Here is a 119,876-nt window from a genome sequence, read left to right as displayed (position 1 = left end):
ATTTCTCAGTCAATATAACACGCACTGGGGAATTTATTTCGCCGTGGACTACATTAACCATGTGCACCATCAGTGGTGAAGTTTATGATTCAGAGATTGATTCCACAAGGCTCTCAACATGGCGACAGCTGAGCCTGCAGCCAGCAGCGAACAGTGCTCAACGGCACAAACAGCGCAAACAACGTCAACAGCGACGACAGAGCCAGTAGTGTTTACCTGAAGGTGAACTGGAGGCTGGGCGATATGCTTCCTCGTCGACATGGTCGGCGTTATCGGCTGTAGTCGCTGTTTGAGCTCCATGCAGAGTGTTGATTCGTCGGTGAGGCACACACACATGCTCCGACATGCCACGCTGCTGGGCCGGCTACTAGCACGAAGCACAGAGAAGCTTGGTTTACAACATACACAGACTGACTGCTCAGGTAGACATTACTCCACTACATCTTTACACAGACTATGGCTGTTTCCTGCTATATTAATGCTCTGAATATCAAATTTAGCACCTTTAACAAAAACAACATTGAGTCAAACATCTGTAGTTTCAAAAATAAAGATATTCACCATAAAAATAGGTTGTGTGAGCTTTGTGATTTGGGACATCTAGAAATGTCTTCTAAGCGTCAATATATCATGAAAAAAATAAATATAGATATATTTTACTAAAAGCCCAAAAATGTTTTAATGGCGTCACAAGAAAATGTACGCACTGCATTGACGAGCTGCTTTATATATATTTTCGGTAGCTGCAGGCTGAACATATTTGTATGGGTGACACAATGACAAAACCTTCATCGTCATCATCATCAGTCATCTGAGCTGACTATAATGCTGTCTACATTAAGTTTATGCTCCCCCGGCAGTGCAGTCTGTGTGTAGTTTGTTTTATGTAAGCAATCGTTTATGTGGACATTTAGGTTTTTACTGCTTTTTAAACTCAAAGTTTGCTGATACTGCAGTAAACTGTAATGTGGCTTCGAATATATATATTCAAGATGTCTCTGTTTTTTATTTTGATTGACTAGTTTGGCTTCATTGTAACAGAACAGCAAAACTAAATCAAAACATTAGAAAACCACAACAAAAATCAAGTATATAGTGTTTTTTGTCATATTTAATGCAACCCAGGCAGCTTTTACCTTCATATTACCTAAATATTGTCCCGTCTACACTGATACCATCAGGAGTAATTTAATTCTTGCACAGGGGCACAAGGAGCTGGGGATCGAACCACCTACCCAGAGATTGAAAGCCTCTTTTAAACGATTAAATTACTCTTAAAGCTTTTCTTTCACTTAGTCTCTCTTTATTGGATTGTATATATGATGTATGAAGTGGGCCTGGACTCATGGGGGAGAATAAAAGTGTAACCTCTTTATGCCGGCTGCCGGATAAAAGCAGATTGTCTCTGCACTGCAACCGCGCTTTACACAGGAAAACATCTAAAGCAGATGTAAACCGTGTGTACCAATTTGTTATTTCACTGCTGCAGCAATGCTGATTTACATCACAAAATCCCCAAGTCCATCAAGGGCCCCTCAGGCCCAGACGAGAGAATTTCAACTTGTGCAGCAGCGTTTCCTGCACACAACGCGGCCGACCAACCAACCAAAAGTCGGCGAGCGTCTGGGTTTTGGATAACGACCCCCGCGGCTTCCAACGCAAGGTCTCTGAAGACATGATCCAGGTGACAACACCAGCAAGTGTGACAGGTTTTTGCGAGTGCATGTGTCTGAGGGTTTACCATCGGTAGTGCAGCTTGATTCTAATTGGCTGGTTTCCCCCTCCCCGATGTGCTCCGACTTCTATTAATAGAACAGCAGCTCGGGTGGAACCTGATGCCTCTCTTTTCTCCCTCAGACCCCCTCATCCTCTTTGTCGCTCGTTTACACCCTACAATTTTTCTCCTGCGTTCAACGGAGGAGAGCAAATGATCCTCCACCTCTCTGACCTCCTCCTCCTCCTCCTCCTCCTCCATCCTCCTCCTCCTCCTCCTCCTCCCACCCGTTGGTGTCTCCCTTCTGGAGGCTACTCTTTCAGCCTGCGTCCTTGTTTAATAGTCCGATCCCTCTGTCATTAATTAAACATGATCATGGGCCCATGTGTCTCTCACTGCGCTCCGCTGTGCATCCCTCTCCTCCTATGTTCCCTCTCTTCCATATCAGGATTTCATTTCTCAACTAAAAAGGGGTCTCTCATCTCTCCTTCCTCCTCCCTTTTACCTGTCCTCATTCTGTTTCCTTCTCTCCCTCCTCTGTGCCCCCCCCCCCCACCCCTCAGGTGGTCTCTTTTAACAGCAGTGAATAATTCATCAGGCTGATATCCGGCCCAGGAGACAGAAGCCAATGGATAGATGGACAGATAGAGATGAATAAATAAAGAGGGGAAAAAATGATATATCGGGCATCGTTTTGTCTGAGGATGTTAGTGTTTTGCACGTAAAACCGCCTGTATGTGTGTGTGTGTGTGTGTGTGTGTGTGTGTGTGTGTGTGTGTGTGTGTGTGTGTGTGTGTGTGTGTGTGTGTGTGTGTGTGTGTGTGTGTGTGTGTGTGTGTGTGCGTGCGTGGCTGCGTATCTCTGTGTGGAATTCCGGCGGGTCTTCCGGAGAGAAGCTCTTCCACGATGCAGAAAATCGGAGCCAATGATGGTGATAGATGGAGAGAAAGGGAACCTTGCAGCAGGAGCAGTGCCAAGGCGACTGGGGGCCTCGCCAAAGACAGCAGGGAGGAGGAACGAACGGGGAAGAAGGGGGGGAAGATTAGGGAGGGAGAAATAAACGTAGAGAAGCACAAAGGGATGGAAGGAAAACAAGCTGTAGTCTCAGGGAGAGCATACAGTCTGCCAGTGCAAAGTCAATCCAACAATATGCTCACTTGTGTCAGAAAGCAGACAAACCTGTTATGTAACGTGTCTGGGACGATAACATCACACTGCATCATTAGACGTAGACGTGTTTACTGGTGTGCAAAAGGCTGCAACGAGTCCTTAAATGTACTTTAATACTCTGCTGCAATTTGAGGCCAATTTGGTTGTTGTTGGATTTTAAGGTAACATGAAAATTAGGGGTTGGTATATTTCTAATACTTTCCTGAGAGGTTTCCTTGAAAGAGCAATGTGATTTGGTGATAATTATATGGAAATGAACAGAGTTCAATTAGTGCACTTAGCAGCTAATCTAGAGAGTATTTTAGTCGGTGCAAAGCAAAGTTTCACTTCCAATAAAGTTTCACTGCAAGGCGTACATACAATTCAGTATATATGAAAAATAAAGTACCCGAATGAAAAATAATGATAATTTTTACTTGGATTTAAATGGAAGTTTTTTTTCAAAGTAAATTCCTCTATAAATCATTACCTAAACAAATAAAAAATGTATAAAAACTAAATAGTATCCGGGAAACTTTCTATCACCAAAACCAAGATATTAAAAGTAATACTTCAATTAAGGTGTTAGTTTGATGAACAAGTTAAAATGTTAAACATGTTAAAAGGATGACTAGAAGACATGATGAGGTGGGAATATATAATCAATATTTAAATTTTAACTATGAATCAAATGACTAGATGAGAGGTTTGTAGCGTTGAACGCTCAAAAGCACAAAGAATTCCTTCAGCCCGTTGTTTTGGCTTTATGGTCGAAAAACCTTCCTATTTTTGTTTAATCTCATCGCTCTCATCAACGTTGTTTCTAGACAACAACAGGCAGCTATTTAAAAAAAACAACAACTGTATTCTCCAGTTTTTGCACCAAACAGCAGACAGACAAAGTTATTAATAAGCTGGTGAACATAGCGGAGCATTTGGTAGCTAAAGAGAAATATGCTGGAGACCAAAGATGGAGCAAAAAGGAGAGTAACTATTGGACTCACATCAATCAGGTAGAGAGAGAAGAGACTCTAAACGTCTGTTTGCAGCCTCGACTCTTGATAGTCAATATTTTCTTTAAGGTTCTTCTTTAAGGTTTAAGGTACAGTGGCATTACACTTACGTCCTTTGAGAATTCGCTCCGTCTCCCATTCACATCAACTGGAGTCCGAACTAAAGACCAGATCAAGCATGCATTTCCTGTTTCTGTGTGTCGGAGGTGTCTGCAGGTCGCGCGCTCAGCATTTTTTCCACTTTGACCTGTGAATAGAAACTGCAAAATCAATATTCGAAGTGTGCATCATAATCTGTTCTTGCACAATATAACCAAACACAACTATACAAAGTAAACCAGACTACAACCTTCTGCATTGCTATTATTAAAGCAACATCAACATCTTTTTTTCAGGGCTGAGTGAGGTGTGAATTGATGCAGCAGTTCAAGCTCAAGCCTTACAGTGCGACCTTAATGCAAAAAAGAAAACCTTGTTACGGCGTTTATGTAAGTGCTGTAATTATATGAGCGTTGCCTTGTTCTGGTTATAATGGACTAATGATTGTTGTTGGAGAGGAAATGAACAGGTGCAGCAGGTTCACACCTGTTCTCTCTCAGGGCTGTTCAGGAAGTCACACACTGAAGAAGAAGAAGAAGAAGAAGAAGAAGAAGAAGAAGAAGAAGAAGAAGAAGAAGAAGAAGAAGAAGAAGAAGAAGTCAATGGAGCAGTCTGAGGAGAGCTGCAAAAAACATTGTGAACTTCACAGTTTATTGACATATGAGATTGGATTTTTTACCCCCTTTGGTGCACGAATTATTAATGTGTCTGTGTTTTGATAAATCTTGGGGGGAAATGTAAAAATGTCATCATTCTCGTCTGCTAAATGACTGTAATGTAATGTAATGTAATGTAATTAAAATGTGGAGGATGTGTTATGTCTGACCAGAACTTGAGGCTGTCGGACACAACATCGTTACGGTCACCATGGCAACAGAACGGCCATTCGTGATGTTTTCCACAATTAGAGCCGCACATAGCCGAGCTGCTTTATTATCCTGCGACGCTTTGTATCGATCCAGCGATTTCATCTCATCATCAGTGAGAGACTGTCTGTTACACCTGCCGCTTCCTTCTCTGTGTCTATACGTCTTTTGTGTATCTGCAATATGTGCTGTGTGTATCTGGGACCTAGTATGCTAGTATATGATAGAGTGTGTGTGTGTGTGTGTGTGTGTGTGTGTGTGAGTGTGTTGCTGGTTTCAAACAACAGTATCGACTAATCTCTGGGGACGTTACCCTCCGTTTTCAGCATATAATAGCCACTTAGACAATAACGAGCATTTTAACCTTTGCATCCGTGCTTGAACTAAAAATCAAAACGACGTTCTCCTTTGAACTCTGATCCTCTATATCTCCACTTGGATCTACAAGACTCAATTAAAAAACATCATTACACAGAGAGAACGTGTACAGTAATTAACAGTGATCATTTGGATTGTGACTTCAAAGAGAGCTCCAGGCAAAGACTCAAAAGCCATCTTTTCATGCAACGTGTGTGTCGGCGAACTAAATCCACTGAAAGGTTATTGATGCTTTTCTGAGGTGAGTGGTTCTGACATTTGCCGTGCGAAACACAGCTGCTACTTTTCAGTGTTTTTGATTAAGACAGTTCTGCCCGGGGTGTCTGCCTGGCACTCAGCCTACTCACAGTTATTCTCTATTTGAGCTCTTGGGACGAGCAACGCAGCAACTGAACACACGGTGTTCGGTACATTCTATGACGCTATCTAACATGTTTATATCATCATCTAATTTGGGCATTGTTTTCAACCTGGTAGTCGAATGTTAATGTCTGATAGATAATGGGTTCATGTTGGAAATACTTACAAAGACTGGTGTGCTTTTGTGTTTTAAAACAACCCAACAGAATGACCACCTAGTCTGAACAATTGACACGATTTTGTTCATACCTATTTATTCCAGTGTCCCAAAAATAGTGCTGAATTATTATTGTCAAAAATGCGCGTGAAACAGCTTTTCGATAAAGAGCTTATTTGTTTATCGTCTCATCATCTCCCTCTACAGTCACATCTTTTTCTACTTGTTTAATAATGTGCTCTGGTGTGTTTCCCTTCATATCTGTCGTCGTTTGTGCCAGAAAAATAGGTGCCAATAAGCACGAATAGAACTTTTTTCTCGTAGCCAGGTAGGACGGTTGCACGAGGACAAGCTTGAGTGCTAGTTTAATTTCGTGCAAGACGCCTTTTCAGCCATCCATTTTCTTTTGTTTTTCTTTTCGGTGCAAAACATCCATCCATCCACCTCCATATTATTCTGGAGGTGGAATCCAGTCTCTGAAATCAGTCCCTGAAATCACCACTCTGCAACGCCAAGAGTGTGGTCCTGCATCTTGATTGAACCCTCTGGTGCATTCTAACGATTAAAGTGTTATACAAGTTAAACATGTCGTTAGGTCTGTGGCCTACCATCATTTTTAAATCTGTTAACATTTCAAAATGTGTCTGAACCAGGCACAAGAGAACTCTTCTCCTCAGGTTTGGGGCGTTTTTAAAGGGTTACTAAAGTTGCCTCGTAGGTGGCACTGCCTTAAAGTCAGGTAACCAAAGTCTTCACAGACAACATAAAAGACTTTAACATCACTGACTGCAGCCTTGATGCTCATGATCAACTGTGTCTCTTTTTAAAGTGAATCTCCCTGCCCCGAGGTGGACAGCGTGGGAGAGTTATGTGCCCTCTGTCGGCGTTTTCCTTGACCTTTGTTTTTTGTTTTTTTCTCTCCTCTAAAACATCTTTCTCTCACCACTCAATACCTTGACAGTCAAAGGAGAACACCCGAGCTTATTGAGGACAGATGGCAGAGTGGAGAGAGAGAAGAGAGAGATCATCTACCCCGCGGCAAAAAGCTCTTTATCATGTTTTATTTACTCTACTCTGTATTTGGGGTTGGAGGTATTCCTGTTGTGGTAGGACCTCTGCATTTTACTTCCTTGTTTTGAGGTGTGATTCCTTGAATCTGTAAGCTATTCTTGTTTATGTAGCAATAACCTTTGTCACTTACTGGTGGGGTCTTACATTTTATGGTCTATCTTTGAGCCATTGTTGAAAGGTCGTAAAATAAAATCAAACCTGTTTTCTGTCAGGACAAATTAAATATTAAAAACAAGGTAAGAACCTCACCTCTCTGCTCCGAAACAGAGAAGACAGTCTAGACAAAGTTTGACAGAAATGTTTATTGAATGAACAACCATGCTGACTGAAAACGTCCACGATTCACATCACAAACCCAGAATACCTCCGTCAGGTCCTTCGTCGGAACTCGAGGTTTGAAGCGACTTAAAATTCAGGCCACGAGCTGCATTTTTATTTTTTATTTTTGGGATGATACGACCTCAACTTCCAAAATCACTTCTGGAGACACAAGTAGAATGAAACGCAACAGAATATGGATGAGCGCGAACTGTCTGAAATTCTTTCCATCAGCGTTTCCGTAGCAGAAGCAGTTCAATTTTTCCTCTTCGCTCTGATGAAAACTCTCGACTGTGGCCTTTAGGCTGGTGTTCCACAACTGTGTTTTGTGTTTAGTTATTAGCTCAGTGAGCTGTGGCAGTCTTCAGGTCATTCAAATTCAAACACAGACAGCAATCATTTCCCCGTTGACATGAATGGCCATTGTGTGTGTGTGTGTGTGTGTGTGTGTGTGTGTGTGTGTGTGTGTGTGTGTGTGTGTGTGTGTGTGTGTGTGTGTGTGTGTGTGTGTGTGTCTGTGTCTGTGTGTGTCTGTGCATTTGTGCGTAAGTTGCAGTATCCTGGAATGACCCATTGCCTCCCTCTCTTTTTATTTTTATTTTTAAACATTTGTTTTGTGTCGATCTATCCGTCACTCCTGATGACGTGAAACAGTGTGACGTTGTAGAGCACCTGGTGTCCGTTGTTCCAGGTGTACAGCGCTCGCTCTCTGGGGTTGTAGTCCATCATGCTGATGTGGGAGTACTGGTTGTGGAAGGGGATGTCGGTGTACTCGTACGTGGAGGAGTTGGTGTGGTAGGCGAAGTGTACTTTGGCGCCGGCCAGGTGGGAGTTGGTGACATAGAGGGTGCCGCAGATCATGAAGGCCTCCCCTGCGCTGCGCTTGGGAAACCCCGTGTCCCAGCTCCGGAGGACTTCCAGCGAGCGAGAGTCCAGACGACTCACCTGTAAAAACAGAGAGCGATTGCTGGTCAAAGAGATCGCAAGATCATGAAACAGTTCACATAGTTTTAAAAAATGAGGTGAGCTGCTTTTGTGTAAGACAACAATGTTCGAATCTCCTGTTTTTATAATCCCACGTTTGTTGAATTGAATGAAAAATGTACAATCTTTTTTAAACATCAACAAGGCCAATAAATCTGCCCATATTAGCTCACTGTAGAAATATCTGTATCAGCACATATGCAAGTTGGTAAGAAACAAGCAATTGCAGTGCAGAAATGTCAAATATATGTTTATTATCATTTACATTTATGTTATCAGTCTTGCAAAGCTTGAGAGACCTGCTGTGCTTAGTTGCTATGCCATAAAAGGGTTTCCATCCACCTGTTTTTCTGCACATTTTGAATTAGCTAATAAAAAAAAATCCTGAGTGGAAAAAATGTGAACAAATGCAACGGCCTTATGAATAAATCATTATGTACATGTAAGTTAAATGTCTACTGATTCTTTGTGTTTTCTTTTTAATCACTGTACAGTGGGAGAGTTGAACTTTAAGCAGAAGTTACTTACACACAGAACCAGTCGTATTTTCATGACTTTTGGGGACATAACATTGACTTAGATTAATTTCCTGTAGACTTACCCTAACCATAACCGCCACCATCTTAATCATAACCCTTACCATAACTGTAAATCAAATGTAAAAACCTAAAACGTAATGCTTTATTGTGTTTTTTCCCCATTTTGTCCCCAAAAGGAATGCAGGTCCCCACAATGTGACTGTGTAATCAAACTTATGTCCCCACAAGGTGGGTAAAACACAAACACACACACCCTCCCCTTCTTGTCCCCTAGGTATAAGCACAGGCTTTTAAAAAGAAAAGAGAAAATTAGGCGTATAAAATCATGTTATGTAAAACTACAATACTACAATGTTCATTATGATAGATTACATTATTCAATGTAGCAATTTGCCTCAGCTGTTTTAATGGCTTTTTAAAAACCGTGGGAGTTTATGACTTCTGTTAGATAAAGCAAAGCTGCTGACAGCAGTAACTCCAGACTGAAACAAACACTTCAGTGGGTTTGGATTAATTTAATCAGTTAACACTAAATGTCCCTTTTTTTCAAATAGAGTGAACATATTATCTCCATGTTCTTTTGCTTTTTATTTTGTTCAGTTATCACAAGAGACACGCAGCCTGTACCATGATGTTTCCAGCGTTGGGGATGGAGGTGTAGACGGCCCAGAGTCCCATCTCATCAGCCATGAGGTCGATGTCGGAGGATCCTCCCCAGCTGTAGGGGAAGGTGTTGTTGTATCCGGCTCCACTCAGGCTCCGCTGCAGCAACACGCTGCGGGAGCGGAAATGGTACTGAACCTGGAAAGACAAGACAAAGGGACTCTCACTCTGGTCATCTGATTACCAAACTGTTACTTCTCTTGTGGTTCCACTCCAGCCAGTCTCCTACCAGGATGTTGCTCTGGTGTTTGTTGTAGTAGAGAGACCCGTTGTAGACCACGTGGCCGGTTCCCGCCCAGGGATGGGGCAACAGATGCTGCACAAAGTTCTGCCCCTTTGTGAAATCCCCCATGGTTCTGTACTCCAGCACACGCCTGCCTTTATAGTAGCCGTCCATCGACCACACCTGATGGAGGAGGAAGGAGACGGTTAATTCTTTATCTAGTCTCTGTATGCAGGAGGCTAAATTAATACCCACCAAGCATTTAATTATTTTAAATTTACAAAGACACATAATGGTCACCATGCTCCCCAGCAACCTGATTAGATAACGACATGGTGTTTGGCTTTTGGCTGGTACTTTAACTGCATATCTTAAGCCAATGAAATCAGTGACAGCAAACCATTAAACTGACCGAACAGCGGTTGTCTAATCATAGCTTAGTAACCGTGACAAGGCGCAGCTGGTCTGTCTGGCTTTTGATTTCTCCACATGCTAAAAAGGTATGAGTGATATTTAATGAGTTTAGAGGGTTGTGCCTTTTAAAAAGTTTTTTAGAAACCAAAAATACAGGAAGAAGAGTCTAATCATTTGCATATCCGGAAGTAACCTAACCTGCAGTACTACTTTTAAGACCAATGGAGCTCTGCATTAACTACATGTCTATGGTCCTGGTTGCTGCTCAATCTGAGATTTTCAGATTAATATTAGCGTCTCTGTCTTGCTCTTTATTGCATTTTGGGAAATCCAGCAACCCCAGCCAAACCTGTTACACAAGATAGTGTTATTTTTATCAAACACATTGGTCATCCTCTCGTCAAAGTGAAAATATGGACATCGAAGCATAACTATGTGTTGCTCATGCAAGTAGGTTATGTTTTACTATAATGAGCATCCAAACAGAGTTTGTGTTTATTTTATTTCTGCATGAATCATCAACTGCCGAAGACGCCAAGTTTTTATTGGGCCATGCAGCTTAAGCCCGGTCTTTCAGCATGAGGTCATGTGTGTAGCCATCAAGTCCATATTTTTCTTAAACGAGACAGTTTTCAACCCACACAGAGTTAACAATTATTAATTAAGAATCTCTAGCAATACAGCTAATAAAACCTGCTAGATGGTTCTCTACTTCATCGTCCATAACCATCAGAGATCCCTGGAGGAACAAACAGACAGAGAACGAGAGAGGACCAAGAGGGGAAGAAACGAGATGGGAGGAAAATTGCGCATCGCCAGCATGGAGGATTAATTATCCAAAGAGGGACGAGAGGTGAAATAGATGAAAGAAAAGAGCAGAGAGTGCTGGCAGGAGAGAGCATTGTTGTTGAAAAAGATGCTTGTTATTCCCTCTGCAAACAGAGAAAAGTAGAGGGGAGAAAAGATGGACCGGATGAAAAGGATCCTTTCTGTCGGGGGTCAAAGAAAAGAAAATCTCTCCCGCAGTGGCTTTTTGCAGTTAATTTTGTAGTTGTAATATTTAAAATTCCCATTGAATTAGGGTTCGCTCAGACAAAGGGAACTGATTGCAGTGAGTCTGAGGGGCCTTCAATAACAGTGTTTAAATGAGACTTGGCTTGAGGTTTGCAATGACAATGAATCAGACCGATTGCTCTACCTCTCTCTTTCCACCACCACCAACACTCTCTCCTCTAAATACTTCTCGTTCCAACCAATTGTTTCCCTGCTTCACCAGCTAATCTGATGAAGCTTTCTCAGTTTTAATTCCCTTTAAAACTGTGTTTCAAAGGATCTGGAGTCCCTTTCTATCCTGGCAGCTGTAATCGTCTCCCATTTGAATGCACCATTTGCTCTAAATAAAGAAGCCCCAGACGCTGATTATACAACGAACGGCGCATGCTAAAAAGTGAGCAGGGAGTTTTTTGTTTTTTTTGCTGTTTCTTGAAATTAACACCTTAGTTTTTTTTTTACAGATTGTTGCCACGTTTTCTTTTTGCTCCTTCGCAATTGGACTACTCCCATACTTGCCTAGAGGATATTTTCAGATTTCGTCTGTCCTAATACAATACTTGCATGCCGTGAGGCGATCCTTTCGTAGTGAAACTACATATGAAAAGTTAAAGAACAAAATCCACATCTCTGGTTTTGTGCTCATATTTAGTGTTAAATTCAGCTCGTCGGAAAAACCAAGTTGGTATCATCACCTGTGCCATGTTTTTTACTTCATCAGGTCACTTTGACACCTGTAGTTCAGTTCAGTTGGTCCAGAACAAAGAAAAGCATTACACTACGTGCCTTTGAGTTTAGTTTGCGTTATAAATATATAGCGTTTTTTACTTTTTTACAATGTCTCTTGTTTGCACTATACTCTATGCTGATGTAATCCTGTAAATTTCCCCGCTGCGGGACTAATAAAGGATTATTTTAGCTTATTTTATCTTATCTTATATATAAATTGCTTATACTAAGCATAGCATTTGGGTTTAACCGTAGTTCGGCTTTTGAAATCCTGTTAAAATTGTGTATCTACTACAGCAAAAAAATTGCACTTCGTTGGCTAATCATATGCAAATGTACAATCCTGATTGGTAATTTAGTGACGAGGAAATCGTGCTTCCATGTAGGTCACAGAGACAAAGTGTGTCAAGCAAACTGAATGGAAATGAAAAAACATACATGTTAAACTAAAAATGATAAGAAGAAGAATTTATAATTCTTATATGTGGCATTGTGATGCTTGGTTTGTTTCATTCAGAATGACAAAGCCTCATCACAACTTCAGCTGAACTTTTGTAAACTGCAGATGTTGTCCCATATTTCTTACAGGGGTGTTACACTATGAAGGGATCACTATTTACAGTTAGTATGGAGAAGAAGAAGGATTACAGCAAACAAAAAAAAACTGTCTTTAATATTTACAGCAACAACACGTCTTTCCCTCTCTTCCTCTCTGTTTTTTATCTTTGTCGTCACCTTCCATGCTTCTTTCACATCCTGCCTCTCTGTCTGTCCCGACTGTTGCTCTTTTGATCAACCTTCTCCCGCTTCTCCCCTTTCTCTCTTTGTTTCTTCCTCTTTCTGTCCACCCACTCTTTCATTTTCCTGTCTTCCATTCCAGCTTCACACCTCCTCAACCAACAGGCCCCATTCTCTCTCTCTCTCTCTCTCTCTCTCTCTCCTCCCTCTCCCTCTCACACTTCCAGCAGAGACATCTTGACTGATCAGGGGATATCCACACCTCAGCAGCTGTTCTCACAGACAGCGACAGGTGTGTGCATGCGTGTGTGTGTGTGTGTGAGTGTAAGTGTGTGAAGTACAATGTGTGCACAAAGTCACACACTGATGAGCTAATGAAGAATTCATAAATGCCAAACTGGGACCCTGTGCAGACACTGTAGTCATGGATACCAAAGGATGTTTGAGAATGACTTGCAGTGTGTTTTTGTTTGTATGTGTAACTAGTTCAACTGATAAAATACAGGTTGTCCAGCTTGAAAATTCACTGAGAGTTTATATTTTTTGATTTTTTTTACTGTAAAATAAGATAAAATGACCTATCAAATAATTGTTTTCCTCACTTTGTAGCTTAATGTCACCAGCTTACATTTAAAATGACTTGTGGTCGTTGGGGTGTCGCTCATAGTTTGAACACAGAATTATAATCACGACATTTCTAAAATATCAAAGGCTGCCTAAGTCACCTGCGCCCACAGCAAACATATGTGCTTGTTTTCCTTTAGAGAGAAAAATTGCTGTTAATGCAATATCTTCGTATTGTATGTACAACTTTGTTAAAGAATGAACAGAGCGCCATCTTCGAAATCGCTTTACATAAACGGTTTCAAATATGCAGGTTTGAAAACATAAAAAAAAAAAATCTCTGTAATTGTTTATGGAGGAAGGAAATGCGATCAATAAATAAGTTAGGCCTTAAGGAAACACACTTTGCTATTTGGTAGGAAACACTAAAAGTAAACAAAATAAGTTTGTTTATGAGAAATCTCCACAGGGTTCCTTCAAGATTGAAGTAAATCATGATAAAAATGATTTCAGCAGATTACAGCTTTTTAGTTTCCCTCTCTTGCTTATAACACAAATACAGAAATACAATTTACTGGATGTGTCTAGTATACGGCATTAACACACGGAGACAGAAAAAGCCTCCTATTCTTTGGACAAATATATAAACAGACACTGGGATCAGGAAAGAGCCGCGACCCATATCTGTGACAGTCACACTGGTTACTGGGAAACAGAGGGTAGTAACTGGAACACCTCTGCTGCCGTGTACAGCTCCTTCCCATCACCAGGGAGAAGCTCTAATAGGGAACAGGCAAGGGTCACCATGGCGATATAAATCACACCTGGCAACTGGGAGACAGTCGCCTTGACAACTGGCTTAATATGCACCCGAATGTGTGTGTGTGTGTGTGTGTGTGTGTGTGTGTGTGTGTGTGTGTGTGTGTGTGTGTGTGTGTGTGTGTGTGTGTGTGTGTGTGTGTGAAATGGGTGAAGCTCGTAGCGAGTGGAAGACAAAGTGCAAACAGGAGTCGTGTTGGAAAGGAGACAGAAAGGCAAAAAAAATGCATTAAGAAAAAAATAGAGCTTAACTACCTTAAGAACACATTTACAACACCTGCAACACACACACACACACACACACACACACACACACACACACACACACACACACACACACACACACACACACACACTGCACACTTACCCTGCTGTCAGAGCTGGGAATCATTGCGTCGGTCATCCAGGAGCCAAAGCGGGACCCCGAGGCTCTCACGGTGATTGGCATACTTACTGCAGTCAGGCGACCACAACCTGAAAACAAAGGATGGACGTAACACGTTAAACCTGGAACGAATGTTAGAAAAAGAGTGAGTTTTATATTTGCAGGAACAAAATAGTGAAGATAATGGAAGTGAAGTAACAATGTGTGCTCATGTTTTGCGGATTGGAGTGAGTGATGTTGACTTGTCAAGGTAACCTGGCCAGCTTGTTTATCATCTCCTTTTCAATTTAACAAAACTCACTGAAGTCTAGTAAAATAGGTTTGTGCTAAAAAGGATGTACTGTTAAAGAAATGCGTTTCCGTACCAGAAAATATATCCTTCCTTGTAAATGTCCATAGAATTCATAACGCAATTTTTCTGTTAACTAACTCTGGTGATATCAACAGGGATATTTGATCAGTTACAAAAAAGCCCCTCCAAAGCCACATGCACCTTTATTCACAGGCCAACTACAACTCGTTAGAATAAACTCTTCTTCATGTGTATAATCTAATTGGAATGCAGCGTGAGTAAAACTTTTTCTGTGTATTATTCAGCGTATTATTGTCCGTACCAAGTTTGTTCATGCAGCTGTGCAGCCTCGTCTCCAGCAGTAAAACCCTCTGCTGGAGCTCCTCGTAGTCGTACGCTCCGATCTCCTCCTGGATGGCCGTCAGCATGATGGACAGGTTGAGCAGCTCCAGTCGCAGGGTGGCCAGGGCCTGCAGGTCCAGTCTGTACTGCTCCACCACCGACAGGAGGGGTCGTAGCTGAGACATCTGGCCCTTTAACTCCTGCAGGGCGCATTAAAGACATGAAGGGGGGAAGTATAAGAAGATGGATTTGTCCGCACTGATATATATAACTCTCTCTCTCTCTCGGAGTAAAGCCACTGCGCCTTCACAGCCGGCTGAGGTAGTTTATGTGTCTGGTCAGGACGCCCTCCGAGTGTGACTTCCTCCCTGTGGATGAAGAGAGCAGTGAAAAGACTCAAGGTGCTTTCCATTCAGCTAATTGGGCTTCCTGTCCTCTCCTCCTCCATCCTGCACCACAGGATTTTTTTCTATGTTATTTCTACCAGAAAGCATCAACCTTTCATTGTGTCTTGTGCAAACGATAGTTCAGCCGACAGGACACAGTAAGAGGAAGACGACCTTTTTTAGACTCTACTCTGAAATCAATGTCACTGCATGGTTTTAAATAGTGTAGATGAGACAAACTACTTGTGCAAACAGGAATAAAAGCACCAGCTACTGCTCTGTTATTCATTATTCATAATGTAAAAAAAAAAAAATGGATTAGTAAAATCTGAATGATGAATGAACCATAAAAGTCTGTCTTGCAACTTTAGCTCATTTTGTTCTCTTCGTCTTTTAATATTTTTCTTGTTCAAAGTGCAGGTTGGCTCATTCAGGAGAAATATACAGACACACTGTCACAGTTATTATTGTCCTATAATATCAGCCTGAGCCTAGAAAGTATAAGAGTGACTGTATCTTTAGTTTTTCACAGACAGATTATAGAACTAATCTAAAAAGTAACTAAAAGATACAATCTATTTGTGCTTGTTTTTTTTGTATTGCTGATAATCCATCAAACACTGAAAATGCAACTGATCTTTAATCAGTACTGGAGCAGCAGTCGTCAGGTGCTTTTTTCTCAACACAGTTGAGATGCTGACCGTCGTGAATAATTGCTGTCTCCATCCTCACACCTCTCTCCCTCTCTCCTAAACCCCGTTGGGAGGAACTCTGGCGCGAGGAAGTGAGGGAAGTGGAGGAGCCAAGTTAGAGAAATGGAAAGCGCCCTCAGGAAACACTGGAGGGACGACGTATCCCATCTGGCCCCCGAACGCCTCGCAGGAGGTTGGAGATGTGGATGAAGGAAAAGTACGCCTGTGTGCTGGCACTGCGACCCAGATAAGCAGCAGCAAGTGGAAAGACGAGTAATTCTGTTGCATCTTTTAGGCCTCCAATCAACCGCTAAAGACAGCTTTTCTATCACGGTAAATTGATATTTTTTTAAACATTGTCTGGCTGAATTTGAGCCAGTGTGGATGGAGAGAACTGTTTCTGCGATCATCTTGAAGAAAGATTCATATTTAGTGTTTACATTATATGCCCGACAGATGTCTCATAAATGACACATAAAGGATTTTAAAATACTCCTTTTATTCCTCTTTTAGTCTCGACACTTTGATGTCTTTTCACCCTCGAAAAAACAGCTTGCCGTGTGTGAAGAGAGGAGTTGGATTTGATATGGAGAAAAAAAAGGATTAAAAGAAGTGTTAAAAGACGAAGAAAAAACCTTATCATCTCGTAAGAACATCTCACACCCGCGCACACGAACACAACAACACATCCAGGAAACAGACTTGGCAGTCAGTCAAACACTTGACACATGAGTCGTTGCTATCTTCAAATCAGGACCGTAATACTTTTTTTCTGACGCTTTTTTGTCACCATTTTCTACAGGTAGTAAAATAATAGTGTGAAAATCCTGTGAATACTTGGTTTGACCTTACATTTGGCCACTTCATCCTGCCTGATTGGTACTGGCATCATTATTTGCATATAATTGTAAGTTCATTAATATGCATTAAAATCAATCTCTGCAAAATGCTGGAAATGTCACGGCCTGTTAAATAGTAAACACTTCACCTCGTTAATCCCTCCCCTGCCATGTGTCCCCCTCCTTCATATTAATCTCCCTCTAATCTCTCCCCTCCGGTTTCACTCTTTTATCTCCCCCTCTCTCTCTGCCTAACCTTTACCTCCCCTCTTACTCCCCTTTGCTCAGTCCTCTCATCCCTCCTCTCCCACAGGGGAAAATGATAATAAGCAATAAGCCATCTCTTTCTCTCTATTTCCTCCCCTTTTCTCCTCCACGTCTCTGAAGCCCTCCATCCATGAGCCCATCTTAATCTCTCTGTTTGACCTCCTCTTCTCCATCCCCCCTGTTACCCCCCCAGGGATAAAACACTGTTTAGTTATTGATAAAGTTACTGTAGCTGCACATTGCATAAATATTCACCAGTTCTGCCTCTCAGTGCAAAGGCAAAAGCTTATGACTGTGAAAACCCCCAAGCAGCAACAAGCGTGCGTGCAAACACACACACACACACACACACACACACACACACACACACACACACACACACACACACACACACACACACACACACACACACACACACACACACACACACACACACAGGCTAACTGCATACAAACTTAAAAACAGACCCCTGAGCCCCGTGGTGTTGTTAAGAAGATGCTCGGCAAAAGATGAAAGGCAGAATGGGTTTATGGGGAGGCAGAAATGCTGTGTATTTGGGAAATAAAGGGTTGTGCATGTGTACGTGTGTGTGTGTGTGTGTGTGTGTGTTTGTTTGTGGACCCCTTATGGAGCCTTTGTCTGGGTCATATGGCATCTCATGACTTTAAATATTTGATATATTATTCTATAATGTTAAGGGCCTGGTTTAGTTTAAAAAATGCCAAACTAGCACCGATACCAGAACCCTTAAAGTGATACCATTAGCGAAAGAGTACTTCATTTTATAACCTTCATGTGAATGGAAGCAAATACCACCTATACCTCATTTAATAATGTCAGAGGCCACAGACATGTATTATAATAGCCATAGTTTTGAACATTTTGATGCTTGCTCAACATCCCAACACCACAGACTGTATGGGTTGTAGCAGCTGCGATATTTGTCCAATCACACGTCGCATTAAATGGAAGAACGCTTGCAGTGATTGGTAGGGATTTTCAAAATCTTGGAACAAAAAGGATCGAAAGGCAGGGATTGTTTAGGTGTAGATGTTTCATAACTTAAGTTATTTCAGTCGATACCCAGCCCTGATAATGTTGGATTTGTGAACTTCTAATTCAATTTTTAAATGAATCAGTATTTTGTTGGCTGTTAACGGTAATGTGTTTTTAAAGAAACAGTTCGAATCAACATCCAATAAAACGGCAAATGTTTTTTTTACACTTCAGCATTTGTATATATTAAACAAACAGGTTATTAGTGAGTTATTTGTGAAGTGTATTAGGCAGTTGTTTCCCCCTGTTTCCAGTCTTTATGCTAAAATATTTTACTGGCTTCTGGTTGTAGCTTCATGTTTACTATACAGATATGAGAATCAAACCAATCAAATTTCCCAAAATGTTTAACTATTCCTTTAACACTGTGTTAATGGCTTTTTTTATTTTTGACGCCACTGGAGTTTAGACAATAGTATCAGCATTAATACTTACTTACTTACTGAACAAGTTGAAAAACATCTCATCTGACAGTTCAATCACTTTGAAGTTTATGCAAGGTGAACGGGTTATGAGTCAATTAAAGTGCAGAAGTGAATATCTTTGCCTCCTTCCTCACTTAAGGGAGTATTTGGGTCTGACCGCATCGTTAAGCTCATTGTGTGATGTCTGGCCAAAAATATATTAGAGACCCAGTAAGCCCTGAATTGGTGATTTGCACATCAAAAGACATCCAGACTTCTAATTTAAATTCGTTCTAAATATATTTGAAAATGACTATACTTAAATGTGAAGCATATCCAAACTACAGGCTGAAGTATAGTCATTGAAATGCCGTCAAAACAGCTATTACATGTGACCTCGAGATCCCCCCAAAACTTTAACTTTTCACCCAAATTCATCCCACTTATCACGTTCAAGTCCAACAAGACATAAATCTCCAAATCAATGCTTACTGGTGAAGTTATAAGTGTAAACAGTTTACAGGGTTTTACTACCTCTCAGTTCAGTGTCATTAGGATTCCTCAGCTGCCACAAGCAGACATTGAACCAGCAATGTCACAGCTGATTTAACTGTTTGGATCACATTGGCTCCTCATTCCTGAGATCCACACTCTCTAGAGCTCTTCAGATAATCTTCCACTTGCATGCTGTTTTTTTTTTTTTTGTAGTTGGCAGAGACGCCTGCCAGTGGTATTATGGCAGGAAACACACACTGATGAGATTAATACTCCAAATTTAAGAGGTACAACACATTTAGATTCCCCCTCAATAAAAGGCAAGTTATTCAGCCTTCTTATCTTCTCTCCTGCTAATTTAAAACACTGACACCAAACTGAAAAAAAGAAATATGTATGCTTGACATGAACTCCCCTCTGCTTTGGTGTGTGTAAACATTATGTAAATAGCATCATTAATATTAAAATGTGAGATTAATTCCAGACAGATTCTTTTTTTATTTTTTTAAATGTTTTTGGACAGCTTGAAGTCTTAATGTGTGCAGTGATGCTGCAGTTTTGCTGGCACCTTCTGTTCAAAGCCATGTGACACTTTTACACAGCGGACATGAAGCCAGTGAATCGACAGCTTCAAGACAGATTCTGTCCCCTTCATGAAGGATGCTCGCTTGTCTGAGTGCGGGCAGGAAACTTCAGCTTGGCATGCGTGAAATCAATGTTTTCACACCAAAGGTTATGTGTTCCCTTCAGCGGCTGTCTTACACTTTGTGCGTCTTGTTGTCTGACTGTCTGACTGTGTGTGTGTGTGTGTGTGTGTGTGCGTGTGTGTGTTTACCTGCAGGCCCTTAGCTGTCAGAGTGCGGGGGTTGGCGACGTAAGTGTGTAAACGTCCGTCCACTCCTCTCAGCAGGGGCTCAGAGTCTCGGACGTACTGCAGGTCTCTGGACGTCCGCAGGTCCACCACCTCCATGGACTGGCTCACGTTCTGAACCTGACACACACACACACAGACACACACACACACACACACACACACACAGACGGTTGATATGATGAGGGATTATTGTGAGTATCCTGCATCCCCAGAAATGCTTATGATTGGTTACGGCTGTTGTTTGATTACTGCCACCTGTTATTGTTTCCAAACACCTGTTGTGGTTCAATATGGCTGTGTGTTGATTTGATGGAATACTTAAAGGGTAGGTCCACTCAAACTTGCAAAAAGAAGACGTATGGTATCTCACACGCAGATAGTTTTATCTGCCCTATTGCAATAGAGACAAAAATGGAAATTTCATATGTGCTACTTACTATTTAGAAACTCATATTGTCACAGTTTTTTATCTAATCTACAGAACACAGAGGGACTATTTATTATTTGCAGTCCAGATATTTCATTTCAGTTTCAGATAATTCTAACAATCGGTGTGTATGCACCCAGGAAGTGCTGTTGGACCAAACAAAAATGCCCAAAGTAATAAAAGGTAGGGGTTGCCATAGCTGCCGAAATGATCCTCAGATTTTGGAAAAGAAAATACTCACCAGATGTTAAAAAAAATGGATGGAATCTGTGTCAGATATTGTGCATGATATACTATGTGCATTCATTACAGGTCTTTGGATATCTTATACTTAATGGTAATAATTCTGTCTGTTTGTGTATATTTAAATAAATAAGTTTGTTGGGAGACAAACTAAAGTGATTTTGATTACTGTGTCACTGTGACAATATTGACTTAATTATCTAATCAACAACATTTAGAGTCATCAGCCTACCCAGCGGCTCTGTGAGGCTTTATGCTGACATGGTGATTTTTAGCAGGTAAAATATTCTAATCTTGCTCTAGCCTATTAGCAGGCAAACATTTGCTGATTAGCACCAAATACAATACATACTATACAGCTGAGGCTGATGGGAATGTCATCAGTTTCAACCAAAGTATTGTGCAAATTCAAATTTTGACCCGATGGTGGAGAAAATTCAAGGGATCATCGACGTTATCAATACTTTTCCACTGGGGAACTTGAATATTCGTAGCATATTTCACCATGAACTAAAAATGTTAACCTTATGAGTAAAGTTAAGGCACCAAGGGAAGTCATTCGTGTTCATCTGGTGATCTGATTCTGGAAAGACACATTATTACTGAATTTTTATGATATCTTGTAAAGCTGTGAGCACTACAGGAAAATATCCCTCCCATCTCAATTTCAAAGGAGAGGCAACAGAAATCAGTGACAGATGACTCCAAAATAGGACAAATGAAACAAAAAGAGGTCTGTGTGCATTCTGTGTTTGAGGGTCAAACGACCATTTGATATTATTGGCTCAAGAACATGATGCAAAGTCCCACTTATCATATTTCTCATTAGATCCATTCAAAACATGAGATCCTCACCTAGTCTGCTCTGAGGAAACAAAGACTCCCACGCTTCCTCTCATTAACCACCCTGAAATGCTAACAGATACTTCAGATCTCTTTTCCTTTTTAATGGAAAAACAAGCATGAAAAAAATAGACAATCTATTATGAAAATGACCCAGTTATCCCAAAGTGATATGCAAACAAACAAACAAACTAACACCCAGGCAAAAAAAACAAAAACCAAAAAACCCCACACTCACATCTCCCACTGAAACACATGCCAAGGTGGAAAAATCTGAGCAAAACACGCGTAAACCCCTTACAGGAGCACACACACACACACACACACACACACACACACACACACACACACACACACACACACACACACACACACACACACACACACACACACACACACACACACACACACACACACATTCACACTCACAGCAGGATGGAGGTGTCACTTCCAGAGACACGCTGAGCTAATTAAGATTCATAAATACAGAAGCCTCCCAACAGGAACAGAGAAGGAGGAGGAGGAGGAGGAGGAGGAGGAGGAGGAGGAGGAGAGGTGAGTTATTTCAGATAGTGTTCATCTTTTTTCTTTTTTACTCTTTTCATGTGAGGTTGAGTACAGGGTGAAAAACCAGCAGGGAATGAAAATAACCCCTCATGATGTTATTATCGTTAGTGTGCCGTGGTTCACTTTTACTTTGGCGAGAACACAGGAAGTATAGATCCCAATGTGTGAGCCTCGCTGTCGGTGCATGCTTCGGGAAATGTTTTGCCGGCCTGATGGTGCTCAATAATTCATCAGCTTCTGTCACAAATCACTTTTATTTCTCTCTCAGGACGCACATATGCATTGAGAGAAAAGTGCTTACGCAACCCAAAGCACACCCTCACATGAACACACACACGTACTATACATGAGCTCTTAAACATTCATGCATAAAAACACTCGTACGGATATGCACTTTATAATGTAGAGCTGTCAGTTTAAACCCCTTTCGGCATGTTAAATGACTGGGAGTCTTTAGAGGATGCAGCTACTGATGTATCAGGAATACATCTGTCAGTGAAATCTGTCTGTTCATGTGTGCTTCTGCAAGTGTCAAAACAAAGAGACAGTCCAGTGAATATTTCATTCCAGTATGCTGCCTTTCCCCCTGCGCTGCATCGCAATGTTGACCATTGAAACATGCAGTGATGCATTCAGAGTCAAGAGACAAACACAAACAGATACACACACACACACCTGTTCAGTCAGCAGGCGTAGCTGTCGACTCCGAGGGTCTCGTTTGCAGAGGTTTCGTGCCGGAGCGACCACCGTGCAAACACACCTGCCATCAGGATCCGAAGCCGTGCTGTACACCTGCCAGCCCTCCTCGGAGCCCGGGTACAAACCCTGCACACAAACAAGCTCTGAGTTAATGAAGTCACTGCAGGAGAACCATGTCGGCCGTGCATTCAACAGAGGAGAAGGTCAGCAAAGCAATGTAAATTGAGGGAAGTACTATTTGTTTGTTTGTTGTAGTCAAAAGCTCACATTTTATCAACGCTATTTCTATTGAATTAAAACATGCACTTTTGTAAAAGCATTTCAGTCTGGGTTTTACATTCTACCTTGTTGACAATACACTTCCTCGAGAAAACACTTATGGCCTCTAAGGCATTTTCCTGTGATATTTCATACTGTCTTATAAGTTAATGGATATATCTGTAAAAATCGTCAAATCTGTCATTTGTTGAGCGAAAATGGCAAAAAAAGTCACTGATCCAGCTTCTTAAATGTGACAATTGGCAACTTCAAAATCAATCAATTCAAATTGAATATCTTTGGCTGGTTGACTACTCATTAGATGAAACAAGGAAACAAGGAAACCATGGACTCTGGGACTGATATTGGGCTATATAAATAAAAATGTATTCAACTTAATGGTGATATGGTAATTTTATTTTTTACATCCTATAGAATTAATTTGCCGAACTGAGAGAGTAATCAATAGATTATGCAAAGTGAGCATTTGTTTGGCATTTGTTTAAAATATAGCTTGTGTAATATGATGCCAAGCTTGTAATATCCACTGATGAACACTTTTCAAAATCCCTTTTTTGTCCACAGCTACCTCTGAATTATTGGAGCTTGATTTGATCTATAAAATATAAAAATGTGTCCATTTCTGTCCAGTCATTCTGACCAAAATGAGACAATTCGCTCAGATGTCATACTGTAAATTCATCAAATGCGCTTCAACCGTGTTAAAACACCACCAGCTCCATGACCAGTGGCAAGCCTGTAAAGGAATATTTTGCCCTGAGTCACATCCCTCAGGCTTATACAGTATGTGTTCTAAAGGCACATACAGTATCAGTAGAGGGGTTCACTATATAGGGGGCATGTGCAGGAATAATTTTTTAAAAGTTAAGTTAAAAATTTTTTTTAACTTAACGTTAATAAGGAGGCGAGTTATGCTGTGCTTCTTTACGGCGAACATGAAGTGACTCTTTAAGCTTTAATTCAAGAACCTTGAAGTGGTTGCATGTCCTATTTTTTGCTGTTTTTTTGTTATTTGTAAAAATGTGTTTTTCAAAAAGACCCAATGAGTCATGTAACTGAAGCAGTTTTCTTTTTTGTGCTTTTGCCAGCATCTCAGCATGTTATTCAGGTCAGACTGTTGTTAGAGGGGTGGACAAATATTGTCTATTTCTACCTTACTGGTAAATCTGAGCAGGATTTCAGGAGCTTTTCACTGGGAACATATTGTGATTTAAGTGTCTATTAACATTGAAAAGGAGAGTGCATGCTCTTTGCATTTTATTGTACTTGGCTGCACAACAGACAGCTGTGTCTGAATCAGATATTTGTTTCAGCTAGAATCAGCTGTGACGTCGTCCCCATTCCTGTGTCCAGGAAATCTAGCAGCAGAACTGGAGAGTTTCCACCCTCGGCATCCACAGACGGAGCTGCTGTTCTCTTTGGCAAAAAAAGTCTTCAGCTCCCCAGAGAGCCCAGTAATCTGGACAAAAAAGATGATTTCTACTCTACTCACAGTCCATACAAATGCACAACTTTGCTTCTACCCTCTGGTACCATTTCATTCCCACACTAAATACACATTTCATCGACCAACTGCATGTTTTCTTGTGACAACAAAAAAACAAACATTCGACTTAAGGCCTTGGCACATTTAAAAAAACATGAAGCCTGTCAAAATTTCACATTCAAACTTTTCATATCAGCAGCGACGCAAATTCCATTGACCAAGAGCAGCGTCTAACCGTCCGTCTGAGGTAAATTGTTGTAAAGCTAAGCTACTGTTAGCTGTTCCATTGAGTTTCCTTTTAGCAAAATGTTCTGAGTGAATTTTACTTCCTCTGGATAACAGTTACACAGCGTATATGTCTAGGGCTTTTATTGTGAAAGGTAAGCAGGTAAGTCAGGTATGCGCTGCCTTCTCTCAAGGCTTCATGAGTTGAAATAAAAAAGAGATTCATCAAAATTTGTTTAAATCTGTGTTAGTGAGCACTTCTCCTTTGCCATGATCACCCATCCATCTGACAGGTGTGGCACATCAAGATGCTGATTACACAGAGTGATTATTACACAGGTGTGAGTGGGCTGGTCTCACTAAAAGGCCACTCTGAAATGTGCAGTTTAATCTGACAACACAACGCCGCAGATGTCCCAAGGTTTGAGGCAGCGTGCCACTGGCGTGCGGTAATGTCCACCAGAGCTGTTGCCTGTGAATAAAATGCTCATTTCTCTCCCATTAGCCGTCTCTAATGTCATTTTTGAGAATTAGGCTGTAAAACCAATCAGCCCAACAAATCTCCCCTCCCACTGCGATCACACAATCTGTAGCCCTAGTCGTAGTTTAGTGCCTGATGAATGTATTTTTTAAAGATAAAAATACACATTTCAGACTTGTGACAAAGCACACCTGTGTATTAATCACGCTGTTTAAGCAGAACCTTGATGTGTCACACCTTTAAAGTGGATCGAGGATCTTCCCAAAGGAGAGGTGCAGACTAACTAAGGATTAAATCATTTTGTGCATCCTTTTGAGAAAAACAAGTCTTTTGTGTCTTAGATCTTTTATTTCAACTCGTGAAAAATAGGAGCAAAAACAAAAGTGATGCTTTGATAATTTTGTTCAGTGAATAAAGGTACTGACTTGAATATCAACTGAATATTCTATTATTTTGTCACCTTAACGTAGTAAAATACTGAAATTAAAATATGACTGAATTCATTGCAATGAAATCTTTGACTAACCATTTATCTGAATTTATGTGGTGGGATTTAGGCTTTTGTCTCCTCTCAAAATTTTTCAAAAACTCTATTTAAGTTGATTTCTTAAGGCTAACTAATTCAGATAGGAGATGAAAGCATACAAGATTCAAAAAACTTTCATCAATTTAAATGTTCCAAACCTTGGCAAAAACGTGAACATCAGTACCACAAGGATACTTCATTCTCTTGAATTTCAGGTAAATTATTGATTAGACCACATGACTGACAGAAGATTTAGATGGATTCCAGAGAGGCTTGATTAATTATCCATGGTGGCTCCAATGTTAAGGTCTAACCTTGAATTTTAGTGCCTGCTAATACCAATCCAACATGTGTTTTGGAGAGCTGAAAAACTAAACAACATAAAATAATACTATAATCGATACTTCGATACTTTTATAAAAAACACTGGATTACGTGACTTTTTGTTTGTGAAAGACGTCACTCGTAGAGACAAATTAACAGGGACCCTCACCTCTCTCAAAGCATTTTTTTCCTGCTGCTGTTTTTAGCAAAAAGGTTCTAAAAAATGACTGTACGCTGCCTGCATGGCACCAAAACCCAAACAGACACAGTTAGCCACTAGCTGGTGAACAGAGTGGAGCCTTTAGCAGCTAAAGAGAAAGATATTAGCCTCAGGAGTTGGTGTAGACCAAAACCAGAGCTAAAAGAGAGTGAATATTTTACTTAACATATCATGTGGCACAACTCCAGCTGAATGCAAATGTGTTAATATACTGATAAGTTTGCAATACCAACATAAAAAGTGATAAGATGTCAGTGTTGTGTTTACGGCTTGTTTACTTTGCTTCCAAGCAGCTAAATCAGACATTGCAGGTTTTAAATCTAGTTTTTGAAAGTCTACCACTTCAAACGACCTTCTGAAAATTCAGGCCGCGTAAGTTCAGATGGCTCTCTATGAAAAAATATCTAAATTCTATAAACATACTGGTATTTCTATTTTACATACAGGAATCTAGATGGGAGAAGAGTGCAAATACTGTTTTAATGACAACGTGTGTTTGTTGATGTGATTTTCAAGGCTACAGTACACAAAAATCTATCAATAGTTCTAAAATACTACCTATGTTGTTATATAATGACACGTGTTTCTTTTATTTTTGTTTTTTAGGGGTTATTTGGGACCTCATTAGGTAGGACTGAGGAGACAGAAATTGTTCCCTGAGGTCCAAGCGTTGGACCCAATTCACAACCCATTAAATTAGAAAACCAGGTCTTCAGTTTGACCTACTTACAGCAGAGTTAACATTTAGGAACAGCGTAAAGGTACGTCTGATCTCAACCTGACACACAGCAGCCTGTCACAGTAATCTGTCTGTAAAGCTGCCCTACAAACCCTGATAAAGAATAACGACAGAGGAGCAAGCTGGGACGATTGAGACGCAAGAGTAGGAACGGGAGGAGGGGGGAAGGAGGGGGTGGAGGCCGGGAGGGAAACGTCTGATAAATCAATCAGCTGGGTTTGGTGTGGTAACCTTGAAGTCCCATTTACAATAGAGCTGACGGTGGCAATGGGGGGGTGGGGGTTCAAACAGGAGGACGTGGATGTGATGAGAATATAAGCATCGTTTGTGCCGACTGCTCGATGTAATTAAACAGAGGAGGACATACGGCACCTAAGGGCTCATTTCACACAAGGGAGAAATGATAAAAATCTACTCGGGTGGCTCAGCTGATTGTGATCAGTGCAAATAGAGAGAGAGTGTAGAGAGCTAACGGGGCTAAATTACTGCAAGAACCAACAGACGGTGGTAGAGATAGGACAACAAACAGTACACAAACAAGTGTAACAGCGCACAGAAAAATCGAAACGTCTACATGTTGTCAACAACCAATACTTGTACCCCGATAAGACTGTCAACAAATTTTCTAAATTTCAATATACTCAAATTTATGAAAAATAAAAGCTAAAACCACTTCTTCATTCTGAATGTACCACCTGACAGCGTTCACACTTGCCTGTTTCATTGATTGAAAATGTAATGCAATGTTAGGTCAAGCTGAACGAGGAATAATTCAACAACAAGTGTAATGATGGTTCTCTGACGCAGAGAGAGTGACACCGTGTCACAACAACAAGCGCTACGTTACGTCATGTAAACAAACCTCGTATTTTATCAGCTGAGAGCTCGAGATCAGACCTGAGATGTTATCACTTAAAATAATCGTTAAGCAGTACTTTCTAACTTCCTACATTTGTACTTTTTAAACAGAAACACATGTTTTATATTGTAAATTTTACTTGAAATTACTAACACAATATAGCAAACAGCAAGTAGGAAACTTTCAACTTCACGGTGGTCTCCCTCCAGACATTTATTTAGGTCTTAGTAAGTATTGTACAGATAAGGAGGTATAGTATAGATAACTCCTCATTTCAACATCAGGAATCAGCTATTCCTCGTCCAAGGCGCCGCTCCAAAGCGAGCAAAGGGAATAAATAGAAACAGGGCGTCCAACAAAAGTTCTTTACAAAACGTTAGGACATTCCAATAGAAAGCAATACAATTCAACTGATTTTGTTTCGAATTCAGTTAAAGATATTCAAATAGTTCGAACCTATGTGTTTTTTTAGAAGGACGTAATATTGGGCCAATTTTGACAGCCCTTTTAATTCTAATGAGTACATCGAAAGATAAAAACTATTTGATTTAAAGAGACGTATCTACAAATTGAGCCTGTTATCTGCTTAAAGTAATAGATAAATAGTCAAAATAGAGAGCTAATGTTATCGATAAGAAATTGACAATACATAATGTATATACATATATACATTATGTATAGTCAATTTCTGTCTCTCATTGCCTGAAGTAGCCTGAAGTAGCAACCCTGCACCTCTAACATCTCCATCTGTTCTCAGCCATCTCATGTGTGTGTGTTTGTGTTTTTCTGAGTGTCCCAGTTTGTGTGTAGGCGTCTACTTGCATGAGACTGCATGCACTTTGCTGAACTTGCAAAGTACCACCACACAGCAGCTGTGAGGTGCCTCTCGAGCCAGAAAGCTAAATCATGCAAAGCCCAAGCGTGCACACAAACCCAAACGCACACACAGACCTGGTTTATATATATATATATATATATATATATATATATATATATATATATATATATATATATATATATATATATAGAGTTAAGAGACCTGTATGTGCATTGGTCCAGCATCTACATGTCAGGTTGTTGCCAAGGCAACAAATTGCTGGCTGTCCCCGGGTGAGTCAGCCTTTCCCAGGAGAAATATCACCCCAGTAAGTCAGGGAGAGAGAGAGAGAGAGCAATCCTATTACGAGTGTGTGTGTGTGTGTGTGTGTGTGTGTGTGTGTGTGTGTGTGTGTGTGTGTGTGTGTGTGTGTGTGTGAGAGAGTGTGTGTGTGTAGCAGTTGGTGCATACTGTACATGTGTTCTTTATGACTCATATAAACACAGAAGATTATTTATTTATTTACTCATTAGTGCTATTTATTCTTCATATTGGCAACACACTTATCTGTTCCTCTAAGCGTCTTTTCTTTTGTGTTTCTTCTCCTTCTTTTCTCTATTTTCTGCACCAATGAACAGATCATAAATCTGCTGCATGTAGGCTAAATGTTCCTGAATGTGTTCATCTCTAAATTCCACTTGATTTCCACAAAAAAAAAATCTTGATTGTCTAGGTTTTCTGCAGCAATCCAAAAGCAGCAATTTCTCTAATAAAATGCAAAGAATGTCACATTAGAAACCTCATGTAATTATCTTTTTCAGAGAGTGGGTGTTGATTTGTTCAGCTGATTGAAGAATGCGAGTGTGTGCACATTGAAAGAACACAAGATACCTTAAGCTGCTGGTCGACAAAAAGATCTCTTCTGTTACATATTGAGAGAATGCAAAAAGATTAACTTCTGGGGACTCCAAAAAGCACATTCTTTTTGCTTTGGAAAAATAATAATTCATACAATGTGTTTGTCATTAGTGTGTATAAACAGAATACATACACTGACGATCCGCTCATGTGTGCCCTCAGAGGAGATGACGGTTCCATTGAGTCCGACCAGCGATGGCAGAGTCTGGGACATCCAGTTAGTCACCATAGCCATAGTGCTGAGCACCGCACCAATCTTTAACATGGGAACACTCATCCTGACACACACACACACGCATCCAAACACAACACACACACACACACAAACACAGAAACTCTGTCTGGTTCTCACACACAGTCCAAACTCTTCACAGCAGTCATGCTAAAAAACAACATGACGCTACAGGTAAAACGTTTCTGTTCACGCTGGTCAGTGTTCAGCTCTAGAATCCCCCCCCCGCCCCCCACCCACCCCCCAAAAAAAAAAAAAAAACACAACCAGGATGGTCCCACTGCTGAAGTCTGCGTTCCTGCACTGCCACAGGTTAGAGAATAAATCCTGGAGCACAAGTCACTCCAGATGCCTCCATGTGAAGATGCATCAAGTCCAAACATCCAACGCTCGGCTCAGGCTGCAGGAGATGCTCCTGGATGGTTAGGTCCCACTGATCTGTGTGTGTGAGTGTGTGTGTGTGTGAGTGTGTGTGAGTGAGTGTGTGTGAGTGTGTGTGTTTCCTGGACTCCTTCCTTCCCCTGGCAGTAAGAAGCTGTGGCTGAGCCAGCGCTGCTCTCTCATTTATCCACTAACTCTCTGCCTCTCCCTCCACACTCCCTCCCTCACTCCCTCTCTCTCTCTCTCAGACACACTCGTCCATCTCTCCCTCTCACTAATGCTCTCATCTATTCTCTCAACTTCTCCATCACATGAGCACATTCTCCTCCTGAACAATGTTTCCTAAATGAACAAGCGGACAGTATAAAAGACGAAGTAAGCCAGCTTAACATTATCCTCTTTTCTCCTTTCCTACCCATACTCCTTTTCTTCATATTTCTGTCCTCTAATGTTACATTTTATTCTGAATTGCAGTGATCACATTCCCTCTATCCTCTCTGTCCATTTCCCCCTATTTCCCTTTAAATTGATTAAATGCAAAATAGCTACATGAAAGCACAAAGCTCTATATTGACCTGTTCCTGATCTGTGTTTGTGTTGTGTTTATTGCAAACTGATGCAACACTGCCCCCATGTGGCTCCAAGTCCCATTGTCCAAGTTTAAAATTCTGTATGCAAGCTGTCTCACATTAAATTGAATCAAACTTGAGATGAAGTACAAGATGTTCAGATGATGTTTTATTTGATCTGTCTGCATCGTTTCCATGGAGACAACAAACTCCCCAAATAACATCCAGCCAACGTGCCACTAGAGAATTTTGGAGTGTTTGTATGTCGACCTGCCAAGGGACTGCAGATCAAAAGGAGCTAGTAAATCCGCTGCAGAGTTACCCCACATCCACACTGCATAATAAGGGTATGCAGTAAATACTAAATACTTATTTTAGTCTACAAAAAATCAATACACTTAACTTTATACTATCAGTAAGTGACACAATGCATTCAAGGATGCATCAACTTCTACTTTGTAATGACAATGCAGATTAAACTTCACAAAGAGACACATTTTTCAATGGAGCTGTTTTTAGTCTGCATACTGACTGCTTCAAGAAGACTTCATTTTAATCAAGTCATTTTATTCTTTTGTAATTTGGTCCTGACAAAAATAAGATAAAGATAAGACAAACACTTTAAGTCGATTTATTGATTGGTAGACTGAATATATTGATAATTGATTAACATTTTAAATCATTTTTCAATCACACATGTCCACACTTCTCTGATTCCTGTTTCTCAATTGTGAAGATTTGCCTTTTTTTTGTCTGTGATGTCATGTGATAGTAAAAACTTGAAACTTAAGGTTTTAGGAATTATGATGGCCTTTTTGGTACTATTTGTCAATTCATGTGCCAAATGATTAAGTAATGAACCAACTGGTGGATTCATTTATAATCAAAATAATCATTAGTTGAGCCCGAAAAGATTCAAGTACAAAAATGTGCACCTGTGAAAATTAGAGTCATCTGGTGTCTTCAGTGAAATGTTAAATTGACCTTTGTGTTTTGTGACATTGGCTTCTCTTCCTTGTTCCCACGGAAACCACCATATTACCACTGTATTTAAAAAAAAAAAAAAAAAAAAAAAAAAGCTAAATCAACCGATGTCCTCTGTTCAACTCTTTAAAACATTTTTTAAAAAAAAGTTCTCACCTTATCAAAACTAAATGTGCAGAAAAGTACTGAGTCTATGCCAAAAACTGGGCATAGGCATTTAATGAACGTGACAAAATACGTAAATGACCATAACGCATTGTTAATACACCAAATAAGGAAATATAAATAGTTGTAAATGCTACATGGGCTATGCACAAACAAATAATGTATATATTTATTTAATCTGCTAAAAAGTAATATGTTAAAGTAAAGGATAGGGATATAAACAGTACATAGTTTCTCATGAATGGGGTCGGATAGACCCCAGAGATCTCTCATGTACAAACTGTCATAAAACTCCAATCACAGAAATCAAAAAATACTTATTTGGGATTTTCAGAGAGGTAGTGCTTCGTACATTTCACTGTATTCAATCATGCTTTGCAGCTACAGACACCAAACAGAAGTAATGCATAATATTCTGTACTAGCATTTCTTATAAATGGATGTGTCATAAAGTATCAAGCTGATGAAACTGTGTTAAGGATGTTTTTGGAGCTGATAAAGAGGGCTAAGGGTCAAAGCCTCCCTACAGAGCATTAGTGGTAATAGCTGATTTGGAAGAGCGCCACTCAGGGTAATATAATGAGACGAGCATGTGTAACTGCAACTGAACTACAAAAGGACACGGCTGCTCTGTGGTTCGCGCCTGGAGCGATTATGTCGACGATTTAACTACCCATCTCTAAATGTTTCATTGTGCCTTTGTTCTCATCAACGGTTACATGCTCAGGCTTCCTTGTCTGAGTAAAGAACCCCCAGGACACACATGGATTATACATAAAAAAGCCCCTCAGCGAGTATGCTGAACTAACATGAATATTTCAATCAGCAGCACTTAAGGGTAACACAGTAGTCAGGAGATGGAGGGCCACAATAGAGCCGACATGACAACCGAGCGGATCGCCTTGAGGGTATTTATGGTCTCTTTTCTTTTCATTTCATTTCTAGGAAATATTTACTGCTAATACTACTAATAATATTTTTTATAGTGGCAAATAAGAAAGACTGAAACCCAAACGGGCCGCAACAATAATGAGCCAAAAGTGTTTACATCAAAACCCACCATAAAAGAAAAAGATGAGCACAAAACCCAGTAAAATAAATTCAAGACAATGTGTTTTGAGGAGTAACTGGAAGGAAAACTCTGAAGATGCTGGCAAGACCTCCTCTGGCTGCAAATATTATATTTATCCAGTTCTTTTCATGATGTCGATGCATGCAGCCTCTCATTTATTTTGACACAGTGTAGAAAAAGGCTCAGAAAGATATAGCGTGAAAGCAAATAGGATTTTTTTTATTTATTTTTTTACAAGATGTGCTTTTTGGGGAGATATAAATACATTTCCCATTCAAACAAGTGCATGCTTTGCCAAAAGTGTGTATTAATGCCCCAAACTTCACTTTTTTCTTTGCTTTGAAGTCAAATATTTACTTTATCTCTACATAGGACAAGAGTATAAACTAGTCTATCACCTTTATCCATGAACATCTGATGTTAACTTGGAAAACTTCAATTTTCTGGCTACTGGTGTTCCAATTTAGAGATAAGGACTAGGAGGGAGGGGAGTTTTCTTACCTTACATGAGCAGAAAGTAAACAGCAGCAGCACCCAAAAGGCTGCAGGTGGACCCATCCCCAAGCTTCTCTCTCCTTCAGGTCTCCAAAAGTCTTGACCCAGGTTTGGCGGACTCCACACCTCAGGGTTACGACCTACTGTAGTGGCTGGACTGGAGTGACTGAATCCCCTCTGGCTGTGGCTGAAGAACACAGTCCTGATGTTGGCTGCATGCTGAGGAGAGCCACTCAGCCGCCAACCGGAGAGGGCAACTGTCTTAGAGAAGGTGAAAGAGGAGGTGTGGGGAAGGAGGAGTTGGAGAAAAGGATAACTATCTGTTATGTCGACACATGCAGTGGATACACAGTTTGTTAATGGGTGTGAGGGTGCACTTGTGAGTGACAGATTGCATGTGAGATAGCTCTGTTGGTCTGGGCCTCTTGAAGTTATGCTAGAGAACAACTGTAGAAATAAAACAAGTTATGGTTTGTTCCAGTGTGAGCTTTTCATTGTTTTATGTGATTATAATAAATCAGTTATTTTTTGACAGATATTTCAAGACATACACTTTGAAGTTATGCTAGAGAACAACTGTAGAAATAAAACAAGTTATGGTTTGTTCCAGTGTGAGCTTTTCATTGTTTTATGTGATTATAATAAATCAGTTATTTTTTGACAGATATTTCAAGACATACACTTTAGGCATAAGGAAATTGAAGCAGGCGTTTTTCCCATTTTCTGACAATTCCACGTGATTGCAGTTGAGCTAATAATGAAAATAAGTTATTATTTTCATAGTAGAGCTGATGGGGATATTTTAGGGATGATAAACATGTTTTTTTTCTCTACAAAACCCCGAATTTTGCTCCTATTTCACATAAAATGCCAAACGTTTCTCAAATGTTAAATATTTTCTAAACACAAGCAGCCATGCAAGAACTTGGCCTAAATAATAAAAGTTCAACCATACAACTTGCAAAATTATGGATTAGCAGGAACTCTCTGATAAAATAATAAAAAGAAAAGGTATGAATCAGCATTTAGCCGTGGGCAGTTTTTAAGCAGAATTATAATTAATTACACAGAACCATAATGATTTTTTTTTAATACAACATTTTGCATTCATTTGCCATGTCATGAATTAAAAAAAGGGATGAAATGATTACTACAGTCAATATCAGAGTATTTAATTTCACCATTGCAGTAGGATAAACTGTGCCTAAAGATAACTGCTCATGCTAGCATCAAGGCCTCTAAGAGTAAATGTTAGCTAGTTTACATGCTAATCATTAGCATGGAACATGTAGCATTAGCTAGGTAACATGTTAGCATGAAAGTTTGACCAACTGTTGGTGCCTGGTTGAAGTCAGAAAACAGCCAAAATTATTATTCAAATATTTCTAAGGACCATAAATTGTTTTCCCTTCCAATAGTTGTCAACATATTTAACTCTTGGCCAAATTTTGGATCAAAAGACCAACGGACAGACTGACAACATAGCTAGCTATCATAAGCCACACCGCCAATATAACCGTTGGTGGTTTATAACATATACAGTTCAAACTTCTTTCCCTTTTTTCCTTGGCTTTCACATCATCTCTGTGGACACTGACATCTATCTTCAGTACACACAAACTGAAAAGGCATAAAATATTTAACAGTGTTGTACCTTTCCTAAGAAAAGGTCGGTTTAAAGGTCAAAAGGCCATGAAATATGCACATTCTTATGTTTGCCGTCGCCATGGGTGTAGTTAAAGGCAACTATGACTTCACTGGCTTTAAGGTCAGATCGTCTATATTTAATTGCGAGAAAAAAATTGCGGCTAAATGCTCCTGTGTTCATCTGCCTCCACTCATTAATGTTTCATAATCATTGTTTCTAATGTTAGATGTAGTGTAGATGTCAGGATAAACAGAAGAACAGTGGAGAGAATGATAAGTCTCACCCAAAAAAAAGGCAAAGGCAAATGAGGGAAGAAAGAAAGATGTATCCTCAAGCTCTTTCACTTTAGAGTGGGAATTATGAAAAACCTGGCTTCATGCCATCTGAAAGCTAGTTCCCTGCCAGGAAATTAAGGAAATATCTTTGACTCAAATTTGACGTTTGAAAAGCAAGTACAAAAGGTCTGTGTGCTGCTGAAGAAAATTATTCATGCATTTATTTCAGTTTAAATTCTAACAAAAAAGCGCTTTGGAGTTGGTTCAAAATGCCATTGCTGGGCTTTTAACTAGAACTCCGCTAGAGCTGTACAGTTTATCATCCCAGTTGCTTTAAGAATATAAATTACGCTTTTACCGATAAATGCATTAAAATGATCGGCCCAAAACCTATTTTCTCCTGACCTTTCAGGATAAAGGCACTTAAGCAGCCTTGTTGTACATTGTCATATCACATATTATGTAGGCTGCCTATTTTAATTAATATGCTTTATCATGGTCATCAAGTACCCCATAACCATCTTAAAAATATAATAGGAATCTTAAGTCTGCAGCCACAGTGGCTCTGTGAGGTTGTACTTATATAAAGACATCATCAGTCTTCATATTTCATCCTGAGGGGAACACAAATCTTTACCGAATTTCCTGTCAATCTACAAAATAGTTCTTGAGACATTTGAATTAAAACCACAAATTCCAGGCTGTTTGTGATCAGTGGAATTAGGAACCATGAATTTAGTTACAATCCACGCAATAGTCGTTGAGATGTTTAAATACAAAAATTTGAACCTCATGTTGACGCTAAAGGAAAAAGGGATCAAATTGGACCGTGAATGTCTGCAACAAATTTCAGTGTTGGACTGGCTGACACAGCTATATTGCAATCCCTAAAAATAGGGATGGTTTGGATTTTCTTTGAAGTAGGGTAGTGCGAGGTACTTATCCTGAGTCAGTGTATTACATATTGTAGATGACAGTTGAAAGCCCGTAGTTTATAGAAACAGACAGGAGTGCCAGCACTGGAGCAAAGCAATGTACTGCTGTGAATGGGTTAAGCAAAATGTATTTCAGCCACCTAAAAAAAAACAACAATATTTGTCTTGGTGTTTTAAAGGGTTAGTGTTGATTCAACAAAATCACAGCGTGACACAAAAAAACTAACCAATTATCATGTTCTGCAAGGTAAAATCATGTTTTTTTTTCAAAGGAGTCTGGCTGCTTTGAAGAGTATAATTATTCCCTGTTGGAAAGGGCTGTCTGACAGCAAGCTAAAGCTGTGAAAATATTATAAATATAGCGTAAACTTATATAGTGCCCTTTGTTTTCGGTGTCTACAATATGTTTTGCTGCTGCCCCCCCGACCGCCATCTACTGAAGGTAATACACTGACTATCTATAGGTGCCTCATACAACTCCACTTCAAAAAATCCAAACCGTCCCTTTAATTGGCATGTGATAAAGCACCCTGTAACCATGGTAAGAGAAGTACAGCGTGAACATTTTGAAAAACAGATCCAAGTGGAGACCTAAAAACAGCACACTGAAGATAATGCCTGGTTGCAGTGCAGCAGATGGTCTCTCTGCTATTCAAAGCTTTTCTCTGTTGGCTTTGCTTCAAAATCATTCAATAAAACTAAATCTCATCATATTAACTTAAATGTACATAATGTATTTTTTATTAAAATATGTTACTCAGTCACTTCCCCATCACAACTATACATAGAAAGACCTTGAGGCGATCATGTACCACAGTTTGGTTTATAAAAACAAGGCTTCACAATATAAAAAAGAAACAAAAAATGCACTGCCCCAGTTCCCTTTTACAAAGAAATGAACTCCGCAAGGAGCCACATAATAGCACCGTGATGAATTACACTCCAATATACATCACATAACAGATAATTCTAACAACAAAATGACAACGACAAACAAAAAAAAAAACAACACAGCAAATTGAGGTTTCATGATATCATAGAAAAATGTGTTCTGTGGGCGAACGTTGCTGAAATACGGTGTGTTTGTATTTATGAATATGACTCACTGATGGTAAGGTTTGTAAGAATATGTATAGGAATCGAGTGCATAGATCAATAAATGTATGAACAGTCAAGCTCTTAAAAAGACACAATATGCGAGTCAGATGTGAGGATGTATGAGATGAATAAGATGAATTAAGCAGAGTGAATGAACGTCTGTATAAGAGAGTGAATGTCTAGATGAAGGAAAACACTGTTTTAGGTAAATCAACTTATAAATATGCGGCACCGGGTAAGTCTTGAATGTAGTTTTTCTCCCTGCATGTAAAAAGTGTCCATGGCTCTATTAAATTACTCCTGTTGTAATCTCTCCCCACCCCCGGCTCGGGTTAACCGTTGTAGCAGACCGGACCGACTTGGAAACCAAACTTCTGGTTCCCCTTCCCAAAATCAGGCACGGCCACGTCGATGATGGGGAGCGTGTTGGAAAGCGGAGCGTCGAATTCCAACACCGTCCTCTCTTGGCCCGAGCGCGTCTGCAGCAGAGAGACACAATCGAACAATCAAAAAAGAAATAAATGAATGTATGTGTGTGTGTGTTGACACTGGGCCGGATAAACGTGATGCTCACCTGACATCCGTCGTACAGCGCGCTGATGTAATGGGCGTTCTCGTGCGTTAGCTCCTCCCCGTCGGCGCCTCTGAAGCGCAGCGCATGCTCGTGGCTGTAGGTGGCGGTGTGCAGCCAGGCGGCGGAGTTGAGGCAGTTGTAGGTGAAGGTCTGCTTGGCTGTGGCGCTCAGCAGCTGCAGGAAGGTCAACTGGACCACGTGGACCGGAACGTCGTCCACCCCGGAGTAGGAAATCTGGTGGAGAGCAGCGGAATCACACGCGTGTAAAGTACACAGAAAGGTAGCTGTGTACATTGTAAATTGTGTACATTCAATTCTTTAACTAAAACAGATTGAGTAATGGAAAACACTGGATTACTACTATTTTTTTTAAAACACCAAAGAGGCGACATTTAGACTCGGTCAGTACTTTTTCAGGCTAAAATGATAACGAAAAAGTACATCAATTGTTGACATCATTCCAACATCATTGTTAACCAACAAAGCAGCACAATTTAGATTAAAAAGAAAAATCGGCAAAGTCATAACAATTTATTTTGAGTGGATCACAAACTGTTTTACCATATTTTTTTTTGAATTTCATCCATTAGTTTTTGAGATATTTGACTAAAAGACAAACATGTTGACCTGCTGGTGGCGCTAGAGGTAAAGCAGAGAATCACCAAAGTCAGCAGAACTCGTCTTCTAAAAATCACGAAATTTCATAGCAACACATCCAATATTTGTGGAGATATTTCAGTCTGGACAAAAGCTTGTTTGGATAAAAATGGATGTCTATGAAATATTATTTAATTTAACCTTTATATAACGAGACGCATAATTAACAAAAACTAATTATTTTTTAAATGGTAACCTGGAAATATATAAATATATTAACATTTTCAAAGGGAGCTGTAGCATAAAAGCAAACTGCACATGATTCAGTCAACCTCGCTCACTAAATACCTGTTTGGTCTAATAAAGTTAAAGGAGCTTTAATTCAGTGTGCACATACTGTCTGCTTTTTTTTTACTCCTCATTAAAAAGGGCTTTGAAGTTTCCATACTACTTTTTCAACACTTCTATAATGACGGGTCACACCAGGTTCAATGCCAATTAGCGGTTTATATCATCGCCCAATTACAATGTGATTCATCACCGGGACGGTCAGTTAATTTTGCTGTTGACCTTCGTTCCTCCGTCTCAGTTTTTCTTTATGAAAAGAAAATGAGAATGTTTCCCAAGACGGCCTTCCCTGACATTATGTAAAGATTTTATAAAGATTATAAATCCCAGAACGGACCAGCGGCTGTCAACCTCAAGGCCACAGCGGTCCTTTTGCTATAAAAACATATTTCTTATCTACTCCTGGTGGATGGGAACTTTACTGCGGCACTCCAAAACCATCACATCAACTTAAGTAAGACATCAGGCAGCAAACAGATAATATGAGTGATGAGCCGACCAGCAGTGCAGGATTTCTCATATTGACAAACAAGCCTGGGCTAATTTTCTAATGCAGTTTTTTTTTTCTGTTACAGAACAGACAGGCTTGCTTGCTGTAAAGATAAATGACCTAATAATAAAAACTGAGCAGCGTTGTGAGACACTTTGAATAATGTCAGATGTTGTAAATGCTGCTTTGAGTACCCACTTAATAAAATGCTGAGTGCCTTTCCATATCCAACAAGAGCTGCTAATTAACATTCAAACCAAAGATGTCCCACGTTTGCAGCAGGGATTTAACTATTTCACATCTGAAATCCTTCTCCATGAAGTCCTGTATGAAAACACACACTGACGTGAATGGATATCATGCAAAACCATCACACTATACCTGTTTTCCTTTCCTGAATTTACTGTACCAGGTGCCGGGCTTCTCTCCTTTCCAAGCTGCTAACTTCACCTGAATGCAAACAAACAGAAGTTCACTAAATCAACACACAGATGATGATTAAATACAGTTTAATCTCTTTCTGACAAGTCATTCAGTCTCCTGATGTGTGTGCGTGTAAACTCACCGACTGGAACTTCTTGTCGGGCTGCAGACACGTCTCTCCCTGTGCAGTGAAGTTACAAAACACCTTGAAGGAGTCTCTATGGCAACCCTGGTTGGGATCTATCCAGTACTCACCTGGAGACAGAGAGCAGAGTAAAGCAGGTCAGGGGGTTGAAAAACATCTCAAGGCTATTAAATGTCAACACCAAACTGTAATAACAGAAACAGAACACAGACAGCTGGTAAATAAAATACAGATAAAATAAGTTGTGAAAACAAATGGCGAGAGAGAGAGACCAACTGGTAAAGTACCGTTGGGGAGGTCTGGGTGGAGGAGCCACAGCTCCTTGCAGGTTCGGGCGGGGCTGTGGAACGTCCCCTGTGGGTTACGCAGATCATCCACCTCTACTTTCATAGAGGACAGAGACGCAAACACCTCCTCCATGCCTTGGCCATCCGTCTCCTTCATCACACCGTCCTGCTCCGCCTGATCCCCCTGCATCCATTCGTCCTCGCCTCTATGTATCGCCTCCTCCTCCTCCTCTTCAAGTGCAGCACCATCCACCGAGGTGTGGGTTCTCCTTCTCCGTCCACTCTCTGGCAGAGAGGAAATGTCAAAAGCCGGCTTTCCCTGAGGAGAGGAGAGGAGAGGAGAGGAGGAACATACAGGTGGTGGAAACGTTTAGGATGTAGGACAAGACATGTTTGTCTCTGTTGATTATAAGTTATGTGAGTTGTTTGGTTGGTTCATGTTCTACATTTCTCTAAGCAGAACTCACTGGTGCTCCTGGATGTCCCATAGGCCCGGTGTCTCCTCTGGGACCAATTGGACCCTAGATACACACAGAGCAAAGGGATTCATTCAGGGTGGTATGAAGTTCAAACAACACAGTACTAACAATTTAAAAAAAACAAAAAAAACAATGAGCATCACAGTTACCTGGTTTCCTTTAGAGCCCTTTGTACCAATGGCACCCTGGGGGAGAAATACAGAGTTTAAGTTAAATACACACAGATATAGATGAACAATGAACAATTTTTGCATGTAAAGATTATTTTGTTTACTCACAGATAGACCGTTGAGGCCAGGAGTGCCGGGGGAACCTTGTGGACCGACTGGACCCTGATATTAAACATGAAAGAAACCAAACTGTCAGATAAAGAACACAAGTAGATATAGAAATATATATAGAATATTGCCAGCTTTATCTTTTAATGATGGATTAACTTGCTGGGGGGCCACAAATCAAAGGCCTTCACACAGAAACCTGCAGACAGGCTGGTTGACTATCAAAGCTTTTATCAAAGTTTGTGTATTTATTTTTTAGCACCTCGTCTCCTTTTGGACCCAACAGTCCCTGGTTTCCTGGCAGTCCTCTGTCGCCCTTCTCTCCGATGTCTCCTGGTGGCCCTATCAGACCGATAAGACCGCCGTGACCCTGCACAGGTGACACAGATGAGCTCAAGGTCAAAATCAGGGGTCAAGGTTCAGAGTGAATGTTTATGGTTGTTAAGTATGGACGCACCTTGTCTCCCTTCTTGCCGTGGTCTCCCTTCAGTCCTGGTAATCCCGATGGACCCTGAGGGACGAAGATATGATGGGATTTAAATGCAAATTGAAATGAGCATTAAAAACTCTTCATTTATCACAGTGAGAGAAAACATATCTGACATACAGCTGCTCTATTGTAACAGCAAGAATGTGAATTCAGTTGACTATTAAACAACTAAACTTTTTCTTAATGTTATTTAAAACAGTCTTTGTTCTGTAGTATGTTTTTGATTTGATGAGTCATCTCACCATGGGACCTGGGGGTCCCGTCTGGCCGGGTGGTCCATTCAAGCCCTGCTCACCCTGAGAGAGAGACACACACACACACACAGAACATTTTTAACCTCCATCTTTTCAATGTTTCACTTCAACTCTTTTATTTGTTATTGTCAGACTTACTCCAGGGCCGGGGATCCCTCTCAAACCTTGAGGGCCTGGCTTGCCGGGGTGTCCCTGAGCACCTACGGGACCCGTCTTTCCTACGGGACCCTCCAAACCGGCGGCACCCTGAGACGAATGGAGAACAGGGTGACCTTCAGAAGCTGCGAGCATTCAGATGTATTTAGTTAAAGAGTTGTTTGGAAACACTCACCTTCGCTCCTTTCAGACCCGCCTTTCCACCTTTCCCTTGTTTTCCCAAATGGCCCTGAAGAGCAACAATTTAAAACATTGTAAACTCTGACAAACAGATGCATCGATGCACAAACACACACATTTGTCCTTTTATATTCTTTTAATTACTGTTTTAGAACTATTATTATGCACACACACAAACTACATTCCTGTTTACATTTCTCTTACTGACATACATTTTATATTTAACTTGCATCATTTTATGTTTAAAGTCTGGTTTCTTTTCTCCTTGAGCGATCTTCTTTTTTTATACATATTTAATTAGCATTGTTGGAGGGAGCCTGATAGTTTTTCATTGCCAAAGACTACTTCCCTGTAATGGTTGTGCATATGACAAAGAACTTGAACACACTGAGAATGCAATAAGAAAAATACCCTCAACTTCGTCCTCACAGAGGAAAGAGGGTTTAACTGTTTACTTAATCAAACAGGAAGTAGAAAAAAGACGATTCTGAGTGAACACAAAAACACACAAACCCTTCGCCCAGGAGCTCCAGATGGTCCAGGTTCTCCTGCTGCTCCTGGTGGTCCCTGAGTAATAGGAAGAGACTATTATATGGCCAGTCATTGAATTATATGATGAGTGCATCTTTCATGTTTATGAATTAAATTGTGTGATGGATGTTATGGTGTGTGATGTGGAAGATTGGAGCTCACAGATTTCCCAGGGTCTCCTGTGTCTCCTTTAGACCCGGCGAGACCATCAACACCCTGATGAGGTAAGAAAAACAGTGAGCGGATGAAAACTACACTTCTTTGACACCAGATAATATATTTGAAGATGTTTTTATGGCAACATGAAAGCTTTCATTTATGAGACATATTAGAGAAGAGTACTAGAAAGAGGCCGTTTATCGTTTGTTCAGTTTGTCCACAAATTCAAAAAGAAAACATTTCAAACATTTCTAATTTACATTAAAGAAATTTTCCTTCCATCAGGATAAAGGGTGTTTCTCTTTAAAGACTTAACACATTACCTTCAGACAACCAAAACAAATGCATATATTGTTTAATATAAATAATTATGTGTGTTGATCTTTGATTTGAATGTTTTGGATTGGCCTTTTCCATATTTCCCCCTAACATTGTTCCTTTAAACATATTTAATATGTTTTGTTCTATCACAGAAAATAGTTTTTTTAAATACGATACAAGTCAGAAATACAAAATGTTTCAGTAACATCCTTAAAAACAAGAAAAATAATGTGTTTTATCCCACAAAGTTTTATCAGCCATCACTCTGGTAATTTCACAGGATGTTCCCATAATTGAAAAATAATAATAAGAGGAACAGAAAGAGTTTTGCACTCACGTTGGGTCCGGCCTCTCCCTGCTGTCCGAGGTCCCCGGTGAGACCTGGAGGACCCTGAGAGAGAGAGTTGAGCTAGTTTAGCATTATATTGTAAAAAAGCATTAATGTGTTTTGAATCATGCACTGCTCTAAAAAGGTTGAGAGCAGAAACTACAAAAGCAGAGAGATTTTATGTCTTTTCAGGACGATAATATTACCCAAAACATTATGATACAGAAACTACATAACACCTAAATGCAGATATTACACTTTGTCTTTGGTTAATATTAACTAAACTGAAGGGGAATAGGGATTATATACCAACAAAATGTCTTAAATCAGCTTTCTTGCCTATGTTTACTTCTTCATTTAAAATATTTAGATTTTGCACTTTTTTTTATAGAAATTAATATAAAAACAAGTCCCAAATTGCATAAATTTCACTCATCAAAAGCCAAGGTGTCGGTTACTGAGATCTGCTAAACTAGTTAACTTCAACAGGAGTTCAATTGATTGTTGGATTTAACGAATTACCAAACTGAATTACCATGAAGTTCGTCAAAACAGATATTTTTCTTTAACAAATAATAGCGCGAGAATCAAGTAAATTCATTTTATTAGCTTTAGCTGAAGCTACCTCAACAGCTAGCGCTCATTTTAAAAAGGTAACTTTTTTCTACATTCCAAAGATTACCAAAGAGTTCAGTCACTAAGGTTTGCCGTTAGCTGTTTTGTAGTCAACACAAATTTTAAAAAGCTGTTTTCACTGAATGAATACATTATTTCTGGATAATACTTTAAAATAATGAAAGTCTTTTTGAATCTCTTCAATCAATATTAACCAAATATGTAGATTCTCTGTTTAGGTCTTTCTAGGACAGTGTACAGTAAAGTATGTTAGAAGAAAAAATGATATTAAAGTGCATTGTACAAAGTGTTTTGCAGAGCTTTATGTTGCATTGTGCTGTACAGTATATAACATTGCAGTACTGAAGGTATGATTGTTTCTCACAGCGTTGCCCTTGGCTCCGTCCTCCCCCGTGGTGCCTCTGGCTCCTGGAGGACCAGCTGCTCCTGAAGTGCCCGTATCTCCCTTCTCCCCCTGGTCTCCTTTTCCTCCCTAAAGTAGAGAAGGTGCAGAGCGACAATTAATAAAGCTGAGAGGAAAAAAGCAAAAGAAGCTTACAGTACAAGCTGAAGATGATTGGAGCAAGTTTGAAGACGTCTTTGAACCAGCAAATAAAACTCACCAGTCTTCCTGGAAACCCAACTGCTCCGGGGTCACCTGCCTCGCCGTCCTCCCCCTGAGAGAGAGAGAGAAATAATGTGTAAGAATTCCAGGAAGGGACTGTTTGATGGAGAAGTAACAACATCATCATACAACATGCATACAAAAGGTGTAACTGTCCATTTCTTTACCTTCTCTCCAACAACACCCGGCTGTCCTATCATCCCCAGTCGACCAGTCGGACCCTTCACAGAACAGAAGAAATCACAGTTTTTCTCCAGATTTCAAAATAAGAGCTCTATTAAATGAGGATGCATAAACATTACGGTGAGACTTACCTGTCCCCCGATAGGTCCTTGAGGACCAGAGGGGCCTTGTTGACCAGGTGGACCCTAAAACCAGGTGTGTGATGAGGAAGAAGTAATTATAATCAGTTTATTAATTTGTGCGTATGAGGGGGAAAAATGTGATTTTATAAGGGACAGATCTTTAAACAGGATATAAGCTCACCATTAGTCCAACATGTCCGCTCTCCCCCTTCTCTCCTGGGAGGCCGGGCATGCCCTTTAAAAAACACACCCAGGATTAGAGGGTTTAAGTGAAGAGAGACAATGTCACTGTGTGTATTCTGAAGACATCACCTCAATGATCCACATCCTCACCTGTAATCCTATCGGTCCTCTGGAGCCCTTGAATCCACGGAGGCCCTCATCTCCTTTGGGGCCGTACATGCCCTGCTGGCCCCGAGGGCCCCGCAGTCCATCTATACCCTGATACACAGAGAGTGAGTGTCTTTATGGCTTTTAAATGTATAATCTTTTATTCATTTCCCTAATGTGATGCAATTCCTGTTGTATCAGCTTGTTTTTGCGGGACAATACACAGTGAAGGATCTAAACAAAGTACCAACAGGTTATCATTTATGAAGTATTATTATTCCGTAGGACTGGCAGAAAGGCAAGATTGCTAAAAAGAAGTGTGATGTTTGGACTTTTTGGTTATGCTTACTAGTGTAGATTGAGGGCACTGCTTAAAGCAACATTTTGATATTTTTGGGAATACGCCTATGTGCTTTCTTGCTGAGAGAGAAAAACACAACACGAAAATGCAAACTACTTACATGCTTATATTTTGCAACAAAACTATTCACACCAGCAGCGATTTTCTTTTTCACTAAATGGTATAAATATTTGCTCAGATTCAGTTTCAGTTTATTTATTTATAGCCCAAAATCACAAATAACAAATTTGCCTCAGAGGGTTTTACAATCTGTACACATGCGACATCCTCTGTCCCGGAACCTTCACATCGGCACAGGAAAAAACACCCCTAAAAAAAAAGGAAGAAACCTCTGGGAGAGCGACAGAGGAGGGATCCTTCTCCCAGGATGGACAGAATGCAATAGATGTCATGTGTACAGAATGAACCACATAACAGTTCAGTGCTCCCACTTTTGGCCCAAATGAACTGACTTTCGACATCAAAATTTTGGCAGCGGCGGGATTCGAACCCGCGCCTCCGAGGAGACTGGAGCCTTAATCCAGCGCCTTAGACCGCTCGGCCACGCTACCTGCTCCCATATGGAGGGCCAGCCATCTGGATCCTTTTGACCCTGAGCAGCTTCTGTCAGTTTGTCTGTTTAGCCACAAATTGTAGTTTTCACACTCTGACCGAGATATAACGTTAATGTTTAAAATCAGCTTAATTGGATCCTCTGAAATAAGCAAATAAGTCTTAAAGTCCACTTTTTTTCAGATTTGGACCAAGTGGACCGAGTACATTAAGCCTATATATAATATTATTTATACATCCTTTTATCTCATCCAACAACTTGCTTTTTATTCTTTTATTTTTAATCAAAGGTGAAAGCTCCACATATTAAACAGTAAATAATTAAAGCTAATGTTATTAAAGTAAACCTCTAGAGAGGCCAGGCTGTAAAATGTTTTGCTTAACTTGCACAATGCAAAGTGAATCTACTTGCAGTAATAACGATACTGTGTAAAGTGTGAAACAAATGCTTTTCCAAAATTATAAAAAGCAAAGAGGCATGTAATTATTCATTTCACACTTCATGCATTTTGAGTTCAAGACAAATATTTAAACCAAAGTTATAACAACCAGAAAGTGAGTGTGGAAAACAGCATCTAAGTCGTTTTTTTCTAAACATAAGAAATGTTAACTTGTGGAACTTTTGGGATTCACAACAGTGCGATTTGAGGTCAATATATACAGAATACAAGAGGATATGATATACTCACTGGAAGTCCTGACTGACCGATTACACCTTGAGTTCCAGTGGGTCCTTGGGGGCCCTGTGGAGACAGAGAGAAAGAAACATCCAGACATGATCAGATCTACTCTGGTTTTGGCGTTCAGTCCTCATTGATGTTCGTCTCCAGATCCAGACTCACTCCTTCCCCTTTGTCTCCTTTGCTGCCTTTCTGCCCGGATTCTCCCTGCTCCCCCTGTGGACGAGAGAGGACACACAAAATGTGTCATCACAGTACAAACACACACTCTCTCTCTTTGGCTTTCTGCGTCACAGACACACATAGCTCACCTTATCCCCGTCGTCTCCTGGAGGTCCTGCAGGGCCCATAGCCCCCAGCATCCCCACAGTACCCTGATCTCCATCCTGACCCGCTGGTCCCACCGGACCCTTCTCTCCCTGGAACACAGACACATTCAACACGTGTTATTCTGCAATGGAGCTTAATACACACACACACAATTGATTTAAATGGATGTTAACTCATCTGCTGAAAGTATAAAAGGGCGTCAATCAGAGGCACTGAAATTGAGAAAACTTATAATAAAATAAATATTAAATATAGAAACAGAAAAATAAGGAGATGTAATTACAGGCTCGCCCTTCTCTCCCATTGGTCCAGGTCCTCCGATGGCTCCTGCCCGACCAGGCTGTCCAATGGCCCCTGCTGATCCAGGAGGGCCCCTCTCACCTGTCGATCCCTACAGAAAGAACATGTTGGTCTTGAATGTCTTTGCAATTTACCGTACTGAGGCAATAAAGGGTAAAAATGATGGCTGCATTAAAACAGCTTGACTCATAATAATGTTTTATCCTGTTTTTAATTAAAAAACTTCATAAATAAGTTGAAAAAATGTTGACTAGTTATGTGAATTTGTTTAGAGGGACTAATTAGATAATGGTGTCATTGGTTCTTGTGTTGAATACTGCACTGAAAACACACACAACTAAAGAAATATGCTTTTATGTTACAAATAAAAAACAGATTTAGAAGTCATCCAGAACAAAAACTGTATTAATACAAAAAGTTATGTACTGTAACTCACTATTGCTCCTGATGTACCAGTAGGTCCTGATCCTCCTTTAAGACCGGAGGTCCCTGAAAAGATCACAAGTTATTTGAACTATGTAGGTGAAATAATTCATAATATACATTTGTATTGAGTTTGGTGTATGTGTATTTGTGTGCGTTACCATGATTCCCGGGGCTCCTCTGCTCCCCCTGAACCCTTTCAGTCCTGGAGGTCCATTCTTCCCAGAGGTCCCCGGTAAACCTGGATCACCCTGAGACACACAAAAAAAACATTGTACAATCAAAACACAAACGCTGAATCCATGAGATGTTGTGTTTATGTGTGAGTGACTGTGTGGACTTACTTTTCCACCTTCTTTCCCAGCAGCCCCTGGTAAACCATGCTCTCCAGGTACACCTGGTGCCCCTGGGTGACCTCGGTCCCCCGTAGGACCGGATTCACCAGATTTGCCCTGAAACAGAAACAAGTCATTGGGTTAGTTGTTCAATAGAAAGTCGAAGTCCCTCCTGTTCCAGTGTCTCCAATGAGACCTTATTTTGTAAAAAAATATTATTATTTTTTTATCCCGTTTGAACTGTGCCATGAAGTACACATATGATGTTTGTCAATTTAAAGATACATTTGTAAGTCAAGGAAACCAAAGTTTGTCATAGATTTGACGTATTTTGTTTTGTGTGAAATCGATCAGTGAACCACAACGGCCGTTACCTTGTGTTGCTAGCTAGCTAGCTAACTTAACTGTAATGTAACATTATCTTCCCTGATGTGTTTTATCCAGTGACTCTTTTAATCAGCAGGGTAGCAAAAGAACGAAGGACACCCGTTGTTAATGTGAGTAAAGTTCCATCCCGGCATCATAGCTTCAGAGGGAGACGTCACTTTGGCGACTTTTGGAAACGTAGTCTTTCTGTATACATATTTTCAGTCTTATACTTCAACAGATTTAGGACAAAATTACACTTTCATGACATGCATCTTTTTCTTTTTAATTGACAAACATCATATGTGTTATTCATGGAACAATTCAAATGGGAATTGTCTCTCGCCGTTGACTATCTTATATATTTTTTCCAAAATAAGTTCCCATTGTGGTCCTCCAGAAAGGGGCGGAGCCTCTATATTACAGACATGAAGCACAAGGCAGGAGGAATATTACGTAACAGAACTAAGTTACATAGTTGAACTCACCTGTGGCCCCACAACACCTGAGGGTCCTGGAGGCCCGTTCTTCCCTTGGAATCCCTGCAGTCACAAAAGAAAATGGGTGGCAAACATAATGTGGGATGTGTGTGTGTGTGTGTGTGTGTGTGTGTGAACTCTTATGATATTTGACTTCACTCACCGGCTCTCCTCTTTGGCCTGGGTGACCTGGAAGTCCGTCTTTCCCAGCAGGACCCTACACACACACACACACACACACACACACACACACACACACACACACACACGCACACACACACACACACACACACACACACACACACACACACACACGCACACACACACACACACACACAAAGACCAAGGTGAGAAAATGTGAGCTCAGGATAAAAAGCACTTTATTCATTGAGCTGTCAAATATTCAAACATAAGTGTAGGTAATTCATAGCTGCATATGACTAGGATTTCTTTTTAGTGTCTTCTCAGTCAAAATTCTTTTTGTCAGAAAATGATTAAGTCTCCTGAAGCAGCATGAAATATTGAAACCTCTCAGCCTGCACCACAACAAAATACCACCTGCCATCCAAGCTACGATATTGAATAAATAGAAAAATCAGATAGTGTCTTAGAGGTCAAATTCTGTTCGCCAAGGTTTGGAACTTTTTGTATTTTTGATAGATTGTGTTTTCAGTGTGCAGGCTTGTAGGTGAATGTTCTTGGTCTTGTTTTATTCAAAATGTAGTATTTTATGCTTACATGATTCGTCCCAAAACAAGGGGAGAGTGGAGTTAATCTAAAGATATGACTAATGAATCGATTTTAAATGTGTGTGTGCTTCGTCACAACTCACGCCTGATCCTTTAGGTCCTGGCTCTCCATTCCTTCCTTGCGGCCCTTGAGGTCCCTAAAATAAAAACATAACCAGCCATTATAACAGGCGATCAATCAACTGGTCAATCAATTAATAACATATATAAACCGTGTTTTTCTTACCCTTTCTCCAGTAGATCCTGGGGGTCCATCATGTCCGGAGGTGCCCTATTAAAATTGGAGAGGGGAGAAGAACATGGAGCAGTGACGGATAGAAGCACAGTTAATAGTTAAAAGTGAATTCACCCGTTAACAATGACAGACAGGGTGCTGCTATTGGCTGAGAGGAGAGTCAGCTGACCTTTTCTCCTGATTTTCCTGTTGGCCCTTTTGCTCCTCTGCCACCTCGTGCGCCCTGAGGTAAAAGAAACATGTGTGAGACCAAACCAAGGACACTTATGAACTTTAACTAACCGGAGACAGAGAGTGTGGTTCAAACAGATTCTCCAGTGTATAAGGTAGTGACTCACTATACAGTTAACGTTCAGGAACTTATGATGATCAGTGAACACGGTGATGATTCAGTGAGCTGCAGCATTGTGAATTAAAGGTGACAATTCTAAAGCCTTACATCAACAGATTGTTCAAACTGTTTTAAACCTGCAATAACTGATTATTTGTAGAAACAAGCTGTAGAAACAACCACTGTCGGAAATAAACTTTGTCCACCTGCCACTGTGGCTAGTGGATTCCAAAATGTACCATCCACTCAATAGATTACCATTGCTTTTTGGGCCGGTATAGTGATGCAAATCTAGAAGCCTTTTGCGTATTTTACCAGCATTTGGCTGGTGGTTGGTGATAATTTCCACCTGAGTAAAATATCTGGCTCTCTAGCTGCTCAATGCTCCACTATGTTCACCAGATAGTCTCTGTGCCGTTTGCTGCAGGACAGGAAGTGTTCATGAAATGTGATAGTGAACCAAAACAGTAAAGTTGCAGGCAGAAAAAACAAAACAATGAGCTGAAAGGCACTAAAAAACTGGGTTTGTCCAACCTCTTTTACATTTTCATGATACAATAGCACATGATACAGTGTTACTTTAAAATGATTAGTTACAGCTGCTTTACTGTACATTTAAAGGTGCTCACATTTGTAGGTGTAGTGAAGCAGAGATGGAGTGTTTTTACCTCATAGTCTCCAAGTATGTTTATACCTAATCTAATAATTATCTAATCTGTGTATCTACTACGGTACTGGATAATACATTTAAGACACAGTAAATGTTCATTTGAATTTTACAACATACAATATCCCATGAGTCTTTAATGCATTAATAAAGCCTCATGGAAGCTGGAGTTGAGTTGAATGCTAATACAATTTTTTACAAGGTGCTAAAATTTACTGGCTAGTGCTTTAATTACAATGTAGCTCATAATATGGACAGGAGATCTGTATCAGCTCTTAAGATTAAAGGGAGCCTCTACAAGAAAACCCTTGAGTTACAAACGGACAACTAACAGATGAGAGGATATCTGGGAGACGGTGCAGGACTTTGGCTCTGTTTTCCGTCATGTGACTCACCTGGTTTTGCATTCTGGATATTTTCTAAAGAGCTCAACTTGATTTGCTTGCAGTAGAATTATTGTGGCTTGCTTTTCAAAAATATCTCACTTTCCTGTGCAATTTATTCCACACTGAACTAGGAAAATGTTTTGAGACTCAACACTCACATTCGGACCCCGCTGGCCTGCGCCTCCTGGTTGTCCAGCAGGACCCTGGGTAACACAAAAAGAGATGGAACATTAATGGGAAAAGTCTGATTTCCTGAAACAATATGATCATGAATTTAAAACCTTCTACTCACTTTCTTTCCTTTTTCTCCTACAGTTCCCAGTGAACCAGGAAATCCATCAGAGCCCTAATGCAAGAGGAAGAAGCAGATATTCACTTTGTATAAATTATATCCACTATATCTGTAACTTGTAAGATTAATGTAATCAATAATCGATTATTTTATTCATTTAATTTATCTTACCTTTGGCCCCTGTCGCCCTGGATACCCTGGCAGACCAGGAACTCCCAGTTTCCCCTGAAAAAGAGACGGAGTGACTCTTAACTCTTCTTGTACAAGTTAAAAAACATCTAATAAAAGTTTAAGAATATTTAATGATATGCTTTTATCAGTTTTGCTTTGTACCTTTTCTCCAGAAGTACCAGAAGGCCCACTGTCTCCTAGAGGACCCAGCTGTCCTTTGGGCCCCTCAGGACCATCTTCTCCTCGGCCGCCTGTGACTCCGTTATCGCCAACGTCCCCTTTTGCTCCCATCTCCCCTTTGGAACCTGGGAAACCATCCTCACCCTGCAGACAGAAAGATTTGGAGACAGAAAGATTTTCTAGTTTCACAGACAACATATAATCACAGATGTCGGTGAAAACATAGCATGCATTCTGTAGTTGATTTTTGGAGGGTATAACATGTCATTATCAGACAACCAAAACATCCTACGTGGACATCTTTTCTCTCTCCCTCACCTTTTCACCTTTGCTTCCCTTTAATCCTCTTATTCCGTCTGCCCCCTGTCAAACAGGAGAGAAAACCAAACAGGAAGTCAGCAAGAAGGCATTCAAATGATGACATTATATTACTGGCTGTTGATGACATCTTCAAGAGGAAGCAAGATTATCAAACTGCTCGCATGCTTTGCCATAAAACCTGACTTTTGGCACCATAATCTTCTTATTCTTTTGACTAGTAAAAGGCTAGGTGATGAAGTGTTGGAAAAGTAAGCTTTTTTTCTACGACTACAAAGGCGAGCATTAAGTTTATCCGATGGACAACTGTGCCATCCCTTCATCCTTTTTCATCCTCTTATCCGGTCTTCCAGCTCTTCCTGGGGCTCCCTGAGGTGTTACCAGGTCAGACGAGATACAGAAATTGTCCACCGTGTTCTGGGTCTACCCCAAGGCGTCCTCCCAGTTGGACGCACCCCGAGAAATCTCTACCGATAAGCGCCCAGGAGGCATCCACATCAGATGCCCCGACCACTTTAGCTGGCCTCTTTCGTCACTAAGGAGCAGCAGCTCAACTCCGAGCTCCCTCCGGACGTCTGAGCTCCTCACTCTGTCGATCAGGCTGAGCCCAGTGAACCTACGAAGGAAGCTCATTACGCCGCTTGTATCCACAGTCTCACGCCGGCATCACTGCTGATGCCACAGCGAACCGCTTCACCATCTCACCAACCCATAGAGCGCCACTGTGTTATTCTTTTTTCATTCATTGACTGAGGTTTCAAAAGATTTCTTCAACAATAGAGGAACATGAAATTCATCAATGGATGTTGAATCCAGAGGATCAGTAAAACATTTGCATTTCCCACCTTAACTCCTCGTTGTCCAGGGTATCCGACAGGGCCCTGCACTCCTGAAGGCCCCTACAAATGAACAGACACACATTCAAATAATAGCTCGACATATATTATTAGTATATTAGTTGTCTTGTTGAGATTTAGACGAGAGCATTGATACCACTCTTATGTCTGTCTGTTGAATATGATGCTACAGGGATTAGCCTGTGTTACCTTAGCACCAAGACTGGAAACGGGGGGGAAACAAACAAACTAAATCTACCAACAAACTCACTAATGAACATGTCATATCCTGTTTGTTCAATCCTTCTAGTTAACAGTAACACAACATGCACAGAGCAGACTTACCGGCAGTCCTTTTTCACCTGGAGTCCCTTCTCTTCCGGGGTGACCCTGATGACAAGAGGACTTGTTAATATCTGAAGTTAGGCATGCAGATGTGATGTCAAAGTAAGGATTAGGGAGAAGGGAATGCTTTGTGTAAATAAGAGTCGTACAAACACTCATGTACTTACTGAGGGCCCGTCGTTTCCAGGTAAACCCTGCATCCCTTTCTTCCCTTGAGGCCCCTAAAAAGCAAAGACCAGACGATCCATCACAACTCCTTCAGCCCCCATAAGTGAATAATCTAAATAAAAGGGTCTTACCTTCTCTCCTGGCAGACCCACTAACCCCTGAGGACCGGGGAAACCCTGTAGGATTGATGGAGCATTAGTATTTATGTGCATGCATAAATGCAGCTGAGTTAATTGTGCGAGTATCTGTTCTCTGCTCGTACCACAATGCCAGGGTTGCCTTGCTGTCCGGGCGCTCCGATGTCCCCCGGGGCTCCCTGTTACAAACAGGAAATGATGTCACGGGAGGTCATTTGTTATCAGGCTCTTCGGTCTTTACTAGTACCTATAAAATACTCACTATGTTTCCCTTTGAACCTTGAACTCCGTCAATTCCCCGGATGCCCTGTGAGGAAAGAATGTTAATACTTCTGCGTCCTTGAGTGACAGCGATGGAGCTTTTTAATAAAAACTAAAAAGACAATCGAGGTGAATCGAGGTTGTTTTAAAAGCAGACAGCGAGTTGCCAACTCTACAAAGCAAGTATTAATTCTCCTGTATTGTGTTTATTATACTGGTTGTACCCTCTATTCATAAAAAATATATTTATTTCGTGTCAGACTATCTCATGAAAATAAATAAAAAGGGTGCTTTGCCTCGTATCTTTTACAGAAATGTTCCTGAGGTCCAAATGAAACTTAAAATAATCAGCCACCGTGTTGGTTTTGATTTTACCACCTCCTTGAGGCCCTTAATGTTTAATTAACCGTCACCGAGCACAAATATATATTTAATACAAATAGAATAAGTGTTTCCTCTGTGGTGCTATCAGATTCTTACAAGTGCTAACTTGTGTTTCTACAAATGCTAATTAGAGAGAAACTGCTCGGGGGGTGTTTGCAGTTGTTGTATTTGGCAGAGAGACGGTGGGTTTTATCAGATGAGATAAGAATTACATAACACCATGTTAACAGCACCGAGAACAACAGAACGTTACCATTAGGTTTTATCTGATAGTGACACCACAGCTGGATTTATGTTGGTGGTGAGCAGTGTTGTATTTTCACTGCATTGATAAACACAGAGGTGAAACGGAGGGGTAGTTACTGGAATTGTATTCCATTCAACTTTTACTGTTGTCGAGTGTGGAGATGTATGTGTGTGTGTGTGTGTGTGTGTGTGTGTGTGTGTGTGTGTGTGTGTGTGTGTGTGTGTGTGTGTGTGTGTGTGTGTGTGTGTGTGCAGAGATGGTATGCATGATAAAGTGTAACTTTCACACTCACGGTCTGGCCTTGGGGACCAGCACGACCTCTGGGACCGTTCAGCCCTCTGGAACCCTGAAATACACATCACAGTTCATTTAATATAATTACATGTAATTGAGTAGGTGAGCCCTCGTACTTCTATCTTTGTGAGGACCAATTTGATTATTGGATCTTAAGAGGTAGAACATGTTTAGAGTGTACTTTGGCTATTCCTCACTACTTCAAAGGGTTGTTTAAGGATGCAGACTTTGTTTGAGGGTTAAGTGCATGGGTATCTATGTTTTATATTAGAAGACATGGGGTTTATTATGTTTTGTTACCATGTGTAACTTTACCCATCATGGAATAAAAATAAAGTCCTATAAATTGAAGGAATCATAGTATAATAGTTTGACATTAGGTGAAACGCACATATTTGTTTTTTAAGCTGAGAGTTAGATTTAAGATCCACACCACTCTCATGTCATTTTAGACTTTTTGTCTGAATCAGAGTGAAATTAATACTTTTGGTTTGTTTCCTATTTAGTTTGGTTTTGGTTTCACAGTGCACAGATTAAAGCCGAGACAAATACAAATTATAACTTTCTGGAGGTATAAAGGAGAAGTGCCAAAGTTCTTTCACTTTGACTCGGCACTGATCTACTGTGCGAACGAATCCCTTCTCCTCCAGTTTATCTCAAATTTCTTTGTAAATGCCACTTTCTTTTAGGACTTTATTTAGTGTATTCGGTTTGTTCTCTTCGGCCCAGATGTCAATCAAACATGTCAGACGAGTCAGTACCTGTGTTCATCTCAACAAACGCCCGCACCGGCAGCCTGTGTTCTGGATAACTTACTTGGACTAATGCCACATTAAATAAAATGGTAGCGCAATAAATAACTAATTTATTGTGTATTTTGACTGTGTGTTAACACTCACAGCATCTCCTGGTTGTCCTCTTGGTCCATTTGGACCCTCAGAGCCCTGTGTGAAAAACACAAACATTATACATCTTGTACATACACAAACACAAACCTGCATAAACATGAACACCAACAACAACAGTGGGCTCTCACCCTTTCTCCCGGCTCTCCAGAAGGTCCTATAAGGCCTGGCTTTCCCCTGTCCCCCTGACAAAACACACACACACATACACACATGGAGGTTGGCAATCAGGATTATGAGTTAACACCACTCACTAATTCAGCCAGATAACTTACATTATGTCCTTTGTTTCCAGGGAGACCTGGTAATCCATCAAACCCTCTGTCGCCTGAGGGAAAGACACAGATTAGTTCATATTTTAAGAGGACAGAGCAGTCAGTAAGTGAACAGTCAGTTCTTATTCACCTTTGCTCCGGTCTCTCCTATCATACCACGGCCCCCATCTGTACCTGCACGACCCTAAAAATCACACACACACACACACACACACACACACACACACACACACACACACACACACACACACACACACACACACACACTAGTTAGACATGTTGGATACCTCACTGTTAACAGTTTGAGCTACTGAGAAAAGACTATTTGATGACCATTCTCTGGAACCAGAACATTATAATAACAATACAGAGGATGATATTTATTGAGGAAATGACTCCAGTAAATAGTCTCACCCTTTTCCCAAGTCTTCCGCTCTGACCTAGGAGACCTGTCTGTCCCGGAGGACCCTGTGGAGGTGGGAAGAGAGAGCAGTTCAGGAGTTGCACAAAAAGGTAGTGAAGTGCAGAGCTTGTTGCCATGACAACCAGCTAACTCACCACTGGCCCCGTATCGCCACTGCTCCCCTTCAGCCCAGAGGAACCCGTTGCACCCTGGGAATTAAAACATTCGGTTGGTCAAACAGGTCTGGTGCTTCGGGATCCATTGTCTGCACGTGTTTGTGTTTGGGTCTGCATGTGTGTGTGTGTGTGTGTGTGTGTGTGTGTGTGTGTGTGTGTGTGTGTGTGTGTGTGTGTGTGTGTGTGTGTCCATGCAATGTACGAATCTACCTAATACCGGACTTGATCTGTAATTTAAAATGTATTTATTTTCATGGCTTCTGCTTTTGTTTTCATTTAACTTTGTCTGCTTTCAGGGTGTCTTCCTGAATCTACAGAACATTGTGTCTCTCTTTACAGGGTGTGTGAAACAGGTTGTTTGCAAACACCAAAATTAAAAAAGACGGACTTGTGTTTAACCTGCAAAAGAAGTGTGTTTAACTTCATTCACAATATCCAACGTGTGTGTTCTGCTGCCTTGTTATGCATTTGTCGGTCTAAACTGTAAATTGCTTTCACCGTGTTCAAGGAGCAATCTATAGAGAATATATCTATATCTATATGAAAAGAAAGTCCTTCTGACTCACCAGTGGTCCAGGTCTGCCCCTGAGGCCGAGCGGCCCTGGAGGTCCCTTCATAGCCAACTAGAAGAGGAGGAAGCAGGAGTCAGACAGCGACACAAACGCACACACACACTCACACACTACAGTGGTTCTACATCAGCTCTCTGTTTGTGTGTTAAAGACGTAACGTTAATATTTCAGAAGCTTGGGTACCTTGGTCTGTTGCAGGATGGCCTGAGCCTGCGCCTCCTGGGCAGAAACGCCAGTACCCATCTTTGGATCACCACCTGACTGGAACTGCACACACACACACACGCGCACACACACACACACACACACACACACACACACACACACACACACACACACACACACACACACACACACACACACACACACATAATTTGCTTTTAAGTCTAACTAACTCAATACTCCACCCAGTGGCCAATATGTAGCACTGCTATTCAAGTTTTGCATAAAAAGGTTCAGAGGGGTGAATTTAAAGGACAAATCTGAAAAACTTATTGTAGAAACGTGACATATGGAGGCTTCAATACGGGACACAAGAGGATTCTGAACGGTTTGATGAGTATGAAAATGATGTTCTGTCCTTCACAGTCACCAGAATTAACCCAAACAAACACCCTATTATATTTTAAAGAGATCAATAAAATGACGTCTGACCGATTTGACATAAAAAATGGAACAAACAAATATATGCAGTCCCACATTTAGGAGCTAAATTGAAGGTTTGACTGACACCTACATAGAATTCATGTTATATATGGGTTCAGGAAAGTTAAGTAAAGACCCTGAGCCGGCTCTTTTCTCAGTTACGACATTCAAACATTCCCGTTTGCCCCGGGGCTCCGTTGAGGGTTAATGGGACCAAATAACTGCCAGAGCAACATCACTGCAGCTTTAGAGGCCGCAGGCGACACAGACTTCTCTTCATGTTACCGGTATGAGCATGATGTTTCCCGGGGGGCCTGGTATCCCATCGGCTCCGTTGAGGCCTGGCCGTCCTTGCGGGCCCTGAGAGGAGACAGAGGAGGAGGACGGTTATGGAGACACGGTTACATGGTGGTGGACTCAGTCACTCACACAGCAGACAGAGGACGGTCCTCACCAGCTCCCCTGGGTCTCCTCGGGGTCCCACTAGTCCTGTGACTCCAGACGGTCCAGTCTCTCCCTGCAAACACAGAACAAACAGACAAAATAACAGCTGAGTTAGATGGAATTATGTTATATGTTTGCTTCCATTTTTGTGTTAAAGGTCACCGCAGATGCATTTTTGACCCCCATGTCCACATGCAACACAGGTTTCTTACCTGAACACTGAAGAAAAAATTTGTTACAAGTTACCTGTCATGCAGCAAAATTCACTCACCTCGGGTCCTGGAAGCCCATGTGGTCCTGTGATCTGCGTTCCCTGCAGAAATTTCACAGAAATTTACTTTTTCCTTTCTCTGAGGGTTAAGGTTTGCAAAAACTGCACATTTTTACAGAAAAGCATTTTTACACTGACTTCAAGTAATTTATAATGATGCTATGAGAATACTGCTGAAGAGACCTCTGTAGTGCAAATGTTTGAGGCTGCAGGAGTCAATACTCTGACGTCAATACTTTGAAGAAATATCAAGTACAAATGTATCTGCCAGCTTAATGAGTCTGATAATGAAATCCTCTTGAGTTTATCTAACATAAAGTTTAGAACATTATTCTTTAACCATGAATTTGTATTGTGCATTTGTGTGAAACTTATTATATGTAATGATTTGTCTTTTATCTGGAATCTGTAATAAAGTTCTTATTGATTGTTGGGTCAATACAGGATGTTTGAAGCCATTACTAATATTTAAGGGTAAAAAAGACCTGATAAAAAATGTAAATTACTTTTACCATTACAGTTGTATATTGTGTTGTATTTTATTCCTCATGTGAAATGCAGCGGTGGCTTTTTAATGCATATGACCAATAAATTCTTCCTTAAATTCTCTAAAGAAAAATTTTGAAATAATTTATGGATAAAATAACGTTTTACTGACATCAGTAACGTAAGTGTTTGGTTTATTCAGCAAATAAAACACAAGAAAAACCAAAGCACGTCTTCACATGGATGCAAAAATTGTATAAATATCCAATATTGCCATAAAATAATCCAGATAATTAATTTACAAAATATTTTAATCCACCCAGAGTTATTAGAGGACAGTAACCACGGTATGAAATGAATGGCAAAATCTTTGATGGTGTTTATATCTTCATATCATCTATTCTAACATGTTGAGCTCTCTGGTAAACAAACTATGTAACTACTACACTGTTTCTACATAACATCATCGCTGCTGTCTTAAGTCTTAACACATGCAGCTTGAAATTCTTCTTCTTATCAAAATCAGGTAATATCTTGTCGACATCAGATGGATGGAAAATCAAGTAAACAAGACTACGGATGCTGTCGAATGGTCTTTTTTTCTTTTCTTGGAAAACTAGGAGGAAACTCGTAACTGAGTGAAATGACCCAGAAGTATCAGCCATATGAGAAGTGTCAGTCATGATAAGAGTTGGTCGATTTCTTTAAATGCTTTGGAAAAGTTCTTCAATGCTTCCATTAAATCAGTCATACATACAGTTCTGTCTGTCTTCTATCTGTGTACATGTTGCTACGGTGTTTGTAAGCACAAACCCCCATTGTAGTTTCTGACTTGTTGTACAGGAATGTTGAAAACTCGGATGTGCAAATGTAATGCAGTATAATTACAGTCGGATTCTCTTATATTGCAGTTTTCTTTTCCTAAGTCCTTGGGAATTCTCCTTCACATCTTTCTCTTATCGTTTCCTAATAACTTTTCCTTGACCTCGATGGAAAAGACCTAGGACGTATTTATTTTGACTTTTCGACCACAGACAAAGCATTTGATGCTTTTCTTGTCTTGACAGCTTTTGTTACTCAATGCTTTGGAATTGATTCAAACTGTAATAAAACATTTTAGGGACGACATCCTCCCTGTGGTTGTGTATGTTTTTAAGCCTGTGTGTGTTTTCCTTACCGCTCCCAAAATGCCCGGCTCTCCTTTTTCTCCTTTTTCTGGAATTTCCTAATGAGAGGAGAAGGATATGGACACGTTAACAACATTAAAGTAGCACAAATGGTCTAATTTTATATTGTCTACAAAGGATTTATTTATATATAACTTCACAAGATCTTATGTGTCAGATGGTTTTGGACGGTACCTGTGCGTTAACAGAGTACTCTCGTTCCCTCTCGGCCGGCCCGTAGCGATCTTCGTATTCCTCCTCGTACTCGTACTCGTTCACATGGTCGAAATCTGATGTGTTGTCGTAGTCTTCATACTCTATGATCTGTCCAACAAATATACACAGAGATAAATCACCAGGGCCATAAAGGGAAATAAAAAAACACACAAAAACAAGCTCACACTCAAGAGTCTCACCTCATACTCTGTGATATTAGGAACTGCTGTCAACGTGGAAACGGAGATGTCTTCGTAAAGGTCGCTGTAGTCAAACTCCTCGAACTCCTCCACCACATGCTTCTTAGGTACTCTCTCCACCTGACGACAATAAAGAATCAAACAGAGGTGATGCATGATATAAGCATGTGTTACATTTTATTTATACATACACAGAACAATGTAATGGATTAACCTGCTACCGCTACGACTGTAGAGGATATCATCATATGGCATCATATGAAACTAGACAACCCAAGAAATCCACTCCTACCAACCGTGAAAGTGTTACACTCCAAATAAAGGCAAATTTTGGCTAGGGAAAAATTGTCATGGCCATTTTCAAGGCCTCCCTTGACTTCTCACCTCAAGATGTGTGAAAGAAAATGGGTTCTTTGGGTTCCCACCTCCCATTTTATGTCTATCCCATGCAGTTTGGGGCCAGAAAAATGTATTTTTCTTGCATTTGATACAAATGTGTTATCTTCGCCTATGGTAAAATGTCGGTATGAGGTGAATATAAATGATAAAGTGAACAGTTTTAGGAAAAAGAGGATGTCTATAAAGCTATCAGATTCCTTTCAGTAGTCCTTTCTGGTTGAGAGCTCTGTTACATGAAAGATGTCATGAAGAAGCCAAGAAATCCATGGCAGAAGTACAGGTCAGTCTTTTCATGTTCAGGAAAGCTTCACCCGAGTGTCATTAGACTACACATATATTTGTCCGTTGGCCGATTGCATTTTCTAATAAAACAACCGAACACAATAAAACCAGTTGAGTCCTGGAGCTGTAAGCCAGGACCATAAATCAAAACAGCGGAAGTGGATTTGAAACCTTTCCCAGGAGAGCGGAGCATTGGCACAGAGAGCCTGGCAAAGCATGAAGAGTGGAGGATAAAGAGAAAAAGAGAAATATATAATAAGAAAGAGAGGGGTTAGATCTCAGTAGACACTACTGGGATGATTTATTACTTTATCTGAAAATGGAAGTATCTCACAGACAGCGAGGAAACAAACAGCTCAGGCCCCTGAGTGATGCTTCTCAAACTGAAACCATCAGTGAGATATTTGTGTGCTGAATATCTGACTCCCCATGGCACCAATCTTCCTTCACAGCCCACAGTGATCTTTTAATTTATGCGGGAGGATTTTTTTCACGTGTGAATATATGACTGAAAAGTAATTAAACCATTCGTCTTCTTTTGTCAGATCTGCCCTGTAAACTGTCCATAAATACTTGTAATAGTTTCTCCTCTTACAAATGAAACCTTGAGGGGCTCCTTTTCGTTTTAAAAACGACAGTCTGGATTTACAACATCCAACACCTGAGATGCCTCGCAGCGTGTGTTATGTGTGGAATGGTCCAGGTAGGCTGAAAGACTTTAGGGGGGTCCCAAATGTGGTTTAACTCTCTCTCTCTCTCTATCTCTGCCTTCTGTGATTGGCTGTGAGATGGGGGCTCACCTCCTCGGCCTCTGCTAGTATCTTGTCGTAGGGTAAAGGGGCGTCGCAGTCTGGGATGTAGTCCTGACAGTACGTCTCTGCTGCTCGGGGGTCATCGACGATCAGCAGCTGCTGGATGTCTCCCTGTGGCACAACACACACACACACACACACACACACACACACACACACACACACACACACACACACACACACACACACACACACACACACACACACACACACACATACACACAAAAACTGAGCTGTGACTCTACATGAATGAATCAGATCAGGAATGCACATTATGTCACTGCTCCTCACTGTACAATATGTCATTAATTAGGGGTGTCACATGTCCGAGAGAAGAATAACAACATAACGCACAGCAGACCGGTTGCTTTTTTTCTTATTTTTAATATTATGACCTCATTCTTATAAAAGCACATATAAGTAGAAGTAAATTAATTAATAGAAAGCACAGAGGTGTGGGATTTGTTTTGAATGTGCAGAAAAGTTTTGAACATGAGCAGAAATCTCAGTGAAACACTTATGAGCTATCAAACATAACATTAGATAACATTAAATGACAGAAGTTGATCTACAGGAGAACAAATATTTGGTAGCAAAAGAGCCTTATTGTATTGAATTGTCATAATCTGCCTGCATTCTATCGTTTCTATATTAATAAATAAAGACATTTCCAGCATAATAAAATCCATAGAATTCAGGAAAAGAAGTACATTTCCTTAATATGTGTCCCCATCAATGTTGAAATCATAACTATGCATGACTTGACAGACATGTCCTAAGCATCTGTCTCCCATGTTTTTATGTTAGACTGTATGTTTTCATCTATTCAGATCAAAGTGAGTAAACTGGCTGTTCTTTTATCGTTGCTCTGCAGTCAATCCTCCCCAGAGCTACAGTCTCAAGTGATGCACATCAAGTCATCAGACGGACAAAAACTCTTTCTCCCTTTTGTTCACACATCATCACACATGGAGGGGAGTCCAGGCCGAAACACGGGCTGGGAGTTGTCCAGTTAAACAGATGGACCACCTGACACTCCACGAAAAACAAAGGTCAATGGTCTCTCTTGGGATCTGCGAGAATGACCACACACTGCTGAGGACGCAACAGACACAGAACTCTTTAAAGTCTACAAAGACTTTACACAGCTGCAGATTTGGAGGAGTTTTTCCAAGGAGCTTATTGTGAGTCATTTTACTGCATTTTGTGATCTTAAGCAAGAATGTGTTGATTACTGCGATAACTACTGAAGAGCTAGAGGAATAACTCATATTATAGGAAATCTACAAGACTTTGCATACATCAAAATCATCTGCATCTTTGTTAAGTTCAAAAACACTGAAGGTTTTGGAGCTGAGGTAAAGGTGCAGTACAACCTCAAGGCCACTGGAGGGCAGTGTGAGGAGAAAAGCCTTTACCATTATTAATTTGTAAACATTTGACAGATAAATCAAACGAGCAGCAACAAGCAGGGACACTTCCTCACCACACACAATTTTTCTTTTTTTTTTACAAAAGTTGAATGGGTTTATACCTAAGAAAGTGAGACAGTGTCATCTCCGTTCACTTACCACCTACATGTCTTTTTTTACATTACACACACACACACACACACACACACACACACACACACACACACACACACACACACACAGTAAATGCACACACCTCGAACACGTCTTCGTCCAGCAGTCGCGTTCCAAACACGGTGACCCCCTCAGTGCTGACTTGGGGGTCGTGACCTCTGAGCAAGTCCAGAGTGTCCAGTTTGACACAGTCCAGGTAGAGAGTCACCGACTGGCCCTCCACACTGTAGGCCACTCTGTGCCACCTGGCAGGAAGCAGAGAAGAAGAAAAAAATCACTTACTGTCCAACTCTTCTTTCCTGATGAGGTTTTGTGTCAAATCTTGAAACAAAAAAAAGTGTGTGTATAGCTGCCTGTGTGTGTGTGTGTGTGTGTGTGTGTGTGTGTGTGTGTGTGTGTGTGTGTGTGTGTGTGTGTGTGTGTGTGTGTGTAGTTACCCACTTGCCATCAGCCAGGTTGATCTTTCTAAAGGTGGGGTACAGTTCTGGAGGCGGCTGACCCTCGTTGTTCTCGTACAGGAAGACGGGAGAGCGGCCGATCTCCACGCCAAGCTGCTGTGTGCCCTGAGAGGCAGAAGGAACAAGGGATGATGGGAAAAGGGGGACGTAGTTTTCATGATAGACAACAGCAACAAAAAAACTCTTGACGATTTTCAGCGAGTGTTCTTTACATTCAGAATATACTGTATGTTGATTTGTGTAAATTACACATCGCATTTACATAATATTTACATTAAATATGTAATATTAACATTTTGGGCAAATTAAGCAAAACAACCTGTGATGCTGACCCCAGTAGAGAGTCCTGCAGAGTGCATGGTTGTCTGGTGTTTGTTTTTTTTGCTCAAGGTCAGTCTAATATGTTAGTAAAGTGGACAATTTCCCCTTAGTATCTGATTAAAGGAAGAGGTTCCCTTTGTTATAAACTAAATTCCAGCTGGATATGTGCCGTAAAGCAGACAGAAAACAGAGTCGTTAAACATTCAGCGTGAAGTGTAAGTTTGGTTTTCAACATCCTGACGTAGCGCGTGGGTGTGATGCGTACCTGCGAGTCGTACAGCGAGAGGAGGAAGACCTGTGAGCCTTTCACAGCTCTGACTGTTGTCATCACTGAGAAGTCCACAGGGAACGGGGAATCTGGAGAAAATTCACACAAACACACACACACATATTAGAACGCAGGCTCTCAATGACCAAATATATTCACACACCACACACTCGGTTATTTACTCCATCCCACACAGAGATGTATTACCGGGGAACAGTTGATTGGTGGGCGCGCTCAGCTGAATCTTCTTGTTGATCTTGAAGGAGAGGTCCGTCACCTCTCGTCCCTGCCTGCTGGTGCACAGTCCCGACTCCAACGACACGCCCTCCATGTCCTCCGACAGCTCCAGGACCTTCAGGACGTCAACAGGATTGGCTGCGAAGAGACAAGAAACAGTACGGCTGAGTGGACTGGTGGGTTCGATCTGCTGTTCCTCATCAGGGTATCTATGCAACGCCAGATACCTTCATTTAAGCTTTAAGCTAATGAAAGAAAAAGCCAAATTTATTGCCCTTTCAGACCCCAAAAAAGATCTGCACAGTCACTTCAGAAACACACAAAGCCCCATACAAGCCACATACAAGCCCCTTTCCCACATGGACTGAACCCTAGACTTATCTAGGCATCACCCAAGGAGCTGTATGTGAGAACGCAAATGTGCGAATCAGTTGGATGGGACATTAAACATGCTTTACCCTGCAAGCTCCCTAGTATAAAGTCTGTGCAATGTCCGACTGAGTCCATGTGTGAATAGAGTCGATCATTGTCTAGAGAATTCACAGCGAACGAGTGGGCGAGTTGATGTGGTTTTCTATCATGTGACTACTGCAAAGCTGGAAGAATACAAAACATCCAAGGGTGAAGAATTAGACAAAAATGCCAACGAAAGAAAATCTAACTGGAGAGAGGCAGAGATTTTTAGTCTTCTCTCACTATGGGAAAGGACAAGTGCACATGAAGAAACATCTGTGCTTGTATCTGAGAGATTTTCGTCAATGCTGCCTTGGACGGCCTTCTGTCCCAACCCTGGCTTTACAGAGCTTTGTGGGAGACTTAAATCCATACATTAGGACCCTTTGATATGAAAGAAAAAAAACCACTCTCACCATTACACTTCAAAAATGAAATAAGATGCAGTAAAAAGCCAGGGAGGAAAAGTCTGTTTTAAGTTGCTTTTTTTCACATACTGTTAGACTGGCTAATCACAAAGCTTTTTCCCTTTGATTGACGGATACCACAAAGGGAAGACACGTGTGTAACCAAAGTATAGAGAAGAAATAAAGGCTTGGATAGGAATCAGAGGATCTGATGTTTGTCTGGAAGATAAGCATCGCATTGTGTTTGTAATAAAAGATAACAGGAATCTTCGACCTTTGATCAAGTTGTCTACGTCGTCACCTTTAGTTTTACTGGCTTTACTCACTTAATTAAAACAGCATTCAAATATTTGACCAAAACTACATTTGAGAAGTCCTCTTATACTTGTTTTTAAATCTTCATAATTAAATCTTGTTTACATCACAATGGGTCAATCACTCTACAGAGCTTTTATAGCCTCTTTTAGCTCGTTTTGGAGTTTTTTCTGACTCAAAACCTTCTCTTATCAACCTCTCCTCCAGCCGAGCAGAAAGACATTTTCAGCAAACAAGCTCTCATGAATCCACTTTTGCATTTCCTACCGAATAATTTGACTTTGATCAAAATCAAAGATTCTGAGCAATGGTACAAATACACAAATAAAACTGACAACTTCCTGTGAATGAACACAACTGGTTTTTTTGCGTGATGTTACCTCTGAGACATGTGGGTGATGCCAGGCCTATAATTATGCTACCTTGTAAACAAACTAATGAAATACTTTTATCAGTCGGACCATGTGCTCTTCTTCTGTGTCTCTCTCTCTCTCTCTCTCTCTTTCTAGGACACATACCTGTTGCAGAAGCTTAGTGTGTTCCCATGATTACGCCCATATTGTAACTGACACATGCATTAGTCTTTACACAACAAAATCTTATACCAGAGGGCAGAAAATAAAACGTGTTATGTCAATGGTACAAAACAACCCCAAAAGGGATATTTTTCTAAGGATGTGGCCAAAATCATTGCATGAGCAGAAATGCATATCATACGCACGCTCACATTCTTTTGAAATGCTGTCGACAAGATGGTTACAGAGATCTGTGAGATGGACTAAGCAGAAAAAGGTGGGATGTAAAGAGAGAAAAATGTGAGAAAGGGAGAGATGGGGGTAAAGAGGGGAAATAGAAGGAGTAATAGATGGCAGGAGAGAGGAGGGCATGCCTCTACTGGTGGGGCTCCTTTTCACACGTATTTCTGGGGCTTACGTAAACTCTCCATCTGCTCTGCACCTTTCAACACACACACACACACACACACACACACACACACACACACACACACACACACACACACACACACACACACACACACACACACACACACACACACACACACACACACACACACACACTTACAGGTTGGCATAACGTCTGAGTGCCAGATGTATTTGTTGTCCTTTTATTCTTGTTCGTCCGACTGCCAGCTGGACTGCTGGCATTCAGTCAGTGTGTAATGATGTCTTTTTGTGTGCAGTAAGGCATCGTATTATTTACTGATACAACTTAAACTACACTATTAAAACTTTCTCTAGCTTCACGAGCAGAAAATCCTCTGTGAAAAGTTGTTAATTAGATTTTCAAGCTTTAAAATTGTTCACTGCAGCTTTAAAACACAAGATATACACTGAGTGACCAGAACAATAGAAACACCTGTGCAATGTAATGCAATGCAACAGTCCTGCAGTGTGTTTACCGTGAAAGGTTTGTTTTTTGTTAACTATTACTGGAATTTTTCTATTTCTGTATTCTGTGGTACAGTTTGAAGCTACAGTTTTTGGGCGGTGGTGGTGTTTTGAAAGGGATTTTGTTTTATATTTTGCACATCTCAGTAACATAAATGGAGTAGCAAGGATATAATGCAATCCAATACACACCGCAGGCACATAATGACTGGAAATAGAAGGAAAAAGCAGGCCTGGCTCTGACCCGAGGCAACAAAATCTACCTATCAGCACCTTTAAGAGTAAATAAAGCTCACTTTATTTTGTTAGATTAATCGATTTGGTACAAACAACAAAGTGTAAAAACGTGTAAACAAAAGTGGTGGTTTTATGGGAGGTTATGTGCCGGACTATTTCTTGGCCAGGCAAAGTTTCAGAGGCGGGCCAGCTGTTTTTCCCTGCATTCAGCGTTTACGCTAAGCTAGGTTACTTGGCTTGGTTGCAGCTTCATATTAACCATACTGACATGACTGTGGGATCATCAGGGTTAATTTAAATAATAAAAACATAAAAAATGTGGGCTAGCAAAGAATCCAACAAAAACTGCAACACAAAAGAAAATATCATTCCAAGGGCGAATTCACAAAAGGATCGCACAGCTTTTGCTGCCGCTAACCCTGCACAACTGAGACATAACAAAACTGTGTAATTCTAAAAGCACCCGTTAAAGGGTGATGTGCACCTCCAACTGCTCTGGCAAGCAAACAGTGTGTCGGCACTCCTGTGCTATTTGCATGTATTTAAATGAGGTAATATGCAGATATTTAGGGAAAAATTGCATACATATGAGCCTCATTACAAATAACAGTCCAAATCACAAAAATCAGCTTTGATAGCCACACGCAGTTAAATTAAAATTCTTTATTATTTCAGGGAGTTTATGCTAGCTGAAGCGTATTTATAGGAGGTGTCACCACCCGGACTGCCCAGTGATCATGGCGGCAGTGATTGCATCGTCACGCTCAAACTAATTTATTTTAGGGGTGCAGTGACAGCTGTGTCATAAAAAATAAATGAGCTCCCTTACATGTTCTACTCCATTTTTGAAAATACATCAGTAAAAAAAAAAAAAGGTTAATTATATAAGCGACTAAATTAATTATTTCTTCACTCTCCCTCTGCAATAAAAAGGGCAAATTGTACTCAGCTGCAACACTTTACGGGACGTGTTTACGCTGTAATATCATTAGCATGATGTCTTTTGTGAATCGGCCCTTGAGACGAGGCAGGCAGCGGTTTGCAAGTGATGCACAATTCATACTTCTTTCGATAGAATATCCATTCTTAGTGAATTTGCGGCTCAGGGTTTCTGAGTTTGATCATTCCAGTAGATGGATTCTGTGTGGTTATGCTGCTCATGCATTGGTTCAATTAACTGTCACACATATCCAGACAGGAACTCGTATTATTCTTATCATCTTACTCTCAGCAAGACAATTATTGCTTCAGAATCCTCCCACACGTTTTACAGCACTCTGGTGGTATTCTTTTTCTGGTCAATTGTTAGCATGTCCAGCTACTAACACTCTTTTTCTTAAAGCCCCCACCCCAAAAAATGCTAGAAAGTCACTCCTGGTGTTCAGACATGTTGGAGCCACGGTTAGATTTAAGGTGACATTGCTCCTGACACTCATAAGCAGTGAGTACTAGTGAGAGGGGTTTCAGTCGTACATACCAGAATAGAAATGATCTGACATCTGAATGCAGCAGAGGACAAGACGAGACATGGAAGCGCTCTGCTCATCTGCACTTAAACACATCAGGTGCTGTTTCCCCTTTGCGGTTGATTCTCAGCGTGCACAAGAACAACACAACTTCCACATTAAGTGGGCCTCTGCACAAACACACACACGTACACGTATTGTACGTATACTGGGCTTTACATACACAAAGTGGTATTCTGGTCTCAATCAGCTACTGCTGCTGTTTTCCCGAGGCTCTAAGCTGTGGTGTTCAGGGGCAACATGATCAACATGCAGACACATGCAAAGCACGTCAAATGTAAGCCTCAACATAAAGCAGAGCAACTGTGGTTAGAACGCAAAGATCAACAAGAAGAATGAACTAAGATAGATAGATAGATAGATAGATAGATAGATAGATAGATAGATAGATAGATAGATAGATAGATAGATAGATAGATAGATAGATAGATAGATAGATAGATAGATAGATAGATAGATAGATAGATAGATTTCAAATCCAGTCTGCTGAAGTAAAGAGGACAAAAAACTGATAAATGTGCTTCTTTCTAATAATATTTGACTGTACTAGACGGATGTGCTCTGATCCAAATCTTGCTCTACCTATACTGATTCAGTAACCTCATCTTATTTTCCATATACCAGTGATCTCTCTCCAAATAAACAATCTGTAATCCACACTTTGTGAATTGGGATGATTTCTTTGTGAAGTATGTAAATGATACACTAGATTCTATCATGATATTGACGCAAAAAAACTCTACGTAATGGATGGACGGATGGATGGATGGATGGATGGATGGATGATGCAAGTGTTGAACTTACAAAATGCTGTCTGACAATTGTGAATTGTGTATTGTTTTACTAGAGGTCCATCTCTGTTCCAGGTTCCACATCCACACATACAGGATATGTGCTCTATAAGTAGAGCAGACACACAAACAACAAACAGACAACCTAATGGACACCATATTAGAAAGACTATGGATTTTCTTCTGGAAACCAGATGTGTGTCTGTGTTTGTGTGTGTTTACGTGTATGTGAATACTGGGTAAGTACTTTTTTTTTGGTGTACATGTGGTGTTCTATGTGTTTGTGATTAGTCTTCCATTAACTCAGCAATGACTAAGAATCCAATAACATGCCTTTTGCAGAAACAAGAACACACACACACACACACACACACACACACAGGGTTTCAGATCCCCCACAGAGGATTTGCCCCGGGTGCCTGTCATTGCCATCCTTTTCCTCTTTCTCGCTCTCTGCTTCTTCTCTCAAACGTCTGACACGACTATCTTTGGAGACTGAACCAACAAAGAGGGAGATGAAAACCAGAGCGGTGGACGGGTGAAGAGGGAAGAATAGGATGGAGTGACCATGTGTTTGCTTTCCGCCCAGTTCAGCTGGCTCTGATCAAAGAACCACACTGGATCGTCTGACACACACACATACAGAGACATAACAGACATAACACACACACATGCATTTACTTATATGAATCCTTAACATCAGCAGCAGAGAGAGTGAAGAAGAAGCGAGCAGACAGACAGACAGACGTGAGCTCCTTATCTCCTTCTAGGAATCTGAGGCACATCATCTTCAAGTCCCAACATCTCGTGATCCTCTCTCTCCTAAAAAAAACCAAAGTAAGATCTCACAGACATTCATACCAAGTCGACTCTTCCTCTCCAACACAGATCAAAGAACGCATCAATATTTGTCAGACACGGGGCTCCAACTCTTCAAGGACAGCTACACTTTGCTTTTTGTGGCCATGTGCTCTGTTAGCGTTGGAGGTTGCATCATACAGTGTTTTTTTTTTGGGGGGGAGAACAAAGAGTGAGCTTATTTTCTAAGAAAAAACTAATTTATAGCCCACAGACCTACTGTGCCAAAGTGCAAAGTGATAAAAAAAAAAATGGCAATATATAAACTTCCAGTAAGATAAGATAAGATAATCCTTTATTAGACCCACAAAGGGGAAATTTGCAATGACAGTGTATCAACTGTATTTTAATTCGAAATGTTTTTGAACACTTCTGTGTACCACATGACGTGTTTAAGTTAGAAAGCCAAGCGTGAATCACCGTGTCTTTACTGGATCAAACTACATAATTAATGGGGCGACACATTACGCCCTGTGTCAAGTCAGGTTAATTACATGCAGCGGTGGTTGAAACATCTGGGCAAAAGGTTTTATGTGACTGTGAGTTTGGTCTTGAGCAAAAGCAAATTATGTGTTGCAAAGACGCAACGTGATAAAATATTTCAAAATAAAACCCTGGCAATGCAGTAAAGAATATCTAACGATCCTCACGTGAAAAAATAAGCATGATGTGATGAAATAACTGTTTCAAGCCAAGGTGTCTTGTAGAAACAAGCAAATTAATAACCAAAGTACCAACTACACGCCCATTGACATTAATGAGCAGTCTAACGCGACTTGCTCCGCACATCAAATGACTACTGATGCTCTTCTTCATGGACTATTGGTAAGCTGATCATCTATGACTTAACAGCTTTTTAACATCTTCAAGTCATTCGAGTCAACACGTTCTCACTCCGAAGTCGTCAAATACGGCAGCTTGGTCAGTGGCCATACGCTTCAAACTATGAACCTCGAGGTACACCTCTAGCAAAAGCTTTGCACGTGTCAATTTCCGTTTGTTACATGCATGTCATTTAAAATAAACTACTGTGTTCACAGGAAAAAACTTGGGTTAAAATAACGGTGTTTGTTACGTAGTTAACTACATTACCTAAAGCACGTTTCGCAACTCGTTACATCTGCAATGTAAGTTTAGTTTGCTACGCAACATTAAACACGTCCACGTTGACTTTTGGTTTCACTCGGAACAAGACGTAGGTCTCCTGGGTGAAAGTCCTGTGTTTTTGTCACTGATTTCCCTATGCAAACTTCTACTACTTTAAAAAGAGTCATGTCTATTATAAAGATGCTCTAACATTATTTTCATGTAAGATTTTCATTTAAATAAATGTCTTTAAGTCACTATCTATCGCAGAATTAGATAACACAATAGGGATTAAGACTTTCATATTAGTGTAATTATTTCGCAAGGTATTGCAGTGTATTATGATTTCCATAATTGTAATACATTATAATCTTTGCATTGAGCAGTGAGTGACCAGCAGTTATGAAGTATAACAATACTTGAACTTATATTCATTATAAAAGGCTTTATAATTTGTTATGATTATTGTTATATAGCATTATGAATATTTATGAGTGCTTATCGCTATAATGACACAGTGCTATGATCAAATTTCAAGACATTATACGTATGTTTATATGTATTATAGACATGGGCGTCATAGAAATGAGCTAAAGACACGTACTGTTTTTTTCAGATCTCTGTGGACTTCAGACAATTTAAACAATTCTTCTCAAACTGTCAGTTACAAAGTCAAATACAGACAGCTTCTCTTTGTCTCCCACAATGCTCCTGGACATACATGAATCGATAAAAGATAGAACAAATTATTCATTCAGTTATCGAGTGTTTCCAATTTCAGACTAATTGTTGAGGTTTTCATGTCTGTGTTTCATCTTAATCTCTCCTCACAGAATCTGCATTTCAGATTGTTTCCTTGTAGTTATTTAAAGTACCCAACATATCTTGGGGGGAAAATAAACTAGAGATGGCTGTTGCTTTGATGTAAAACAGTGGAAGGACCAGGTGGCAACCTACGGTTGTGAAAAGTAAAGCCAATGAGGAAGTGTCTTAAAACTTGAATTCTTTCTAATGGCCATCAGGGGGCGACTCCTCTGGTTGCAAAAAGAAGTCAGATTGTATGGAAGTCTAATAGAATTATGTCAGTAAAGAGGAAATGGCCGTTCCATATTGAGGAGAAGGGAGCTCGGCATCTTACGTTAGCTATGTCACCATGTTTTCCATTTTCGTTAACATAAACCCATTTATAGCCCACAACTGAAGTTATAAATGTCCTTTAATGGAAGTGTTCACTGAAGAAATGTTCAAAACGACTGAAAGTGAGATTTTCTTATCTTAACTTATCTAGTCTTTGGGCACATAGGACTGATTTTGCAATATACTAATTAAACAGTACTCCAATGTGCAAAAAGACTAAATATAGTGTGATAGGAAAATGGCTCTCAAAAACTACAAGGAGCAAAATCAAGTATTTGGTATCTTTAAACTCAAAACAAGTTGAATGTCAAAGATATGCACACATATGCAGTGTAGAAAATATAAAATTAATACGGAAAACATTTCATAAACACAATGTTAGTGTTTTACCTCATTTTTCCAAAATCCTGACTTTGTCTATTGACAAAAGTGTGATCTAATTATTTCTTTTTTAAAACTGTTACATACTTGCCCAAGTGTATGTACCAGATGTCAACACTTTAGACCAGTCATAATAAATGTAAAAGAACAACTAAAGCTGATGTCAGTTTGGCAAATATTCATAAACCAAAATATTGGACCTGATGTTGGCGGAGATATTTCAGCTTGGACTAAAGACATCGCCATCCCTCACGCCAAGCTGCGAGCGTAGCTAAAAATATCTAAAAGGAGATGATTTCCACACTGAATCACATGTGGTAGAAAACTACTACTGTTGTTGTGCCTCTGGCCACGAACCATTCTGTGATGTCACAGCAGGTGTTTCCCATCATGTGTCACATCAAAAACACCTGCTGTGACATCACTGATTCGGGTGTGGCCAGAGGAGCATCATTTTTTTTTTTCCACATTTCTTTGTTTATAATGCAGACAGATCTTAAACCATGTCTGATTTTCTCACCAAACTGAATATATTCCGCTATATAAACATCACAACATTTCCTACATTAACACATGGCACAAAACATAAATTGTCTCCAACGCAAACCTGTTTACCCCCGAGACCGGGCTTCTGATTACATCTTGACTACCGGAATTTTGGAAGCAATTAGCTCGGAAATGATTCAGGAAGACTTTAGACTAAACAAATTTGTATTTAGCTACATTACGCTGGCAACCAGATGATTTTTCTGAATACTTTGGAAGCAACAAACACAGAGAGAGGTCAGGTTTAAAAGACTCCTGAACTCGAGCTACAAACCAGCGGTGATCCAGGTTTAGAGCCTGAAACACCTGAGGCCAGACGGTGACACCCTTGACCGTAACTTGACCAAATTTCTGAAATAACTATGATCATAATTCACACCCGACCTGCTGACAGCCAGGTGTGTCATTACATTTGCCAGTAAGCAAAAAAAGAAAACGAGAGTGCAACTGCAGACCGATAATTTATGGGTGTTCTGAAAAAGAGTTTGTCCAACACCTGAAGAGGAACTTGAGCTAAATGTAAATACACATTACACTGTGTGCATGCATGTAGTATTAGCATGAAGTATGTGTATATCTTTGTGTTTTTCTTTACCAGGAGGGTCATTTACGATTAAATTCCTACGTACAGAGCTCAGATTTCTGACTGCCAGGTGCGAGACGCTTCACCCCGCCTGAGCTTGACCCCAGATGACCCTGAAGGTCCAGAGGTCACATTAGTAACTTCAGTAATGACCTTCACAGGTTTGACCCAGAATGTGTGATAATCATACTTCAAAATTCTTCACTAAGTTTTTTTTAAAACTTTTTTCTTAATACAGCATTGAAACATGATCAAATAAACCTTAATAAAGTACCCTGGAGGCTGGTTTTCGTTTAATCTTTAGTACAAAGACAGATATCATTAGATATTCTTAAAAGGTTTTCGGGTCATAACATAAATACTTTTCATCTTTCTCTCTCAGCGTCACGCAGCACGTGGAGGCAACATGGTGGAGTCTTTGCCAAGTCATTTGCTAGCTGACTGTCTCGCTGACGTAATCCTAAATGAGGCCGGTGGATGCTGACTTGCAAATCAAACACGGATGTAATGATGAAGATGAAAGATATGAGTTCTTTAGAGTACTTAGAATCGGTTGAGAACTGCTGTGGCCCTGTAAAGAAAACATATGTGACTCCGTCTCCAAGGTCAGAAATGTACTTTGAAGCTCAATTTATAAAGTGGTTGTAAGTTGTTTTTTAAGTAGTTTCATATTTTGGGGAAAGAAACGTATACGCTCTCTTGCCAAGAGTTAGACTTCGCTAGTTGGCTAGCAACCCAGCGGTGTTAGAAATACTCCAGGAATTCACAGCCTCTGGCCATGAAACTGTCTTTTGAACGGAATAAACAAATAAGATATAACATGTTAATTAGTGAGCTTTACAGTGCAGGTAAGGTTTCGTTTAAACGAGTCCTGCTAGCTGTTTCCACCTGTTTCAAATCTTTGTGCTAAGCTAAGCTAAGCTAAGCTAAGCTAGCCTGCTTCTGTCTCAAGCTTTGTTTTTTTTACTGTACACACTTAAGAGTGGTATTGATCTTCCTTTCTAACTGTCTAAGTGAGCGTATTTCCTAAAATGTTGAACCATTCCTTTCAGCTAACATTAATGAGAATCCCTATACTGCTCGAAAAAAAATTAATTAAAGTTAAAAGAACTACAATTTCATGAAAACTTGCAAACTCCACATGCTGATGTAATAGGATTGAAAGCTCCAGAAAAGTCTGTCCTGACATGATTGATGCATCAGGTCAAACTGAGCTGCTCCATGCAGGTTAAAACAGACACCAAGTACTTGTATTTCACAATGGTTCCTCATAGAAGCCGGGTTAAGTTACCTTGTAGGGAGTACTTTGAGATTTTTCTTAAGTCTTTATGGTCTCATTTTCTAGCATTGGGAGATTAAACCTCATAGTCCTTCATTAAACCTGCCCACTCAAACACTTAACCATCCTGATAAACATCAGTGACACCCGGCTCTAAAAGCCCCAGAAGAGATAAAGTGCTCCTCATGTGCCTCCAGTGAGATGCCAAGTACAGTTCAGAACAGCTCTCTTTGATTTGCCTTGTTCGGTCTGTCTCCCATTACTGCACGCTGCTGTACAGGTAGAATACTGCTGTACAGGTAGAATACTGCTGTACAGGTAGAATACTGCTAGAATACTGCTGTACAGGTAGAATACTGCTGTACAGGTAGAATACTGCTGTACAGGTAGAATACTGCTGTACAGGTAGAATACTCTGCACGCTGCTGTACAGGTAGAATACTGCTGTACAGGTAGAATACTGCTGTACAGGTAGAATACTGCTGTACAGGTAGAATACTGCTGTACAGGTAGAATACTGCTAGAATACTGCTGTACAGGTAGAATACTGCTGTACAGGTAGAATACTCTGCACGCTGCTGTACAGGTAGAATACTGCTGTTTGGGTAGAATACTGCTGTTTGGGTAGAATACTGCTGTACAGGTAGAATACTGCTAGAATACTGCTGTACAGGTAGAATACTGCTGTACAGGTAGAATACTGCTGTACAGGTAGAATACTGCTGTACAGGTAGAATACTGCTGTACAGGTAGAATACCTGTACAGGTAGAATACTGCTGTACAGGTAGAATACTGCTGTACAGGTAGAATACTGCTGTACAGGAGCTCACACTGATGCAGGTATGGCAGAACAAGTCTGGACATATAGGCCTTCACACTGTCAAGCAAATGTGCAGCAGGAAAAAAAATAATATTGAGGTTCACTTCAATGAGCTTTATGCCTGCATGACCTGGCATGATGAAAGCATCCGTCAAAAAGCACCTTTTTTTTATGCAAGCTATGTGGAAAATCACTATTTATATGGAATTGACCTTTGACAAGTCAAGTTCAACATCAACAATCCTAAATAATGACATTTTTGGGATTTGCCTGAGTGAGTGTGTTTGCCTGAAAGATTAAAAATGATGTTAACTATGACATTTAGACGTTGATGCGCTCATGAGGACAGGTGGTGACAACTGATGACACACAGAGAGAGAGAGGGGGAGGAGGAGGAGGGGGGGAAGCATGAACCATAACCTTACATGTTTTTAAATGCATTGTTAGACAAATTGAACTGTTAATTATTTGCAACAAAAAAAAGTTGATGAAGTACACAGTGTTTAATATTCCCTCCTACCTGCTCGTGAGCTGCAGAGCACCGAGCTGAAGAGCAGCAGCAGCCACGTCTCGCGCACTGGACCCCATCGATCCATCCTATCAGGTACAGCGGCCGATGACCTCCTCGAGGCTGCCTGGCGCTCCACGCGACACCTGAAGCCAAAGAAGTTGTTTTTTTGGGGGGGGGGCTCCGCAGGAACTGCCCTGCCTGTGCGTCTCTCAACGCGCGCTCCACCGGCTGGATGTTAATTAAGAGCGCGCGTGCATAATGGCTGAGTTAATTGATGAAGTCTTTAATTAATGACGCGTAATGACTCCTGCTGCTCCTCTGGACAGATGAAGAAGAAGAAGAAGGGGAACCAGCAGAAACACAACTCCTTTATTTCCCTCCTCACCCGCAGAGGACTGTCCTCACTTTCTCTCCTCTCCTCCCCCTCCACCCCCCCACCTCCTCCTCCTCCTCTTCCTCTCTCCTCCCTCCCCTGGTTGGTGCACGTGGAGCTGTGCAGTAACATAGTTTCCGCGCGTGTCATTATTAGCATCGTTATTGTCTGAGTGATTTAAGTGAAGATTTTGTTTCTGACATATTTATTTCTCTTATAACGCTGTCACACACACACACACACACACACACACACACACACACACACACACAAACACACACACACACACACACACACACACAAACACACACACACACACACACACACACACACACACACTCACACACACAATCACACACACACACACACACACACATATATATGCTCAGCACATGTGCAAATAATTCAATGTTCGAATATGAACCTGTCAGCAAAGATTCAACGACTAAACATACATATGAACAATGAAATGTCATTTTCTGCTCTCTCAAGATGTAATCTCTACAGGCACACACACACACACACACACACACACACACACACACACACACACACATTTACACACACACAAAGCATGCTGGGACAAGACAACGGTGCTGCCCAACTAATAAAAATATGCTGCTGCAGATTCCAAATTCCAGTGCCTGTCTGTCTTTGCCCACCTCGTACTCTCTCTTCAAACACACAAACGTCATATTCTTCCTACAGGCACAATAAAATAAATAAAATAACTACATCAAGGGGTTATCGTACTTTAAACTCTGATGTTGGATAGTCCAAATAAAACCAGCCGCTCATTGGGAGGTATCAGAAAGGTTTTAGGGGTTTGTGGGGAGTGGTTTATGGGGTGAAAGAGGCTCGGAGCTAAGTTCATGCACACACATGCATACATGCACTTGAATACCTACGAGCCTCGGGTCTCTGCTGTTCTGATTCAGCCTTTACATTAGTCTCTACTGTCTAAGAAGACGGCTGGATACCTTAGTATTTAATGAAGTTAACTTGGAGACGGACATATGACCCACACAGAGGGATGAGCAGGTGACTCAGGGCCAAAATAAACAGGATATTGGAGCAAATTAAGCTGTATGAATCTAGTTTTTAAAAAGGAACGTCTAAAATGACAGCAAAAAAACAAGAAAATGTGCAAAACATTGTTCATCAATAGACAGTCTTGACACTATTTTTATTGTGTATTGATAACTGACACGCTATGAAATGTGCACATGAAGGAGAGGGCTGGATTAAGGTTTTTTGTTCACCTTTCAGTGGAGTTTCATGTATGAGTATTTGGAATAAATAACTAAGAATTGATAATAATAATAATCAATTCATTAATTGTAATTAATTCATTAATACTTATTGGGGCTACTTGCAGCTAGTATTTCAGCAGAGTGCTTTCCAGCCTGTGACTAATGAACGGAAGCATACTTTTATAAATATACTGCAGAGAAACATTTGGTTCATTCAACAGGTGCTGAAATGTAGATTACATGTTTGAAGATAAAGATACAGCAAATGTAACGTGCATTAGTAGTTAGAGGTTTGTGTTTTGGTAACAGTGCTGTTTTGGTAACAGATGTAAATTGCATGCACACATACATGCATAGTTACTTCTTTTTTTTTTAAGAAAATAGATTCCAGGCATATTTCTAAATGCCTTTCCTCCGGCTTAAAGTATGTTGTCTTGAATTTATGACCGGCAGCTACACTCTTGTGTTCAAGTGTGTGTGTGTGTGTGTGTGTGTGTGTGTGTGTGTGTGTGTGTGTGTGTGTGTGTGTGTGTGTGTGTGTGAGAGAGAGAGAGAGAGATAGTTCTACTTGTGTGTAGTATTTGTTTCATCTACTATACTGGTCATAATTACAGCTTTTCTGACACTCCCTCTGCCATCAATGAACAACAATTCAGGCATCAACATGTGTGTGTTGTTTTTTAATAAGAGAAGAAGTCTTTCCATTCATAGAGTTGTAATTAACTAATTTAAAGAGTGTTCACATTGACCACTAGGGGGCGCCAATTACCTTTGTTGAGCAAAGGCTGGCTTTTAAATATTGATATGATTTCAAATTGGTGTTTATCAATTAGTTGTTTCCACTGTTGGTCAGAAGAAAAACGCCCTGACAGACAAGTTTGAGAACATGTCATGGATTTTGATCATGTAATAAAAATAAAGAAGTTGGGCTCGACTCCCACAGAACAGATAATCTCCCTCTGTCCATGTGACTCTCTCTCCCTCTGTCCCTCTGATCCTCTTACAGTGGCTCTCACCTCCAGTATCCACTCATCCCACAGAGCAGCTGGTCTGCTGGTGAACAGTGGCACAGAGCGACAACGGAGTGGAGAGACAGAGGCAGCAGCCATGGCGAGTCCCGGGCAGAAAGTGGTGCTGATCACCGGCTGCTCCTCCGGCATCGGCCTGAGGATGGCCGTGATGCTGGCCAAGGATGAGCAGAAGCGCTACCACGGTAGGTTCACTGTGTGTGTGTGTGTGTGTGTGTGTGTGTGTGTGAGAGAAAGATGAATTTCAATTTGCTTGGCATGACATGTAAACAGGCTCCATTTGTGTGGCCAAAGCATTTATACAAAATAAACAAATACATGGTTTAATAAGAGATAATATGTTTGTTAAATGTTGTATAACCTCTAAACTCTCTGTCAATATCTATCCTCATATTCTTCCTCTGCTCTGTTAACACATAAGATGCTTACATCATGAGCACAGTGCACATAAGACTATTACATAGTCCACATGATTATGTAGATTAAAGCCAGTGTTGCTGTTTCTACAGAGGAGTGATCTCCATACAAAGCCGACTCAGAGGCTGTTTGCAGCGTTTTTTAAATGTTAAAAAAACTAAATTCAACTAAATATGAACCACAAGAGAGAAAATAAGCTCCTACAAAGTGAGTTATCTAGAATATGAATAGAGTCAATGGAGCAAATTCAAAGATGTGTGCACCACTGAACCCTGAATCATCAGGCTTCAGTGCTTCCTCAGAGGTCAGAGGTCACAGTCAACTTTCTGTTGTTTGGACGCAAAGAATAAATGATTTAGGGACTTCATAGTAGAGGCCATGTATCTGTCAAATATTTAGCCTACCAAAAGGCTTTCTATCATTTGTGTCTGATAGCACTAGGTATCATTTTTTTGCTTTTATTGTTGTTATCAGAGACTTTTCACATAATTGTCATAGGAAAAGTTTGCATCCAACATACATGAAAGTCAAGAAAAGCCATATATGTTAAAAGCTGAATAACCTCTGCAGCCATATAGTGAAACTGGAAGGTTGTGGATTTTAGTTTTTAGTTCAGGAGAATCTACCTAGATGCTAATAAAAGTACAAAGTACAAATGAAATAATTATGTAAAACTATAAAAAATCTCATTTATTTTCATGCCGTGTGGAAATTAAGGGTAAACATTGGCCTCCGGCAGTGGGAGGACAAATACATTAAAATATCACTTTATATAAAAAAAAAAACTCATTAGCATGCATTTTGAAATAGTAAAGTAAACATTTAAGGACAAATCATTTTATTTTAAGGTTAAATTAAGTTTTCTATATCAGTCATGTCACTGATCCCGACTTAACCTTTGAGTCACTCTTTGGACACGTGTAATACCAGACAATAACTAAAGCCCCAACACAGCGCGGCTTAGGCCACTTATGGCTCCATTGTGGATGACCGGGTTATTCCTGGAGGAGCCAGGTGACGCGAGCAATTACAGCAGGACGTTAATGCTGACATGTAAACTGGCCGCTGTAACAGGAGCACCGACGGCCTATATTAAGGCTACTTAAGGTTTATTTATTCCTACAATTACTATTTTAGCAATAGCTTTACCATTATGGTGTTCAGTTATTCAGAAAGTTAACTCAGGAAAAAAACATCCACAAGTTGAGACAAGAAAGGGATGTGTGTGTGTGTGTGTGTGTGTGTGTGTGTGTGTGTGTGTGTGTGTGTGTGTGTGTGTGTGTGTGTGTGTGTGTACTTTACCCTCCATTCTCTCCCATCATCCCACGTCTCTGACAGTATTCTCCCAGTTCTTCATGACCTTTACTCCTCTCTTTCCGTTCACTCCCATGACAGGAAATATGCACAAAGACAGGATTCCCTCAGTGTGGAAGTTCTCTCCTTAAAACTCTACAAAAACACATGCGTGCATGAACACAGACAGAACGTGCACTGATGCTGCACAATAACAGCAAAATGTTTGTGTTTACGTGTGTATCTTGCGTATCTGGCCTTACACGCAGCCTGAACCAATGAACTCAGTTTGACTCTCCAGACGGTGCTATTGTGTTTTTGTAACCTCGCTCACCTGGGCAGGTTGCCTAATCACATTCCTCCTTTACAGCAGCAGCCTGAAGGCCAAGTGCTGTGGGAGTGTTACGTCCATTCACAAACTCACACTTGAAAAAGAGATTAATTATAGACAGGGCTTTTGGCAAACAGCAATGATGAGAAATAGCATTACGAAAATCTAATTAGAATTGAAACATTTATATCGTTGCGGTTTTAAAGTCAGTGTGGAGGTGCTTCTATTTTCATTTAAAAAATACAAGTCATGGCATGGCAGAAAAACTAGTTTGTGTATTCTTTCTCAACATTTTCTATTATTATTATTATTATTATTATTATTATTATTATTATTATTATTATTATTCATGTTTTCACAGACGTAACTTAACAAGACTAAGAGTGCAGAGCCATGATCTATGAACTCACCTCACAATGATAATGTCAACATGCTGATTTGTACCAGGACCATGTTCAACACTCTAATTTAGTGTGTTAGCTTGCTAGCATTTGCTGATTAGCACTAAACACTAATTACAGCCATGAAAAATATAGATATATATGCAAGATATTTTTTTCTTTCAACAATGTGTTTATTGGTTTAAACTTAGTGATTACAATACTCAAATCTAATGGCAGTGTTGTAGCATTTCAAAATAAGCATGAGTACCAATCACAAGTGCACTGAGCATCCCCAAAAAGTCAAATAAAAAAAATATAAATGTATATGATATAATAATAAATAAAAATATACATTTAAATATAAAAAAAACAATAAAATTAGTAAAAATGTAAAGAAATAAGCAAACAAAAAGAAAGCCGAACATGAACATCATGTGTTTCTCTGTCTGTAATATAATACATTCAAGATTCCATTCTAATGAACAGCTAATGATACCTAAATGCATACAGTACTTATTGACTACTGTGCTGGACAATAAAATGTGAACACCTCAACATCCTAAAACAAAGTTAAATCATTACTTTTGACCGTATGCCGTTGGCCAAGGATCACGGAATAAATTTGTCACAAACAAATTTCTCCTAGTTTATATAAAAAGGTCTTCAAATATTACTAGTCAGTACAGTAGATGTCCAGTAGATGAAACTCAAGACAATACAATACATCTATTTTAAACAATCTCTTCCTTGCTCCTCTCCATTCTTTCCGTCCTTCCCTATTTTCCACCTGTTCACAGTCATAGCAACGATGCGAGACCTGAAGCGTAAAGATAAACTGGTGGAAGCTGCCGGGGACACGTACGGGAAAACTCTGTCTCTGGCTGTCCTGGACGTCTGCACCGATGAGTCCGTCAAACAGTGTATCAACGGCATCAAAGACCGACACGTGGATGTCCTCAGTGAGTCAAACACGTCCTTGTCTTGCTGCATTTGCTATGATGTCCCAAAGTGATGTTCATGCTTCAGATTCTTCCTCTCTGTGTCCTTCTTCTTCCCCCCAACCCAGTCAATAACGCAGGTATCGGCCTCGTGGGTCCAATAGAGAGCATCCCCATCGACGAGATGAAGAAAGTGTTTGAGACCAATTTCTTTGGGGTGATCCGCATGATCAAGGAGGTGATGCCTGATATGAAGAGAAGGAAAGGAGGACACATCATCGTGGTCAGCAGTGTGATGGGGCTGCAAGGTTAGCAGACGGAGAGGATGAGTGTCTTTACAAAACAATGAAACAAAAAGAAGATCTGGTCTGTTGAACTGTTCATGTTGTCTGAGAGTGACATTTAATCATCTGCTGTGTTTCTGAAGGTGTGGTGTTTAACGACGTGTACGCCGCCTCCAAGTTTGCCATGGAGGGCTTCTGTGAGAGTTTGGCCGTGCAGCTCTTGAAGTTTAATGTCATGTGAGTTCCACTGATGCTTCTTCCATCACTAATAAAGAAACCTGTGACATAGAAACATTGAGTTAGCATGCTTACATCTGCTAATTAGTACTAAACACAGAGTACAGCTGAGGCTGATGGAGATGTAATTAGTTCAACATGTACAGTATATAGACATTAATTAAAAGTATCGGACACATTTTAGTTTTGATTTGATGATTACGCTGGATGAAGCGTTAAATGCTTTTCTATTGCTATAACCTATAAAGATATAGGGCAATTTTTATTTGGTAAATTATCTAAAACTATAAATCTTTTACCACCCACTGTTTTTAAGCCCACACGTACACACATTACAGTAGTCTGTGCTGTATATAAACATTAATATCATCATTATGGTATTCTTGAAAATGATTAATTCTCAAGTATAATAATAATACAAGGTGGGAAAATGTACAGAAGAATATACAACTAAAACCTGAACATTTTGGGGGATTTCTTCCTATTTTCAAAGCAGTCCAAAAGTCCCACACTGCTGCAAATACTTAAATACTTTGTGTCCAAATACAAAAAAAAGTAGTCAACTTGTATTAAGGCTACACACAAATGTTGAAGGGGTTAATGAACTATTGAAATTGTTGATTAATATTTTGTTCCACTAAAAATCGATGTATGATTTAAGCACTATAGTGTTTCATGTTTGACCATTGAGCGCTTCCTCCATGTAACACTGCTCTGTTGTTGAGGTCCCGTCTTCTCATGATTCACCTCTGTTGTCTCTCTCTCTCTCTCTCTCTCTCTCTCTCTCTCTCTCTCTCTCTCTCTCTCTCTCCTCAGAATGTCAATGATTGAGCCCGGCCCGTTCACACTGAATTCGAGGCAAAGATGATTCAGGATGTGAAGCAGAAGGAGTATCCCGGAGCCGATGCTGACACGGTGAACTACTTCAAGAACGTCTATCTTCCCTCTTCTGTTGACATCTTTGAGACTCTGGGACAAACGCCTGATGACATCGCCAGAGTAAGATCACATGTAGTCTGTCTCTCAGCCTCACTGAGCCACATCTGTCCATCTCCATTTGGGATTAATCCTCTCGTATTTATTGTTTTTGTCCATCCCTTTAATCTCTGCAGTGCACTAAGAAGGTGATTGAAGCCAGCAGCCCGCGTTTCCGTAATCTGACCAACCCTTGGTACACGCCCATCGTAGCACTGAAATACGCTGATGAAACGGGAGGCCTGTCTGTCCATGCCTTCTACCACATGCTCTTCAACCTGGGTCCTCTAATGCACGTCAGCATGACCGCCATGAAGTACCTCACCTGTGGATGTCTGAGGAGCAGGACAGTTTCACCAAACTAGAAACTTATATTTTGTACACAAATGTGAACAACAGACCTAAATAAAGACCACTCACTGCATCGGTTTAAGATGTCAGAGGAAGAAATCAAATACACGCATACATAAACATAATTTGTGACCATCCACATTTGCCACTGTGGTCTGTTTTGTGATGAACAGTCTTAACACTCTGTATTGATACCACACTTGAGTCCAGTTAAATTGAAATACAGCAGTATATACAATTGTTTTAGCCTACAAAGAGTGCCAAATGAGTAGGGTTTGCATTTATGAGACAACAAACTATAGCCTGATCTTAACCAGTCCAACCCAACTTCACATTTCAGACTGTTTAAAACTCTAATTGGCTCAGAAAGATGATTCTACGTTTGTTTATTCGGAGCCTATGTATTTGCATCTATGTACATATTTTTCAAATTCTGTCAGTGTATCGGAGAAACTATTTTGGCATTAAAATCTGTAATTTCTACCTTCCAGGAGTTGTGTTTGTGCTTCTGATTCAGCAATTGTGGTTGCATTCACATCACTAATAATTGTGGTTAATTAGCTATATGTGCATAAGTTCAATAACTTTCACTCTGTGCAGAAAAAAATATTTTCTGCTCGTGTCTCCACCCACATTATAGCAAAAATGTCTCTGTAGCTACTTTAGACTGATGACAAATTATCTGTCTTTCTATTTTTGAATAAATTACACTGACATATTCTACAACAAACAATCATAAAAACAAATAAAATTGTTATTACAATTTCGATTAAAGCTGTGCCATTTGTCTGACTAATAAGATATTCCCAAACTGTTTTTTATTTCATAAGGGGTTTCTGTTAAAAAACGGTTCTTTATTTTTACTAATAACATTTGCAACATGAACTAGTCATCTGCCAACATGTCATACACCATAAACATCTGATCTGTAAGGTTTTTTCTTGACAATTACTTGTCACATACAGTACCAGTCAAAAGTTTGGACACACCTTCTCATTCAATGGTTTTTCATTATTTTTTATTTTTTTCTACATTGTAGATTAATATTGAAGACATCCAAACTATGAAGGAACACATATGGAATTATGTGGTAAACAAACAAATGCTCAACAAACCAGAATATGATTTATATTTTAGATTCTTCAATGTATTTGAATGAGAAGCATTCTGACCCGTTAATACATTGTTATTAAATTATGTAAATTACTAATGGGTTTCCTCTTCAAAAAAATGAAATAAAATAAACAGCATAAATGAAAATATCTCTATCATGAACAAGATTTCCAAATAGTCCTACTTTACAAAATTGTGTTTGCGTCGGAATTTACTTTTACGTTACAAGTTTAAGGACAAATATCCTCCTTCATTTAAAGCAATTTCCACTTTTTGGATAAACATAACATTTCTTTCTACAATCAACACTTGAAATGATGAAGGCACTTGCAAATGACAAAGTAGTACAAAATGTAAACCATACTTTGGTGTTTTCATTTTTTACTTGTTTTTTTTTTTTTTTTTAAAAAAAGTACCAAAACACTGGCAACAAGGAAGATCTTGGGTAGATAATAATGAGAATAAATATGAAACAACATTTAAATCATACCCCCTAAACTAAAAATAAATCTGGTTTGAATTGACATCAAAAACACTTTTACAAAGCTTGTTTACAAGATATTTATCTATAGAGGGAACCATGAAGTAATAAAGTTTCATAGGAGTGACCTGAATATGAAACTACACTCTCAGGTCATCCACTGGTCTACTTTTCCCCTTTGATCGAGTTATCGGCGCTCTGCTGCTCTCGTCTGCTTGAGGCGGTCGCGGGAAATTGAAACTAAATCGATGCCCGAGTGATCGAACTTCAAAATAAGCTCTTCCATGGACACATCTGCGGATCCACTGTAAGCCTGTGACCAGCTGAACTGTTACATGGACAACCTGTCATTTCCTGTGGAGACAACTTTTGCTGTCATGTCTGCTGACTTTAAACGTTAATAGTTAATTTAAGGGTGTTTCTTAGTAACGTTGAACCAATGTTATTTAACTTGTGTTCGTGTGTGTGTGTGTGTGTGTGTGTGTGTGTGTGTGTGTGTGTGTGTGTGTGTGTTTTTTGTATTAAGGTCAAGTGAGCACAATGGAGAACAGAGTGGAGACACCATGCACTGTGAGGATCAGCTCAAAACCACATTGCACTGTGATGACAAGGAGAAGGTAAACCTGCTGTACATTAAGTTTTATATATATATATATATAAAGTGTCACAATGAACCTTTAATTCAACATGTCAACATTTTGCATCCTCAGCTACGCAGGAAGCTGGCACTGTTACAGAGGGAGTACCTGAGGACAGCTGAGAGACTGCAGGTAAGAGTCACTGGTTCACTTTGCTTCTGTAGTACCTGTGTAGAAAGTGTCTGTCTCACACACACACACACACACACACACACACACACACACACACACACACACACACACACATACATGTTACATTACATTACATTACAGTCATTTAGCAGACGCTTTTATCCAAAGCGACTTACAATAAGTGTATTCAACATAGGTATTCAAGAGAACTACTAGTCACCAGAAGTCATAAGTGCATCTCCTTTCTTAAACAAGCATCTAAGAGCATAAACCAGAGCAAAAGTATAGTGCAGAGGCAAATTACTACGAAAACAATAATTGCAACAGACTAATACGAATATAATAAGTGCAACAAACTGATACGAATACAACAAGTGCAGAAACAAACTGATACCAATACAATAAGTGCTAAGTGGAAGGCTCAGGGTAGTACTTCTTGAGATAAAATAAGATAATCCTTTATTAGTCCCGCAGCGGGGAAATTCACAGGATTACAGCAGCATAGATATTGTGCAAACAAGGTACATAGTAGAAAAAAACCAAACAAGTATTTTAAATAAGTAAGTAAGAAAAAGAAAAATCCACAATAACTAATGAGCACTTTTTATGCACATTTTGCTGGTTACACTACATTAGTAATAATAATAATAATTCATAAGAATAAGAATGAATCCTTTATTAGTCCCACAATGGGGAAATTACAATTCTCTGCATTTAACCCATCCATGAGGAGCAGTGGGCTGCTAAGAAGCGCCCGGGGAGCAATTACATTGACGCTTTTATCCAAAGCGACTTACAATAAGTGTATTCAACATAGGTATTCAAGAGAACTACTAGTCACCAGAAGTCATAAGTGCATCTCCTTTCTTAAACAAGCATCTAGGAGCATAAACCAGAGCAAAAGTATAGTGCAGAAACAAATTACTACGAATACAATAAGTGCAACAAACTAATACGAATACAATAAGTGCTACGAGGAAGGCTCAGGGTAGTACTTCTTGAAGAGGTGAGTTTTCAGCCTGCGCCGAAAGATGGGCAGCGACTCTGCTGTCCTGACGTCAGTGGGGAGTTCATTCCAGTTCCATACATGTTGATGTGCTCACAGCGGGCTGAGCGAATGGACGCAGTGCGGAGACATGTGAGGAGCAGGATCAGTCAGCAGAACCAGGACCAGAGAGACCCAGAGGTGACATCCAACCCCTGTCTCAACCCATCACCATTGATACTGAACATCACCAGAGGGACGGATCCAAGCGTAGCTCAGAGCCAGGGACACACGGGAGGTGAGTCTGTCTTAATCAGCTGCAAAAAAACAGGTAGTAAATATGTCCCACAGTGCATAACCGCTGAGACAGTTAGATAGAAATATATGTTGTAAAATAAATCTAAAAGTGATACAGGTTATGGATTTATTTCCCAAAGGTGTAGCTGGGAATTTAATTTGAATTAACAATCATTCAACACCTTGTGCAATACGGATATAAGAATTTTAGTTATTATATCAAGTGAACTGTTGTTGAGTAAAGGCTCTGTCCACTGCACGTCAGACATTCTGTTGTCATTAATTTTGCTGCTTAATTTGAGTTGATTCTAATGCTGACTGCAGTGATGAAGTTATTATTTTGTTATTATTTGCTTGTGGGCTTCTGGGAAATATATAGGGAGATATTGGCCAATAAGGTAGTGTTGTTTATGGAGATTATCATAAAATAATCTGTCACTGTGCCTAATTTGATCACGAAAGGAGCAATATATTTGTTATTAAATGTAAACATGTACATATGTTTACGTAAAAAAATTCTCCTTTGTGTTATGCAGTTTTGACAAATTAATTGCTTCCATGCTTGACCCAAAAAGTCATTACTCTGAGAAGCAGATCATGTTTTGCCTCTTATCACAGTGCAAGTAACAATTCACACATTTCCTTGTGTTTCACCAGCTCCAGCAAAATCTGATGAGTCCAGGAGGAGCCCGGTGATCAGGTTCCTGCTCCCCTCTGATGCCGCTTCGCCACAGACACCAGATCCCCGCCATGACCCAGCTGGAGGTCACAGACCCAGTCCCGCCCTGCGCCTCAGGTCTCGACGCAGCCGCCTGCGCTGGGAAAGGAGGAGCGCCGAGGCTGGCGGGAGCGCGGACGACAACAGCGAGGAAAGACGGGAGCAGAGCGAAAGGATGGAGACTGTTGGAGCAGAAGGAGGTGAAGACAGAGTCCAAACGGAGGGAACGGAGGTTGTGAATGAGAGCGAAGAGCTGTTTTCTTGTAACGACTCTGAGTCTCAATCTCTGCTGCTTCCACACTGGAACACTACTGGACCAACTGAAACAGGAGATAACAAGGGAAAAGAGAAACAAGGACGGCAAGAACTAAGGGAAAAAGACACCGAGCTCACATGTAAGAACGCTGCTATAAACGCTGAAGAAGGGGAACGAGATTGCAACAAAAATAGAACAAGAACTGGTGATAATAGTAGAGAGCAAAGGGATGGAAGGCTGTATGAAGTCAGCAGCAATAAAGACACTGAGCAAAATGCAGCAGAGCAAAAAGAAAGTGAAAAAAGTCAACATAATACAGCGGAAATAAAAGAAGAGAAAGGTGAGCTGGTTGGAGGAGAGCATGGCGTAAAGGGTGTTAGTCTCCTGGACTCCTGTACCTTAGTAGAAGGACTACTTTTCCCAGCGGAGTACTACGTCCGAACCACGAGACGGATGACGTTTGCGCAGAGCCAGCCCGACATGCAGGCCGTCATACTCTCCCAGCTGAGCACGGGACGACCTCGCAGGAGCCGGGGCAGAGCATCGAACAGGCGAACAAACAACCACGAACGTCGGGATGAACACACTCCGACAGGTTTGTCCTCACCTGCGTCTGTCGGCCCTCGTACGGAATCACAATCCGCCGAGCTGAACAGTCAGAGCTCCAGTGAGATTTCAGATCAAATCTCAGCTCGTCAAACAGACACAGATGCTTGTTTTTCTCCCACGGTGGCCACTGCTCGTCCAGAAAGAGGTATGAGGAGGAGAAGAGGTCGAGGCAGAGGTCGAGGCAGAGGCAGAGGGAGAGGGAGACCTCCGACCCCACGATGCTCTCTTAGTTTAGACACACAGCAACAACTAGGCCTCGGACAAACCTCAGACGACCTCCAGCCCATCAGCTCCCCGGCCTCCTCCTCCCCGTCTCTTCTTGGAGCTGATGGACCAAAGTTCTGCGTCGCTCCGGGAGACGCTGTTCCAGTGCAGGGAGACACCCGGCCTTCATCTGGAGTTAATGTAGATCAGCCCAGCTCTGCTTCTGAACACCTAAAGAAGGTCTTCCCCATCTTTCTGAAGAGCAGCAACGGGAATAACGGATCAAGTCAGATGAGTGGAAGAAGTAAGACTTGTTTTGTGTGTCTGTTTATGTCCGTGATAGATAATGACGAGAAAGTCTTCATCTTGCAAAGGTTAGAATATGTTTAACCTGAATTACAGGGTTTGGATATATTGTGATATTAAGTTAAGTTATGAAATACGGTTAATTTAAGGCTGGCGTCATCTTCAAGAGTGATGCCAGCCTTGAATGCCGGACTAGAAGTCAATGTTTTCTACTTATTAATCTACAAACAATTTCATTGTTGACCAAAAGCTATTAAAACAGACTATTTAGAATATTTAGATCTCAGGGAGCTGAAGAATTCTTTGCATTTTTCTTCAAACAAATACTCAAAACAATTAATTGATTATCAGAATATTATTAGATACATTTTTCGGTTGTTGAACTAATCAATTGATAAATATATCGCTGCTTTTACTACATACTGTGTAGCTGCAGCAAGACGACATTGTTTAACCACATTAGGGATGTAACTGTATGAGATTTTCCCTTTATAATAACCGACCAACCAATAACCATGTCCTATGATTATTTACCATCAACTTGTACTGTATGTGCAGCCAGACTTCTCCAGTCTGAACCTTTAACTCACACACACACACTAACTTAAGTCATTTTTTAAAAATACCTCAGATTAGCCAATGAGATTATAGACATAGGTAGAATAATTTATAACTATTTAACTATTTTATAATTTATTTAACTTTTTAACTATAAATAAAATAGAGCTCTGCAGCTATTCCCTCCCATTCATTATTCTTTCACTTCCTGTCCTGCAGGCGCATCAAGCTGGCGTTCTCTCCTCCTGCCGTCCTCTCCACCCGCCCCATCGCCTCTGTTTCCTCTGCCGTCTCTGTCCCTCGGCCCTCTGGTCCAAAACCTGATGAACTTTGACATTCCGCAAGACTTCCATCTCCCTGATGACCAGTTCGCCTCCCTGAAGCTGCACAAGCTCCGCCAGGTCGCCGTGGATTCGGGAGTTGAACATTTTACACCGCCGTCCTACAACACACGCAGAAGCATCCGGCGCTCGACGCCTCTTCCATTCCCGCTCAGCCTCACGCCCACCGTCTCAAATACGCCCCATCCCACCAAAGCAAAGCAGGCTGCTGCAAAGTCCGCCGACCTGCAGAACTCGTCAATAGAAAACAAGCTCATTGATAAATTGGCAAGCCAGCCCTCCGCTGAGGAGTCAACTGGACGGGATATTACAGAAGTCCCTGGAGAGCAGCAGATTGAAAACCTTCAGCCATCGTGTCAGACTCACACCAAATCAACAGAACCGGAGTCAGTGGTTCAAGATTGTGCCGCTGATTGTGCAGATCAATATAAAGAACGAGATACTGTGATTCTTAGTGTGGACAATCCCGTCAAACCACAGCTTCCCTTCGACTTTTCAAACAGACCTATCAAAGTAAATAATAGTGATTTTGTCACCAGTCCCTCGGATGAACTTCAAATAAAAGAGTCTTCTGTCATTTCATCAGAAGAACGATCAGATTGTCCTGGTTTAGTCGATGCTTCGGAGGATCGGAGGTCTTCGAACCTCCAAACAGAAAACAAGTCTATCGTCAGGACTCTTTCCTTTGATTGTCCTCTACAGAAAACCCCCGAGGAGCCTTCTAACGGCTCCACTGCTGTACAGTTATGTAACGGCAGTGAAGCTCCGGGGGAGTCTCCTGTGCAGCATCTGACTGTGGAATCTCCTCTTAAAGATTCAAAGGAAGACTCCGAACTCACCGCAAGTCCTCCCAGAGACGGGCCGGTGGAGAATCCACACCAGGTTCCCCACAGAGTCCCGTCTCAGCTCCTGTTGAGTCCTCCTCTGGCATCGCCTCCCTGCCCTTCAGTGACCCCGCACCTGCCCTCCTCCGCTCTCCTCTCCAGCCCCACGCTACCCTCACTAGGATTCAGCCCCCACCTGCTCCGCCCCGCCCTCCGTCTGACCTCCTCCCCCTCCGCCCCGGCTCTCACTCTGCCTCCCCCTCATAGCCCGACCACCCGGGCCCTCTCCCCTCCAGATCTCTCTCCTTGTCCGTCCGTCCCTCCTGGCAGGCCGACCGCCTCCCCGTGCACAGACGATCAGTCCCACGGGGTTGAGCCTCCGGACTGCCCGACACTCTCCAGCGTCCAGTCTCAGGGACCAGGTGGGCAGGTGGAGACGGCGGAGGAACACATGATGAGATGCACAAACACACTGAAGGTAAAAGGTTGCACTCAAAAATATATAAATATATTTGCAGAGGTAATGTGTATCTGTATCTATAGCAATTACTGTGTGTGTGTTACTGTGTGTGTGTGTGTGTGTGTGTGTGTGTGTGTGTGTGTGTGTGTGTGTGTGTGTGTGTGTGTGTGTGTGTGTGTGTGTGTGTGTGTGTGTGTGTGTGTGTGTGTGTGTGTGTGTGTGTTGTGTGTTCAGGCCCCAGCAGGAGGCAGTCTGGTGGATGCGTGCTGTCTGCGCGGCTCCTCTGGCGGTTTGTGTGTCGCTGCAGCCGGAGCGTGGGCCGTGTGTCTCTGGAGTCGGACTGCAGCCGCTGATTGGACGTTGACACACACCTGGGCCTTCAATAAGGTGAGTGTGTGCGTGTGCATGACGTAGCAAACGCATGCCTGCATATCAGAGGTATTGATTAATGTCATTGTAAATTCAATATCATTGGATTCTTAAGTTTGACAAAATCAACAATTTTGTGACACACTTTGGGAATGCGATAAATCTATAAAAATCAATATTGAAATAGTTGCAGCTTTCAAAAATATATACAGTACCAGTCAAAAGTTTGGACACACCTTCTCATTCAATGGTTTTTCTTTATTTTTATTTTTATTTTTTTCTACATTGTAGATTAATATTGAAGACATCCAAACTATGAAGGAACACATATGGAATTATGTGGTAAACAAACAAATGCTCAACAAACCAGAATATGTTTTATATTTTAGATTCTTCAAAGTAGTTGAATGAGAAGGTGTGTCCAAACTTTTGACTGGTACTGTATATACTTAAAACTGAGACATTTAGCTGTATCTTGTTTAAAAATAAATTGGGAGGAGTTATGTTTAAAGACTAAAATAGGACAAAATGGACTGTTGACTGACTCAATATTTACTGTTTCAAGTAACAATAATGTGGCACACTTAAATTCTGTCAAACATACAATGTTTCTTTGTTTACATAATTATTTTTCTGTGTTTGTTTACAGCCGGTGATCAATGTGTTTCCCGTCCCGAATGCTGCTGGCCTGATGTGTGTGACTCTGGGTCAGCTGGAAATCAGAGAAGTGAGGTGAATACAACGACTCAATCTGACTTCCTGATGTAGTTTAACATGTTACATTTAAAATACTTCCAAATGGACATGACAAAACCGAGCTCCTGTGTGTGTGTGTGTGTGTGTGTGTGTGTGTGTGTGTGTGTGTGTGTGTGTGTGTGTGTGTGTGTGTGTGTGTGTGTGTGTGTGTGTGTGTGTGTGTGTGTGTGTGTGTGTGTGTGTGTGTGTGTGTTCCGTGTACACAGGTTGCTTTCGTGCTCCAGCCTCTCGCAGGCGGCGCTCTGTGAGGGCGTCGTTCAGGCCGTCGTCGGTGTGTCCAAGTCCAGAGTGGTCACCTCCTCCCACTCAGCATCTGGATCCACACTGCAGGTGTTTACGCTGTCAGACAGCAGCAGGTAACACAGAGTTCATGTTGTGTTTATTCTCTACTTTATTTCCTCATTGCTCAGATTTCTCAGAGTGTCGTCTCTCTTTATCCTTCAGCACATCGAGCTCTCAGCCTCTCGTGTCTCCTGGTGTTTGTATCGGGGCTCTCGCACCAGTGGACGGACTTTCTGATGCTCTGATTGGCTCAAATGAGGGCGGACACCTCTTCGTCTGGTAAGCAGGATTGTAATGGAGAAGTCATCGCCATGCTAATAGTTACCTTAGTGCAAAAGCTCCATAAAGTACCAGGGACAGAGCATATTACTAAACAAATGAATGTGTCAGCGATGGGAGCTCATCCGGTGACATCTAGCTTTTATTCCTACAGATGTTTAAAGTTGTTTTGGACTAAAGCAGCTACCAAATGGATGTGATTTAAAAAAAAAAACAATGTAATGTCCTTGTTCAGACATTGATCCTGGTGCTTTCTGTGTGTTTTGAGTTTTCAATTAAATCATAATGAACAGCTGCCCTGATGCCCATACTGCTACGACATAAAATATACAACAAAATGCATGTTGTAAATAAATATATGAAAAAAGAACCAATCCAAAATCCTTAATTTGAGATACTGTGAGCAGAAACAAATAATACTTAACTAAAAGATGAATGCTCCTTTAATTTGGTATCAAAATATCAATATTTTGCCATTTATAAACTAAAACGTATCAAATGGTTGCAAAACACACTTAAAAAAAATGTTTTTGGAAATTAAAATTTTGTGTTTTAGAAATGCTGATCAGGGTTTCAACTTTCAACTCGTTTGGCCTTTATTTCAAAATAAGAGCTCACTCTTATTCGAGATAACTTAATCCAGGATTGACAAATAAATCCTCATATAACCAAATTAGATGAATGAGAACTAATATGTTTATAATTTACTGATAAAAGCATGTTGGTTTGAATTAGTTAGGCTACATTTGAAGAACTTTAACTGACCTTGAAGCACAAACATTAAGCACTTTAAATGTTGAATGTAAAAACATAAGCAAACCATGTTTCCTATTTTTGATAAATATTTGATAGATGGAATAATAAAATCCAGATTTGGCTCTGATGTGTCAGTTTACAGGTTGAATGTATTTTGTGTTTCAGGAATTTAAAGACTGGACAGCTGCTGCGGAGAATAACCCTCGGAGATGGTTTGTCCCACATGGCCTGTCTCAGAGGATACTCCTACTGTGTAAGACTGTTTTTCTGTGCATCTATAAAGGGGTCTCACTCTTCAGATGATTTCACTCCTTTGTGTGTGTTCTTGTGTGTGTGTGTGTGTGTGTTGGTGCACAGGGAGTGTTATTTGTCCTGCTGCAGCATCAGTTGCTCAGCTCCCTGGAGGACGAAGCCAAAGAGAAGGACGAGGAGGCGGAGAAGGCCGCCCTGTTCTCGCTGGTCGCCGTTAACCCTCTGACTGGAAGATCTGTCCTGGCATCTCGGTTGCATCCGCCCAAAACCTGGACCGGCAGGTGAGTTTAAGCCCTGATGTGTTTGTGTGTGTTTCTGCATTCATACGCTCATCTAACTAACCCTCACGTCTGCCTGTGGGTCCTGAAGGCTGTGTGAAGCAGACGTCAGCGGCTCCAGCGTGGTGGGCTTGAGTCAGAGCGGATGTGTGTGCGTGTGGGAGCTCGGGAGTCGGGGGGCCTCGAGGATGGTTCGGGCCCCGAGAGCAACGGCTGGACGCTGGCTCGATGGGGAGAAGGAGGTACGCTGGTGACCGGTCATCACAACGGAGACGTTACTTTACACCGTCACAGTACGGAGCGGACTTCACTGTGTCTGGACTCAGTAGAGTAAAGACTCTGATCACTTTTATTAAATACAAACTTCCATCTATCACTGTATTATTGTTTACATGGAGATTTTAACCTTTTAAAATACTTCACATGTGGTTCTGTGGGTTCCTTTAAAGACATTTCAGCTTGTTGAAACTCTAATTCATATTTCTGTAACCTCTAGACAACTGTACGACTAAAATAAAGGCATTTATATACTGTATTTATTAAATAACATCATTTCAACAAAACTGAAAAAAAAATTCCAGCCTTGGAAAATGTCTACACTGTTTTTAGAGGACCAGTATCACTTGAATAAATTGTTATATATCTTATATTTCAGAAAAAGAAGTGTTGCCAAAGTTTGTTTTTATACTTTACATTAAACATTTGTTTGTTCTGTTGTATTTTTTGTGTACTTTTATATTAAAATGTACTAAAACAGTCTTAGACGCACTGAGATTTCATTTGTTGAAGTGGACAGTCAGAAAAAAAAAACGTTTTTTATTGTCAAATATATGTGATTTAAACACACAAATACAGACGTATAGAGTCACAGTTTTTATATTTACAACTTGTAAAAACTTAAATCTCAACACTGATTTAACTTTTCAAGCTTCACACAGTCAGCTGTTGTAAAAGTTTTTACTGCTTTGGAACGACATTCATACAATGAACATGAAAACTCATGAATTCATTGAGCTTTGCTTCTGCAAAAAAAGGCTTCAATAACAAAAGCAGTTTACATTCTAATGCTACCTGTATTTAGGTTCATATATTTATAAGTGACAAAGTGACAAAATAAATATATTATCTAATTAAAGTTAAATCGGTTCATCCTGACAGATGCTTGACATATATATGTTGCATTAATACATTTTGGATCTTGAGATTTAACTGTAAAAATAGAATTCACTCAAAATCAAGAAAAAGTATCTAATTGTCAAGTACTGTAAATTAATCTGTCATCTATGTTTTGGCCACCAGGAGGCGCCAAAATACATTCACTCTTCATTGGTCAGTGTTTTGGCACACTGCCTGTTTCCTCAGTGCTCTTTCTTTAGCTTTCTTTCAGTTAGTAAATAGATTTGCATTTATATAACGCCTTTCTATTCTTCCGAACCCTTAAAGCACTTCACACTACAGCTGCATTCCAAATCTTTTTTTTTTTTTAGTACTTACTTTATAAAGTATGTTCTGCTGCATGCAGTATGCACTCAATTGGGACAAACTTCCTCATAACATGGCATCTTGAACTTTTGCCCGGTCACTCGTATATCTGCTTTTTGGTTAGAAAAACACGCTGGCTTGCAGACTGCAAAATGCGACTAGATTTAGCAGAACATCCTGGTGTTTTTAGTCAAACTGCATTTGACATACTATATATTGAGACTACATTGTTTTTGTTGCGTACTAAATAGTATGGCAGTATGGGTATTGGAAGGCACAGTACACAACATCACACCCACCCATTCATACACTAATGAATTAAGCTTCCATACAAGGTGCCAACCTGCCAGTCAGGATCTAATCTAATCCTCATTCACACAATGACACAACAATGTGGGGGTTCAAAATCCTACCCAAGGGCACTTAGGAATAGAGGATCATCAGGTTGGTGGACATTCCGTAAATTCCATTTTTTTCAATACTTTTAAGACTATTTGGGTCAAGAACAAAACGTCAAATGTCAGTCTTGTTTCTGTGCAGACAAAAGTCAGCATGTCCATTTTATAAGCAGCGAAATGTGACCAAGAAAATATTCAACAATGTGTCAAGAGTCAAGTTCAAGAGAATCTTTATTTAAACTTGGGTAAAATTAAACCATCTTTACAACATGTATGCATATTCAGCAGTATGTACAAGTTTGCACATCTTGTTGAGAAAGACAAGACATCTAAAATAGAATTATAAAAAGAGAGTAAAAGTAACTACAGGAAGAATGTGCATGATGAAGACGTATTAACATGGTCCATCTCTCTACAGACAACAGATAAAAAAAATACAAGACAAACATTAGAGAAGCAGACCAGACATCCGTCCATTCGGCTTTGGAGTTAAAAATCAAACGAGCAGAGGAGAATTCTGGGAATTTGAACGCTTAACATCCGTCTTTTCCCTCCTCGTCTCATTTGAATGTACAGGGTCAAGCTTATCTGCAGCCATTTTAGATGACGTCAGCAAGAACGTGTTTGTCAAGATTAGGCTTCATCGAGAAAGTCAAGAAGTTTATAACAGCAGGGGAAAAAAAGTAGAAAAAAAAAAAATCAGTGGCTTTAGAGAACAATCATGTACAAAATGGGGATTCATATTTTGATGGTACGGCCGCATAGAGGAGGAATTGTTATATATACTGTGACCCTTAAATAAAAACACGACAGTGATTGAGGATGAGGAGTGAGCTGCTCTAGCGTGCGGCGGGCAAAGGCTTGCTGTCCAGCAGTTTCTCCACCATGAGCTTGGCGTAGCGGATGCGGCTGGCCAGCTCCTTGCTGCAGCCGAACTCCTCCAGCAGGGAGAGCTTGTAGGTGCGGAACTCCCGCTTCTCGTCGATGTAGGTCACGGCGCCCATCAGCGGGCACAGGATCAGCTTGGTGTGGTCCTGGAACAGAGAGAGAGAAGGGATTTAATGGAAGACAATCAGAAAGTTGTACTCAACGGCGCATGTCAAGACGAGTTTAGAATAAAAGACGTGGTCGGCGTCGTACCTGGAAGAAGTTGATCTGCACGGTGCCGTTGGTGAGGTGCAGGACGATGGCGCTCTTGGTGCGGAACCAGAGGGAGAGGTGAGGAAGACGCGCCAGCTCGTCTCCGTCCCGCCGGGCCATGTTGGCGCCGGCCTTCAGCAGGTGCTCGCTCATGTAGTTGCGGAAATATTTCAGCAGCGTTATCTAGAGAGAGGTGGAGAGAGAAAAAGAGTGGGACAAACGCATAAGAATCCACGCCATGATATGGATCCAATAAAGTGTGACGTGGCTTTAAGAACACCTCCCAAACACTTCGTGTACTGACCTTCTTGTTGAGAGCGGTGGGGAAGGAGCGCACGCTGAGGTAGGACTCGAGCGCCGTCTTGTCGATGTACTGCAGACTGTCGCCGTCGGTGTACATGATCAGCCGCGTGTAGTCGTTGAAGAGCACGCCCACGCTGTTGTCACAGAGCTGGTAGCCTGGAACCAACATTTGAAACATTTGATGAGGATCTCCAATATGAAATTTTAGGCAAGACTCTTAACTTTCAAAAGATGTCAACGCTCTCTGGAGGATAAACTACGTAATGCCGTCGCAATTTCTACACTGGCTAAAACTTAACTTTGGTATTTCACTACAGTAATAGCAGGACAAACACAGGTGTAATCAATATTTGTTACGTCTCGGTGAAGAATGCGACATATCGTCCAGTGAAACAGCATGTTTGAGCGGTGAACGGTTACAAATCAAATGAGTCATTGCATTTGATTAAATTAACTTTGCCTAAAGAGACATTTCAATGGAACAGAGCCAACCATTGTTTAAAGAATAGGTTGCATCACTAATGTATATTAAGTACGGATTCCTGTGTTAACTTGAATTTTTCAAGAAAACTTTATTTTATCATATGCTTTAAGGGTGACTAAAAAAGGGAGAAACGTCTTGACTTGGAAACTTGTGCATTAACTGTGCAGGGTTGTTTAGAAAATGCATGATTTTGTGAAGAAGTGAGCCTTAAACTGGATAAATTACACGTTTTTTTAAATATGGTTTAGTTGTTGTTAAATACAGACCCTATTTACTTCAATTCATTAAGGTTTTTCTGTTATCTGATACTTCGTTCACCGTGGAGGCGTGTGGGGAAATGGTTTCCAGGTATCACAAGGTGAGTAATTGATACACCAAAAAGTTTATTTTGTGGGTGTACTTTTCCTTTATTGTTATCAGTTACACCCTACGGAGTGTAAAATGATCTGCTGTGAGATAAGGTCTATTGGCTGACAATAAATGAGTTTCAATTGTAACACATTTTATGCATTTAGCTTGAAAGCCATTAACCATCTTTTTCACGTTGAGGCCAATTTTTATGTGTTAAATCTAAACTTTACAGTAAAAATATGAATCATCTTTGCCAAATATGTGTTTGCTAATGTCAATAAGGAACCAAAAAAATAAAAAGATGATTCTTGTGGGATGTGGAATCACAGTCTAACACCTAATTGTCTTACCTAATCCATATTTGTCAGAGTAGTCGACCCATTTGCTGATCCAGAAGATGGGAACACACGCGGGATCCTCTGCCTCTTCTGCAAACACAGAAACAGAACAAAGCATTTGTATGAGAGTTGACGAGAGCAGAAAAAAAGACTATCTAGACCTCTAGAATGTGCAACGCTATAAAAGAGGATTCGTCTCGTAAACCGGAGAACCTGCTCTCACCTTGGCAGACGACGGCCTTCTCGGAGGGCTTGGCGGCAATGATGCTGTTGAGCTGCTGCAGCATTTCTTTCAGGTGGCACTCTGCTGGCTCAGGGTCCCTTTAATACACAAGACACAACAGTTATATATAGAAAAATATGACTAGTAAAATCAAAAAGTAATTCTGTATTGTCACACGTTTTTTGGGGGGGTTTTTTTAAGTCAAACGTGAGCACTTCCATCTCAAACATCTCTCACCTTGGCATCTGCTCGTCCTTCCCTTCCACCTTCTCTGTCCCGGCTGTTTGAAAGAAAAAAAACATTTTAAAAAACTATTCGTAGACAAATAGCTTATTTAAGTCGCAGTCATTCGTGTCCTTCCAGGAAGCTCTACCTTTGTTGTTGATGGCCGTCAGGGGGCGTCTCTGGTTGATCTCTGCGGCTGTGGAGGGGGCGATGGAGAACCGCGGGGGCACGGTGAGGCAGGTGGTGGGCAACCTCAGGGGGATGTAGCCGGAGGTGAAGTACTCGTCCGTTTGCAGCTCGGCGATGGTGGGCCTTTGGGTGGGCTCCGCATGCAGCATCCGCTTGATGAGAGACGTCGCCAACGGGTTGATGTGCTGCAGCAGGGAGAGATGGAAAAGCAGGTTATAAATTTATATTTATGAATAAAAAAAAAACATTATATTGAAGGCATTTTGTGTGATACATTAGTCCAGCTTACCCAGGGGATGGTGTAGTTGTTCTTCTTGATGCGATTGTATGTCTCCTTCAGACAGGAGGTCTCAAATGGGGGCTTACCCACCAACAGAGTGTACCTGAGAGGACACAGACAGATCGGAGTGAATCAAGTGGAATAGTGCCGTTTTTTGTTTTTTTTGCATTTATAGCAACAAAATAAGATGTAAAAAAGGTGTAAACTTGTGTGTGCAGACTCACAATATGCACCCGAGCGACCAGACGTCCACTTCATAGCTGTGGCCTTTCTTACAGAGCACTTCGGGGGCGATGTAGTTGGGCGTTCCACACAGGGTCTTCTTCCTCTCGCCGTCAAACTCGATCTTAGCGGCCAAACCAAAGTCCCCTGAAGAAAGACGGACAGTCACGCATTTGTAAAGACGCAGACGAAAAACACATTTGTTTTTGTGTACATTTCCTTGTTTAAAGCTTATCTGTGTGTTTTGCATCCTCGTGAGAACATTCCTCACTGCTCAATGGGAGCCACTCAACCAGGATGACAACTTCCTGTTGTAATTGCTGTGATCCATACTTCATAACTGGACCAACAGGTTTTTTTAAAGAGTCTAGATAAATGTAACTGGCATTCATTTCGAGGGCTGGGAGTTTAAAAATGGTTGGTTTTTTTTGCCAGTTACCTATCTTGACCTCCATGTCATCATTGAGGAAGATGTTGCCCAGTTTCAGGTCCCTGTGGATCACTCTGTTGTTGTGCAGGTACTGGATCCCCTTCAGCAGCTGGGTCATGTAGTAGCGGGCCTCGGGCTCGGTCACAGCCTTACGACGCTTGTGCAGCTCCAACAAGGACTAAAAAACAGACAAAAAGAAAACTATAAAACAATCATATTCTTTCTGAGAGATTTGAACAGGCCACAGTGGCAATAAAGCAGCTTTTAGAGGCTGTAATGTGCAATAGTTTGATTATTAGTGGATACAATGCAAATATTTTGGGGTGGTGTCCATGACAGCACTGATAACAAAGTAAATCAGACAAGTTAAGATTTATGATATGACCCCTTTAAGATGATTTAAAAAAGGTTATTTTAAGGCTTTTCTTGCAATTTAAGCTTTCTCCTCTAGGCACAGGATTGTCCACAGGTTAGAGAGCATGCACACACACACTACACTACACACAATCTCACCCTTCTTCTGCAGATTTCCAAGACAACGAACACGAAGTCGTCGTCCTCGAAGAAGCCGTGGAAACCGACGACGTTGGCGTGGTCGAGGCTCTTGTGGATGGCGATCTCCGAGGTCATCTTCTCCCGCTGGTGCTGCTTCAGGATCAGAGACTTGGGCACGATTTTCCCGGCGAAGACCTGCTTGGTCTCCAGGTCGGTGATTTCATAGCACTTTGCAAAGCCACCCTTCCCCAGGAACCGGCCCCTGGCGTACCGCCGCATGGTGCGCGGATCCACCAGGACGTCGGGGATCTCCTTCAGAGGAGCCGATTTAAGGTCGACATGTGCGGCCGGGATGGCCTGCTTCACGGTGCCTGCACTCATGTTTGATTAAAGTGCACTTCTGCGTGTTTATAAAAGAAACTCCTGCAAAAAGGTTGCCACTATTGTCCACCCTTTCTACCGACCCTTTCAATGCAACTTAATTCAAATCAAAACTAACCTTCTTCACCTTTGAACGCGAACGTCATCAAAAGTCTTGATTTAAAGATTTAAAAACGGAGTGCATAAGATGGGTAAGTTGTTTAAAAACGTTAATTACATATGCAACTAGTCGCCGGAGTCTCCCGTCGGTGGTTGCAGCGTTGCTCCGTCAGTCCCTGTCCCCTTTTTGACAACAGCCTCTGGTACAAAATTTAAAATGCTGCCTCGGTCGTCACGGCGCTCTCTGATTGGTCCGCTCGATTTGAATTCCGAGCCGGCGCCGCAAAGCATCGTGGGAAAAAACAAAACAGCCAATCAGAGAACGGGGAAGGTGGCGTTCTGCGCTGTGATTGGTTCAACGCTGCTTTGCTTGAAAAAAAAAAGTGCTGACGAAAATGATGCAGGAGAGGGATTTAATCAGACAAATGTCAACTACAGTTAATGTGGGGGTTAGTGAGGAAATGTGTTTAAATACTTTACTCAAGTTAAAGTGACAATAGCACCCAGTAAAATCCTTAATTGAGCAATAACTTGCATCCAAATTTAACATTACATACAATTAAAAAAACACTGTGCAATAATAGTTAAAATAGTTTTTTTCTGTCTGTAAATATTATATTTCAGTTATTGTGTTTTTCTACTGTTTTTATTGCTTATTTATAATACTTGTTTTTTTTTTGGTTTTTTTTTGGTTTTTTTCATTTTTTTATTTTTATCTTGTCTTTCTTTACTATGTCTCTTGTGTGCACTTTACTCTATGCTGCTGTAAACCTGCAAATTTCCCCGCTGCGGGACTAATAAAGGATTATCTTATCTTATCTTATCTTATCTTATCTTAAAATGTACTTGATGATCAAAAGTGAAAGTGAGGGGTTTGGATCCATGATTATCTACCATTATAGTTACTAGTTATGTCTTCAAATATGGACATAAAGTTGGCTACTGTACTTGAGTACACTTTTCAGATATACCACTATTTCCATTTTCTGCTAATATGTTATATTGTTACCACAGTAAGCCCATAAATCAACAGGAAGTAATGTATTTTTCTTTGAAAATTGATAAGTAGACCAACAAGTTACCCATGCAGAGTTAATACACTGTTAATCTACACAGCAGCAGTATTTAAAGTAGTAAAAGCAACTACAACATTAAAAGTACTGCTTACGTGTACTGACACCTGTGTGATCCAAACATATATCCGATTATATTTATAATATATCACTGAAAGGCTCATTCTCAGGAAGCTACTTTTACTTTTTATATTTAAGTAGGATACCTTTTGTGTACGTTACTCATCAACTTTTAAATGCAGGGTTTTAACTTTGAATTGAATACTTTTACATTGTGGTTGGTACTTTTTTCTTAGATAAAATATCATTCCACCACAGCCGGCTTAACAGATAGTATGACAGTTTGAATATGAGGCTCAGGAGTTTTTATTTCTTTTCTCACCAGTAAGGGGCAGCATTTCAAGAAATACAGTGTGAAAGGCATGTGATCTTAGTAGGACTGCCACTGCTATTATCTACAGTATCTGTTAACTCACTGGTATTACTCGGCCTCGTGGGCGTTCTGTTTCTACTCACTTAGCACCCTGACACTACTCCTACTCACTCTGTAACTGATAATTATCCTCCTTATTGTCATTACCTTGATCATAATAAACCAGGGTGCACATATAAAAAGCTTACAAATAGCTTAGTGAAACAGATAGACCTTGTGCTGAAAACTGTGCTATGCTAATACATGTAATGCATTTGCTTTATTTTCATTTCTTATTGTTTTACTTAATGCATGTGTAACATATAATTAGGAAAATAATATTCCTGTTTTCCTTTTTCTTGTATTTAAATGACTGCAAAAACGCCAATGTGCATGCATCTTGTATCCTGTGGAAATGGCAAATAAAGTCACTTTAACTTAATGTTATTTGTTTTAGTTTTTTATTTGCATCACTCCATTTGGTGAATGGTCGCACAGGTTGAACACAAACAATATACTTATATTGTGTAATCTTGCACCAACATCCTTGCCATGTAAAAACATGTATTTTTCATATTTTAAAACAAAACAGAATGAACATTAATTCACCAGCAGCACTAATAATATATTTTTCTTCTCTGATGTTTTTGTGCCCACGAGAGGGTTTTATGTCTTTAGTAGATAATAGAGGAACATAAGAGGAGGATAAGTGGAGGAGGAAAGGGCTGATGAATAAAAAGACCACCATGTCATCATTGAGGAAGATGTTGCCCAGTTTCAGGTCCCTGTGGATCACTCTGTTGTTGTGCAGGTACTGGATCCCCTTCAGCAGCTGGGTCATGTAGTAGCGGGCCTCGGGCTCGGTCACAGCCTTACGACGCTTGTGCAGCTCCAACAAGGACTAAAATAAAAAAAAGTAAACTATAAAACAATCATATTCTTTCTGAGAGATTTGAACAGGCCACAGTGGCAATAAAGCAGCTTTTAGAGGCTGTAATGTGCAATAGTTTGATTATTAGTGGATACAAAGCAAATATTTTTGGGGTGGTGTCCATGACAGCACTGATAACAAAGTAAATCAGACAAGTTAAGATTTATGATATGACCCCTTTAACATTATTTAAAAAAGGTTATTTTAAGGCTTTTCTTGCAATTTAAGCTTTCTCCTCTAGGCACAGGATTGTCCACAGGTTAGAGAGCACACACACACACACACTCACACACACACACACTCACCCTTCTTCTGCAGATTTCCAAGACAACGAACACGACACACCTCACACACACGAGCATGTCTCTTGTGGATGGCGATGAGATCCGTGGGCTTGTTTATCCTCTTTGTTCCACTAGACAGTCTTGTGTGTTTGTGTGTGTGTGTGTGTGTGTGTGTGTGTGTGTGTGTGTGTGTGTGTGTGTGTGTGTGTGTGTGTGTGTGTGTGTGTGTGTGTGTGTGTGTGTGTGTGTGTGTGTGTGTGTGTGTCTTTAGCATCCAAAACATCACATGTAAAGAGAAGAGCAATTTTAAAGCACGACTGATATCAATATTCCCCCTATGTATCCGGTGAGCTAACAATGGCAGCTGACATGACAGTGATGAGACAAGAACAAGAAAGGGAAAGCTCATCTAATATATTGGCCCAAAAATTTGAATTTTTAGTATTTTATGTCTTATATATCCTAGCAACATTTGTGGCGACAACGGTAAATGTATACTCAAGGTCCCTAAAGGCACCACAGCAAGTTTCCCAATGGTTACAGGACGTCTTTGCAGAATTCAAAGCATTTTATTTGTTACATTATATACAGTATAATTATAATATCCAGAATCTGTCAGTCCTTCATATGGAGTGGTGAGGGTATTGACTAAATGGTCTTTGTAAAAAGTATACAATCACTGGTATAGCTCCTTTAAGATAGGGCCTACTGAGTAGGAGTGAAAGGTGAGTAATAGAATTTATTTAATATTTTCTCAAAGGGGACAAAAATCACTAAGCTCCTGACTTCAGTGGTGGAGGTCACACAAGTATATTTACTCAAGAACTGCAGCCAAGTACCTGTTGAGGTTGGCCTATTGTACTTAGGCTTGTACTTTTCTATTTTATGTTGGACAATTTAATGCTTTTACATCAGAGGCAACTATTGTACTATTCTCACTACATTTAGCTGGTTAACGGACTTTGAATATCAAGGTTTTTATATAATCAAATATGCTCAAAAATTAGCTTCACTTCAACCAACTGCAGTATGAAAGCTACGTATCAGTCTGCTAATGTATCCATAAATCTAAATCGCTTTGACAGGGATTGTTATTCATCACAAGCACTTTTCATTTTTATTGCAGACTTTGGCAGTATACTTTGCTCCATAGGTCAAATTGGTTGTCTAGTTATTTTATTTGGGAGTATTTTTACACTGAGGTATCAGTACTTTTACAACGATAGAATAACTTTATACACACTTTCATTAGATCATGTAATTTCAGTGTAAGTGTAGTTTATTGGAGTGCATTGGATTGAAAATGTGTAAAACAGGCAGCAGACAAAAATCACAACAAATATTTTATTCACATAAGATATAAAACAATGTATAGCGACACAAAAAATGTGAATCTTTAACATGTATAAAGTGCATCACCTATCAGGGGTCCCATAATAAAACCAGGTGGAGTACTGTGATGACCAGCAACACCTGAGCACGAGCAGTCCAGCTGCAGAGGAACCAGAGTCCACGTCCCTACGACAGGACGCAGCTGTTGTTCTTCTTCAGTGGTGGAGGTCACACAAGTATATTTACTCAAGAACTGCAGCCAAGTACAAGTTGAGGTAGGCCTATTGTACTTTAGGCTACTTGATGTTGGACAACTTAATGCTACATCTCAGCGACAAATATTGTACTATTTTCACTACATTTGGCTTTGAAGATCAAGGTGATATGATCAAATATGCTGTAAGGCTAAATCAAGCACCTATCAATCTGCTATCATGAAATCTAACTTAATTTGGAAGTATACTTTTCCACATAGGTCACATTTTTTATGTAGTTATTTTACTTAGGAGGTATCAGTACTTTTACAACGATAAAATAACTTTATACACACTTTCATTAGATCATGTCATTTCAGTGTAAGTGTAGTTTATTGGAGTGCATTGGATTGAAAATGTGTGAAACAGGCAGCAGACAAAAATCACAACTAATATCTTATTCACATAAGATAAAAAAACAATCTTTAACATGTATAAAGTGCATCACCTATCAGGGGTCCCATCAAACTATTTACTAATAAAAAACCAGGTGGAGTACTGTGATGACCAGCAACACCTGAGCACGAGCAGTCCAACTGCAGAGGAACCAGAGTCCATGTCCCTACGACAGGACGCAGCTAGGTCACACAAGTATATTTACTCAAGAACTGCAGCCAAGTACAAGTTGAGGTAGGCCTTTGTACTTTTATTGATGTTGGACAACTTAATGCTACATCTCAGCGACAAATATTGTACTATTTTCACTACATTTGGCTTTGAAGATCAAGGTGATATGATCAAATATGCACCTATCAATCTGCTATCATATTAATTTGGAAGTATACTTTTCCACATAGGTCAGATTTTTTATGTAGTTATTTTACTTAGGAGGTATCAGTACTTTTACAACGATAGAATAACTTTATACACACTTTCATTAGATCATGTCATTTCAGTGTAAGTGTAGTTTATTGGAGTGCATTGGATTAAAAATGTGTGAAACAGGCAGCAGACAAAAATTACAACACAACTAATATCTTATTCACATCAATCTTTAACATGTATAAAGTGCATCACCTATCAGGGGTCCCATCAAACTATTTATGAATAATAAAACCAGGTGGAGTACTGTGATGACCAGCAACACCTGAGCACGAGCAGTCCAGCTGCAGAGGAACCAGAGTCCACGTCCCTACGACAGGACGCAGCTGTTGTTCTTCTTCAGTGGTGGAGGTCACACAAGTATATTTACTCAAGAACTGCAGCCAAGTACAAGTTGAGGTAGGCCTATTGTACTTTAGGCTACTTGATGTTGGACAACTTAATGCTACATCTCAGCGACAAATATTGTACTATTTTCACTACATTTGGCTTTGAAGATCAAGGTGATATGATCAAATATGCTGTAAGGCTAAATCAAGCACCTATCAATCTGCTATCATATTAATTTGGAAGTATACTTTTCCACATAGGTCAGATTTTTTATGTAGTTATTTTACTTAGGAGGTATCAGTACTTTTACAACGATAGAATAACTTTATACACACTTTCATTAGATCATGTCATTTCAGTGTAAGTGTAGTTTATTGAGTTTATAGAGTGCATTGGATTAAAAATGTGTGAAACAGGCAGCAGACAAAAATCACAACTAATATCTTATTCACATAAGATAAAAAAAAAACAATCTTTAACATGTATAAAGTGCATCACCTATCAGGGGTCCCATCAAACTCTTTATGAATAATAAAACCAGGTGGAGTACTATGATGACCAGCAACACCTGAGCACGAGCAGTCCAGCTGCAGAGGAACCAGAGTCCACGTCCCTACGACAGGACGCAGCTGTTGTTCTTCTTCAGTGGGGGTCTCCTCTTCTTCACTGCGGGTCTGCACACCGAGTCTCTGCGCGGTGCCTTCACCTGTTGCAGCAGCGACCGAAACACCCCCACCGCGTTCCCTCCGGTACGAGCAGACGCCTCCACGAAATCCGCGTCCCACTCGTCCTCCACCGTGGACATGACGTCTGCAGCCAGCAGCACACGACCCTCAGTGTCCCTCAGGTCCGCCTTGCAGCCCACCACGGTGATGTGTGCGCTCCTGCCGCACCGCAGCTCCAGGATCTCGTCGCGGAGCCGCCGCACCTCCTCCAGGGACGCCGCGTCGTCCACCGCGTAAACCAGCGCAAACGCGTCGCTGTGTCGGATGCTGAGCTCCCGCATGGCCGGGAAGGAGTAGCTGCCACTGGTGTCCAGGATCTCCAGACGCATCTTCCCGTACTCCAGCACATGCAGCTCTTCCACTGTGCGGGTGTATTTGTGCTCGAAGCGGTCGTGGAGGAAGCGGCGGATGAGAGAGCTCTTACCGACACCTGCTGCCCCGAGGAACACCAGCCGCACCGCAGATGGAGACGTGGATGGAGACGTGGATGGAGACATGGTGGTGTGATGAGAGTGACCCGGAGAGGACGGCTGTCCCACCCGAGGATAGGCTGGCTGCTGGCGGGGAGCTGAGTCCTTAAAGCACCGGTGATGATGACCAGAGGTTCTGCTGCTTCTCTTTACGCATTTATGGGTATTTATAGGCTGAGCACCTCCTCTCCTCCAATGAGAGCTCTCTCTCTCTCTCTCTCTGTATGTCTCTCTCTCTCTCTCTCTCTCTTCTCTCTCTCTCTCCCTCTCTCTCTTTCTCTGTATGTCTCTCTCTCTGTATGTCTCTCTCTCTCTCTCTCTGTATGTCTCTCTCTCTCTCTCTCTCTATGTCTCTCTCTCTCTCTCTGTATGTCTCTCTCTCTCTGTATGTCTCTCTCTCTGTATGTCTCTCTCTCTCTCTCTCTCTCTCTCTCTCTCTGTATGTCTCTCTCTCTTTCTCTCTCTCTCTCTCTCTCTCTCTTTCTGTATGTGTCTCTCTCTCTCTCTCCTCTCCCTCTCTCTGTATGTCTCTCTCTCTCTCTGTATGTCTCTCTCTCTCTCTGTATGTCTCTCTCTCTATGTCTCTCTCTCTCTCTGTGTGTATGTCTCTCTCTCTCTCTCTCTCTCTGTATGTCTCTCTCTCTCTCTCTCTCTCTCTGTATGTGTGTCTCTCTATATATATATGTCTCTCTCTCTCTCTCTCTGTATGTGTCTCTCTCTATCTCTGTATGTGTCTCTCTCTCTCTCTGTATGTGTCTCTCTCTCTCTCTCTCTCTCTCTCTGTATGTGTGTCTCTCTCTGTATGTCTCTCTCTCTCTCTCTGTATGTCTCTCTCTCTCTCTCTCTGTATGTGTGTCTCTCTCTATCTCTATATATGTGTCTCTCTCTCTCGCTATGTATGTCTCTCTCTCTCTCTCGCTCTGTATGTGTCTCTCTCTCTGTATGTCCCTCTCTCTCTCTCTCTCTCTCTCTGAGGTGAGGCAGAATTTAAAGTGGGGTAATATATGCTGTTAAGACTTAAATTAAAGACCTTTGACATTTGGCAGCATGGAAACATAAATTAAATGTAATGTCTTTTTACTGGTATGTCAACAATCACCAGTCATATTGTTGGGACTCACACTGGTCAAACACACACATGCTCTTGTTTACAGCGAGAATGAGTCATGGAACTTTAAAGCTTCCGTAGACACTTGGAAATCATATCATGTGAACAAGCAAACAAACATTGTCATATATTATCTTCGCACCATATTGTTTACATCTGTGCTGATGAGATGAGGAATCGATACATATGGATATTTGCACAATAGATTATTTCATCATAGCCTACTCAGATAATTCCACTCAAGTAAAGTATCAAAACACAAGAAGCCTTAAAGTATCAGCTCTCACCTTGCTGTCAGTGTTATATATGAGGCCTATTGCATTTGATTACTGTTTACTATGTAAACAGCATTTTAATCTATTCTAGTTGCAACAAAGATTTATTTATTTATTTATTTAAAGTCTCCCTGAAACCCGGATAAGAGAGCAGCATTAGAATATTGGTCCAACAACATAAATATAGGAAAATAATACAAACAGGCTAAAATAAAGTGCTATGTAGAGTATAAATGAGGTCCTGTAAAGATGCATGAACAGGTACGATTCCAAAACTAGCTGGTTGAAAACAATAAATTAAAAGCTAAAATATTGACCAAGCATGCTGTTTTCCAGCTCCTTTAAATAGACTTCAACCAAAACCAACCAAAACTCATTTTCAGCCTTGCTTTGTATTATCAGACCTCAACATGTGTCCCCAGTCAAACTCCCTCTCTACAAGCTGACCTCAAATACCATAGATTGCACCTGATGGCCATAACTTTGGCTCATTTCCCTTATTGGCTTTGCTCTCGGTCCATTATCCCCACATGGTTTTTGTGTTCCTAGAGAATGACCATAAAGAGAAGTCATTCATGCACACACAACCAAGATGCAGACACATGCAGTCATATTAACACCAGGTATTTCTCTGGAATAATTCAAACACATATGTTGTGTATTTACACACACACACACACATGTTCTGCACACATCCTGTTAATAAAAACACTGGAATTAACTTTGTGAGTGTATGAATTTTTAACAACTCAGAGATAATTTCCGCAGCCTGATGATTACTGCCTGAGTGGGCCGCACCAACATGGATTTCTCGAGAAGCACTTAGTGGCGTGCTGGAGTCAGACAGATTGATAGCACAACAGATGGGGATAGAGAAGTCAGTTTCGTACGAGGCCATCAATGGGTTTTTTTTTTTAGATAACCTCCTCATTGTTTTCTCCTGGATCACGCCATTATTATCACAAGATAGGGGACAAAACTCTCCTTCTCTGTCTCATTCTGACCCGCACTGTCTGGCTGGACGTGGCTATCGGTGGGCAAACAGATACTGTGATAAATTTGTTCAATGTGTTCGTGCATTTGGGTACGTGCCTGACTTTGTTCTGTCTCTTATCTCTACCCTTGAAGAAGGTCAGTACTTCCTGTTTAATATAAAGGAGCAAATAAGACAGGAACAATTTAAATACAAAAACCTGCCGATAAACTGACCTGAGCCGCACTTTCACTGGATGCAGCCGTCAGGCATCCTTAAATATGGACCTGTTCACTGGATGCAACTATTTTTTAGGTCTTTTTGCATTAATAGCAGCATTTCCTGCATTTTTTTGCAAAGCAACCACTTGTGTTTCTCTGTATATGAATGCTCAACAATACTTTCAGGAGTAGTTATTAACTTATATACAGTACCAGTCAAAAGTTTGGACACACCTTCTCATTCAACTACTTTGAAGAATCTAAAATATAAAACATATTCTGGTTTGTTGAGCATTTGTTTGTTTACCACATCATTCCATATGTGTTCCTTCATAGTTTGGATGTCTTCAATATTAATCTACAATGTAGAAAAAATAAAATAATATAATAAAGAAAAACCATTGAACGAGAAGGTGTGTCCAAACTTTTGACTGCTACTGTATGTACAAAAAAGCTCAAAAGTATGGGGGACACCTTAACATTACACCCATATGAGATTGTGCATCATCTCATTCCAAAACTATGGACATTCATTTATTTGCTATAACAATTAAACAACAAAATAGTGAGGTTTCCCGATGATGTCGGGTGATACAGTTTGGCCCACAGTCAGCGTTTAAGATCATTCCAAACGTGTTGGATGGGGTTTAGGTGAAGTTATCACAACAAAAAACGGATTTTAATTAATTTACCTTCCATTGCTATGTTGAAACAGAGGAGGGCATATATCAAATTAAGTTGCATGTTACATAAAGTTGGAAGCAAGCTAAAATAAAATTCTGTGACAATAAAGTTTTATAACTAGAATTAGCCTGAACCATGAAAAACAGAGGTATCCACATACTTTTGACCACATAGAGCAAATAATGAAATCAAAATCATCTTTCCATCATCCGCACTAGATGGCAGCAGCAGACTCATTAGGACATTATCCAACAGTCAGGTTAAGCCTGTTCAGAAGTTACACACTGGAGTATCGTTGCTGCTATAACACAAAAACAAAGAAACCACAAATTTAACATCATGGCCAACTTATTTAGTTTATGTTATAAATGAGTGCCACGTAAAAGTATTCAATATTATAATTAACTGTTTTGGTCACAAAAGTTCATACCTGACATTTAAAAAGGTATTAAAAACGTTACTCCGGGTCCACTAACTACATTACATTACATTACATTACAGTCATTTAGCAGATGCTTTTATCCAAAGCGACTTACAATAAGTGTATTCAACATAGGTATTCAAGAGAACTACTAGTCACCAGAAGTCATAAGTGCATCTCCTTTCTTAAACAAGCATCTAAAAGCATAAACCAGAGCAAAAGTATAGTGCAGAAACAAATTACTACGAATACAATAAGTGCAACAAACTAATACGAATGCAATAAGTGCAACAAACTAATACGAGTGCAATAAGTGCTACGTGCTAGGAAGGCTCCGGGTAGTACTTCTTGAAGAGGTGAGTTTTCAGCCTGCGCCTAAAGATGGGCAGCGACTCTGCTGTCCTGACGTCAGTGGGGAGTTCATTCCACCACTGAGGGGCCAGGACAGAAAAAAGCTGTGACCGGGTGGATCGGCCGCAGGGACCTCTGAGCGACGGGTCAACCAATCGCCCGAGGCAGCAGAGCGAAGTGGTCGGGCGGGGGTGTAGGGCTTGACCAAGGCCTGGAGATAGGAAGGAGCTGTTCCTTTCACTGCCCTGTAGGCTAGCACCAGAGTCTTAAACTGGATGCGAGCTCTTACAGGGAGCCAGTGTAGAGAACGGAGAAGGGAAGTTGTGTGGGAGAACTTGGGGCGATTGAACACCAGACGTGCTGCAGCTTTCTGGACAAGCTCCAGAGGTCTGATGGCCGACGCCGGGGCTCCAGCAAGTAGTGAGTTGCAGTAGTCCAGGCGGGAGATGACCAGAGCCTGGATGAGCACCTGCGCCGTCTCCTCAGTGAGGAAGGGGCGAATCCTCCTGATGTTGTAGAGGAGGAATCTGCAGGAGCGTGTGACCGATGCAATGTTTGCTGAGAACGACAGTTGGTCGTCCAGGGTCACACCCAGATTCCTCACAGTCCGAGTTGGCGTCACCACGGCATCATCAATGGTGATGGACAGGTCTCGGTGCGGGCAACCCTTCCCCGGGAGGAACTAGCTTTTCTTCTGGATCTTTCAACCATTTGCACTAAATACGGGTACTTTAATGCTCTAGGGAAGGCAGTGTCGGCTGCCCCACCTTTTCTGTTGTGTTTGAAAAATTTCTAAAACTATTCGATGGATTGTGATGATATTTTGAACAGATATTCTTGGTGCCCAGAGGATGAAGCCCTCTGAATTAAAGGATCCTCTGACTTTTCATCTTTTGCCACCAGAAGCCAAAAACTTTGACTTATCTGGTAAAATATTTCTAAATCTACCACATGGATTTCCACAAACAATTCAGCACAAACATTTATGGTCCCAAAAGTATTTGGTTTGAACCCTAACCCTGGATAAATGACAGATAAATGACATTTGGTTCAGAATAGGCTGAACCAAGCTCAATGATAATTTGCCTCTAAATTGAAAACAATGGATTTGAGGGCGCCATGTTAGCAGCACCAAATATGACATTGAGGGCACCCAGCGGAATGTTCTCAGAGTATCAGGGTACACTTTCTATTTCACAATAGAATGAAGCTCATTTGGGCATAAAAAACAAACCATCATTCTGTGGTCTCCCATTCATTGTCTATGGAGAGGCTCCAGACTTTATAACTGATGACATTGCAGGATTGAGACTTACTGCTCTGGTTTCAGGCTTTGAGAGAAAGCAGCTCATGTTCACAAATATAGATTGAACTTTTCGCGGCCATGGAAATCACATATTAGAATTCTTAATTTAGGTGATGTTCCCCTTTAAAGGTCTTATAACCCTGGATGACTCAGGACTTTCCTCTCGCATGCATAAATGCAGGAAAATTACAATCCGTCCTCATTGTCAACAATAACCGTTTTTTGCAGCACATCTTCTCTTTTTATCTTCTACATCATTCATTTCCTCTCTTCTCCTCCGCTTATCATCCTTCCTCCACTCAAGTGCCAAATAAGCTTTTTCCTCTTCAAGACCCTGCCATGTGTTTTCTCTCACAGCCGTTATGTACACACATCTAACAAACACAGACCGACTAAAAGGCCGTGAGGGTTAGGAGTATTATTCTATTAGTGTGAAAGCTGTAATTCATTTAGAGACTATCACATGTCTGTGTTTAACGTGAGGTTTTTATTTATAAGTCCTCTTTCACTCACTTAGAGTCTGACTATTACAAGGTTTATTCACATTATTGATCCATGTCTGTGTGTTGCATCTCCAAATATTCATCCTCCTCAAGCCCGATCCCTGCCATTTCCTGTTACCATGGCAACATGCAGGGCAACTGCAGCGAAGAGTGGAGGATGCTTGTTGGTCGGCTCCTGTATCCGTCTGTTTCAGAGCACGCATGTAAAGTTTGGCACACATGAGAATGACTGTGTAAAGAGGAGTAGAGATGAGTCTCCTCTGCAGCAGGACGGAGAAAGTGGAGTAGGTTACCTCCCTCCACCCTCGCATTCCCTTCTCCTCTACAGTTTTGGCTCAGTGAAATCTCAAGGGGACGGGATGCAGGCGCTTTCATCATTCTCCCACACACACACACACACACACACACACACACACACACACACACACACACACACACACACACACACACACACACACACACACACACACACACACACACACACACACACTACAGCATTTGCTAAAAAAAAGTCATGACAATGGATTTTCTTATTAGCACAAGATGGCTGTTTTGGATCGAATAAACTGAGACAAGTCGCTAAAATGAAGCCAAGACGGTTCATTTTCTATTCAGGTTTTTAAGAGGAGAAATAGGACACCCATTACAACAGTGTGGCTTAAATGATGGAGCAATGGAGCTCTATGACTCAGAGGAATAAGATACAATATATATTAAACTGTAGAAAAAGCAGGATCAATTCATCGTTTGATTTGAAATAATGACAATAAAAAAGATATACTATTTCATTTGACTGCAGCTATTTAAGGTCAGATATGTCGTCAAGGTGACAGAAATATTTTTGGCCCTCAAAGAACCACGGCTCTCTGGGCTATTATGCATCTCAAGTAAGTTTAGCGTGTTAATATGCTAACATTAGCCAAATAGCACCAATCACAAAGTGCAGCTGTGGCTGATGGGAATGTCATTAGTTTGCATGTATTTGGTCTTAAACCAAAGCGTAGGACAAATTAGATTTTAAACTGCTGGTGGCGCTAGATTAAAAGATAGAAGATCGCCAAAGTTGCAGTTGAACATGAAGTGGAACATGACTGATTTAACAAAATAAAAGTAAATTGGAGTCCATCCAATCATATTCAATATAAGGCCAACCCTGAAATTTTGCACGGCACTGGTACCCTCGACAAACAACCATTTTTCCATCGGATTATTGCAGAAAACAAGTTCTGTGTCCAACAATTTTCTTTTGTAGAAAGTAGATCCAAATCAAACTGTTCACTGGAAGGTCTGTGGAATATCCTTGTATCAGAAAATGGACACCAAAAAAAAATCAAGATGGTCCGCTGTTAAGAGGGAAAACTTTATTGTGTTCAGATCAAATGTAAGAACATGAAAAAAGACTCTATGGAAGGCACAGCCACAGTTACAGCCAGAGAGACTCTTTCATTGTGTTTACACACCAGCAGCAGCACCCAATCTAAGACAAACATGTGCTTTTCACTTGAAATTGGGACATTATTGTGCAGACTTTGAGTCAAAGTAGGAATTAATGTATCTATGACTGCATATTTGTGTGTTTTTATGTGCATTTGAAGCTGTAGTATCTATGCTTTACAAGGCCTGCAAGGATGATCATTCTCACTGAGAAGCCTTCTCAATGACAAAAAAAGCTCCTTTATTCGTTTCCTCCTTAAGTATAATCAAAAACCTCACACTAATCAGGAGTGGATTTAGATATTTAAGGGAAACCTTTGACTACCGACTACTTCCTGTTGATGCGTGTGTCTATATAAAGGAAATCTGATGAGGTGCAGCAAGTAGCACACATGCAAAGAACATGTTAGATCGGCCAGCCACAGCCCCATTTCTCTCTTTACACCCTCAACACACTTTTACACTCAACGTTTCCATGGTTACTATGTTGTTGTTTTTTGAAGCATTCAGCGACAAAGAAAGCCTTTATTTACAGCAGAAAAACATGTACATCTAACATCCATTTATCTGATGTGCGTTGTGCTTTATAGTTTGAAAAAGAGCAGGAGATGAAAGCAGCGCAATATAGCTAGCAGGACATTTAACAGGAGAAGGCTAGATATTATGAGTTATAGCATCCTATATGTTCGTTTACACCAGTGGTTACCACGGATAGGCACACGACTAATAACAGCAATCGTCCTGATGGTCATCAGGTACAGTTTGTGTTAATGTGGAAGTGAAACAATAAATCACACTATTATTCATTCATTAAACAACGAGTCATCGTACATCCAAATGTCCAGTAAAAAGCCCAGTAAGAAGAGATTATGATTGAGATTTAAAAAAACACCTGCAGTGCTTTGGTGCCATAACTTCCAGTTAATCAGCTTCAATATCCACCACACATCCATCCGGACAAATTCACAATTACACACACACACACACACACATATGCAAAAAAAAAAACAACAGCTACCTACAGTATCTATATAGTTTGAAGCGTTGTGGTCCGGCTGTGCTCTTGCTCAGTATTCCCAGAGGGTGGCGCTGTCCAGCGAGTCGACGCTGGCCTTCAGCCCTCCAGCGTGGTCCCCCTTCAGGTACTTCCCCCCCAGAGCGCGGATGGCCATCTTGTTGACGTCACAGAACTCAAACAGGAACTGGACGGGTGTGGAGCTGCTGCAGCCGACCGCCGTGTCGTCTCCGACACACCAATACTTCCCCTGGGAGTCTGGACAAACAGCACACACTTAATGGAGCCTGACTCGCACTCACAGCACATATAGAGAGGCTTAGCCCCGCCCCTTTGAGTGGACAACCATGGGGCTTTATTTTGGAAACAATGTGTACGGTTTCAATTGTACCATGAATTACATAAATTATGTTTGTCAATTTAAAAGATAATTTTAGACGTCAAGAAAGTTGAATTTTGTCGTAAAACTGTGTAACTATAAGATTGTCAAAATACGTATTTTGAACTCATATACTGTATATAAGAAGTTGCCCATTGGTTTGTGGCCTGCCGTTTTGAAGCCTCGAGTTTGCCGATTTGGACGTCGCCATCTTGGCTTTTTGCAACCACTGAAGAAAAGTGACCATATTTGGACTATGGAGGAATGAGGTCGACACGCCGTATACTGTCTGGTAGTGGTAGCGACCTGTCAATCCCAGTAAGCCCGCCCTAAAGCACACCCTGCTCTATTGTCTATTTATGTTACATTGCCTTATTATATTATCTACATCACAATATCAGTATATAGTGGAGAGACACTATATTGATTAACTGTTCAGCCCTCAGTAATGTATGGCTGAAATGATGAAAGGTTTCAGATGACAGAGAGATGTTGAGCCATACAGCCATTAAATGGTTTAAGTGTTGAGCACAGTGGAGTTAAACAGGGCTGTGGTGAGCCCACACAAATACAAGAGCAAATAGGGATGTTGTGCACATGGTAATATAAAAAAACCCAACATATATTACATACATTTTCCACACAGTGTTATAATTTAAAGCTGCACCAATCAATGTTTTGCAATTTAAGCAATTTAACAAATGTAAGGGGTTGCTTGTATTGACAATCCAAAAAGGATAACACCCAACTTCAAGGTTCCTCTCAGCTCTATGGAGTATTTTTGCGTATTTCAGCTCATTGTTTTGGTCATACAGCAGTTAACTTTACTATCTCGGTTCCGTCTAACTCTTCTATTGGCTTTGTTTCCAGTTGCAGCAGCGCAAAACCTGCTTCACGCTACCTGCCCTGCACCAATAGACATCAGCAAATAGCGACTAGCTGGAGAACATGGTGGAGCATTTAGCAGCTAAAGAGCCAGATATTTCCCTCAGGAGTAGGTGGTGACCAAAACAGAGCTAAAAAGGTGAGTGAATACCACATTTTCCTGGTTGCCAGAAACCTGACTTCAAATGAATGCTAATGCTGCTTCTTGTTTGATGGATGTTTAATAAGGTAACAGTTTTGCTGACTGGTACGCCATAACATCTTTATGTGGATATGACATGTTAATGCTGGTGCTTACAG

At 40.7% G+C, this 119,876-nt stretch overlaps 7 protein-coding genes and 1 non-coding gene across 8 annotated transcripts in view; 2 read left to right on the top strand and 6 right to left on the bottom strand.

Annotated features, from left to right (window-relative positions):
• Positions 1-7,666: 7,666 nt before the first annotated feature.
• Positions 7,667-29,825, bottom strand: LOC129095926 (noelin-2-like). The gene is made up of 8 exons (XM_054604539.1): positions 29,667-29,825; positions 22,636-22,785; positions 19,842-19,997; positions 14,848-15,067; positions 14,216-14,322; positions 9,541-9,717; positions 9,276-9,449; positions 7,667-8,070 (listed from the first exon to the last, which is right to left on the bottom strand). The coding sequence occupies exons 1-8, from the start codon at positions 29,808-29,810 to the stop codon at positions 7,750-7,752; spliced, it is 1,449 nt and encodes a 482-aa protein (XP_054460514.1). The 5' UTR covers positions 29,811-29,825; the 3' UTR covers positions 7,667-7,749.
• A 7,867-nt stretch (positions 29,826-37,692) lies between these two features.
• Positions 37,693-77,676, bottom strand: LOC129095345 (collagen alpha-1(XI) chain-like). Its single transcript, XM_054603754.1, has 66 exons — positions 77,601-77,676; positions 65,222-65,389; positions 65,012-65,103; positions 64,409-64,530; positions 64,050-64,212; positions 62,370-62,492; positions 60,889-61,008; positions 60,668-60,796; positions 60,484-60,531; positions 58,821-58,862; positions 58,560-58,622; positions 58,391-58,465; positions 57,644-57,727; positions 57,455-57,511; positions 56,868-56,921; positions 56,724-56,777; positions 56,441-56,493; positions 56,310-56,364; positions 56,166-56,219; positions 56,029-56,073; positions 55,128-55,181; positions 54,206-54,250; positions 54,069-54,122; positions 53,938-53,982; positions 53,806-53,859; positions 53,639-53,683; positions 53,303-53,356; positions 52,458-52,502; positions 52,122-52,283; positions 51,960-52,013; positions 51,789-51,842; positions 51,655-51,699; positions 50,282-50,335; positions 50,104-50,148; positions 49,961-50,014; positions 49,292-49,345; positions 49,138-49,191; positions 48,293-48,400; positions 48,111-48,199; positions 47,962-48,016; positions 47,509-47,616; positions 47,207-47,314; positions 47,058-47,111; positions 46,905-46,958; positions 45,306-45,413; positions 45,154-45,207; positions 44,982-45,035; positions 44,835-44,888; positions 44,666-44,719; positions 44,428-44,535; positions 43,437-43,490; positions 42,782-42,835; positions 42,602-42,655; positions 42,084-42,137; positions 41,891-41,998; positions 41,741-41,794; positions 41,466-41,519; positions 41,271-41,378; positions 41,009-41,062; positions 40,880-40,915; positions 40,719-40,772; positions 40,252-40,570; positions 39,962-40,074; positions 39,778-39,846; positions 37,962-38,195; positions 37,693-37,866 (listed from the first exon to the last, which is right to left on the bottom strand). Exons 1-66 carry the CDS (start codon positions 77,674-77,676, stop codon positions 37,720-37,722), a joined length of 5,223 nt encoding a protein of 1,740 aa, XP_054459729.1. The 3' UTR covers positions 37,693-37,719.
• Positions 46,133-46,214, bottom strand: trnal-aag (transfer RNA leucine (anticodon AAG)). Its single transcript has one exon. It is a non-coding gene; the product is annotated as a tRNA-Leu (tRNA).
• Positions 77,677-80,324: 2,648 nt separating the features above from the next.
• On the top strand, positions 80,325-85,468 carry LOC129096343 (retinol dehydrogenase 8-like). The gene is given in 7 exon segments (XM_054605109.1): positions 80,325-80,430; positions 83,467-83,628; positions 83,736-83,915; positions 84,035-84,128; positions 84,945-84,967; positions 84,970-85,127; positions 85,241-85,468. Coding segments are annotated over 7 exon segments (951 nt in total).
• Positions 85,469-87,276: 1,808 nt separating this feature from the next.
• Positions 87,277-97,013, top strand: palb2 (partner and localizer of BRCA2). Its single transcript, XM_054604574.1, is given in 14 exon segments — positions 87,277-87,355; positions 87,575-87,665; positions 87,759-87,818; positions 88,924-89,101; positions 89,758-91,191; positions 91,971-93,394; positions 93,611-93,763; positions 94,395-94,477; positions 94,708-94,857; positions 94,946-95,062; positions 95,984-96,071; positions 96,176-96,351; positions 96,440-96,540; positions 96,543-97,013. Coding segments are annotated over 14 exon segments (4,218 nt in total). The 5' UTR covers positions 87,277-87,332; the 3' UTR covers positions 96,683-97,013.
• A 1,435-nt stretch (positions 97,014-98,448) lies between these two features.
• Positions 98,449-103,591, bottom strand: plk1 (polo-like kinase 1 (Drosophila)). The gene is made up of 11 exons (XM_054604293.1): positions 102,927-103,591; positions 102,423-102,591; positions 101,986-102,130; positions 101,771-101,864; positions 101,441-101,666; positions 101,305-101,347; positions 101,068-101,165; positions 100,857-100,934; positions 99,673-99,827; positions 99,369-99,551; positions 98,449-99,262 (listed from the first exon to the last, which is right to left on the bottom strand). The coding sequence occupies exons 1-11, from the start codon at positions 103,287-103,289 to the stop codon at positions 99,068-99,070; spliced, it is 1,749 nt and encodes a 582-aa protein (XP_054460268.1). The 5' UTR covers positions 103,290-103,591; the 3' UTR covers positions 98,449-99,067.
• Positions 103,592-109,439: 5,848 nt separating this feature from the next.
• LOC129095344 (GTP-binding protein Rhes-like) lies at positions 109,440-110,048 on the bottom strand. Its single transcript, XM_054603753.1, has one exon. The coding sequence runs from the start codon at positions 110,046-110,048 to the stop codon at positions 109,440-109,442; it is 609 nt and encodes a 202-aa protein (XP_054459728.1).
• A 7,162-nt stretch (positions 110,049-117,210) lies between these two features.
• The window catches only part of LOC129095968 (fascin-like), a 7,533-nt gene continuing 4,867 nt past the window's right edge, over positions 117,211-119,876 (bottom strand). Inside the window, 1 exon segment of the mRNA XM_054604589.1 lies at positions 117,211-118,570. Within this exon segment, the coding sequence (XP_054460564.1) occupies positions 118,365-118,570 (206 nt within the window). The 3' untranslated portion in view covers positions 117,211-118,364.

The sequence above is a fragment of the Anoplopoma fimbria genome, chromosome 9, assembly GCF_027596085.1.
Source record: "Anoplopoma fimbria isolate UVic2021 breed Golden Eagle Sablefish chromosome 9, Afim_UVic_2022, whole genome shotgun sequence".
NCBI lineage: Eukaryota > Metazoa > Chordata > Actinopteri > Perciformes > Anoplopomatidae > Anoplopoma > Anoplopoma fimbria.
Note: the sequence above shows the minus strand (reverse complement) of the source record. Positions and strands in the feature narration are given on the sequence as shown.

What these genes read in the sequence shown, in the direction of transcription:
- plk1 (XM_054604293.1), bottom strand. Translation starts at nt 103,289, where the DNA reads ATGAGTGCAGGCACCGTGAAGCAGGCCATCCCGGCCGCACATGTCGAC. An exon ending in TGACATGGAGGTCAAGATAG is followed by an intron (nt 102,131 to 102,422) that starts GTAACTGGCAAA and finishes GTCTTTCTTCAG; the next exon opens with GGGACTTTGGTTTGGCCGCT. An exon ending in GACGGCCATCAACAACAAAG is followed by an intron (nt 101,348 to 101,440) that starts GTAGAGCTTCCT and finishes TCTTTCAAACAG; the next exon opens with CCGGGACAGAGAAGGTGGAA.
- LOC129095345 (XM_054603754.1), bottom strand. Translation starts at nt 77,676, where the DNA reads ATGGATCGATGGGGTCCAGTGCGCGAGACGTGGCTGCTGCTGCTCTTC. An exon ending in CAGGACCTAAAGGATCAGGC is followed by an intron (nt 49,346 to 49,960) that starts GTGAGTTGTGAC and finishes GTGTGTGTGTAG; the next exon opens with GGTCCTGCTGGGAAAGACGG. An exon ending in CTGGGAAAGAAGGTGGAAAA is followed by an intron (nt 48,200 to 48,292) that starts GTAAGTCCACAC and finishes TGTGTGTCTCAG; the next exon opens with GGTGATCCAGGTTTACCGGG.
- LOC129095926 (XM_054604539.1), bottom strand. Translation starts at nt 29,810, where the DNA reads ATGAGTGTTCCCATGTTAAAGATTGGTGCGGTGCTCAGCACTATGGCT. An exon ending in TTCCCAGCTCTGACAGCAGG is followed by an intron (nt 9,718 to 14,215) that starts GTAAGTGTGCAG and finishes CTCCTCCATCAG; the next exon opens with GTGTGGTCGATGGACGGCTA. An exon ending in CCAACGCTGGAAACATCATG is followed by an intron (nt 8,071 to 9,275) that starts GTACAGGCTGCG and finishes CTGTTTTTACAG; the next exon opens with GTGAGTCGTCTGGACTCTCG.
- LOC129095344 (XM_054603753.1), bottom strand. Translation starts at nt 110,048, where the DNA reads ATGTCTCCATCCACGTCTCCATCCACGTCTCCATCTGCGGTGCGGCTG.